The sequence below is a fragment of the Scyliorhinus torazame genome, chromosome 5 (genome assembly GCF_047496885.1).
Source record: "Scyliorhinus torazame isolate Kashiwa2021f chromosome 5, sScyTor2.1, whole genome shotgun sequence".
In the NCBI taxonomy this organism is placed as follows: domain Eukaryota; kingdom Metazoa; phylum Chordata; class Chondrichthyes; order Carcharhiniformes; family Scyliorhinidae; genus Scyliorhinus; species Scyliorhinus torazame.
Genome location: NC_092711.1, coordinates 280,491,340 through 280,635,518, shown reverse-complemented (window position 1 = coordinate 280,635,518; position 144,179 = coordinate 280,491,340). Strand labels below are relative to the sequence as shown.

Here is a 144,179-nt window from a genome sequence, read left to right as displayed (position 1 = left end):
TTAAAATTTGTCACCTCGCTCTGAAGTCTTCACTATTGCGTACAATTTTCTTGGACTTATTTACATCTTCTGAAGTCTTTGAACCTAATTAGGCAACCCAAAACACATCCAACTTCTTATAGCCTTTCTTCAAAGCTCACATCCTGGAATCATTGTCACAGCTCACTCCTGTACTTTCAAGGGGATAAAAGTCCTTAAAGAAGTTTATACACAACTCCTTTTCAACAATATATGCAGGTCATAAAGTGTATAATGTAAGGAGCAAGATAAGGACCATTCAAACCCATTAAATTGCTTATTTCTACAACCAATTAAGTATTACTTTGTCGTAACTGCTTTAATGCAGAGAAACACAGCACTAATGTGAAATGCAGCACCAATTTGTAACACGGCATCAATTTGAAACACAGCACCAATTTGAAACACAGCATCAATTTGAAACACAGCACCAATTTGAAACACAGCACCAATTTGAAACACAGCACCAATTTGAAACACAGCACCAACTGATGCACAAGATACCACAAACAGAAGTGTGATAAAATACACATAAATTTGTTTTTAGTGGTATTGGCTGAAGTACAAATTTAAACTGAGCGATGAGAACTCTTTACCTTTCTTTCAATAGCAACATGGAATCAGGTGAGGCCTCAGTTTAAGCTCTCATGCGAAAGATAGCGAGTGCGATTTACCGGCCACGTCCCGCTCAAATCGGAATGGGACTGCCAGGATGTCAGGGGCACTGCCAGAGTGCCAGAATGACAGTGCCAATAAGCCCAGGTGACATTTTGCCCACCCGGGGATCAGGCCCGGGGGTGCATGACTTTTTGAGGTGGGGGTGTGGGAGGGGGGGAGGGGTGGCTTGTGAACCCCTCAACAGGTGATTTGGGCATTGTGTCCGGGGGTCGCCTGGTGGGGTGGGGGTGGGGGGTGGGGGTTCGAAAGATGGTGCCCAGATCTCTTCCTGCATTGGTGCGCGGAGCTCCTCGGTGCAGGAAATGCCACAAAATGTGGCCTCGGCGGGGCGTTCCCCACTAAGACCCAAAAAAATAACAGAGTGCCGTTCGATAGTGGGGTCGTTCTTGCAGCTACAAGCACCAAGAGCGACCCCACTAATCCCACCCAGAACGGGACTCCGCTTTATTTTCATTAAATCACATCCAGCATCTCTGGTTGTCCAGCGCTCTCCCGTTCAGGACAAAGAGTCAGCCTCAATCATGTGCTGCCTGGAGTCAGACCTTCAATCCACACCATGCTGACTCAGAAACAAAAGCATTAGCACTTAGAGGCAAGAGCATCAAGGCTGACATTTGTAATTATTTCTGGAAAGATATGGTGAACTATGGGAGTAGATGGGAATTAGAGAAAACAAAAACTGGTGCACTTGCTTTAAAATGGGGAAACAACTGAACACTGACGCAATTTACAGTCCAGATTGAACTGTCAGTAATTTCAAATTTATCATACCATCAACCATGAGTCTTTAAATGGTGCACTGACCTGATAATCAGTGAATATTCTAAAAGCTGGAGATAGAAATATGTGCAGCAGCTGTTTGGCCTGGATGTTACTGGCGTGCCGGAGGTTGGGGGGAGAGGTTAGGTAAAACACTGGGAAGCTGTGTCAGGATGGCTCCCTATGCAGTACCACAGCCAGAGAGCTTTCCCAGCAGTGGGAATGGTAGCAGCTCAGCTGCTTGCCGATCCGAGGCGTGCAGCCAATTTGATGTGATTAGTAGCCCAGTTAAGGATGGTTTTCCTGGGCTCTGGCATTTTGCCAGTTGCAGTGCACTGCTTTCCCGACCACCGCAAGGGTAAGCTGCCAGCTGCATGGAGGCAGACTCTCAGTGGAGGAGTCACCACAGTCGGGGGAGAAGTTTACGCTGCTCGGAAGCGGGTGGATCGCTGACTCCCTGCCTTTGAAAGATGCCCGATAATTTATCTTTGATCCAGTTAATGGGTGCCCAGTGGTGTCATGATATCCACATCAGCATATCATGGTGCAATCACACACACACACTGATGGACAGGTAGATGGACCAACCAACACACATAGAACATCACAGCCAATCACCAGTGAGAGCACACGCACTATAAAACAGGGAACACCACAGTTCCTGCTCATTCTGTCAGGAGATAGCTCAGAGCACAGAGCTCACAGCGCGCCACTCAGACATACACCACGTGCTGAGTGCCTCACTAAGATAGTGCTAGGGCTGGGTCCACAGGTTAGCTGGTGAAGTACGAACCACAGCCAGAAGTTAATAGTTATTATTGTACAGAATAATAAAACAGAGTTGTACCATCTACAACCGTGTTGGTTCGTTTGTGTATCGGAACGCCCAACACGACAAGTGGGAAGGAAGCCACCTCCTTTGATGATTAGAGGGCAGTATGCCGAATCGGCAAAGGAAATGCGGGATGTCCGGGGATTAGGGTTAATACGCGGTGGGTTGACATCAGGTTCGCGATGCAACATCATCACAGTGGATTTCATACAAATGCGGGATGGTAGCAGGCCTGGTTTCCAGATGTAAAATTCAGACTGGAGGATCTATGGCGCAGCGACGCGGCCACCTGCAGCAAATCACACCGCTTCTGCCCCAACACTGCCACTGTCTCCAAGCCTGTCTGCTCGTCCACCGAATAATAAAACAGAGTTGTACCATCCACAACCGTGTTGGTTCGTTTGTGTATCGGAACACCCAACACGACATGATACCAGGCCTGTAAACTCGCCAGCAACTGTGAGACCTACCTGCACCTCTTCAGCGATCCGCCATCCTGCGCCATGGACACCATCAGCCCGCCGCAGCCTCTCCAAATCGCTGGAAATCTTGGCGTCAACTGGAAGCTGTTTAAACAGCGCTTCCAGCTCTTCCGAGAAGCCACAGACAGGGAGAATGCATCGGACACCAGGAAGATCGCCCTCCTCCTCTCCACGGCGGGGCAACACGCCATCCACATCTACAACTCCCTGGCATACGCGGAAGTCGAGGGCAAGACGAAGTACAAGACGGTCCTTCTAAAATTTGAGGAACACTTCTGCGTGGCAGTTAATGAGAGCTTCGAGAGGTACCTCTTCCAGCAGCACCTGCAGGGTAAGGATGAGCCTTTTCAATCTTATTTGATACACCTCCATATCCTCGCGCAGCCCTGCGGCTATGAGGCCACTTCCGACTCCATGATTCGGGATCAGATAGTTTTTGGGGTCACCTCGGACACCCTACGCCAGCAGCTCCACAAAATAAAGCACCTCACCCTAGCCACCGCCATCGAAACCTGCGTCCTCCACGAAAACGCGACCAGACGGTACTCCCAATTCCAGGCGGCCAAATCGGCATGGCAGGGGTCCTACGAGGCCGAGCGGGTCCAGTCGATCGAGATCCTCCCGGCCCGCGGCACGGACGAGGGCGGCCATTTCGCGCGCTTTCCGAGGCCTCCCGCGCTTGTACGCGCCAAAAGAGGGGACGTTGATGCAGAGGGATGTGATGCGCAGGCGCGCTCTACGCAGGACCGCACCGTGCATGCGCGGTGGCGCAACGAACGCCATGACGTCACAACGTGCGGCAACTGTGGATCCGCACACTTAAAGCGGCAATGTCCAGCCAAAACGCAACAATGCCTCCGCTGTGGCAGGATGGGCCACTACGCTGCCTGCTGTCGAGCAGCTCAACCTGCCAACTCTCCGCAATTCCGCTAGCCTCGCAGGGACGTGCGGGCCATTCAGCCCCCATACACCGAGTCATACCCAGACGACGTGCAGACCGGTGATACCGACGACCGGGAACCCTTCTGCGTTGCGGTATTTGACAGGAACCGGATGTCCCCAAGTAGGACCCACCAGCCGATGCCAGTGCACAGCATTAATCCGGGCGATGAATGGTGTGCCACCCTAACGGTCAACCCAAATTCGTCGCCCACCTAATAGACTGGACTTATGAGCCTGTTTGCACATTGGACTCACTGAATTGTTGTGCAATACTGTTAATGTGTTTCTTTTGTGTCGTTCCAGGAGTTCTCTTTCGATATTTGGTGATTGCACTTGTTTCGTTCGTGGTACAACCTCGTTGCTCTGTTGCACCTGACACCTTCCTATGTATATAGTTTAGCCTCATGTACATGTTGTAAATATTGCACACACATACTCAGATGCACTCAGTACATACCAATATTTATTACCATGTAGGCACATATACTTGTGAAAAGGGGGGATGTCATGATATCCACATTAACATATCATGGTGCAATCACACACACACACTGATGGACAGGTAGATGGACCAACCAACACACACACAACATCACAGCCAATCACCAGTGAGAGCACACGCACTATAAAACAGGGAACACCACAGTTCCTGCTCATTCTGTCAGGAGATAGCTCAGAGCACAGAGCTCACAGTGCGCCACTCAGACATACACCATGTGCTGAGTGCCTCATTAAGATAGTGCTAGGGCTGGGTCCACAGGTTAACTGGTGAAGTACGAACCACAGCCAGAAGTTAATAGTTATTATTGTACAGAATAATAAAACAGAGTTGTACCATCTACAACCGTGTTGGTTCGTTTGTGTATCGGAACACCCAACACGACAAGTGGGAAGGAGGCCATCTCCTTTGATGATTAGAGGGCAGTATGCCGAATCAGCAAAGGAAAAGCGGGATGTCCGGGGATTAGGGTTAAGACGCGGTGGGTTGACATCAGGTTCGCGATGCAACATCATCACAGTAGATTTCATGCAAATGCGGGATGGTAGCAGGCCTGGTTTCCAGATGTAAAATTCAGACTGGAGGATCTATGGCGCAGCGACGGGGCCACCTGCAGCAAATCACACCGCTTCTGCCCCAACACTGCCACTGTCTCCAAGCCTGTCTGCTCGTCCACCGTAGAAATGTATTTAATGCTCACCCTACCAGGCAGCCTCAAAATGGAGGCACCCTCATATTTACCTTACTGCCTTAGCGATGCTGCCAAGGTTTCAGGGCTACGAGTCCATTGGTTGGGTCGACAGTGCTGGGTCGCCCACTGTTCTTCATCGGAACCTTCCTTTAGCACAGCGCTAAAGAGCTGGCTTTTAAAGCAGACCAAGGCAGGCCAGCAGCATGGTTCAATTCCCGTACCAGCCTCCCAGAACAGGCGCCGGAATGTGGCGACTAGGGGCTTTTCACAGTAACTTCATTTGAAGCCTACTTGTGACAATAAGTGATTTTCATTTCATTTCATTTCATTTCACTTTTAAGTGCATCCTCCTGGCAATATGGTGGGGAAGTCCTGCCCCCCTGCCCGCCTGTCCCTGCCTGTCTGAGTATGCCGGCCATCACAAAGACGGGACCTCCTCTGTTTTGCCAAAAACCTGCCCTTTGTTAAATTGATCAACAGTAAATTGTTTAGCATTGCACATTGGTATAAAAATTTGTCCTCGTTCTGCCTATTTTTCATTTGCAGGAAAAAGAGACAAAATTGATTACCTTCTGCACCTTAGTGAGACCTGAATATGCTCTGCGTAATGCTGGCCTCTTGGGCATCTCTCTCAGCTGCCTCAAAACACTGGTAGAAGTATACATCACAAATGAATAGAACTTAGCCACCAATGGGTTTGATCATGTATAACCAGTTCAGCGTGTCACTTCCTTGGGGCCTTGTGCTTCCAGCTCTCCAATCCACTTTAACAGCTTGGATGATCATCTGAAATGTGACTAATTTAACAAAGTCTGTTAGGTAGTCTGTTAAATGTACTTCATCTGCACATGCAAATTTTCCTCATGTTTCTATCAAGCATCATTCCTCCCATGTTCACAGATGTGTATTTATTCACAATTATTCAAGGGTGTTTGGGCACTATGGAGTAATCACAAGGCGATGAGCTAATGAAGGGGTTTGAGTGAGGTTTAATTTCCTTTGACAGTACATTGATTAACAGGTCTGGGTAAATTCATTTTGCGTGCTGTCCTAACTCAGCTGTTAATTCATTCATTTGAAATGAAGCTCCCAAAATTGGAAGCTTAAGCAATATGGACAGGTCAATTGAATCCTGAGAATAATTGATGCTCTTGAAACCTCTTCCTTCCTCAGCTTTGTGGTCTTCATTATACTTTCACATTAATTTAAATTGTTTCAGTTGAATATTGTGTGGTAGTTGTTCCATTCTTGTGCTCTTTGTGTTTCGGTGTATGTGTGGCCCTTCAGTACTGTACAGCTTTATGTTCACATTCTAGCATGGCTGCTGTTTTGATTTATGGGCTGACCTGTATTAGTTAAATATCTCCCGTCCAAACAGCAGACAAATAAATTTAACGCAAAGGCCATTAAGTTCTCTAAGATGATATCGCAGGGAGTCATTTCCAGGGTCATGTGCTACTCATACAAAGTTACTGTACAAGTCACAAAGGGACAAGGGTTCCACTGACTATTTGGGGCAGCACGGTAGCATTGTGGATAGCACAATTGCTTCACAGTTCCAGGGTCCCAGGATCGATTCCGGCTTGGGTCACTGTCTGTGCGGAGTCTGCACGTTCTCCCCGTGTGTGCGTGGGTTTCCTCCGGGTGCTCCGGTTTCCTCCCACAGTCCAAAGATGTGCAGGTTAGGTGGATTGACCATGCTAAATTGCCCTTAGTGTTGGGTAGGGTTACTGGGTTATGGGGATAGGGTGGAAGTGTGAGCTTGGGGAGGGTGCTCTTTCCAGGAGCCGGTGCAGACTCGATGGGCTGAATGGCCTCCTTCTGCACTGTAAATTCTATGAAATCTATTTGATTATGGAAGCATTTTAATTCTCAGAATTAATTAAGCACTGCCAGGAATGGGGAATAATCGTTATGAGTTTTGAAAGGCTCCGACTTGTGCAACATTTGTGAAATAAGGAAAGTTGAGTCCAACAAGTTTCCTTATCTGTTTTTATCCTCTGACATGTACAGTGTGGGGATGCAGTTCTTTGGAGACCTTTGCTGGGTGTAATCAGTAACAAGTTCCAAGATGTTTGCAAGCTTGAAAGGAGAGATTATATGAAATTAAAAAGATCCTGCAGTAATTCATGCTGTTGCACACCATCATTACTTTACACATGGAAAGTTTTAATTGCTTTCCACTTCTTATACAGAATACAGTTCAAACATTCACAGTTGGCTGATGCCCTTTTCCTGATGTCTCATTAATAATCAGTACAAGTTTGCACTCCCTCCAATTTCTCTTTAGTTCTGAATACAAGGTGATTAAAGACTCCTGGTAAATCCTTTTTATTAATCTGTCTGTTCAGGATATATTTGGGAAACTGGAGCTTACGTGCAGAGCAAAGCCATTAAATCACATGAATTGGACAGTGCATTAGACGGAACTGATGCAAAAGCAATAGGGCTCAGCAAATCAAGTGGGAAATCAAAATTTATAATTGTTACTTCTTGCACTGCATAACACCACCAGATGAGGACCAACAACAAGGGCTTATCCTAGCTCATCTGCCCAGTCTTCCCATCATATCATCTAACTGGCTCTTGAATGATTGTAAACTTCCAACTCTCAAAAGGTTCACCTCCCATGTGCTTAAGTTACGAAAAACACTTTCATAGAATCTACAGTGCAGAAGGAGGCCATTCGGCCCATCGAGTCTGCACCGGCCTGTGGTGATGTGCATCACTGTAAATACATGTAAGCTAGACAGACACTAGAGGGAGCACCAGAAACATCACACACACACACTCAACCAATAGATACGTTAGATAGGAGGCGACCAATGGACATTCATGATACACAAGGAGGTGACACGACCACAGGGGGGCATTACATCAACTCATATATAAAGGACACCACACACATAATCAGCCCCTTTCGCCAGTGGAGACAGTCAGTGAGGAGAGGCACAGGGTTGATTCATTATCACACCCACCACATGGAAGACAGCAGATGGTTAGTCAGTTAGGTAGCTATAATAGGATTAGCAGTAGTGTCGAACTCAAGTTATAAAAGTGTACATAGTGTAAATAAATGAGTTGAAGTTATTTACACGTCTCGACCTTCCTTGACAAATGCAACACAAGGAAGCCGCTTATGTTACAAAGGAAACATAACAAAACACGGCCCTTGGAAAGAGCACCCTACTTAAGCCTACACCTCCACCCTATCCCTGTAACCCAGTGACCCCACCTAACCTTTTGCACACTAAGGGCAATTTAGCCAGGCCAATCCACCTAACCTGCACTTCTTTAGACAGTGGGAGGAAACAGGAGCCCTCAGAGGAAACCCATGCAGACACGGGGAGTGCAAACTTCACACAGACAGTAACCCAAGGCCGTAATTGAACCTGGAGCCCTGGAGTTGTGAGGCAGCAATGCTAACCACTGTTCCACCGTTCTGCCCCTTATCCTGAAAACAGAACTATAGGTGTACCATCAATTTCTGAAAGCTGGTTTCTTTATAATGTGGAGTGTAACTGGCAGAGGGGGTCCAGCTGTAAATAGTGCAAACATGCACAAGGTGTAGTGGGTCAGAGTGCCATGCATTTTCAGAAGGCCAGCCTCTGACTTATTTCCTGTGAATTTAAAAATATAGTTCAGCATTCTATCCACTTTAGTCAACTAAAGTTGAAAAGTGACTTAACTAATGCTAAATGATAATCTTAACAATATTGAGAATGATTTGAAACTTGCCTTCGGCTCAGTGTGAACAATAGTGTAGACGTGTTATTAATTATTTATTAAAATATGGAGTACCTTACATTTATATAATGCATTCCGCTTCACTTGCTGCTGTTCTACCCATTTACAGATTTTATTTTTGCTACCATGACAGGTCCCGACTACTTCTTCCAACTCAATCTAACTAGGTTTAGTATCAGCTGTAAATCTAATCACTTTGCAATAACATTCCGAATCTAAATCATTGATATAAATTACAAACACTAGGGAGGTGCCACCACAGACCCATGGGGGACTTCATTCAGAGGGGATCATTTTAACTTTGGAAGCATTTCTAACATGGTGACATCAGATTGGCCTACCATTCTGTGTTCTCCTTTCTATTGGAAGGAAATATGAACAAGGTTTATATTGGGTGGATAATCTAATGTCACTCATTTTATGCTTTCGCCCAAAGTTAAAATCACCCAAAGAGCTTTCTCTTCCCCAACCTAACATCAGCCCGTCAAACTGACAGCTGAGGGGCGGGATTCTCCCAACAGGCGGCTAAGTGCCGACGCCGGAGTAAAAACGGGAGTGCTTTACTCCGGCGTCGGCGCCCGTTCCGGGACCCCATTCTGCGGCCCACGGGGGGCTAGGACGGCGCTGGAGTGGCCTATGCCGCTCCTGCTGCCGATCCCGGCCTGAACCCGGCACCGCAGTGTCCACGCATGCGCAGTTGGGCCGGCGCCAACCAGCGTATGCGCAGTGGCCTTTTTCCCCGCGCCGGCCCCGACGCCAAATGGCGCAGGGCTACAGGAGCCGGCACGGAGGAAAGGAGGCCGGAGGGCAGAGAGGCCGGCTCGCCGATCGGTGGGCCGCGATCGAGGGCCAGGCCACTATGGAGGCACCCCCTGGGGTCGGACCCCCCCTACTCCTCCACATGCCGCCCCCGGACCCTTCAACGCCGAGGTCCCGCCAGCTCAGAGGATGTTAGAATGGCGCCGGCGGGACTCGGCTTTTTGTTGACTGCTGCTCGGCCCATCCGGGCCGGAGAATTGGCACGCCAGCCTGGGCCGGAGAGTCGCCGCATACCCCGACCGGCGGCGAACACGCCGGCGCCGATTCTCTGCACTGCAGGGAATTGCGTCCCGGTGTTGGGGCGGCATGGCGCAATTCACGCGGCGCTGCGCCGATTCTCCGACCCGGCAGGGGGTCTGAGAATTCTGCCCCCCTGTTGTTTCTTTTGGTTTGAATTTAAACCACATTAAGTGTCAGCTGGGTAGTGCTCACTCACCCAAGTTACTTGGCTGCAGGTTCCAACACATGAATAGTATATTCTAGGCAGACACTTCAGTGCAATACTGAAAGAGAATTGCAGAGCATCAGCCCAACGGCCTGAATCCCTGAAGACCTGCTAGGAGCAGGAGAGCTCGGAGCATATTTTAATGATAAAATATTAAAACATCCTGCTGTGCAGAGAGACCTGGGTGTGCTAGTGCATGAGTCGCAAAAAGTTGGTTTACAGGTGCAACAGGTGATTAAGAAGGCAAATGGAATTTTGACCTTCATTGCTAGAGGGATGGAATTTAAGACTAGGGAGGTTATGCTGCAATTGTATAAAGTGTTAATGAGGCCACATCTGGAGTATTGTGTTCAATTTTGGTCTCCTTACTTGAGAAAGGACGTACTGGCACTGTAGGGCGTGCAGAGGCGATTCACTAGGTTAATCCCAGAGCTGAAGGGGTTGGATTACGAGGAGAGGTTGAGTAGACTGGGACTGTACTCGTTGGAATTTAGAAGGATGAGGGGGGATCTTATAGAAACATATAAAATTATGAAGGGAATAGATAGGATAGATAGGGGCAGGTTGTTTCCACTGGCGGGTGAAAGCAGAACTAGGGGGCATAGCCTCAAAATAAGGGGAAGTAGATTTAGGACTTAGTTTAGGAGGAACTTCTTCACCTAAAGGGTTGTGAATCTATGGAATTCCTTGCCCAGTGAAGCAGTAGAGGCTCCTTCATTAAATGTTTTTAAGATAAAGATAGATAGTTTTTTGAAGATTAAAGGGATTAAGGGTTATGGTGTTCGGGCCGGAAAGTGGATCTGAGTCCACAAAAGATCAGCAATGATCTCATTGAATGGCGGAGCAGGCTCGAGGGGTCAGATGGCCTACTCCTGATCCTAGTTCTTATGTTCTTATGAGCTGGACCCACTTACCCGGAGACAATTTTCAGCATGCTGCTGTGTCCCACCAAATCATCCAATCAATGCAAGCCCCACCACCAGCTTCTTGGGTAGCACTCTTCTGGGGAACTACAGAAATTGAGATGGCACCTCAGGAATCCAGTATATCCCACAGCATGCACAGACCAAAAATATAAAGAAATGAACGCTGCCTTGGTAAAAAATAAATGGATTGTTGTTGATACCCTTTGTGCCTTTATTTTCAGTTTGCTTTTTTCACATCTCATCAAGCTGTTAGATCATACTGTGCTATATTTCCCTATGTGCCTTGGCATCCCTACCACGTTGAGTTATCTTTTCTGCAATTTATCACATGCTGCTTCAACAAAATTATTCAGCTGAGGTGGACCTGGGTCACAGACAGAATGTTTCATAACACCTCCTCCTTTAATAAGGATGTGGCTGAGCTATCCATCTGTTACATTCTGGGTTTATTTGTTGCAACAAAGGTCTTGTACCTTCTGATTTGACTGCTGCTTGTGTGATTATGTGCTATGAATTTGCTCGTGCTACTAAAAAAAATGTGTGAACAGATTAGATATAGATTGGGACTGTCTGATAAATAACAACAATTTACAATTTCATTAAAAAATTTTTTTTTCCAATTAAGGGGCAATTTAGCATGGCCAATCCACCTACCCTGCACATATTTGCGTTGTGGGGATGAGACCCACGCAGATCCGGGGATAATGTGCAAACTCTACACGGACTGTGACCCAGGGTTGCGATCGAACCCGTGTCCTCGGCGCTGTGAGGCAGCTGTGCTAACCACTGCTCCATTGTGTTCCCCCGTGTTTACAATTTATAGCACCTTTAATGTAGCAAAATATCCCAAAATGATATGCAGCAGTGTGCTCAGACAATGGGCCCGAATATTTTGTCAAAATAACAACAAGGTTAGTGGCGCTCATGATTATTTATGAATAAATAGCGCAATAATTTTAGCTGAGGAGCAAATATGTGAATGTTCGAATGTTGGTGCTGCTATTGCTCCCCTCCCCTCCACCGATCGCAACGCGTACTTCCTGAACGTTGTTGACGAATACTCCCGTTTCCCTTTCGCCATCCCCTGCCCCGACATGACAGCGTCCACGGTCATTAAAGCCCTCGGTACCATTTTTACACTGTTCGCTTTCCTCGACTATATCCATAGCGACAGGGGGTCCTCCTTTATGAGTGATGAACTGCGTCAATTCCTGCTCAGCAGGGGCATAGCATCGAGCAGGACGTCCAGTTACAACCCCCGGGGGAACGGGCAGGTAGAAAGGGAGAATGGAACGGTCTGGAAGGCCGTCCTGCTGGCCCTCCGGTCTAGGAGCCTCCCAATTTCCCGCTGGCAGGAAGTCCTCCCGGATGCCCTTCACTCCTTGCTGTGCACCACCACGAATCAATTGCCTCACGAGCGCCTCCTCCTCTTTCCTAGGAAGTCCTCCTCTGGAACGCCACTTCCGACCTGGCTAGCAGCTCCGGGACCCATTCTGCTCCGGAAACATGTGCGGGCGCACAAGTCAGATCCGTTGGTGGAACGGGTGCATCTCCTTCACGCCAACCCGCAATACGCCTATGTGGAGTACCCCGATGGCCGACAGGACACGGTCTCCCTGCGAGATCTGGCACCTGCCGGAGCTACCCACACCCCCCCAACGCCAAGCACCACCTCCTCACTCCCGCCGGTTCATCCCGCAGCCACCCCCTTCCTGGGGGGGGTTCGGTTCTCCTCCCTGACCCGCCCAGGAGTAAGGACACAGGGGACAGCGCTACACACCCAGAGTCGACGGGACGCGAGCCAGCGCCATCACCACCACGCCTGAGACGATCGGAAAGGACGACCAGGGCGCTCATCCGGCTCATCGAATCACTTTAACTCTCAACGTTTTCAGTTATTGTGTCTTGTTATAGTTATGGCATCATGCAGACCCTGTTTGGCCCGTTGGCCCAGTTTTCAGTTATTGTGTCTTGTTATAATTATGGCATCATGCCGGCCCTGTTTGGCCCGTTGGCCCAGTTGAAGCGATAATTTTGTGTTTTGTTCAAAGTTACAGCACAGTTCCGACTCTGTAAACCCCTACCACCATGCGAACCACAATCCCGCCGGGGTTCTTTTTCAACAAGGGGTGAATGTGGTGGTATGTATTAGGGGTAATACGGTACACCACGTGTCGACAGGCTATTGGTGGAGGGATGCCAGGTCCTGATAGGATCTGCCACCTACTGGACTCCACCCAGAAATGCCGGTATAAGAACCCAGTTTTCCCTCCATTTCCTTCAGCAGCTGCATTCTGTAACCACGCTGCTGGGGATGAAGTTCTGCTTAATAAAGCCTTCAATTGACATTACCTCAACCTGCCTCGCGTCATATTGATGGTGCTACGCACATCTCATCAAGCTGTTAGATCATACTGTGCTATATTTCCCTATGTGCCTTGGCATCCCTACCAAGTTGAGTTATCTTTTCTGCAATTTATCGCATGCTGCTTCAACAAAATTATTCAGCTGAGGTGGACCTGGGTCACAGACAGAATGTTTCATAACACCTCCTCCTTTAATAAGGATGTGGCTGAGCTATCCATCTGTTACATTCTGGGTTTATTTGTTGCAACAAAGGTCTTGTACCTTCTGATGTGAATGCTGCTTGTGTGATTATGTGCTATGAATTTGCTCGTGCTACTAAAAAAAATGTGTGAACAGATTAGATATAGATTGGGACTGTCTGATAAATAACAACAATTTACAATTTCATTAAAAAAAAATGTTTTCCAATTAAGGGGCAATTTAGCGTGGCCAATCCACATACCCTGCGCATATTTGCGATGTGGGGATGAGACCCACGCAGACCCGGGGAGAATGTGTAAACTCTACACGGACTGTGACCCAGGGTTGCGATCGAACCTGTGTCCTCGGCGCTGTGAGGCAGCTGTGCTAACCACTGCTCCATTGTGTTCCCCCGTGTTTACAATTTATAGCACCTTTAATGTAGCAAAATATCCCAAAATGATATGCAGCAGTGTGCTCAGACAATGGGCCCGAATATTTTGTCAAAATAACAACAAGGTTAGTGGCGCTCATGATTATTTATGAATAAATAGTGCAATAATTTTAGCTGAGGAGCAAATATGTGAATGTTCGAATGTTGGTGCTGCTATTGCTCCACCATTAGCTTTGCCGAGTTGCCAATCTATCTTTTCTTCAAATAATGCTTAATTTTCCCATTAATTTTATCACAGAAAGTTAAAATATAAAATTTTAAAACTCTGAAAATAATCAGCAGGACTGGTGACATCTGTGGAGATAGAAGCACTTTCAGGTAATTGACTTTTCATCAGAAAGTTAAGTTTCATCACTATAATGTTGTTAGAAAAAGTAGCAAGCATGAGGATTGGGAAAAGTTCAATATTCAGCAAAGGAGGACAAAGAGATTGATAAAGAGAGGAAAATAGAGTATGAGAGTGTCATGTGAGAGTACCTTTAAGAAATGGGTGTTTATAAATGGGTGTGTATATAAATATCTGTAGTGAGAGTACCTTTTAAGAAATGGGTGTTTATTACTACAGTGATGTCAGAGTGTGGGTGGAGCTGGGCTGTCTGTCAGCTTTTTACTTTCGTTTTAGGCTGCAGGGTGTATTTTAGTTTTGTTTTCTGAGCTGGATAGCTGCAGTCACAGCCAGAAGAGGTATTAGTCTCTCTCTCTGTAATCTAAAAACTGTAAATCGATCCTTTGGTGATTTAAAACTAATAACTGCTTTCAGTAGTGACTTTAATCTGATGTGCTTCTGTTAAAAGTTCTTTTTTAAGTCTTATGGATGTTAAAAGGATAGCTTAAGGATTACTTAGTGTTGTATTCTTTGGGGGTTGTATTTGAATTAATAGTTGCTAAGATGTTCACTGTATGTTTTAAAAAGGTTAACTTGAGTTCATAGACATTCTGTCGAGACCCTCAGCCATGACCGTCTCCGACTGCACGATATCTTGGACACCTTCACTCATGGTGCCAACATTGTGCACCAGGCTTTCAACGGCGCCACCCTAGCAGTTTTGGCCTTGATGTCACTCCTTTCCGGGACCATCTCCTGTGCTCGTACCCTCTGGTACTCCTTAAAGCTGCTATGGATCTGCTGGAGTGATGCTAACATCTCCCTCTGAATGACCTGGCCATTCCCTGTCATCTCCATCAGCTCCGGGTAACCCACTTGCAGAGACTCAGCATTAGGCTGGGACCCAGCTGGGACCTGGAATCCAGCAGCCCTCCGACTGCTGTTTCGCTTGGGGGTTCCTGCCTCCACCTGATGTTTATCATCTGTAGTGCGGTGCTCACCAGTTGTGCCCCAGAGGCCTGTCCAATAACATGGCCCACTAAGGTGTGTGCATCTGCTCTGCTGGAGGGTGGGTTGACAGCTGCGCCACGACTATAATGGTTGCATCCTTGGAGTTCTCCCTGAGGTGTTCTCCTTGGAGTCAGGAGAGGGGGCTACCAGGGATGGGCCGGCTCTGTCGACTGGAGGACCTGCGGGAGAATGGACATGTGGTCAGTGGGAGGGATGGGTCAGTCAGGTCGGCAATCACTCACGTTTGGCAGGTCCTACGTGTGGAGCCCGGTGGTTCCTCACCTCTGCGACGTCCGCGAGCCTCCCAGGTCAGCTTCCCCGAATCTTGGGGCTGGTCTCTGATGCACGATCAATGACTACTAAAGCGAGGTTGTAGTCCAACTGAAGGCTTTAATAAGCTAGATGTTTCCCCCAGCAGCTCAGGTACAGAAAGAAGGCTGCTGGGGTGCATGGGCCCTTATACCCCGCCTTGCAGGGCAGAGCTACCATACAGCTTGACCAATGGGAAACATACAATATCTACCAATGGTGTTCCAGCATTACTAGGGACCGTAATACCTCTACACAGACTACCACAATCTCCTATGCGCCATTGATGCAAGCTGGTTGGGGTTGGCTGACCAAGTGCAGTTTAAGTGCTACTCTAACTCGTTAGCGGGGCGGGGGGGGGGGGGGGGGTGGCTGGCGGGTGGTGTCCCGGCAAATCATCTGGTGAGCCTTCTTTTGTGGCGAAAAGTCCGTGAGGCCTTATTAAGTGGACCAATTAACGTTGAATTGCGTTGCCAGCCTCGCTGGGCCGAGCGCCGGGAAGCTCGCGGCAATTCCCACTCGCTATCACACTTAGAAATTTGTCCGGAGAATTTCACCCTTATCTACGAAAGAATATATATGCCACAGGGAGACTGCAGCAAAGGTTTACCAGACTGATTCCTGGGATGGCAAGATTGCCGTATGAGGAGAGATTAGGTTGATTAGGCCTGCATTCATTGAAATTTAGAAGAATGAGAGAGGATCTAATTGAAAGTACAACATTCCGACAGTGCTGGACAGACTGGATGCAGGGATGATGTTTCTCCTGGTGGGGGTCTAAAGCAAGGGGTCACAGTCTCAGGATACGGAGTAGGCCACTTAGGACTGAGATTAGGAGAAACCTCTTCACTCAGAGGATGAAATGAAATGAAAATCGCTTATTTTCACAAGTAGACTTCAAAGGAAGTTACTGTGAAAAGCCCCGAGTCGCCACATTCCGGTGCCTGTTCGGGGAGGCTGGTACAGGAATTGAACCGTGCTGCTGGCCTGCCTTGGTCTGCTTTCAAAGCCAGCGATTTAGCCCTGTGCTAAACCAGCCCCTTGGTGAACCTGTAGAATTCTCTCCTAAGAAAGCTAGAGGCCAAGTCACTGAATGTAGTTAAGAAGGAAGTAGATGGATTGCTGGACTCTATAGGTATACGGGGGTCTTGGGAGTATGCCAGAGATGGTTTCGAGATAGAGTATCAGCCACGATTATACTGAAGGGCTCGAAGGGTCAAATGGACTACTCCTTCTCCTATTTTCTATGTTTCTTTATAAATATAAGCACTCTTTTAATGACTGTTATACGTTAAGCATTACCAATTAACCTCTCTAGCATTCAAGATTAACTTTTACAAATGTGGAGACTCATTCTCTCAGGTCTCTCAATCAAATTTCTTCCTGTAGCAGCTAGCTCTTTAAGAGGGTGTGCATCAGAAGGGCCATCTGACCCGACCGTCCAATGGGGAATGAGTGTGGAGATCTTTTGCAGCCAGTTGTGATCCTAGTGCTGAGAATTAAAGCATTATCTATAGTGCTCTGTATACAGTTTGAATTTATAATAAACCCATCGTTAGTTCATTAATGCATTTACTACACTAGCGATGAGATAAACATCAGTAACTCAGATTGTAACAAAGAAAGAATTTTTAAGGAAAGTTTGGTTGCAAAAGATGCAGAACATGTCCAGTCGAGTCCAACCTGAAAAAGAACAATAAATAGTCGAGCCTCTCTTTAGGAAATTAGAAGCTTTTGACACTGCTACCACAGACTAGGTACGCAATGTGCAGCATTTGGAGGATAAGAAGAAAGTTGTATTGCTGACTGCATGGGACACCGACTTATAACTTGATCTGAAGTTTAATGCTCCCGCCATAAAGTCATTTGCAGAGCTCGTTGTGTTGCAAAGGGGCATTATCACCCTTATGCCTCAGTAATATCACAAAGGTACAAATTAAACCCCATGGGGAAAAGCCCAGGGGAGAGCGTTGCAGTCTTTGTAGTAAGGCTAAGAAAAATCGGGAGCATTGCGATTTTGGGTCAGTGTTGAATAACATGCTAAGGGACCAATAAATATGTGGTGTAAACAATGCAGCTATATTGAGAAAATTGTTAGCTGAATCAGAGTTAACATTTAAGAAGGCGCTGGAAATGGCTGGAGAGCACCGAGAAGGGCGCACAGGAGCTACAAAGTGCACACAGTGATGAGGCACACCAGTTAGGGTGGGAAGCTACGAGCAGCAGTGGTGCCAGGAATGAAGTCACTGGTTTAAGTAGAAAGAATGACGCAGATGTCAGAAGAGCCACAAAGTATGGAAGGTTTAAACTACAGCCGAGGAATAATAGAGTCATATCAGTGCGGGGAAAGTCACTTCCCAGAAATATGTAGATTTAAGGAAGTAGAGGTCTTCATGTGTATATGAAAAGGACATTTGAGGCGTAAGTATAAAACCAAGCAGGGCCTGCCCATTACCAGCAGAGTAAATAATCCAGCCTCACTACATAGTATGGAGGATTTCCCAGTGGTTGAATGGAATGTGTTGTTGCTGAATAATGTGGAAGCGGGCAAGGTAGCCCCCATCACAGTGATGTTGTTAGTGAAAGGCCAGCCACTTAAGATAGATGTAGACAGATGGGCATCAGTTATTGTTGCGAGCCAACAGACCTACCGGCATCTCCAAGAAGGAGTTCAATCCCTGAGGTTGAAGAGTACTGTAGCTAGACCGGCTACATATACCGGAGAGGCCAGAAAAATCGTAGCGGTGACCATGACTCCACTGAGTTATAGGCAGCAGTCTACCATTGATAGTGGTGCCAAGCCGAGGATCGAGTTTAATGGGGCTTGACTGGATCCAAGAGGTCAAGTTGAACTTGTTGGAAATTGTTTAATTGAAAGAGTGGGGCCTGCATGAAGTCAACATAAAATACCAAGTGTTGCAGGAAGAATTGGAAAAGATCAAAGGATTGCAAGCAAAAATCCATGTGGACCCAGAAGCCACCCCGAGATTTTTTAAGAGCAAGATTTGTGCCCTATGCATTAGTAGAGAAGATAGAGACAGTACTAAAATGACTGAAGACCTGGGTATCATTAGGCCAGTACAATTTGCAGAGTCCATTTTGCCGGTAGTCAAACCAGACAAGATCATCCATATCTGCGGAGATTACAAGACACCGATGAGTCAGGCCACGAAGTTAGATAGGTACCCCATCCTCAAACTAGAGGATCTACATGCCAAGTTGGCCGGGGGTTTGACAGATACGAAGTTGGATATGAGCCACGCTTATCAACAGTTAGAACTGGACGACGCATCAAGTGGATATGTCACCATACTCATAAGAGGTTATACCAATATATACAGTTACCATTTGGGGTTCCATCGGCTTGTGCCATCTTCCAGCAAACTATGGCGAGTCTGTGCAGGGTTTGCCCAGAGTTGTTGTTTATGTGGGTGACATTTTAATAACGGGATCCACTGAAACAGAACATTTGGCCAATTTGGATAAAGGTTTGAAGAGATTTCAGGAGGCGAGAGTGTGTTTGAAAAGAGAAACTTTCACCTTCCAAGCAGACAAGGTGGTTTATCTTGGTGTTCGGGTGGATACTCAGAGGCTAAACCCCATGGAGGACAAAACAAGGGCAATTAAAGAGGCACCGACCCTAGGAACACCGCAGAACTCAGATCTTTCCTGGGATGGTTCACTAGTATGGATGATTCCTCCCAAATCTTTGAACATTGCTGGCACTGTTGCATGCACCGGAGATGGGGTTGGAAACCACCACAGAAAGAGATGTTTAACCAAGTTTAGCAGGCACTTCAATCTCCATGCTTATTGATATATTTCAACCCCTCTAAGAAGATTGGCCTTACATGCAATACATCACCGTATGGGGTTGGGGTTGGGTTATCCCATACAATGGAGGACATGTCCAAGAGACTCATTGGGTTCATATCAAGAACCCTAACCGACATGGAAATATGGGGCAGGATTCTCCCTTCTGACGGAGTGTTGATGCTGTCGTAAAAAACGGAGAGTTTAACGACGACATCATTGGACCACTAAGTGTCGCGATCCTCTGCCGTACAGGGGGCCGGCATGGCACTAGAGCGGCGTGCCGATACCGGCGTCAAACGTGTGCCACAGGTCTGCGCATGCGCGCTGAGTCCGGTGCAAATGCACGCTGTGACCGGCGTGAACTCGCGTATGCGCGGTAGCTTCCTTCTCCGCGCCGACTCCGACGCAACATGGCGTAGGTCTACAGGGGCTGGCGCGGAGTAAAAGAGGCCCCCACCAGGAGAGGCCGGCCCGCCGATCGGTAGGCCCCAATCACGGGCCAGGCCATGGTGGAGGCCCCCCCCCCGGGGTAAGGTCCCCACTCCCCCCCACCAGGCCACCCCCCACAGGATGGACACTGAGGTCCCGCCAGGTAAGACCACATGTGAACGGCGCTGGCGGGACTCGGGCTTTCTTGGCGGCCACTCGGCCCATCCCAATGGCGCCGATTCTCCGGTCACCGTACAATCAGCGGACCGATGTCGGGACGGCGTAGCGCGAATCGCGCCCGGCCCGGCGATTCTCCAAACCGGCGCGGGCTGAGAGAATCCCGCCAAGATACTCCCAAAGATAAAAGGAACTACAGCACCAAGAAATTTCATTAATACATATGGGAGGCATTTTACTATCATCACAGACCACAAGCCACTTTTAGGACTCTTCAAGGCAGACAAAGTGATTCTGCCAATTGCTTCTGTTCGGATACAATGTTGGGCACTATTCTTAACAGCCTACAAATCTACCTTTGAACATTAACCAGGGGCTCACATAACCAATGCAGATGCCATAAATCACCTGCCATTACCAGAAAGCACACCACCCCTTCTAGTACTGCAAAAGATTGTAACGGCATTAAACTCTCTGGACCTATTACCTGTGAAAGCACAGCAAATTAAGTAAAAGGTAAGGTAAGTTTCAACAACAGTTCGTCATCTGACTGCGACTCTGGTACTTTTTTGCATCCTTTATGAATCATGTTGATCCTTTTTCCTCTATTCGGTTTCCGATTTGATACACTTGGTTCTTGTTTTTTGCTTCTTGTTTGGAGCAGTCTGGTGCTGTGTGCCCAGTTTTGTACATCGGTGACAATTTCAAACCTGTCACAATGTTGGGGTCTCAGCCGACATTTTCTGGATTTTATTGCTCAAACTTAATTGTTGGGCATCCTTAGCTGCTAATTCCACAGCGATCTTAACTTTCAAAACATTCTTTAGGTTTAAGTTGCTTTCTGTTAACAGCCTTTTTTGGATAGCTTCACTTCTCAACCCACACACTAGCCTATGGTTCAAGACCTCTCCAAATTCACAGTATTCACCTAATTTCTTCAAAGTAGTTACGAACTGATTGATTCATCTTCTTGTTGGTTATGCCTTGAGGAATCGAAACCTCTTGACGATGACCAAAGGTTTAAATGAGAAGTGGCCTTACAATATCTCCACATTCTCATCATAGGTTTTTGTTGCTGCACCAGATTTCGCAGGAGAATGAATATTTTCCTCCCCCGCTGTACTCAGGAAAGTTGGGACTAATATATCTGTCACCATTTTATTCGCTTGGACAAAATAATCCAGTCTTTCATTGTATGAGCTCCACTGCTCGATGTTCTCACCATATGGTCAAAGCACCAAATATTCCCGCCATTTTTACCATGGAAAGGGTTTGCATAAGCACGACGTGCCATGAATTGTTTAGCACTACCTCGCTTCCTTTTTTTTCAAACAACGTACCCCCGAGCTCAGCCTGTTTCCTTCTGGGATTTGGACTAAACTATTGTTGTTGCGTACTTGCTGCTCATAGTGTTCTCTGTACTGTTGCAGATCTTTCCAGGCAGAGCACAAGGTGAGCATCTTTCGTTGTTGATTTTATCCAAAATCTATATTTAAACTTTGGTTCCATCGATGGCTGCTACTGATATTTGGCACCCCTACGTCACAGCTGGAGAGCAGTTCCAGTTTCTAGGAAGGATGTGATCTGGAGGGGGTGCAGAGGAGATTCACCAGGATAGGTAGGACAGATTTTTTTCAAGTGTTGGCGCAGACTCGATGGGCCAAAGCACCTCTTCTATGTGATTCCATGATTCTGTGATACATCGTCATCTTTGGTGTAGCGAAGTTTTTAGCTTCTTAACCCTTTTCAGATGTCTGCACAGGGATCAACAATTTGTTTTTTTAGTTCTCCTGGAGTCTGCCAGCGTAGTTTCAACCTCCTCATCGTCAGTTTTCTTTGTGGTATTTTTTACATGATAGGTTTGCAGACCACAAAGGTACAAACAACCTAGAACTTTATTGGAAAGGTGCTTACTCAACAGGTTGTAAAGATAGACTTCCTGTTTGCCCGCGCAAATGGCCAATGAGGTCATCATTATGTCATGTGATCGGAGTCTTAAAGTGACCTTGTTCCAACTAGGAACAAACATGAATATACAACACTTTGCAATTGCTTTCTGCAGTCACAACTGGAATTAGCACACATTCCAAAATGCACTCTTTAGAGTTAAAGAGATCCTTGGTGTTTTCTGAAAGCTAGAAATTCCTTTTGTGTGAACCATAACTAGTCAGGCTTCAGTCAGTGTAAAGTCTTTGTCCATTAAAAATATTATGAAGTAGCCAGAGTAATATAGGCATATCTATGTACATATATTTTTCCTTCATGTCTTCTGGGAATGACACTACATACCCCTTTAAATCTCTACACATGCACACACACAAAGGACAAAACAATACAAGTACGGAGAGTACGCCACGCCACAAATCACCTACCTGCGGCCATTACTGGAGGCCCGCCCCGCCATTCTCCACCCCCAACCGGCCGAAGTCCTGGAGACTTGGGTCGAACATGGTTCTGTATGGTCGGGATACTAGCGTGGCGGCTACGGATTCAGCTGCGGCCGCCCTGGTCGGGGGTGGGCCGATCGGAGGACAGGAGGATCCTTATACGGGACTGGGCAATTTTTGGGCGGGCGGTCCGGATAAGGCGTGCGGCCAATCAGGGGCATTATGTTTAAGGTACAGCTCCGCAGTCTGAGTCTGTCATGGAACACGGCGCATGCTGGAGGCTGCCGCCATGCGCATGCGCGGCCTCTAACCCAGAAGTGCAGGGGCCCGTATCTGCAGCAAAAACTGCTTGCTTTATGAGGTTCACTGCTAGCCCCCTGCAGGGCTATGAATATGTGGCCCTTTCACGCCAGTTTTTCTAGCGTGAAAATCCACAGTTGTGACGCCGGCGTGGGGACATAGTCCCAAATTACAGAGAATCTAACCCAGGGTCTCTGCAAATGTTGGCATTTAAGGAAAAAAACATCTTTGGTCAATGGGAAACGTTATGGAAAAGGATAACATTCGAAAGACGAATCCCTGTATTTGTTTGGAAGTTCTTTATAAAGGAGCTTCGGTGTGGACTATAACAGAGCCAGATCAGTATCACTGGGATCTCTCTCTAATCTCAGCTTCTCGGGTTTATAAATACTAACGAGTTATACTGAAATTTGGTATGTTAACTGGATACTGATAACTGAACTTCAGACAAGGCAGGGAGAGGGTGAATTGGACAACCTTCTCCTTTTCAGTTTATTCCCAAAATGAGTCCAAAAAATAAGTTCAAGACAGAAACTCATCTCAGTCAAGTGGGTTTCAGAACATCGTCAGGCTCTCATAGCCTCCTTAAGCAGTAGTTTTCCAGCAACCAAAGTTCAAATAATTATATAGTTATTTTCTTCTCAGGTGCCTTGCTGGTCTTTTAACTGAAGTCATGCGATTTCTTGGGAAAGCAATATGCTCACAGTCCAAAGTGAATTTATAACTTTAAAAAACCAGGGTCAGTTCTGAAGAAAGTGTACAAATCGTTTAATGTCCTTCCAATTTTTAAAAAACATATATTTCATAACAAAGACACAAGTTTAGCACTTTATTCATGGCGTCAAGACCCTTGTAGAAAGGTGTGCAACGAAGGCAGCAATATCGAGCCACATGATTCAGTGATGCCTCCCTGCAGAGTCTCCTCCAGGCCATTGGAGAAAGACGGGACATCCTCTCTCCATCTGCTGGCAGCCTAGGATGAGGTCGCCACAGTGGTCAGTGCCCATGGGGTCAAAAGAAGGACCATCATGCACTTCAGGAAATGGGTTAATGATGTAATTCACTCAGCTAGAGTAAATTAACCTTCTGCTTACTCATTTTGTGATTCTGTCATGGGTCATGGGTATCACTGGCAACGGCAGCATTTATGTTGCTTCTCCCGAAATACCTTGAGAAAGTGGTGGAGTACTGCCTTATTGCATTGCTCCAGTCCATAAGGGACACTGTTAGGGAGGTGACTGTGTGACTTTTACCCTGCCACAGTGAAGGCACAGCCATGAGCTAGGGAATAGAGAGCATCTTGAGGGTGGTGCTGTTCTGATACGTCTGTTTCCCTTGCCTTCCAGCTTGTGGAGCACATGGGTTTTGTAGGTAATATTAAAGGAGTTTGGTGATTTGCTGCAGTGCACTTTGCATATGGTACACACTGCTGCCACTGTCTGTCGGAGGTGGAGGGAATGAATGTTGAAGGTGGTGAATGGGATGCCAATCAAGTGGTCTCCTTTGTCTTGGATGGTGTCGTGCTTCTTGAATGTTTGTGGAGCTGCACTCATCCAGGCAAGTGGAGAGTATTCCATCACACCCCTTTTTTTTAAATTATAAATTTAGAGTACCCAATTCTTTTTTTCCAATTAAGGGGCAATTTAGCGTGGCCAATCCACCTACCCTGCACATCTTTGGGTTGTGGGGTGAAACCCACGCAAACACGGGGAGAATGTGCAAACTCCACACAGACAGTGACCCAGGGCCGGGATCGAACCTGGAACCTCGGTGGCGTCAGGCAGCAGTGCTAACCACTGCACCACCGTGTTGCCCTCTTCTATCACACTTCTGACTGCATTGTACATGGTAGACCAGCTTAAGGGAGTCAGGAAGTCAGTTATTAGTCATAAAATTAGCAACCTATGACCTGCTCTTTCATCTCACAATTCATTTTCCTGCCTTTCTGCAGGAGGAGACAACCCACAACAGGAGGGAAAGAGAGAGAAGATGGGAGGTAGGATAACTGAGCTATAACACCTCACTCAATTTGAGAAGCAGGCTGCTGATTCGGTCAGCAAGGATAGAGACGGGGCTATGCCGATGGCCAGGTCAGCCTGTCCCAAACACCGAGAGGGGAAGAAAGCATTATTCCTAGAATTTCCAAAAATCAAGATAATTGATGCATGCAATGTTTGAGCTAGCCTAGGCAGTCATTCATTCTCTATTTTCTCCATTCTTGATGCCAGTTGGAAGAAGGAAAGGGCAGCATCCACAACAGAAGAAAGCTCCAGTCTTCAGATGGAGAAGACAATGACAATCTCACACCTGTATGGCTGTCAGAGCATCCACATGGACCTTCTACCAGCCCTGAGACACAAACCTCAGTGGGTCATAGATCTAGCTTAGGCTCGGGTCACACTCTGGTAGCACCTCATACGCACATGTACATAGCAGGAGGAGGCAGTGACACCCAAGGCCTCCAGCACCAGGAGGACTACTGGAGAAGAGACCGCTGCTAAGGCAGGGGTCAGATGACGGACCTCTGTAAGTAGCCATAGAACGTATGTTGGAGCTTCAGTGAGACGCATGGGAACATCAGTCAGAGGTGTTTAATGGCATCAATAGAGCGGCCTAAGAGATGATGTCTGCATTCTCTCTGGTGTCATGGCTTTGGCATTTGAAGTCCCCATGGGAAGGAAGGCAGACACCATGGAGATACTGCTCCAGCAGAACACACAGTTTCTTCCGGATATGTGCTCGGACCTGTATTCCATCGCCATAGCCATGGGTGCATTTCAGCAGTGGCCAGGCAAAAGGGGAATGGGGCACTTTGACCAGGTGTCTCTTCTCCTCAAGGAGTCCGAGAGGGGCCCTTGGGAATCCAAAAGAAGGAGGAGCATCAGATGGACACCCCAGGGGCATTCACCCAGACACGTCAAGGGTGCCTAGGAGTACCCAATTCCCTCTGCCTGTGACCCCATCAACTCCAGCTGCTCAGGTCACAGAGGGTACACCTGCCGCTGAACAGGAGACCCAAAAAATGCCAGGTCCCTTCAGGCCTCAGTCCTCTCGAGGTCACCTACCAAAGCCATCACGGGCAAGCTGGCATAGAGTCAGAAGATGAAGTGGTACAGTCAGAAAAACTAAGAAGATTTGAATTAACAATGGTGGCACAGGGGTACAATCGGTACACGTGACAAATCTAAATCTACATCTAGTTCTGGCATTTGTAAATTTACGTTACCTTGCACTGATTGGAAGTCTCCTGGATTCATTCTTGTTGCTAGTTGTTCTAATGGTTGTGTGCACTCTACCACTTGACTCCACTGTCCTCAACACTCTATCGGGAGACCTTTGCCTTATTACAATGGAAAGACTAACCGAATGAGCCCTTGTCATGCAGGTCCATTACCCAGGGGGATGGAGGTTTGCAGTCTCAGGTTGACTGCCATTCACCGACATGCCTCTTGTGAGGCATTCACCTCCCTCCCACCCTTCATCCCTAACTCTGAGTGAGGCCGCTGGCAAATGGCTCAGAGTGAATGGGATCTCATTGTAATAAGAGCCCTCTGGCCAGACCGGCTGCTGTGTGGGCTTTAGTGGACAGTGAGGGTTTAAAAAAAACAAAGCTCTCAGACCGTCTCCGCATGATGATTAGGGTTTCCCTTTAGTTGTCACACAGTAGGCGGGATTCTATGATCCTGAGGCTAAGTGTTGAGACCGTCGGAAACGCCGTCGCGTTTCTCGACGCCGTCAACACGGCCTCAGGATCAGCAATTCTGGCCCCTACAGGGGGCCAGCACAGCACTGGAGCGGTTCACGCCGCTCCAGCTGCTGTTCCTGGTGTCAACTGGGCGCCACGGGATCCGCGCATGCGCAGTGGCACCGGCGCCAACACGCACATGCGCAGTGGCTTTCTTCAACACGCCGGCCCTGACGCAACATGGCGCAGGACTACAGGGGCCGGCGCAGAAGAAAGGAGGCCGCCAGCCAGAGAGGCCGACCTGCTGATTGGTGGGCCCCGATCACGGGCCAGGCCACATTGGAGGCCTCAGCACGGCCTCAGGATCAGCAATTCTGGCCCCTACAGGGGGCCAGCACAGCACTGGAGCGGTTCACGCTGCTCCAGCTGCTGTTCCTGGTGTCAACTGGGCGCCACGGGATCCACGCATGCGCAGTGGCACCGGCGCCAACACGCACATGCGCAGTGGCTTCCTTCAACGTGCCGGCCCCGACGCAACATGGCGCAGGACTACAGGGGCCGGCGCAGAAGAAAGGAGGCCGACCTGCCGATTGGTGGGCCCCGATCACGGGCCAGGCCACATTGGAGGGCCCCCCCCCCCCGGGGTCGGGCCTCCACAGGCCGCCCCCCGACCCTTCCACGCCGAGTTCCCACCGGCTGAGAGCAGGTGTGGATGGCGCCGGCGGGACTCGGTGTTTTTACGACGGCCGCCCGGGCCGAGAATCGGCGGACCGGCCGAGTGGAGCGGCCCCTGACCGGTGCCGCGCTAACCACAGCAGTGCCGATGGCGCCGATTGTCTGCTCTGTGGAGAATTGTGTGCCGGCGTCGGGGCGGCATGGCGCGATTCATGCTGGTCGCGGGGATTCTCCGGCCCGGCGTCGGGCTGAGAGAATCCCGCCCAGTATGTGTGACCCCTGTCCCATTTTTGCCTTTCACTGACTATTTTCACTTCCTTATTTGGAACCTTGTTGCTTCTGCATTCACTCATATGTGGTTCATATTTTTAAAATAATTATATTCCAAAACAATTTAATTAGTTTTGAGTAAACTTTCAATTGACAGTAAATCTAAACCCATTTTAAGCTGTAGTTTTATACTCCCAAGTTGGAAGATTTCATTTTATGGACGGAAGCGAAGTGTATTGTTTCAGTAAATTCAAGGAAAAACAAAAAAACAAAAATATTTGAACCTCCTTGCCAGACCACAGCATCCTGGTTTTGTTTTTTTTCTATCTCTGCTGCAGAGAAAAATGAATCCAACCACAGTGGTTCTATATATGTGAAGTTATCAACATCACCTGACTTGTTGTATCACATTTAAGCTGAATCAACTGTTTAAACATTTGTGTAAAAAAAATATACATTCTGCAATTAGTGGTTAAATATATATATATATAATTTATTTTATACATTATAGATATACATGTATACATTGAAATCAAATCTATTTAAGTTTAAAATAATTACATTCTATGTAAACCTCCAAAATATCCTTAGTTAAACATAAAACAAAAAGAAGGTTGTTCTTTGATCTGATAATTGAGTTTGGTTGCTGATTTGAATTGCAGGATTATCCGCAAAATGTATATGTAAGTATTTGTGGAGGGACTGCTTATAGTAATGTCTATAACTAGCAAAATGTATCAAACTATACAGCTTGTTAGGGTTTTACCAGACGTTGAAATGAATTAGTCTAGTGATTATTGATTTGTTATGTTCTCGGTGTAACATAAGCGACTTCCTTGTGGTGCACTTGACAAAGGAAGGTTCAGACGTGGAGATAACTTCAACACGTTTATTAAACTATTTACACTTCTATTACTCAGTTTCAACACTACTGCTAATCCTACTATAGCTACCCAGACTGACTAACCAACTGCTGCAATCCACGTGGTGGGTGTAATATTGAATCTACCCTGTCTCTGTACTCACTGACTGTCTCCACTGGAAAGAGGCAGATCATGTGTGTGGTGTCCTTTATATATGGGTTGGTGTAATGCCTCCCTGTGGTCGTGTCACCTCCTTGTGTATCGTGAATGTCTATTGGTCATGTCCTATCTACTTGATCTATTGGTTGAGTGTGTGTGTGATGTTTCTGGTGCTCCCTCTAGTGTCTAGCTAGCCTACATGCATTTACATTGATGCACATCACCACATCCCCCTTTTTTTATATGTTACATATTTTCTGCACACTTTGAGAAAATTGAACAAAGAACAGGTAGATAAGTTAAGGTATATACAAGTCTTGGGAACAGTGATTAAACAATAAGTCCAAATCATTTGTGTGAGTCCCAAAAACCATCAATCATCATGGTCAAATGTCTCTCTTGGCTATGAACGCCATCAACGTCCCTGTGCCACAAGAACCAAGAAGTGGTCAAATCACTTCGCTGTCTGATTTGGAGTCTTTTTCTCTTTTCGATGTTTGTGATGGTGATGTTGGATGGCACCTTGTAGCTGATAAGTCGTTGACGTTGAAGAGGTACCATCAACAGTATCATTCGAAGTCATGGATGTGCCATATGTTGAAGTTGGATAAGACTGTACATACTGGTTCTGGCCACGTGCTGTGCTGGAAGGATGATCCTGCTGAGAACCGTTGAAGCTTGTCGAATTGGAAACAGAATTGTTGCTCGCATAAATACCTGGTGATGGTGTGAAACTAGAACCTTGCATCTGATAGGAATATGCCATCTGGCCAGGCTGGGGTGCAGCAAATCCTGGGCTGTAACTAAGGCATCCAGTCTGTAGTGCAGATTGCGCTTGCGGTAGTCATCCTTCGGTCTTGTCTCTATTAGTGGGCAATCCGTAGAGCTGGCCTGTTTGAGAATATGCTGCATAGACTGCTGGCTGCAGCGTGCCTGAATACTGGGTTTGCCCAGCATGCGCTGTCATTGGCTGCACTGCTGGTGTGGAAAAAATGTGTGGATATAGCTGTGGTGAATCTTGGACTGTAGCCGCTGCTTGTTATTATTGACCCAGTGTAATTGTTAAGTGATCCATCTCCTGTCATTGTGGCATCTGCTGTCACCCTGAGTGTGTCATCACTGAGGTTGCGGCACTCCCTGTCTGGAGTAAAATCTGGCTTACGTGAATCAGAGTCGGCATTTGGTTGCTCCCCATCTGGAGTCTGGTCTGTTTTAATTGAGTCAGTGTTGGTTTGTTGATGCTTCCCGTCCGGAGTTTTAGCAGGTTCACTGGAGTCAGCTGAGATTTCTTGAAGCTGCACGTCTGGAGTCGGAACATGCAGGAATGCATTGACTTGTGGAGAGGTTCGAGCGAATTAAGGTGGAAGTATCGTGGTGTCACCGGAGTCACCAGTGGTCTCACAGTGATCATCGAGTGCCTCTGTACACACTAGCTGAGGTCTGTCACTTTGCACATCTTGCATGGGAAGTGGGATGCTGTTGTCACTCGTCTCACATACCGTGGGTAGATCCTCAGTAGCTGCTTGTTGTTCACTTAGGTTGGGTAAATCATCAGAGTCTTCATCTGGTGGCGCACACAATGTGGGTGGACTGTCATTGTCTTGCTGTTGTCCTTCATTTGGGATTGGACTGTCATCGTCGCTTTGTTCTTCACTGTAGCATGATATACCGTCATGATCGTCCTGCTGTGCACTGGAGCGTGGTAGACTGTCATAGTCTTCTTGCTGTTTGCTTGAGCATGGCAGAATTGCATCGTCTGCCGCTAGTTGGTCAGAGGAGGCTGCTAGACCCTCATGGTCTTGTTCCTGCAAGGACTGCGTGTCGGAGTCTTGCGTTGCTTCTATCGTGGAGGCTGTCCACGAGCTCGCTGCGGAGGCTTGTGACACTGGAGTCACGTCTTGTGTGTGCAAGGACTGCGGTGTGGAGTCTTGCGTGTCTTCTTTCGTAGAGTCGGGAACCCTGAGCGGGGCGTCGACCACGCTCTGTGTGGCAGCAGGCCGCTCTCTGTGGGCTTGTACTGCTCTCTGTCTCTTGGTTTCAGGCTGCAGCATCATCCTGCACTCACGAGTTGGGATGTCATATCTGCTGGGCTGAAGATCCTCAAATCCGAAGAACGAATTTGCGTCTGCGTCGGATTCAATACGGGGGTCGCCAATGTGCAACACGTCTAGTTGCGGTTCGGATTTGGTACTGGGGTAGCCTCCCAAGGTGAAAGGTTCGTCCGAGTCGTAGTCTTCTAGGACCATATCATCACTGTTTGCGTCGGAGCTGGTATTGGGCTTGCGAGGTCCAGAGAAAATGTAAAGGTCGGTATCGAAGTATTCAAGGTCGGAATCATCGGTTTGGGTGTAGGTAACTGCTTGTTGCAGGGTTCTTCGGAGGTTATTTTCATTCCTGGTTTAATTTGAGGCATTGTGCCGTCATTCCAGGTGAAGGAAGGTTGTTTTACAGCTTTAAAATCTTTGATTTGGGATCTTTCCTCTTTAAGTGGGCGTGGTCCGGGGCCTCTGATATCATGACGCATGTGACGTAGTGCGTAGGAAGCGATTGCGCATGTGCAGATCGCTGTTCATTTACCGATGGCCGTTTTCGTGATTGCGCATGCGCGGCTTCTCGCGCAACTGCGCAAGTGCAGTGCCTTTAAAAAGATAGCCACCGATCAAAATCGTTCTCTGCTCCGGGATCTCGGCCTCGAGGTGAGTAAATGGCACTTCTCTTACCTTTTCTTGCTGGTTGGAGTGTGTTTTCCTCACAGTATTTGCCGAATTTGTCCAGGACTGCCTGGAAGTCGCTCCTGTTTTGCCCCTTGGAGAACTTGAATTTTTAAAAGATTTCTTCTGCTCTGGCACCGGCGATGGTGAGGAGAAGCTCTGTTTTTTCAGCATCGGCTACTTATTCTAGTCCAGCTGCCACAAGGAAGATTTCAAACTTTTGCCGGAATGCCCACCAGTTTTCGCGGAGATCGCCGTGGCACTGGAGCTGCTGCGGAACCCGGATCTCGAACACCTTGCCTGGGTATCGTTGCTGGTTGTCACTGTACGCTGAGGTATGGCTATCTGGATTGAAACAGTTCACTTCTGGTCCCATGATTTGTTCTGTTCTCTGTGTAACATAAGTGGCTTCCTTGTGGTGCACTTGACAAAGGAAGGTTCAGACGTGGAGATAGCTTCAACACGTTTATTAAACTATTTACACTTCTATTACTCGGGTTCGACACTACTGCTTATCCTATTATAGCTACCCATACTGACTAACTAGCTGCTGCAATCCACGTGGTGGGTGTAATATTGAATCAACCCTGTCTCTGTACTCACTGACTGTCTCCACTGGAAAGAGGCAGATCATGTGTGTGGTGCCCTTTATATATGGTTTGGTGTAATGCCCCCCTGTGGTCGTGTCACCTCCTTGTGTATCGTGAATGTCTATTGGTCATGTCCTATCTACTTGATCTATTGGTTGAGTGTGTGTGTGTGTGTGTGTGTGTGTGATGTTTCTGGTGCTCCCTCAAGTGTCTAGCTAGCCTACTTGCATTTACATTGATGCACATCACCACAATTATTACTTTCAAATTGCATTCCAAAAGCAACTACAGTATTCCATAACCTAGTCGACTGTCACTGTAAAAATGGAGATCACAGACAAATGGCATTACCTTTGCTGAATCTGCCATGATCAACATCCTGGGGGTTACCATTGACCAAAAATGGACCAGCCTGTCTACATGAGCAAGCCAGAGGCTGGAAACCCTGCTGCGAGTGACTCACCTCTTGACTCCGGACGTTCACCATCAACAAGACACAATCATGGATGTGTTGGAATCAGCTCCACTTGCCTGGATGGGTGCAGCTCCAACAACTCTCAAGAAGCTTGGGTTTATCTAGGACGAAGCAGCCTGCTCGATTGGCACCCCAACCACCACCTTAAACATTCACTGTCTCCATCCCCATAACACAATGGCAGCAGTCGTGCCATCTACAAAGTGCCCTGCAACAACTCACCAAGGCTCCTTTGACAGCACCATCCAAACCCACAACATCCATTACCTAGAAAGAAAAGGACAGCAAATGCATGGGAACACACCCATCTGCTAGTACCCCTCCAATCCACATACCATCCTGACTTGAAACTTTATCCCTGTTCCTTCATTGTCCATCGTTCAGGATCCAAGTCCTGGAAATCTCTCCCCAAGAGTATTTGGGGTGTATCTACACCACATGGACTGCAGCAGCTTGCTACCATCTCCTCTAGGGAAATTAATAATGAGCAACAAATGTTGACCAGCCTGTGATGCCCACATTTTGAGAAGAAATATAGAAAAAACACTTATCAACTAAAGGTTTCGCTGTTTGCCGGCACATTTTAAAATAACTGTACATTAATTATAAAGATGCATTGTGATAGACTTGGCCCTGATCTTAGAATGAAGGCTGCTTCAGGGGTGGCTGGGTAGGGGCCGATGCAATTGTGAGGTTGATCCCTGGAAGTCAACTGAGCATGTTAGAACTGTAATTTCAACTCCATTGCTTCAATTATTTTTTTTACTTTGAGGTTTTGAGCCTTTAAACAGTGAAGCAAGCGTGATACCCACCCATGATGCAATTTCAGCTGCATTTACAGGAAAATTGCGTAAATTGAAATTGAATGTGTTCAGAATGGAAAGTAGACCAAGGCATGAGATTCAATGATGAATCTCTGGACTTACTGCTGGATGCTGGCTGGAGCAGGAATGCGATACTTTCCCCCAGCAATTCGCCTGTAACCTCTGTTCAATCTTCTGGCAGACGGAGATTGTAGGTCTCATAAGTGTGTCGGGGCTCTGGGGAAATCCCGATGCATGGACATGCACGCTGAAAATGCACAAATTCAACTTTCCACTCCTGCGTTTTTCAATCCTTTGATTCAAGCGTTGTGCAGAAGTAGCTGAGTGTGAAATCACCCAGCAGCGTTAATGGAGCTGTATGGTAGCAAAGTGGTTAATACTGTTGCTTCATAGAGCCAAGGAACCAGTTCGATTCCCGGCTTGGGTCACTGTCTGTGCGGAGTCTGCATGTTCGCCCCATGTCTGCGTGGGTTTCCTCCGGGTGCTCTGGTTTCCTCCCTCACGTCCCAAAAGACGTGCTTGTTCGGTGATTTGGACATTCTGAATTCTCCCCCATGTACCCGAACAGGCGCTCTGGTTTGGCGACTAGGGGATTGTCACAGTAACTTCATTGCAGTGTTAATGTAAGCCGACTTGTGACACTAATAAAAATGATTATTACTATAACTTGACCTGCTTGCCCCGATGTGAGGTAGGTTTTTACACTTATTTATTTGCGCTTTCTCTCCCCCATCCAGAAGATGGGCAGATAGGGGACATTGGAGAGAATTTTGTCGATGGGTTAATGTTTTTATAATAGTTTTTATAAATATGTTTAAATGTACATGAAATGAAAGAGATTTTTTTCTTAAACTTTTATTTGTCACGAGGCTGTTCATTCCATTAAAAAGTACATTCATGCATAAAGTGAGTTTGCAGTCACAGAAAGTGAAATGAAGATTTCTTTCACATTTGGTTTGGCATGAGGATGTTAATTCCATTAAAGGAACTATAATGGCTAGAATGGGTTTGGAGTGTATGCCGTCGGGTGTGCTCGAAGAATCGTGTCCATTCAATCTTGAAGTTCCTCCAAGTAGGTCTCTTCATAGAATCATAGAATTTACCGTGCAGAAGGAGGCCATTCAGTCCATTGAATCTGTACCCTACTTAAGCCCACTCCACCCAGTCCCCGGAACCCTGTAACCTCACCTAAACTTTTGAACACCAAGGGGAAATTTATCATGACCGATCCACCTAACCTGCACAGCTTTGGATTGTCGGGGAAAACCGGAGCACCCGGAGGAAACCCACACAGACAGAGGGAGAAAACGCACACTCCACACTGACACCTGAGGCCGGAATTGAATCCGGGATCCTGGAGCTATGAGGCAGCAGTGCCACCGTACTGCCCACCTCTGAGCTAGGATCTCCCAAGCTTTGATGTCTAGGTTGCATTTCTTGAAGTAAGCTTTCAGGCTGTCTTTGAAGTGCTTCCTTTGTCTTCCTTTGTTTTAGAGCCTTCCTTGAGCTAGCAAGGAAGATTTGTTTTAGCAGTCGGGACTCTGACATCCTAAGGTGGAGGTGGTTTTGGATGTTCATGGCCTCGATGCTGGTGCTCTTGGCTCCTTCAAGGCATTTGATGTTAGCATGCCTGTGCTGTTTAAGAGTCTCCCTGATGTAATGTTGATCCTTACAAGCCTCAGTGATTATATAAAATGTTTTAGCAAAGTTTAATGCCTTAGTTGGCGTATGTAAGTCTCCTGTAAGCTAATGTGAACTATCTCTGTGAAAGGTATTGCAGAATCCCGCGCAGAATCAAAATCTGGAGTCGGGCTATATGTCTGGCTGGTGAGGGAGCAAATCGATTACCCACCCCTGAGAGTGTACAGGCAAAGGACTTCATATGAAGTGATGTCAGAGGAGAGGTGTGCCAGGAGACTGTGCTTCAGCATGGAAGCAATGGGATGACTTTGTGAAATGTTGAAGGAAGACCATAAGCCAAACTCTAACTGCGGCGCCGCTGTCTTAATAGCGAAGATAAAACTCATGACAGTTGTACTATGTGGTGCATTGCTCAACTTTTCCCTTCAGCGTGGACTGTGCAATCACCCAGAAGAGGATGGCAATATGGAACCTGATGCAGACATACTTCCTGGTGCAGTTAAGGAAGTCCAGGCTCCAGTTGATGCAAGGGCAGTTTTTGTTCGCCAGGCAGCTGTTGCTTTTGAACATTGAATCCTCTATCCAACCCTCCCCTGTCTCCCCTGCCTCCCCCACCTCCCTCACCTCCCTTCCTTCCTCTCCTTCACCTCCCTCCCCACCCCCGCCCCCTCCCTTGTCTCCTCCCCCTCTCCTCATTTACTCACCCCCCCCCTCTCCCCCTCCCCCACTCCTTGCCTTCTTCCCCTCCTCCACCCGATCCTCCCTATTTCACCTGTTAGGTGAATTGGACATTCTGAATTCTCCCTCTGTGTACCCGAACAGGTGCCGGAGTGTGGCGAATAGGGAATTTTCACAGTAAATTCATTGCAGTGTTAATGTAAGCCTACACCAGTAAAGATTATTATAGTTATTTATAGAAATACAACACGACCATTGTGTTCAACTAAGATATATATATTTTTGATCATTGTGTCAAAATTAAAAAATATATTTTGTTGCAAGAAATCTGGAAACACTGAGGTAGTTATTAAACAAAATGTCATACATCAGCTGCTAATGTTAAACATTAAGTTAAATGTTAACAGGGCATCAAAGTTTTGTATTTATAATATTATTTTTGGTCATAAATGTTTCCACTAAACGTTACAAACTTCTACAAATGACTTACTGAAACATCAAAACACAACATTTAATTATGAGATAATTATAAATGAATAAGGTCATTGAAATAAAGAAGGCAGAATTGGGGCGCGACATGACTGGTAGATCCTGGGAGAGTTCTCCCTGGGGATTCCCAATGGCCTTTATCTCAGGCAGTGCCATCTTGGCACCCTGGCAGTACCATCTGAGTGCCAGCCTTGCACTGCCAGGGTGCTCAGTTGGCACTGCCAGGCTGGCAGGGGCACTGCCAGGGTGCCAGGCTGGCAGTGCCATGATGCCAAGCTGACATTTTGTCCGTGCCAGAGATCGGGCCCAGGGGTGTCCTGCCAGTATGTGGTGGGGTCCGGGGGTGGGGGTGGGGGGGGGGGGGGGGGGGGGCTCGAGGACCTTCCAACAGGTGAGTTGCGGCTTTGGGGGGGTGGGTCTAGGGATTGTGTCAGAAGGTCGGGAGTATCGGGGTGCTATTTAAAATGGCACCCCGATCTCTCCTGAACTGGAGTTCCGCTCGTTAGAGCTTCTCAGTGCAGTAAATGACGCTCTTGGCCGGGGGGGGGGGGGGGGGGGCGTCCCTCTGGGGCCTGAAATAGCAATAGAGTGCTGTTAGATAGTGGGGTTGTTCCTGGCGCTACAAGCTCCGAGAATTACCCTGGTAATGCCGCCCAGGACGGACTCTGAAATATTTTGGTTAAATCGGGCCCAATAATGCTCAACACAAATAAAATAAAAATCAGATGTTACAAAGTCAGTGACAGCTCAAACCAAAAAGTCCTGGGGGGGGGGGGGGGGGGGGTGGGGGGGGGGGATCTTTTTCAATCTTATGACCAGGTCAGAATCAGCTTGAAACAGCAGTTTGTGTCCCCTTCTACAAGTTTGTAAGGAGACGGTGTTATTCACATTTTGTCCTGCTTCAAGTGCCTCCATTGTGCGTGGTCCGAAAAGTTCTGATTTCTCTCTTCCCAACTAAGTTTTCACTTGCCATATTCTGAATTAAAACATGCAAACCCTTTTAAGCATGCCACACGTAAAGTTATATAATAATATAGGGCAGATTCAAATAGTCGTTTCACAGATTTTAAACAAATAACAAAATCTATGTTCACTTATTAAATAATAATCATCTTCAATCATAAAAAATAAAGTTAAAAATTACTTTCAAAGAACCAATAGCAATAGCATTGCCTGTTTAAAACAAAAAACAAAAAAAACTTCAACATACCTTTAAAACAACTTTTAAAACCTTTAAAACCTGTTGCTGTTGTCTTCAATATGAACCTGCAGTTTAAATTTAGTTTTCCCGTCACAAAGGGTCATGGCTACATTCAAACTGCGTCACACAGGGGCCTGCTCAGAGTGTCCTGACGCAGGCCCAAGGCTGAGAGTTTGAAAGTTTATTTCAATTTTTGAGTGCTGGTAAGTGGGCATTTTTCTACCTCAGTATCGGGGGTCATGGCTTCCCGCAGATACACAGAAGTTATGGGCCCATCTCTCACTAAAAAGGCATATTTGGAGGTCACGGTGGAGGTAAACAGTACAAGGGTCATGCCCAGGTCATGGATGTAACGTAGGAAATGGTTTAATAACCAAAACTGTGTCAGAAATGTGAGCAGATTTGCTGGCACAACTACATCCTGTGGTTTAAGCCCCAGCACTTCACTCTGTCTTTCTAAGCACTCTCTATCACATCGTTCCTCAAAAACTCAACTTTCAGCAGCACCCAGCCTTCACTTTCAATTCTATGTTTTTAATAATAAATTTAGAGTACCCAATTCATTTTTTTCCAATTAAGGGGCAATTTAGTGTGGCCAATTCACCTAGGCTGCACATCTTTCGATTGTGGGGGCGAAACCCACGCAGACACTGGGAGAATGGGCAAACTCCACACGGACAGTGACCCAGAGCCAGGATCGAACCTGGGGCCTCGGCGCCGTGAGGCAGCAGGGCTAACCCACTGCGCCACCGTGCTGCCCGTCAATTCTCTGTTTACCCATTCACTGCCATTCACCCTAACCCTCGCACAGTGCCATGCCTCTTCCTCATAATCACCCTCATTGAATGCACGCCATGCATCGGGTGAATACCTGACATTCACTCACTCACTGTCCTGTATTTTTTTCACTCCTTGTTGGAGAACATAACGGAAGGGAGAGGGGCAGGACTGGAGGTGAATCACCACACATAATCCAGCTAACTGCAGAAGAGGATGCTGCAAAGATAAATGGCATATCTGCCTTTCTCACAGTTAGAGATGGAGTGACAGAGAGCACACAGATAGCGGCTGGCAGAATTCTGCACACGTTGGCTTTATTTCACCAATGAACGATGAGGAGACAGAGTTTGCTGATTTTCAAGATTGTGACTATGCCACAACTAAACCATATCCTTTTCATTTACTTCCAGGGCATTCACATATACATATAATATCACGGGCATCTGTGTGCACGATTCCTCAGGAGATATAATTCCTTCTGAGGATGCACTATTATAAGATGTACAGACATACACCAGTGCAAATGCTTGCATTTCGATGGTTCCACTTAGACAACTCGTGTTTCTCACAGTACGAGCAGACACTGGCAGCAAAGAAGAACTGGGAATAGCCTATGTTGTGGGACACCATTCTCTGAAAGCAATACACAGCCAGATACAGAGGCTCCACTCCAGGGGGCTATCGTTAAGAAGGAGGGGCCCTGCTCAATCAGTAGTGAATTGGTGATCCAGGGAAGGAATGTGTGGTGTGCAGAGAATGTTTGCCTTCATGGAGCTTCAAGCACGGCTCTCAAATAAATCCATGCCAATTGTGACCTTTGTGCTGCTGACTTAAACTTATAGAGCTGCTGACAATCATGCTGGTAGGAATGATGTGGCGTTGGGCCAGGAGAGGGATGATGACAAAAGGAGAGGGAGGGGAAACTTCACTCAAAGTGCCCCGATTTATCACCCGATGCTCATGCGCTCATCCCCTGTCAGCAGCTAACATGCTATGTCATCTCTCGGTAACTGAGTCTGTCTCTGCACAAGTGCAAGTAGAGTGGAGCTGAATTTGTGGCCAAAAACATCGCAGCAGTGGGCAGAGTTCTGAGCAATCTGTCTTGCCTCCCTGCAATCCCTGCTCCAATTCTCTGCCTTAATGCAGGCGGCGGGGCATTGCAGCTACAGCCCCCAAATTCTGGCAGCACTTTGTGTGGACAGGTCACAAACCGGGCAGATTGTAGGGATTTGCATAAGTATTCACGAGAGCTGAGCAGTCCACGTTTCCAGAACATGCATCAAATCACCTGGAATGGCGAATTGCTGTCAGGATCTGCGCCCTGTAAAAGCTGCCAGTGCACACATGGCATGCCCTCCTCACTGGCGTCCTTCCCAACACGAGGCGCAGCATGGGCCACACCACAGGTGGCCAGGCATGCTGCATGTCCCATTTTTGTACTTCAGTACTTCCGATCTTGTGGCCTTCACAGGAAGACAGGCTGAAGGTACCACACAAAAATAACTGCAAAGATTTTATTCAAAAAAGTAGTCACCATTTACCAAAAATAGGTTAATCCTACCATGGGCCATTGCTTAGCAAATTCAATAAATCTGGGAAAGAGCATTGGAAAATAAGGAACCTTACGACAGAAAATTGTAAAATCCACTTGCTGATCAGGCATGTTGGTTATGTGGTTTGACATAATGGTAAAACGTTCACCAGTCTTTCTCTATTTACTATTTTATGCCAAAATAAAATTATAGACCAACCTTCCTAACTAAAATTAGTTTGAACCCCTGGATTGCATTTCCCAGGCCATAATTAGACACAATTTTGTATTAATCTGACAATCAGACTAGTTACAAGCAGGGCTAGCATGAGAAATTGCAATGCTTAATTGGTGCAGACAGGAATACTTTTCTGAGGTTGATACTACAGCAAGTGTTTTTGGCAAAGGAAAAAGAGCATTAAAGTAGGTCATTCAGCACACTGTGTCTGTGCCAGCACCATTTGGATGTGATTGGTTTGCATTAGGACAAATGTAAAGCCTAAAGGCCTGCAATGTTTGACCCAAGCTCAACATACTGAAAACTGTGGCTGAAGTCCACCTCAAACAATCTATACTTTCTTTTATGAAATAGAGAAAGACTGGTGAATGTTTGACCATTAGGGTAAGACGCAGCAGGCCATACCCACAAGGTGCCTTTAGAAAACACCTGAGCTTTGCTGAGGAGCATGATCTCAGGTATGAGCACTTTGCAAAGAAGACGATTGCTGGATGTCATGTGCTCTAGCCACAACTGGAGTCTCCAACCAGGGCATTGCCTCCAGGTGCTAAGGTCAGCATGGGCTTCATCATTTAGGTATCGGTGTCCTCCAGGGTTGCAGCAATGAAATCAGTAATATTTTCCATTTTGCAGTCCACTGCTGAATAAGGGAGAACGACAAGGTTCTCTACAACAGAACGAGCAGCTACATCAGCTTTCCACATGGACAATTATGATGCATTCAGCCTGCTCCAATACTTAGTGTCATCCTTATATCCAACCAGACTGTCAGGTTAAGTAAAATGCTGAACAGGCATTGCTGTTGCTTGTCAAATTCTGCATAACGTTCCCATCTTGGGGGACCCGGAATACCATTTAGGCTGCAAGAAGTACATAAATAGGAGCAGTGTGAGGAAGGGGAAGAGCAGGGGAGACATGAATCACCAGTCTTCCGAGCTGCCTGAATTCTTAATGATCAGTTTATCCAAGAACATTTCACACGAACCATCCCTCTCCTGTCCAATACGTCAACCAGTCCCATGATCCTTATTACCCGCATCCTTATTACCACCAACATGTGCTTCTCCTGTGGAAACAAGACCGCCATACTGAGACTGCAGGCAGGATTCTCCGTTAGCCGATGCCGAAATCTCTAAATGCGAATGGGTGGAAAATCGGTTCCAACACCAAAATCGGGGTGGGTGCCGATTTGACTTCAAATCGCCATTCTCCGTCACCTCGACAGTGGCATCAATGCGTACCAGAATGCACGTACAGTAAACACGTTTGCATGTCATTAGCGGGCCTGACCCGATATTCTTCGGGCCCTCCGCGATTCTCTCCCACCCGCTGGCAGCCCACCCAGAGCAACACCCACAGAAGCCCCTATGGGGGTTGCGGTGCCTACCCCTGGCAGGGGCACTGCCAGCAAATGGTACCCCTGGCATCAGGGATGGGTGCCAGGACCAGAGGCCCCCAAGGTGTTGGCCACCAACGGGGTCAGAGGTGCTAGGGTGGAGCCCCCAATGTCAACCGGGGCCACCATGTAGCCCGGTGGACCTGGTTGGGCACGGAGGTACGCACCATGCTAACCTTTTGGCCTTTCACCCCCTGCAGACAATTGGAATCCAACCAGCAATGGTGGCCTTCCTGCTAGTCGCCACAGCCCTGGAGGATGCCCTACGCTGTACGAGCGGGCACTGCTCGAGGTGGAGGAGGAAGCTGCAGCAGTGGAGCGGACAGCAGCCGGGCGGGCAGAAGTGGAGCATACAGCAGAGAGACAGGTGGCAGCCGCCCAGGTTGGAGAGCCGACTGCCTGACAGGCTGAGGAAGAGGAGGTGCCAAGGAGGCGCCGCATGAGGCACTGCCTATCATTCGAGGACCTGCCGGACCGGGCATGCTGCTGAAGACTCCGGCTGAGCAGAGAGAAGAGAGACAGTGTGACATACCTGCCAGATGATGGCACACCTTGCACCACGGGGGTATGGGGGAGAACACTCGCTCCCCGTGGCTGTCAAGATGACGGTCGCCCTGAACTTTTACGTGATGCATGTCCCCCTATGAGCACCGGCAGGTGACAGGCCGCTCTGCACAAACCAAAAGGGGTTCCCCTTGATGAACGTGCAACTGGTACGTGACCATCAGCTGCGCATCATACACGTCTGTGCCCGGTACCCGGGAAGTGTGCATGGCGCCTTCATCCTGGCACGCTTGATGATTTCTGACATGTTCGAGATGCCCCCCACTCCCGGCCTCGAGGTTGGCTCCTGGATGACAGGGGTTATCCACTGTGGTCGTGGTTGATGATGCCTATCTGGAGGCCAGAGACCGATGCGGAGACCCGCTATGATGAAGACCATACAGCGACCAGGGATATGATCGATAGTTGCTTTGGCCTCCTGAAGATGCGATTCAGATGCCTGGATGGCTCTAGAGGGTCCTCCAGTATGATGCTGAGAGGGTCAGCCGCATTGTGGCGGTCTGCTGCATTCACCGCAACATCGCACAGTAGAGGGGTGATGTGTTGGAGGAGGAGGAAATCCAAGCCTCGTCCAATGAGGGGAATGGTGAGGGTAGGCAGGACATGGAGCCCAGGCAGGCATGGGAGGCCGCATGATGTGTGCGCCCGGGCCAAACTGCACAGGATGCTTGGATCTCCTCCAGGTTCACCGACTGGGGGGGTGCAGGTGGACTGACAAGGTGCACAGACACCGCATCCCAACCCCACACACCACCCCCCCCCCCCCCCCCCGCCCCCCTGTCCGACTGCTCCCCGCCTGCAAATATATACAGATTTGTGCCTTAGCCCCTATAACTAAACTGTGACCTGCACCCGTGCCGACTTAACTAGTGTCTAACTTCCTACATCTAGGTGGATCCCCAGGCAGTACAGCAGGTGTAGAGGCAGCCTGCTGTGATTCCCACCCTGAGACCTGGGTCCCTGTTGGCGGGAGTCTTCAGGGGCGACCGTGCCTGGATGGGCCCAACTGCTGCTCGGGTGTCCTGGGTGGCATAGTGCCACCCTGTTCTGCCCACTGCCCACAGATGCACCAGGGACAAGAGGGGATGGGATTCTGAGGTGCTGCAGTGTACTGGCACCTCCCCTGCGGGAGTAACCAGCATGGCCCCATCACCTCCTCCTCCCTCTGGTGCCCGATGGCCCCCGAGCTACTCCATGGGATGGGGGTGTGAGCAGAGCCATCTCCTGAGGCTTCCCCGACACCTGGCTCTGTCAGTCCTGGAGGCACACTCTGGTCTCGACCAGGGTCTGCACGCGGAGTGGACCATCTATGTCTGGGATGGCATCACATCACGCTGCGACTGTGCCACCACCTTCTGGGTTTGTGTCAAATCAGCCAGCATCTGCGCCATCTCCCTCTGGGACTGGGCCACCTTCCTCTGTGCCTACGCCACATTGGCCAGTGCCTGGGCAATGCCGGCAACGTTCCCAGCCATGGCCTGCTCTGACTGGGCCATGTGTGAGGGTGGTGTGGGGGTGAGGGTGGTATCGGGGTGAGTGTGATGGTGGGGTTGGTGTGGTTGGCACACATGTCAGGGGAAACCACAACTAAGCGGGGTCTCACTTCCTCGGCTGAGCTCCACCCGGGCGACCTCCCTTCCCTCTAGGCCGCCGATCATGTCCTGGAGCCTCTGCTTGGCCACGGTGAGGGACGGCAGGTCCGGTGGTCCCCTTCCTGTCTTTTCATGCTCCGAGCAGCCTTCTCCTGGGAGGAGGGGGGGTGTGTGAGGGGGGGGGGGGGGGGCGTTGGTCAGACAGTCCGAAGCATGTAGCTCAAGGGGTGAGTAGCTGACTGATGGCCTCAGTGGCCAGGGCACCAGGTCATGGTGGCTGGTACACGTACCGGCATGTGGGGCAGGGTGGGGGTTTGCCAGCTTGTCAGCCTCATGAGTGGGAATTGCAAAACCGGCGAATCTGACACGGTTTCTGATTAGAATAGATTGAGTTCCACGTGGCTCCAGTGCTAGCCACTTAGCAGTAACGGGATTGGCACCAACTTTTCTGTCGAGGAAGTCCACGAATTCTGCGTTGGCGTCAACATTTAGTCTCAGAAATGGAGAAACCCTCCCATCGTCTCAGCACTGCCTAATTCTGTGCAGATTACATGAGTGATTCAACGTCCTGGAAGCCTTAATGAACGCTGGTCTCCAGAATCAAGACGGCAGCCATATGAGCTTCCATCGCAACAGTGGGAGCTCACATGTCAGAGGTGTGCAAAGAGGCTCCATCGTGGTGGGCATCATGCTGCAACTGACATGTTATGGAGTTGACTTCTTATTTCAGGTTTGACACCATGGTCCCATTACTCTGCACAAAGCCATTGCACACATTGGAGTTGGACTCCAAGAAGCTCTGAGCCACGGCCTGCAGGTAGCAATTCCCTTTTTTACATCGTAGTATCTTGAAAGATTGGCGACCATCAAGTAGATTAACAAATGCTTTATTAAGGCAAATGACTATATACGGAGAGTGAGATTAAGGCCACTTTGAATGTGATTTGGTGAGTAACTGGAACATGGTGTCTAATAACGGTCCCACATAGTCAACATGCAGTCTGATCCAAGGATGGCCATTCCCATGAGTGAAGAGGAGCTGAAGGAGGCTGATTCTGGTGCTGTCGGCAAAGGGAACATGTTTAACCATGGTCTCAATGTCACTGTCTAACCCTGGCCACCAGGCATTATGGTGGTTACCATGCTGCCATTGACATGTTATGGAGTTGACTTCTTATTGCATGTTTGGCACAATGGTCCAATTACTCTGCACCAAGCCATTGCACACATTGGAGTTCGCCTCCGAGAGGCTCTAAGCTTCATCCTTGACGTGTCTGAGTGTGCTGGGAAGCTGTGAATTGGGAAGAAACCACAACGCTGGAAGCTCACAGCGAGATGCTGTCCTGGCAATGCAGTTTTGTGCTCCTGGAATAATGGGGCACACGGAGCAGAGAAAACGGTACCTGGCCAACCTTGCAAAACAAAATGTTTAACTTTTGACAGCACTGTCAAAGACCAATTCTTGATCAGTTTGGTGCAGACAGTTGATGAACCCAAGAAATTTAACAACACGAACTGTTGAGGAATTTAGGCTCCTCGTCCAGCCAGTTCTAGTCGTGAATGGCGGTGGACAATTAAACAACTAACAGGAGGAACAGGCTCTTCAAATATCCTCATCCTCAATTATGGGAGAACCCAGCATATCAGTGGCAAACACAAGGCTGAAGCATTTGCAACTATTGTCAGCCAAAATTGCCTCAGTGAATGATCCCTGTCAGTCTCTTCTAAAGTCACCTGCATCACAGATACCAGTCTTCAGCCAATTTGATTCTGTCCAGGTGATATGGTTGAAGGCATTAGGCATTGCAAAGGGTAAATGGTGATGCCTGCAGGGTGATGCTGGCGTGGTGGTAATGTCACTGGGTTAGTAATCCAAATGCCCAGGCTCATGCTATGGGGTTCAAATCCCACCATGGCAGCTGATGGAATATAACTTCAATAAAATCTGGAATATAAAGCTAGTCTGGTGAAATTATTATCATGCTGAGGTGAGAGTGATTGTCTTTGACATAAAGGCAGCATTTGGCCAAGTGTAGCATTAAGGGGCCCTAGCAAAACTGAAGTCAATGGGAATCAGGAAGAAAACTCTCCACTGGTTGGAGTCATAACTAGCACAATGGAAGATGATTGTGATTGTTAGAGGTTAATTACCTCAGTCCCAATTCATCAGGTAGTCCTAGGCCCAACAATCTTCAGCTGCTTCATCAATGACCTTCCCTCAATCAAAAGATCACAAATGGGGATATTTGCTGCTGCTGATGATTGCACAATGTTCAGCACCATTTGCGACTCCTCGGATACTAAACAGTCCATGCCAGTATGCAGCAAGACGTGGACAATACCCAGGCTTGGACTGATAAGTGACAAGTAACATCTGTGCCAGGCAGTGCCAACCTCCAACAGAAGAAAATCCATATCTCTCCTTGACATTCAAAGGCATTACCATCGCTGAATCCCCACAATGTTCAGTACAATTGGTGACTCCTCAGACACTGAAGCAATCCGTGTTGGGAGGTGCGGTGTCAGTCCTCACCCTTTCTTCCCCACTCGATTGATCATACGAGAGAGTTTTGAAATTTATAAAGGGATAGTGCCCAGGCATTACCCTCTCTCCTTTTGGGGCTATACTTATCTATGCGCCCCCAATGGGGACCGTTCGCTGCGTCCCCGTTGGCCCATGCCGATTATAAATCCCACCAACATGACATCATGTTGGCAAGGGAGAATTCCTAATGTGAGGGAGAAAATACAGTGGGGAAACCTGGTAATGATATTCAAATGTAGGGTAATGGGATTCCTGACCTTACATGGCAGGAACCTCATTATGTCATTGGTGGGCGGGCAGAAAAACAGAAAATCCTGCCGGCGAAATGGTATTTGGGGACTCCTGTTGGATTCTATGCCCCCCCCCTCCCTCTACCATCTCTGGCTTTCCCGCTCATCAAAATTGAGGGTGGAAAATCCCCCCCATTGTCTCATCTGATAATGTGATACACTCTGACCTGTTGTTAGAACATCGTGGATCAATAGTGGCCTGCAACCAGTTAGACAATTCATTCCTTGTATCCTGTTAACCCTTGTGATAGCCATAGATGAATAAATATTAATGTCTCCGCTATTACTTCCTTGAATGAATCATTTCCCACTTGATAATGTAGAACGGAGGCTTTTCCACTTCCAAGGATACGTCACTGCCGATCTTAGGGTCCTGCAAACTTCTTCACCCTATGACGGGGAACGTGGCTTTCACAAATGCAAATTATCAGCCATTTGTAGTCAGTGCCTTTGCTTGTTTTAAAAGTCCTTTTAAAGAAGTTCAATATATATCTGGCCAGCTACTGAAATTAAAGATTAATATTCCATATGCACACGTCACATCATCATGACAGTGTCCATAGACTTGGACAACCTTGGTGCATGGGCTGATAATGGCAAGTAACATTCACGACACACAAGTGTCAGACAATGACCATCTCCGACAAAAGAGAATCTAACCTTCTCCCCTTGACATTCAATGGTGTTACCATCGTTGAATCCCCCACTATCAACACCTTGGGGATTATCATTAACCATAGACTGAAATGGACCAGCCATATAACAACTGTGGTTACAAGAGCAGGCCAGAGACTGGGGATTTTGCAGTGAGTAACTCACTTCCTGACTCCGTGGTGTCCAGCATCTACATAGCACAAGCCAGGTGTCTGATGGAATACTCTCCTTTTGCCTGGATGAGCACAGCTCCAGCAACATTCATGAAGCTTGACACAATCCAGAAAAAAGCAGCCTGCTTTATTGGGACCTCATCCACCACCTTCAATATTCACTCCCTCCACCACTGATGCACAGTGGCAACAATATTTACCATTTACAGGATGCACTACAGTAACTTACCAAGGCTCTTTTGACAGCATCTTCTAAATACATGACCCCTACCATCTAGAAGGACTAGGGTAGCAGATGCCTGGAAACATCATCACTTGTAAGTTCCCTTCCAAGTCACACACCATCCTGACATTGCTGTTCTTTCGCTGTTGTTGGGTCAAAATCCTGGAACTCACTCCATAGCAGCACTCTGGGTAAACTTACACTGCATGGTCTGCAGCGGTTTAAGACAGTTCACCAGAACCTTCTCATGTGGAATTAAGAATGGGCTGGCCTGACAAGCAATGGCCACATCCTGTGAAATAATTTTTAAAAACGCATTTAATTTAAAGTGAGCCAACTTTAAGGATCAAACTCTGTACAGTAAAAGTATTTTGTCAGCGGGCAAGTTTCATGAACAGACCAAGTTTCATATCCCGGGACCAAAGAGGATCTTCACAGAATTTAAAGAAAAAACAAGCTGGGAACTAAAATTAAATTATTCAGAGACATAGACATGATGAAATTACTTCATGATTCTGTTAACCACAAGATTCAGACCATAGATGACTTGTCTTTACCCAGAAGTGACTGTCTTGACTCTTAAAATCCTGTGGCCAAGCTAGAAGCGGCATTTGCAAGTTGACGTCTGTGATTCCATTACATTTGGGTATGCACCCAAATCCGTTGGAAATGCTAAATCCAAAAGTTATTCACCAATCTGCTGATGCTGACAAACCCAGAATATTCCCCATTGAAACATCTTTATATGTTAACAGGATATTCATTAACCGAGGATGTGGATTTGATACAAGATTAAAGTTGTTACAATCAAAAGGGGGGTTAGTGTCAAATCTTGTCAAAAAGTGTGCTTTTTTTTGTGTTTAGGGGCAAGCAAACGACTTGTAACTGCGGATGGGATCGGTCATTTGCATGTTGATCAACAGGTTTGGGTGAGTAGAGGAGTAAAAGGGAACACTGTGGGTTTCGATTGAAATTGAAGAATGCCGGGTACAGACCTTTGTATGTTATCAATGGTACAATAATACAATTAAAGGAATACCGAGTTATACTTTTGTGAGGTTTGACTGTTTTACACCATCCAGACAGGTTCAGGCAGCACTGGAACTGGACTGTAAGAGCATTGGATGACCCTGAGTTTATGGAGGATAGAATGTGGAAGACCTGCCGTGACTGCCTTGAAATAGTCAAGACTGGAAGTAGCAAAGGCATGAATGAAGGTTTCAGCAGCAAATGAGCTGAGGCGGGGCAAAATTAGGTGATATTATGGAGGTAGAAATGAAATGAAATGAAAATCGCTTATTGTCACAAGTAGGCTTCAAATGAAGTTACTGTGAAAAGCCCCTAGACGCCACATTCCGGCGCCTGTTCGGGGAGGCTGTTACGGGAATTGAACCGTGCTGCTGGCCTGCTTTCAAAGCCAGCGATTTAGCCCTGTGCTAAACAGCCCCAAATTAGGCAGTCATAGCGATGACGTGTTCCTGATGTCAAATGTGACACGAAGGTTGTGAACAGATTGGGGCAAGACCAATTTTGATGGTATCAGACAGGAACTTTCAGAGGTAGATTGGGGGAGACTGTTGGCAGGCAAAGGGATGGCTGGTAAATGGGAGGCTTTTAAAAATGTGTTAACCAGGGTTCAGGGTAAGCACATTCCCTTTAGAGTGAAGGGCAAGGCTGGTAGAAGTAGGGAACCCTGGATGACTCGAGATATTGAGACTGTGGTCAAAAAGAAGAAGGAGGCATATGACGTACACAAACAACTGGGATCAAGTGGATCCCTTGAAGAGTATAGAGATTGTTGAAATAGAGTTAAGAGGGAAATCAGGAGGGCAAAAAGGGGACATGGCAAATAATGCAAAGGAGAATCCAAAGAGCTTCTACAGATACATAAAGGGAAAAAGAGTAACTAGGGACAGAGTAGGGCCTCTTAAGGATCAACAAGGACATCTATGTGCAGAGCCACAAGAGTTGGGTGAGATCCTGAATGAATATTTCTCATCGGTATTCACGGTGGAGAAAGGCATGGATGTTAGGAAACTAAGGGAAATAAATAGTGATGTCTTGAGAAGTGTGCATATTACAGAGGGGGAGGTGCTAGAAGTCTTAAAGCGCATCAAGGTAGATAAATCCCCGGGACCTGATGAAATGTATCCCAGGATGTTGTGAGAGGCTAGGGAGGAAATTGCGGGTCCCCTAACAGAGATATTTGAATCATTGGCAGCCACAGGTGAGGTGCCTGAAGATTGGAGAGTAGCGAATGTTGTGCCCTTGTTTAAGAAGGGCAGCAGGGAAAAGCCTAGGAACTACAGACCGGTGAGCCTAACGTCTGTAGTAGGTAAGTTGCTAGAAGGTATTCTGAGAGACAGGATCTACAAGCATTTAGAGAGGCAAGGACTGATTCGGGGCAGTCAGCATGGCTTTGTGCGTGGAAAATCATGTCTCACAAATTTGATTGAGTTTTTTGAGGGGGTGACCAAGAAGGTAGATGAGGGCAGTGCAGTAGACGTTGTCTACATGGACTTTAGCAAAGCCTTTGACAAGGTACCGCATGGTAGGTTGTTGCAGAAGGTTAAAGCTCACGGGATCCAGGGTGAGGTTGCCAATTGGATTCAAAATTGGCTGGACGACAGAAGACAGAGGGTGGTTGTAGAGGGTTGTTTTTCAAACTGGAGGCCTGTGACCAGTGGTGTGCCTCAGGGATTGGTGCTGGGTCCACTGTTATTTGTGATTTATATTAATGATTTGGATGAGAATTTAGGAGGCATGGTTAGTAAGTTTGCAGATGACACCAAGATTGGTGGCACAGTGGATAGTGAAGAAGGTTATCTAGGATTGCAACGGGATCTTGATCAATTAGGCCAGTGGGCCGACGAATGGCAGATGGAGTTTAATTTAGATAAATGTGAGGTGATGCATTTTGGCAGATCGAATCAGGCCAGGACCTACTCAGTTAATGGTATGGCGTTGGGGAGAGTTATAGAACAAAGAGATCTAGGAGTACAGGTTCATAGCTCCTTGAAGGTGGAGTCGCAGGTGGACAGGGTGGTGAAGAAGGCATTCGGCATGCTTGGTTTCATTGGTCAGAACATTGAATACAGGAGTTGGGACGTCTTGTTGAAGTTGTACAAGACATTGGTATGGCCACACTTGGAATACTGTGTGCAGTTCTGGTCACCCTATTATAGAAAGGATATTATTAAACTAGAAAGAGTGCAGAAAAGATTTACTAGGATGTTACCGGGACTTGAGTTATAAGGAGAGGCTGGATAGACTGGGACTTTTTTCCCTGGCGCGTAGGAGGCTTAGGGGTGATCTTATAGAGGTCTATAAAATAATGAGGGGCATAGATAAGGTAGATAGTCAACATCTTTTCCCAAAGGTAGGGGTGTCTAAAACTAGAGGGCATAGGTTTAAGGTGAGAGGGGAGAGATTCAGAAGGGCCCAGAGGGGCAATTTCTTCACTCAGAGGGTAGTGAGTGTCTGGAATGTGCTGCCAGAGGTAGTAGTAGAGGTGGGTACAATTGTGTCTTTTAAAAAGCATTTAGATAGTTACATGGGTAAGATGGGTATAGAGGGTTATGGGCCAAGTGCGGGCAACTGGGACTAGCTTAATGGTAAAATCTGGGCGGCATGGACTGGTTGGGCCAAAGGACCTGTTTCCATGCTGTAAACTTCTATGATTCTATGATTCTAAGTGGAGGTGGTGTTGGTGCTACTGAGCCCAGATACCCCAGTTACCTGGGGAAATGGTCTGTTGACGGATGGCGGGAAACCTGGGAGGGTGGAGGGTAGGGGTGGAGGGAGAGTGGGGGGGGGAGGGGGGGCGGAGATAGTCATCAAATCAATTTAAAAATTGCAAAACTACAAAACTATGCCCTCGCAACGTTAGATATATCACATGTTTTACTAGCAGCTTGCCTCCTCAATCTTATTGGCAGTCTGCACACTGCTCCCTCGATGCTCTGCACTATATGCTGCTCCCTTTTTCAGGCTATAATTTAAATTTGGGAAAAAGTAAGTGTTTTGACGTGTCTTCTCCAGAAGCCGGTGTCGGGGTGGGGGGTTGCCATTTCGGGTGGCAACAACCACTTTAGGTATTTGGGAGTGCAGATGACTCAGGATTGGGCCCTACTTTGTAAGTTGAGCTTTATGAATCTGGTGGACAGGATCAAGGTGGATCTATCGAGGTGGGACAGCATTCCCCTTTCGTTGGTAGGTCGGGTGCAAATGAATATTTTGCCGCGGTTTTTATTTTTATTTCAGTGCTTACCGGTCTTTTTGCCAAAATCGTTTTTTATGGGGGTGGATAGGTTGGTTTTGCCATTTGTGTGGGCAGTTAAGGTGGCCAGGATTAGGAGGATGGTGCTTCAGAGAGTACAGTAGTCGGGGGGCTTGGCCCTTCTTAACCTGCTGTACTATTATTGGGCAGCGAACACGGAAAAGGTGCGGGGTTGGAGCAAGGTGATGGAGGCTTTGTGGGTGAGAATGGAGGCAGGCTCTTGCAAGGAGTCAGGGTTGCAAGCATTGCAATGACACCACTCTCATTTGCCCCAGGGAAGCTCTCGGGCAGACCTGTGATGGTGGCTATGCTGAAAATATGGGGGCAATTTCGGCAGCACTTTAGGTTGGAGGTGTGGTCTAATTTGATGCCGATGCGAGGGAACCATGGGTTTGAGCCAGGGAAGATGGATGCGAGGTTTCGGGATTGGGAGGAGCGAGGGGTGATGGAAATGAAGGACATGTTTTTGGAAGGGCGGTTTGCAGCTTTGGAGGAGTTGGGGGATTTCGATTGGATTGGATTGGTTTATTGTCACGTGCACTGAGGTACTACGAAAAGTATTGTTCTGTGTGCAGCTCAAACAGATCATTCCGCACATGAAAATACATAATAGGGCAAACACAAAAAATACACAATGTAAATACATAGTCACAGGCATTGGGTGAAGATGAGTGAAGAGATCAGATCAGTCCATAAGTCCATAAGAGGGTCATTTAGGAGTCTGGTAACAGCAGGGAAGAAGCTGTTTTTGAATCTGTTAGTGAGTGTTCTCAGGCTTTTGTATCTCCTGTCCGATGGAAGAAGTTGGAAGAGTGAGTAAGCTGGGTGGGAGGGGTCTTTGATTATGCTGCTTGCTTTCCCAAGGCAGCAGGAGATGTAGACAGAGTCAATGGATGGGAGCGGGTTTGTGTGATGGACTGGACAGTGTTCACGGCTCTCTGTTGTTTCTTACGGTCTTGGGCCAAGCAATTGCCATGCCAGGCTGTGATGCAGCCAGATAGGATGATTTCTATGGTGCACCTGTAAAAGTTGGTAAGAGCCAGTGTGGACATGCCAAATTTCCTTTGTTTCCTGAGGAAGTATGGGCGCTGTTTTGCTTCCTTGGTTGTAGCGTCGACATGGGTGGACCAGGACAGCTTCTTCGTGATGTGCACACCTAGGAAATGGAAGCTGTCGACCATCTCCACCTCGGCTCTGTTAATGCTGACAGGGATGTGTACGATACTTTGCTTCCTGAAGTCAATGACCAGCTCTTTAGTTTTGCAGACGTTGAGGGAGAGATTGTTGTTGTTACACCATTCCACTAGGTTCTCTATCTTCCTCCTGTATTCTGACTCTTCTTTGTTCAAGATCTGACCCACTACGGTCATGTCGTCAGCAAACTTGTAGATGGAGTTGGAGCCAAATTTTGACAGTTTGGCAAAGTTTGGCGTCCCACATGGGGAGGGTTTCAGGTACATGCCGGTGCGGGGTTTGACAAAAAAGGTTTTTCAGACCTTTATGGTGGCACCGCTCTCCTCGTTGCTGGAGGGGAAGTTGTCGGTGATGTGGTTGGAGAGGGGAATTGTCATGGTGGTCTATGAGAGGATTTTGGAGGAGGCTAAAGTGACTCAGCTGGGGATGGCGCTGGAGGAGGGGTTGTGGTTTGAGGTGCTGCAGAGGGTGAATGTCTCAACCTCGTGTGCGAGGCTGGGGTTGATACAGCTAAAGGTAGTACACAGAGCTCACCTGACAAAATCGAGGATGAGTCGGCTGTTTGGGAGGGGGGGGGAAAGGATATTTGTGAGCGGTGTGGGAGGGGCCCAGCCAAGCAAGTACACGTGTTCTAGTCCTGCCTGAAATTGGAGATAGTTTGTGATGTATTATGTATTCTGGGATAACACAGGTTGCAGCTTTAACCAAAAAATACTCCAGACCTTGAAGTTAGTTCAATCTGATTTATTGAACCAGTAGCACAGTTAGCACAGTTCTCAAGGAGTTTGACTCTCTGCTAACCTAAGTGCGGTTACTCTGTCTGACTGAACAAGACTAGCTCTTAGCCACGTGCTGGAGGTGTGATACTATAAATAAACCTTGATTCACTCTGTAGATGTTCATCAGTGGAAAGAGACGGAGTGTGAGTGCCTCATGCCTTTTATAGTAAGATACCACCCCTGAGTGTCCTGCCTGCTCATTGGTCATGTCCTGTTCTCTGTGTTCATTAACTGCCTGTCTATGCCTGTCTGTATATCATTATCTGCATGTCTGCATATCATGACATCTCCCCTTTTTTATATGTTTTGTTGGCATATGGGAACGTACTTACATGTGGTGGCATATATTAACATATTTACAAGCGGTGGCATATGTGAACGTATTTGCATGTGAAGACAGCTGTCTAATGTGAGAAACCAGAACATAGCAAACAAAACAAATGTTCATAAGTCGTCTCTGGGGCTTGTGCCTGATCCTTGTCGACCGCCGGAGAGGTGGTGGTGGGGACGGCGGCGCCTTGACAGGCGGGATAGAAGCCTGACTGGTGGCCTCATAGTTCGATGTATCAGGAGGTGGCAAACCAACGGATGGAAACGGAAAAGAAAGCGGTTGCGGGCAGGCAACTTTGCGCAGTGCCCGTCTGTTTTGTCGCACAACAGAACCATCAGCCATACGTACAACATACGAGCGGGGTGCAGCCTGTCGAACAACGACAGCTGGAGCAGACCAGCCACCATCCGGTATCTTGATCGTGACAGTTTCTGCCGGGGATAACACAGGTAAATCGGTGGCATGAGCATCATAGCCCTGCTTTTGTTGGTTTTGGAGCTGCTGCACCTTCTGCAGCACCGGGAGGTGATCCAGGTTGGGCAAGTGTCGTCCGCAGTCCCTGTTCATCAGGAGTTGAGCCGGTGACATGCCACTGGACAGTGGGGTCGCCCTGTACGCAAGCAGCGTGCGGTAGATGTCAGAAGCAGAATCCGCGGCCTTGCAGATGAGCTGTTTCACAATGTGCACCCCTTTTTCAACCTTTCCATTTGACTGCAGATAGTGTGGGCTGGAAGTGACATAAGAACGTAAGAACTAGGAGCAGGAGTAGGCCACCTGGCCCCTCGATGGCTCCGCCATTCAATGAGATCATGGCTGATCTTTTGTGGACTCAGCTCCACTTTCCGGCCCGAACACCAGAACCCTTAATCCCTTTATTCTTCAAAAAACTATCTATCTTTATCTTAAAAACATTTAATGAAGGAGCCTCTACTGCTTCACTGGGCAAGGAATTCCATAGATTCACAACCCTTTTGGTGAAGACGTTCCTCCTAAACTCAGTCCTAAATCTACGTCCCCTTATTTTGAGGCTATGCCCCCTAGTTCTGCTTTCATCCGCCAGTGGAAACAACCTGCCCGCATCTATCCTATCTATTCCCTTCATAATTTTATATGTTTCTATAAGATCCCTCCTCATTCTTCCAAATTCCAACGAGTAGTCCCAGTCTACTCAACCTCTCCTCATAATCCAACCCCTTCAGCTCTGGGATTAACCTAGTGAATCTCCTCTGCCAGTACGTCCTTTCTCAAGTAAGGAGACCAAAACTGAACACAATACTCCAGGTGTGGCCTCGCTAACACCTTATACAATTGCAGCATAACCTCCCTAGTCTTAAACTCCATCCCTCTTGCAACGAAGGACAAAATTCCATTTGCCTTCTTAATCACCTGTTGTACCTGTAAACCAACTTTTTGTGACTCATGCACTAGCACACCCAGGTCTCTCTGCATAGCAGCATGTTTTAATATTTTATCATTTAAATAATAATCCCTTTTGCTGTTATTCCTGCCAAAATGGATAACCTCACATTTGTCAACATTGTATTGTAACAGACCCTAGCCCATTCACTTAGCCTATCCAGATCCCTCTGCAAACTTCCAGTATCCTCTGCACTTTTTGCTTTACCACGCATCTTAGTGTCGTCTGCAAACTTGGACACATTGCCCTTGGTCCCCAACTCCAAATCATCTAGCTAAATTGTGAACAATTGTGGGCCCAACACTGATCCCTGAGGGACACCACTAGCTACTGATTGCCAACCAGGGAAACACCCATTAATCCCCACTCTTTGCTTTCTATTAATTAACCAATCCTCTATCCATGCTACTACTTTACTCTTAATGCCATGCATCTTTATCTTATGCAGCAACCTTTTGTGTGGCACCTTGTCAAAGGCTTTCTGGAAATCCAGATATACCACATCCATTGGCTCCCCGTTATCTACCGCACTGGTAATGTCCTCAAAAAATTCCACTAAATTAGTTAGGCACGACCTGCCCTTTATGAACCCATGCTGCGTCTGCCCAATGGGACAATTTCGATCCAGATGCCTCGCTATTTCTTCCTTGATGATGGATTCCAGCATCTTTCCTACTACCGAAGTTAAGCTCACTGGCCTATAATCACCCGTTTTCTGCCTACCTCCTTTTTTAAACAGTGGTGTCACGTTTGCTAATTTCCAATCCGCCGGGACCACCCCAGAGTCTAGTGAATTTTGGTAATTTATCACTAGTGCATTTGCAATTTCCCTAGTCATCTCTTTTAGCACTCTGGGATACATTCCGTCAGGGCCAGGAGTCTTGTCTACCTTTTGCCCCATTAGCTTGCTCATCGCTACCTCCTTAGTGATAACAATCCTCTCAAGGTCCTCACCTGTCATAGCCTCATTTCTATCAGTCACTGGCATGTTATTTATGTCTTCCACTGTGAAGACCGACCCAAAAAACCTGTTCAGTTCCTCAGCCATTTCCTCATCTCCCATTATTAAATCTCCCTTCTCATCCTCTAAAGGACCAATATTTACCTTAGCCACTCTTTTTTGTTTTATATATTTGTAGAAACTTTTACTATCTGTTTTTATATTCTGAGCAAGTTTCCTCTCATAATCTATCTTACTCTTCTTTATAGCTTTTTTAGTAGCTTTCTGTTGCCCCCTATAGATTTCCCAGTCCTCTAGTCTCCCACTAATTTTGCCACTTTGTATGCTTAAGATGTTTGAAATCGTATGAATTGGTAAACATCGACCACTCGTGGCTGTTGAAGCACAGGCCATTGTCACTCATGACAGTGAGTGGGATACCATGCCTGGAGAACGTCTCCTTACAGGCCATGATGACGGTCCGAGATGTGAGGTCTGAGAGCTTCACGATTTCAGGGTAATTGGAGAAATAGTCAATAATCAACACGTAGTCACGACCATTCGCACGAAAGAGGTCGATGCCAACTTTGGACCACGAGGAGGTCTCGATTTCATGCTGCTGGAGCGTCACCTTGCTGACAGGTCGCAAGCTGAGGACCATGTTGGAGATGTCCTGGCTAATACCGGGCCAGTGGACAGCCTACCTGGCTCTGCGTCTACACTTCTCGACGCCCAGGTGTCCCTCATGGATTTGTCGGAGCACCAAGCTCTGGAGACTGAGTGGAATGACAATCCGGTCCAGCTTGAGGAGGATCCCATCACTCACCGTCAGGTCATCCTTTACATTGTAAAATTGTGGGCACTGCCCTTTCTGCCAGCCATTGGCGAGGCGGTGCATGACACACTGCAAGAGGGGGTCTTTGGCTGTCTCCTCGCGGATACAAACCACTTTCTCATCAGTTGCCGGGAGGGTGCTAGCACACAGCTGCACCTGTGATTCAATCTGCCGGATGATTTCCAGCGGTTCACTAGGCAATGTGCTGGAGCGGGACAATGCATCAGCGATGATGAGCTCCTTGCCAGACATGTACACTAAGTCAAAGTCGTACCTTCTGAGTTTGAGGAGGATGCCCTGCAACCGAGGCGTCATGTCGTTCAGGTCCTTGTGGATAATGTGGACCAGAGGCCTATGATCTGTCTCGACAGTGAATGTCTGCAGGCTGTAGACATAGTCGTGAAACTTGAGAATGCTAGTGAGAAGACCCAGGCATTCCTTCTCTATTTGCGCATACCTTGTTTTAATGGGCGTCATGGCCCTCGATGCGTAGACTACGGGTGCCTAGGATAAAGTGCCATTGCGTTGAAGCAGCACCACTGATGCCATCCTGGCTCGCATCTGTTGAGATCTTTGTCTCCCTGTCTGGGTCGAAAAATGCCAAGGCGGGTGCAGTGGTGAGCTTGGCTTTCAGCTCCATCCACTCTGCCTGATGCGCTGCCTTCCACTCACAATGCAGTGGACTTCTTCACCAGGTTTCGCAGGGCCGTGGTGTGTGAGGCCAGGTTGCGATGAATTTGCCCAGAAAATTGACCGTGGCCAGGAAGCGCAACACCACCTTCTTGTCTTCAGGGACCTTCATGGCTTCGATGGCCTTGACCTTGTCTGTTTCCGGGCGCACACCCAGTATCTGCCAAACGGTGTGTTGAAGGTGCATACCATCGAGCTGACCTAGTCAATCGGTTCGGTTACCTTGGAAATAATGCTCTGTAGCTGAGGATCCTTGAGCTGTGCCTTCAGGTGCTCCCTCAGCGGAGCCGGGACCCGGCGTGGTGCGTGGACCACTGGCTTGGCATCAGGTCATAGTAGAATCTTGTATCGATATGGCAGCGTGCCCAGCCCGTCAAACACATCCGGATACTGAGCGAGGATGTTGTCAATGCCGGCCTGAAGAGGCACATTGGAGGATGTCGTTGTGTAAACCCGCTGCACGAGGATCAGCTGCTTGCAGGCATGCGCGCCAAGTAGGGATGCCCTGTCTGGCTTGACAATTTCAAAACGTAACCGTGCCTGGGTGCTTAGACAGAGACATAGAATTTACAGTGCAGAAGGAGGCCATTCGGCCCATTGAGTCTGCACCGGCTCTTGGAAAGAGCACCCTACCCAAGGTCAACACCTCCACCCTATCCCCAGTAACCCCACCCAACACTAAGGGCAATTTTGGACACTAAGGGCAATTTATCATGGCCAATCCACCTAACCTGCACATCTTTGGACTGTGGGAGGAAACCGGAGCGCCCGGAGGAAACCCACGCACACACGGGGAGGATGTGCAGACTCCGCACAGACAGTGACCCAAGCCGGAATCGAACCTGGGACCCTGGAGCTGTGAAGCAATTGTGCTATCCACAATGCTACCGTGCTGCCCCTGTCTGAGTGATGCTGTTGCCGTCAGCACCATCACCTATGTCAGGTTCAGTGGGTGACGGTCACTGCTGGTTCTCTGGTTGAAGACGAGTAAATGGCAGGATCCCAGTGCTGTGATGGCATTTCCGTTGTGGTCCAGGAGCCTGCAGGCTGCTGGAAGGACCTTGGGGGGCTTCTTGATGCGTTGCCGTAGTTCGAGCACATCATGACGTCGGCGTCCTGATGCTCCGCGCGTCGTCGCACATGCGCAGTGCGGGTGTCGGCCGCTTTGTTATCCCGTTCGCATCGTGCATACATGGGGCCCTGGGAAAAGCACGCCAAATGGCCGCTTTCATTAATGCTGAGGCGCTGCATCCGGGAGATGGCCTGCACACTCCCTGCCTCGTGGGAGGCAAGTTTCTCATTTTCAGCCGAATTGTACTGGGCATAGTACTGTGCATGTCTCAATCGCGACTGGCAGGGTCATATGCTTGATTTTAAGTAGCTGCTCTCTCAGAGGATCAGAGTGAACTCCAAAAACGATTTGGTCTCTGATCATGGAGTCAGCAATATCACCAAAGTTGCAGAACAGTGCTAGCAGGCAGAGGTTAGTTAATAAGGAGTTGAAAGATTCATCTTTACCTTGTAGATGCTGTTGAATATGTAGCGCTCGAAGATTTCATCGGTGTCCACTTCACAGTGACTGTCAAACTCGTCCAGGATGGTCTGAAACTTTTGTCCTGGCCTTCGGTGAAGTGAAAAGAGTTGAAAAGTTCGATGGCTTGATCACCCACAGTTGAGAGGAGAAGTGTGATCTTCCTTGCATCAAACGCACCCACGAGGTCTGAAGCTTCGATGTTCAGCAGAAACTTTTGCTTGAATGTCCGCCAGTTGGCACTGAGATTGCCGGAGGTCCTGAGCTGGTGAGGAGCCTGAATCTTCTCCATGGTGTCGGGATACATTTGCTGGTCGTCACGTAACGGACTGAGGTAAACCACCTAGATTAAGCAGTCTCCTGGTAGCATGATGTGTTATGTACTCTGGGATACCACAGGCTGCAACTAGATGTAGCTTTAACCAAAAGATACTCCAGACCTTGAAGTTAGTTCAATCTAATTTATCGAACCAGTCGCACGATAGCACAGTGAGTTCGACTCTCTGCTAACCTAAGTGCGGTTACTCTGACTGAACCAGACTAGCTCTTAGCCACGTGCTGGATGTGTGATACTGTAAATACACCCTGACTCACTCTGTAGATGTTCATCAGTGGAAAGAGGTGGAGTGTGAATGCCTCATGCCTTTTATAGTGAGATACCACCCCTGAGTGTCCTGCCTGCTCATTGGTCATGTCCTGTTCTCTGTGTTCATTAGCTGCCTGTCTGTGCCTGTCTGTATATTATCTGCATGTCTGCATATCATGACAGTTTGGAGCAGTATGTCGGCGATCTTGCATGTGGATTTAGAGCCCAGTCCCCTGGGGGCTATGTTTCAGGTGTCAGACTTGCTGGAGTTGCAGACTGGAGCGGGAGCAGATGTTTTAGCCTTCGCCTCGTTGATCACTCGCAGGAGGGTTCTGTTGGGGTGGAGGTCAGGGGCGTCATTCTCCGCCGGCGGGAGTCTCCGTTCTGCCGGCGCCCGGGGGTTTCCCGACGGCGTGGGGCTGCCCCACAATGGGAAACCCCATTGACCGGCCGGTGTTACGGAGACTCCCGCCGGCCGGTCGGTGCAGAAATGTGGCGGGGCGGGTAGGAGAATTTCGCCCCAGCTTCTCCACCTCTTGCCTCGGCGTGGCTGGGGTATTTAATGGAGTTCTTGCACTTAGCAACAGTGGAATTCGCTTTAAGAGAGGTGTGAGAGGTTCCATAAAAGATGTTTTTTTACACTACATTTCAGGTAGCTGATTACCATGAACTGCTGGGGGTGCTGGGAGGTGGGGAGGTTGGTTGGGGTGTGGTGGGTGGGGGGTGGGTGGTGGGGGGGGGGGGGGGGGGGGGGGATGGTTCCGGGTTCAGTGGTTGGTGTTGGATTAATTTTGTTTTGTAATGTTATGTGTATTAAATGTAAAAATGTTAACATTTGAATACAAATACTTTTTGGAAAAGTGTGTAACAGATTCTTCGCAAAGCAAAATGCACTTCATTGCCCCAGCGACAGTGAATGAATGCCGATATATTTCCAAGTCAGGATGGTGAGTGATTTGGAGGAGAACCTCAAGGTGGTGGGCCTCCCAAGTATCAGCTACTTTTGTCCTTCTAGATGGTAGTGGTCGTGGGTTTGGAAGGTGCTATCTAAGGAATGTTGGTGAATTACTGCAGCACATCTTGTAGATGGTACACATGGCTGTCACTGTTCGTCAATGGTGGAGGGTTTGAGTGTTTGTGGAAGGGGGAACAATCAAGTGGGCTGCTTTAACCTGGATGGTGTCGAGCTTCTTGAGTGTTGGAACTGTACTCATCCAGGCAAGTGGAGAGTATCCCATTACACTCCTGACTTGTGCCTTGTCGATGGTGGACAGGTTTTGTGGGGTCAGGAGGTGAGTTACTCACTGTAGGATTCCTAGCCTCTGACCTACTCTGGCAGCCACAGTATTAATAACCTAGTCCAGTTCAGTTTCTGATCAATGGTAACCCCCAGGATGTTGCTTGTGGGGGATTCAGCTACAGTAATGCTATTGAATGACAAGGGGCGGTGGTTAGATCCTCTCTCATAGGAGATGGTCATTGCCTGGCACTTGTGTGGCATGAATGTAACTTGCCACTCGTCAGCCCAAGCCCGGATATTATTCAGATCTTGCTGCATTTAGACATGGACTGCTTCATTATCCGAGGAGTCGCGAATGGCGCTGAACATTGTGCAGTCACCCGCAAACATATCCAAGTCTGACCTTATGATGGAAGGGAGGTGATTGATGAAGCAGCTGAAGATGGTTGGACCCAGGACACTACCCTGAGGAACTCCTGCAATGATATCCTGGAACTGAGATGATTGACCTCCAACCATCACAACCATCGTCCTTTGTGCCAGGTATGACTCCAACCAGCGGAGAGTTTCCCCCCTGATTCCCATTGACTCCAGTTTAGGTGAGGCTCCTAGATGCCAGGCTCGGTCAAATGCTGCCTTACTCTACCATATCTCTTTCCTCCTGAGATATACTTCTGGTCATCCAGGTGCCTTTATCTCAGCTTTCCTTCTACTGTTTCAATGTATCACTGCCTCTATATTTAACTTTTCAGTGTATTTTTAGGTGAAAGTTGACCAGCCCTACTGGACCCCCTCCAGAGGTTCATGCCTCCTGGCACCCCTCCCACTCCAGGCAGCCAGAACACCTCCTGCGGACTGCTGGATCCCTGCCCTGGCACTTCTGGACGTCTTATCTGAGCATGTTGTATCCCCTCTCTGGGACTTCTGGAATAGCCCTTCAACCCCCTTCTTCGCTGCAACACCCTCCTCTATTGGGTCTGTCTGAACCACCATCCCAGGGCCTTTGGCCCCACATCCTAGGAGTGCTGCATCCATGCCCGAGACTAGTCTGCTACACCCCTGCCTGAGACTCCTGCCTGTCAGTCCCTCCTTTCTCAGGATTCTTCCAAACATCTCACCGCCCCCATCTCCAACATACCCCACCATGTCTGCCCTCCCCTCCACCGCCCAACCCTAGACCTGTTGGCAACATCAGAACTTCCCTCCAACTTTCAGGCCTTATCGATCCCCCTCGTAATCTGGATACCCCACCTCCCCACCCCCTGGCCTGGCTGACCCCTGCTGCCCAGCTGGACCATTTCCCAAGGGCCCTATCCTGTCACTAACATGCAGATGAGAATCAGGAGGAATGGGGGGGGGCGGTGATGGGGCAAGGATTATTTGTTACCAGAAATAATGGTGCGAGAGCAAGGAGGAGAGCCAGAGCTGGCAATTCTCTGGTACAATAATATATTCACCTGATGAAGGAGCTGCGCTCCAGAAGCCAGTGATTCGAAACAAACCGGTTGGACTTTAACCTGGAGTTGTAAGACTTCTTACAATCTTAAAGGGGCAGCACGGTAGCACAGTGGTTAGCCCGGTTGCTTCACAGCTCCAGGGTCCCAGGTTCGATTCCCGGCTTGGGCCACTGTCTGTGCGGAGTCTGCACGTTGTCCCCATGTCGGCGTGGGTTTCCTCTGGGTGCTCCCGTTTCCTCCCATAGTCCAAAGGTTAGGTGGATTGGCCACGCTAAATTGCCCTTTTGTGTCCAAAAAGATTAAGTGGGGTTACTGGGTTCCGGAGATGGGGTGGAGGAGTGAGCTTAAGTAGGGTGCTCTTTCCAAGGGCCGGTGCAGACTCGATGGGCCGATTGGCCTCCTTCTGCACTGTAAATTCTATGTTTCTTACTGTGCAATAATATTAGGTAAGAGTGGAACGGATGAGGGAAGTCCCTCCCACCACCCCAGCCGGACAATGGAGAGGCTGTGCAGGTTAGACGGAGGAACAGTGTGTGAGAGGTGGGGACAAGGAGCAGGGATGTCTCCCCCACCCCCCTCATCTCTCTCGGTGTTTTAGGAGATTCTGGACGTGATTCGTCTCACTTTCGCGCGCGATCAACGTCACTGGTTGTTGTGAGGTGTGAACTAAAACAAAAAGCTGGAAAATAAAACCCTTGAACTTTCGCTTCGGTCTCTGAGGTGGGGGGGGGGGGGAGCCTCGCAAAACACGAGCCGAACCCAGTCACCGCGGCGCTTCGAGAAAGGGGGACGGGGATGGATCATCCGATTTACCACGGGAAGATCAACCGGGAACTGGGGGAGACGCTGCTGTGCAGAAACGGCAAAGACGGCAGCTACCTGATCAGGGACAGCGAGTCTCTGCCCGGGGTTTACTGTCTGTGTGTCCTGTAAGTACCCGCGCTGTCAGTCATCTCACACACACACTCTCTCCCTGGAAACTCTGGAGTAAATTCCCACTGCGGGCGGGAATACCTGTCAACTCACTCCCAGTGCTTTCCCCTCCAGCGACAGTACCGCAGAAGGGATCACACGCGCGGCAACTTTTATTGCAACAAGATTCTCTGGAGAATTGGTGTTGATTTTTAAATGATGGTTGGGCGGCGTGTTTCTCATCGTCCCGAACTCAACTTGCTCCGTGGTCCCATTGGGGAAGTTACCTCTGGCTGTCGGCACCGCAGTTTTTTTGATTTGTTGTTGTTGCGTCTTTTCAAAGTTATCCCTTAGAAGAGCTGCCATTCAAATGTGTTTGAAAACATAGCCCACGGTTTTTAGTTTGTTCTTGCCGTGGGATATTTGGCCATTTCTGTGCACAGGAGACCCTCGTGTGCAACCTGCAGTTTGGGTCTGAGCAGAGATCGCATCGCAAGGGATGCAGTGTTGGAAAGTTCAAACTAAACAGAAAATGCTGAAAACGCTCGGCATTGGTATCCGAGACAGGGAACGCAGGTCACTGCAGAAGCAAAATACAGCGGGTCCTGGAAATATCTGACATAAAAACAGAAAATGCCTGCTGAGTATTACTCCCAGAACTTTCTCTTTTCAGCCTGGGTGGGGTACTCCTCGCACAGGTCTCCATCAACATGTTGATTCACGCGCCTTGTTTGAGTTTCAAACACTGACAAAATTGTTAATCTGAAGGCCTCCGCCTGGAGGAGAGGGAAAATGAAATGAAAAATTAAAATCGCTTATTGTCACGAGTAGGCTTCAATGAAGTTAGCCCCAAGTCACCACATTCCAGCGCCTGTTCGGGGAGGCTGGTACAGGAATTGAACCCTGCTGCTGACCTGCCTTGGTCTGCTGTCAAAGCCAGCAATTTAGCCCAGTGTGCTAAGTTAGGTGCCCAGGGACCTGCCTCTGTCTGCACTGTGGGAACATGGTAGCACAGTGTTAGCACTGTTGCTTCACAGCGCCAGGGTTCGATTCCAGCTTGGGTCACTGTCTGTACGGAGTCTTCACGTTCTAGTGTCTTCTATGGGTTACCTCCGGGTGCTCCGGTTTCCCCCCACAAGTCCCGAAAGATGTGCTTTGTAGGTGAATTGGACATTCTGTATTCTCCCTCGGTGTTCCCAAACAGGTGCTGGAATGTGGCGACTAGAGGATTGTCACAGTAACTTCCTTGCAGTGTTAATGTAAGCCTACTTCAGGCAATAATAAAGATTATTATTATTAGTGAGCTTTGTGATCTGAAAGGGTCAGATTGCAAACCCATTTAAACAGGAGTGCAAATGTGATCAATTTGTCTTCTTACGTGGAACTTTATCCTCTCCGAGCACACAGAATCACTGAATTATACAGCACATTCGCTGGGAGATCAGTTGGCCCCTTGAGCGTGTGCCAGTGCATTTGAATTTGTAGTTTGAGTATGCAGTGAAAAGTATTTAAATGGGAATTGGATTAATATCTGAAAGGATGTGCAAGTTCACAGTAATAAGGCAGGGGAGTGGGACTAGGTGGAATGCTCTTTCTGCAAGTGCAGACTCGGTGGGCCAAATGGCCTCCTTTTGCACGGTTAAGATTCTGTGGTTGATGTTGTAAACCCGGCAGGACTTACCTCACAGGGTTTTACTGTTTACGCTGACCATCTGACCATTTAAACTGCCATTAAAACGAAACCCTTCAGGACTGACCTGAACTCTGCTCAATCTCCCAATAGGTGAAGGGCAATTTGGTAAAATGCACCCACAAAGCTGCTTTTAGATCTATGCCGTTTGAAATGTGTCAAAATAGATCACATTGTAAATCACAGTGAAGAAGCAATGCCACAAAACCCTAAAAATGACCATTGTTGCCTGGGGTAGGAAATGCTTTCTCAGAGGCAGGGAGAGTGAGAGGAAACAAAATTTTGCTGGTTAAGTTACTGACTATAGGTAGGATTTAGTAACTGGGTGAATCATTGCACACCAAAACACTTTCTGGACTACAATAGTAACTTTTTTTCTCAGATTTTGGACAGTATGTTCAACTGCTGTGATTTACTCCGATTTTGTTCTCCCAGCCTATTTTGAAGGGTTTGTTTATCCCAGCGACAGGGATTCTTGGCTGCTGGCTGGCCCCTGGTATCTTATCCAATGATATGAATACATTACACAATCGTGAATATGAATTTTGAAAGTAGGCTAGAGATTCACTTCTCATTGTTTAAAGGAAAGTGTTGGGAGTTCACTTCACATCAAGTAAAAACATTCCAGCACCATCAAAATAATTTTAGTATCAAAAACTGCAGACGTTGGTGAGCTCGATTTGTTCAAATCCCACAAATGCTTTTAACAGTGGGATGAAACATTCCTGCGGATTGTACTGTGCTGTTTCGCTCTGAAGGAACGCAATGTCTGATGTGTTTTTATAAACTGTCATGTTAAGCAAGGTTAAAGCTTAAAATGAGGAATTGTGGCAATTGATGAGAAAACATTTTAGTTTAATTTCCGCCAGAATTTGGAATGTATGTTATTTTTAGTATATTTTTAATTTTGTGTTCCAAATGCACCTTTCCACCCCACCCCACCCCACCCCTTTATTTGGAATTAATTATTGTTTGCTATTTAATTGATTATAAACATTTACTCAATTACCCAGTAGGAAGTCTTTTCAGCCCTCTAAGAAATGAGGAAATAAACTATTACGATTGACCTGTGGGACAGGATGACCCCCCCCCCCCCCCCCTAGGCATGGTGGTGCAATTGTTAGCACTGCTGCCTCACAGCAGCAAGGACCGAGGGTCACAGTCTGTGTGGAGTTTGCATATTCTCCCCCTGTCTGCGTGGGTCTCACCCCCACAACCCAAAGATGTGCAGTGTAGGTGGATTGGCCGCACTAAATTGCCCCTTAATTGGGTCAAAAAAGAATTGGGTACTTTAAATTAAAAAAAAAGGGACAGGATGACCCAATCACAAACTGGTAAAACAGAAAAACTGAATTTAATTCTCCCCTAGAATACACAAGTGTCCTGTAGTTTCATTAATTAAAGCTACCTTTTTTCTATTCATTTGAAAGCACGCTGATGGTTCAAATTAATTTGAATTGTTGCTTTCCTTCGCTCATACCTTGGCTCATACTTCCTTCCCCTCATTGCCCACATAGCTACCATAGTAAACTATTTCAAGTATAACCCTGTAGTCACTATGGACAGAACCGTTGGAAAGGAAAGATTATCGTGAAAAATGGTGTACAGAACAAAACAACGCCCAGTGATCATCAGCACTCATTATGCTACAACAATTGGTAGACTGTTGGCATTTTGTAGGGTCTTGTTCCTGTTGAATATCAAAAGAACGTTTGCCACTTTCTTTTGCAAGCTTCATTCTAGCTGCTTTGCCTGAAGCTGTACCTTTATGTGTCACATTCTGCATTCCACCCCCCCCCCCCCCCCAAAATAAAACCGGAACATTTTCAAATGTTTTTCTTAAAATTAATCTGGATTTAAATATCAGACAGGAAATCATTTTCAAAGTACTTTGCTAATACATCCTTTTGTATTTTCTATCACCTGCATTGCTTCTGTTATAAGTGTACACTTTTATTCAGACTTGTTGAAACATGCAACTTGCACTGAAATTGACAGAAATCTTTGTGTTTAATACCATTAAGCCCACCTGAAACCAGTGGTTTTGGCACTATGCAGTAGTTACGGCAGATTTAGTTTTGTATATGTATTCCTTCTAATTGATTGATGGATGGATGGTACTTGGAGAATTAATCTATAATATTTATTTGCTGTGGCAGTTGAGTTGAAAGCGTTTATCATCAGAGTAGTCCACCTCAGGAAAAAGTTAGGATTGAAATATATTTATGATCAAAAATAGTAAGAGTAATTGCAAACCAATTTAAATGCATGTTTAGAGTCATAGAGTCGTAGAGGTCTACAGCACAGAAAAGACCCTTTGGCCCATCGTGTCTGCGTCGGTCAAAAACAACCACCAAACTATTCTAGTCCTTTTTTCCAGCACTTGGCCCATAACCTTGTTTGCCTTCACATCGTAAGTGCACATGTAACCACTTCTTACATGTTATGCGAGTCTCTCTCTCCACCACACATTCAGGCAGTGAGTTTCAGACTCCCACCACTCTCTGGGTGAAAATGTTCTATGCCTCCTGGTATTTGATCCCTGCAGCAAGGGGGAAAGTTTCTTCCTGTCCACTCGATCAGTGCCGCTCATAATGTTTTAATATTTCAATCATGTCCTCCCCTCAGTCTTCTCTGCTCTAGGGAAAACAACCCCAGTCTACCAATCTCTCTTCATAACTAAAACTCAGCAGCCCAGGCAACATCCTGGTAAATCTCCTGTGCACTTTTCCAATGTTATCACATCCCTTCTATATTGTGAATTCCAGAACTGCGCACAGTACTCTCGCTATAGCGTAGCCAATATTTTATACAGTTCCAGCTTAACCTCCCTGCTCATAAACTCTGTGCCTCGGCTAATAAAGGCAAATATACCATATACAAAGAACAAAGAAATGTACAGCACAGGAACAGGCCCTTCGGCCCTCTAAGCCCGTGCCGACCATGCTGCCCGACTAAACTACAATCTTCTACACTTCCTGGGTCCGTATCCCTCTATTCCCATCCTATTCATGTATTTGTCAAGATGCCCCTTAAGTGTCACTATCGTCCTTGCTTCCACCACCTCCTCCGGTAGCGAGTTCCAGGCACCCACTACCCTCTGCGTAAAAAACTTGCCTCGTACATCTACTCAACCTTGCCCCTCTCACCTTAAACCTATGCCCCCTAGTAATTGACCCCTCTACCCTGGGGAAAAGCTTCTGACTATCCACTCTGTCTATGTCCCTCATAATTTTGGAGACCTCTATCAGGTCGCCCCTCAACCTCCGTCGTTTCAGTGAGAACAAACCGAGTTTATTCAACCGCTCCTCATAGCTAATGCTCTCCATACCAGGCAACATTCTGGTAAATCTCTTCTGCACCCTCTCTAAAGCCTCCACATCCTTCTGGTAGTGTGGCGACCAGAATTGAACACTTTACTCCAAGTGTGGCCTAACTAAGGTTCTATACAGCTGCAACATGATTTGCCAATTCTTATACTCAATGCCCCGGCCAATGAAGGCAAGCATGCCGTATGCCTTCTTGACTACCTTCTCCACCTGTGTTGCCCCTTTCAGTGACCAGTGGACCTGTACTCCACAGCCTTCTTAACCATTTTATCCACCTGCCCTGCTACCTTAAGGGACCAGTGTACATGCACACCAAGGTCACTCTGATCCTCGATGCTTCCAATGGCCCTGCCGTTCATCATGTATTCCCTTGCCTTGTTTGTCCTGCCCAAATGCCTTTATCCGGCATACTTATCACACTTATCCGGTTTATAGTAGAACTTACATGTGTTTTAAAGTAATTTAAGTTTTAAGGCAAAAATGAGAAAACCATCAACTATTTGATGGCATGGTGGCACAGTGGTTAACACTGCTGCTTAACAGCGCCAGGGACCTGTGTTTGACACTGGTCTTGAGTGGCTGTGGGGAGTTTGCACATTCTCTCTGTGTCTGCGTGGGTTTCCTCCAGGTTTTCTAGTTTCCTCCCACAGTCCAAAGATGTGCAGGTTATGTGGATTGACCGTGCTAAATTGCCCTTTAGTGTCCAAAGATGTGCAGGTTAGGTTATGGGGATAGGGCGGGGGGAGTGGACCTAGGCAGAGTGCTCTCTCAGAGGGTTGGTGCAGACTCGGTGGACCGATTGGCCTTCTGCACTGTAGGGATTCTATAATTCTATTTGTTGAGGATCAGAGTTTCATTGCGAAACTAACTCAAAGCCTGCATTTACAAATCCAAATGGAAATCAAATACACTGTGATTCATTCAATTTTAGTGTGCATATCTTTTAAGATTGTAGAAAGAGTAAATTGTATAAAATTGTAAATATTTTAACTTTGTGTTCTCTTACCAGCTCTCAAATTACAATGGTAGCATTTGAATTTTAAACTAGTCATTTTCGAAGTTTAGGCAGTGTTAGGTAGTTTTTGATTTGATTGATATTTATTGTCACATGTACCGAAGTACAGTGAAAAGTATTTTTCTGCGGCCAAGGGAACATACACATTACGTACATAGTAGACAAAAGAATAATCGACAGAGTTCATTGACAGTGGTGCATCAACAATAAATTGTTGTAAAATGGGTTTGAGCTACATTTGTTTACAGTAATTTCATCAACAACTTGAATTTATAGAGCACCTTTAGAATAGGAAGATAACCCAAGACGCTTAACAGGAGCGTAATCAAACAATATTTGACACTGAACCACATAAGGAGGAATTAAACATGTGACTTGATCAAAGAGGTCATTTTTAAGGATTGTTTTAAAGCGAGAGAGGCGGAAATGTTTTGGGAGGGAGTTCAAGGGCTTTGGGGCTAGACAACTGAAGGCATGGTCACCAATGGTAGACCAATTAAATGTGAGTAGGTAGAATAGGTCAGAATTGCTAAAACTGCACTAAAGAAATGCGAAACCGATGCATGATCTGTTTAAGCAGAAGGCACCAATCTCCCAAGGAAGATCAGGAGAAAATCAACAAATTGCACAAATCAGTCAAGCTATTTAACAGTGATCACCATTGAGTGATTCTTGTGCAAAGTGCATGTGTTAATTAATGTCCAGTCAAAACAAGATTGGGCTCAGCTGTGGCATCTCCCATGGGGAGTAGCCCTAACCTCACAAAGGAAGATTGGTCAATTGGACCAATCACTGGTGAGTTGCTGTTGTCCATCTTGCACTGGGAATTAGTGTTTTAAGGAGAGAGAAAATTGGTCAAATAGTCAGCAGAGCAACTCTTTTAAAAGAGCACTGGTGTCAATGTGGTGGTATGTATTAGGGGTAGTACGGTACCTGTGAAGCCGAGAGGCTATTGGCTGACAGGTCCCGGGTCCTGGTTGGATCTGCCGCCTGCTGGCTCCGCCCAGAAGGCGAAGTATAAGAGCTCGAGTTCTCCCAGCAGCCGCATTCTGTAACTGAGCTGCTGGGGAACAAGTCTTGCTTAATAAAGCCTCGATTGACTTCATCACTTCTCGAAGAGTGAGTAATTGTTGCGCTACAATTTATTAAGCAAGCTTAAAAGACTATGGAGCTCCGGATCGCCCCGGAGTGTCTGCGAATCAGCCCCCATGCAGCAAACTCGGCGGCCGTGTTTAAACACTGGCTAGTATGCTTCGAAGGTTACCTTCGAACGGCCCCCGGCCGGACCACGGAAGATCAGAAAATGCAGGTCCTGCATTCCAGGGTGAGCCCGGAGATCTACATGCTCATCGAAGACGCGGAGGATTTCCCGACGGCGCTCGCCATGCTGAAAGGAGTCTACATTCGGCCCATAAACCAGGTCTACGCATGCCACCAACTCGCGACGAGACGGCAAATCCCCGGAGTTCTACAGTGCGCTGTTGATTTTGGGAAGGAACTGCAACTGCCCGTCAGTGAGCGCAAACGAGCACACGGAGCTCCTAATCAGGGATGCTTTTGTGGCAGGTATGACTTCTTCTCAAATTCGCCAAAGACTGTTAGAGAGAGACTCGTTAGGACTCACAGAGGCACGGGTCCTTGCGGCCGCCCCCGATGTGGCCTCAGAAAATGCCCACGCCTACAGCCCCGACCGCGCGGCAGCCCCTTGGGCTCCGTGGATCCCTGTTGCGACCGACTTCCTGGCACCCCCCAACCCCCCGCAAGCCTGCGCGGCTAGAGCACCAGACCATCCCGGTGGGCCCCGCTGCTATTTTTGCGGGCAGGCGAAACACCCCCGGCAGCGCTGCCTGGCCCGCTCAGCTATTTGTAAAAGCTGCGGCAAAAAGGGGCATTACGCAGCGGTGTGCCAGTCCCGGGGGGTCGCCGCAATCTCCGGGGGAGAACGGGGACAGCAGACTCAACCCCCCCAGCGATCCATGTGCGGCCTGCGGGCGCCGCCATTTTGGGTCCCGGACACCACGCGGGGAGGATGGGCGCCGCCATCTTGTGACCCCCGGCCACGTACGATCCATGCAGGCGGCCATTTTGTCCACCCCCGACCGCGTGCGATCCATGGTCGCTGCCCTCTTGGCTGATAGCCAAGGACCCCAGCATAGACGGCTCCACGGGGTCGGAAGAAAGCGCCACGGTACAGCAACCAAGACTGGCTTCGGTGACCCTGGACCAATCGCGGCCCCGGACACTCCAAACGACAACGACAACGGTGCTGGTCAACGGGTAGGAGACGCCATGCCTAATCGACTCTGGGAGCACGGAAAGTTTTATCCACCCGGATACGGTAAGACGCTGTATTCTTTCTATTCGCCCGAGCACCCAAAAGATTTTCCTGGCCGCGGGATCCCATTCCATAGAGATCAAAGGGTTCTCCATCGCGAACCTAACGGTGCAACTAAGAATTATAGGCTTTATGTCCTTCCCCAACTCTGCGCTCCCCCTCTCTTGGGGTTAGATTTCCAGTGTAACCTCCGAAGCCTAACATTCCAATTCGGCGGCCCAATACCCCCCACTCATTATCTGCAGCCTCGCGACCCTCAAGGTTGAACCGCCTTCCTTGTTTGCGAACCTCACCTCGGATTGCAAACCCGTCGCCACTAGGAACAGACGATACAGCGCCCAGGATCGGATGTTTATCCGGTCTGAGGTCCAGCGGCTGCTGAAGGAAGGCATAATCCAGGCCAGCAATAGTCCCTGGAGAGCCCAGGTGGTAGTTGTGAAGACCGGGGAGAAGCAGAGGATGGTCGTAGACTATAGTCAGGCCATTAATAGGTACACGCAGCTCGATGCGTACCCTCTCCCCCGCATATCCGACATGGTCAATCGGATTTCACAGTACAATGTCTTTTCCACCGTGGACCTCAAGTCCGCATACCACCAGCTCCCCATCTGCCCGAGTGACCGCAAGTACACGGCCTTCGAGGCAGACGGGCGGCTCTACCACTTTTTAAGGGTCCCATTCGGCGTCACAAACGGAGTCTCGGTCTTCCAACGGGAGATGGACCGAATGGTTGACCAGCACGGGTTGCGGGCCACGTTCCCATACCTCGACAATGTAACCATCTGCGGCCATGACCAGCAGGACCACGACGCCAACCTCCGCAAATTCCTCCAGACCGCTAACGCCCTGAACCTCACCTATAACGAGGAAAAATACGTTTTTAGCACCAACCGTCTGGCCATCCTGGGATACATAGTGCGCAATGGAGTAATAGGCCCCGACCCCGAACGCATGCGCCCCCTTATGGAATTTCCCCTCCCCCACTGCTCCAAAGCCCTGAAACGCTGCCTGGGCTTCTTTTCGTATTACGCCCAGTGAGTTCCCCAGTACGCAGACAAGGTCCGCCTGTTAATCCAGTCCACTACCTTCCCCCTGTCGACAGAGGCCCGCCAGGCCTTCAGCCGCAACAAAGCGGATATTGCAAAGGCCACGATGCACGCAATCGACGAGCCCCTCCCCTTCCAGGTCAAGAGCGACGCATCCGATGTAGCTCTGGCGGCCACTCTCAACCAAGCGGGCAGACCCGTAGCCTTTTTCTCCCGGATCCTCCACGCCTCAGAAATCTGCCACTCCTCAGTGGAAAAGGAAGCCCAAGCCATAGTGGAAGCTGTGCAACATTGGAGGCATTACCTGGCCGGCAGGAGATTCACTCTCCTCCCTGACCAACGGTCGGTAGCCTTTATGTTCGATAATGCACAGCGGGGCAAAATCCAGAATGACAAGATCTTGAGGTGTAGGATTGAGCTCTCCACCTACAATTATGAGATCTTGTACCGTCCCGTAAAGCTGAACGAGCAGTCTGATGCCCTATCCCGTGGCACATGTGCCAATGCACAAGTAGACCGCCTCCAAGCCCTCCACGAGGACCTCTGCCACCCGGGGGTCACTCGATTCTACCATTTTGTGAAGTCCCGCAATCTCCCCAACTCTGTTGAGGAGTTCCGTACAGCCACCAGGAACTGCCAAATCTGTGCAGAGTGCAAACCGCACTTTTTCAGGCCAGATAGAGCGCACCTGATAAAGGCTTCCTGTCCCTTTGAACGCCTCTGTTTGGATTTCAAAGGCACACTCCCCTCCACCGACCGCAACGCATACTTCCTGAATGTGGTGGACGAGTACTCCGTTTCCCCTTCGCCATCCCCTGCCCCGACATGACAGCGGCCACAGTCATTAAAGCCCTCGGCACCATCTTTACACTGTTCGGTTTCTCCGCGTACATCCATAGCGACAGGGGGTCCTCCCCATGAGCGACGAACTGCGTCAGTTCCTGCTCAGCAAGGGCATTGCCTTGAGCAGGACGACCAGCTACAATCCCCGGGGGAACGGTCAGGTAGAGAGGGAAAACGGTACGGTCTGGAAGACCGTCCTACTGGCCCTACGGTCCAGAAATCTCCCAGTTTCCCGGTGGCAGGAAGTCCTCCCGGATGCCCTCCACTCCATTCGGTCGCTGCTGTGTACCACCACTAACCTCACGAGCACCTCCTTGTCTTCCTTCGGAAGTCCTCCTCCGGAACGTCGCTGCCGACCTGGCTGGCAGCCCCAGGACCCATCTTGCTCCGGAAATATGTGCGGGCGCACAAATCGGACCCGTTGGTCGAGAGGGTTCACCTTCTCCACGCAAACCCTCAGTACGCCTACGTGGCGTACCCCGACGGCTGACAGGACACGGTCTCCCTACGGGACCTGGTGCCCGCCGGAAACACACACACACTCCCAACACTGATCACCCCCTCCCTGCCACCGGCGCACCCCACGACCGCTCTCTTCCCGGGTGGATTGGTCCTCCTCCCGTGCCCGCCCAGGAGTAAAGAAACAGGGACGAACAGCGCAACGCCCCCAGAGACGACAGTGCCCGAGCCAGCACCTGCACCACCACCGGGGCTGAGGCGATCGACAAGGACGACCAGGGCACCCGCTCGACTCGTGGAATTCGCGTGACACAAGAAAAAAAAACTTGTAAATAATTCTGACAACCTGTACATAGTTAACTGTTGGGCTAAATGCATAGCCACTGTACAAAATTAGTTCCAGGACCAGCCTTGTAAACCCCTACCACCATGTGAACCACCACCCCGCCGGGTTCTTTTTTAACAAGGGGTGAATGTGGTGGTATGTATTAGGGGTAGTACGGTACCTGTGAAGCCGAGAGGCTATTGGCTGACAGGTCCCGGGTCCTGGTTGGATCTGCTGCCTGCTGGCTCCGCCCAGAAGGCGGAGTATAAGAGCTTGAGTTCTCCCAGCAGCCGCATTCTGTAACTGAGCTGCTGGGGAACAAGTCTTGCTTAATAAAGCCTCGATTGACTTCATCACTTCTCGACTTGAGTGAGTAATTGTTGCGCTACACAATGAAATCTCTGTTTTAGAGGAATACAGGCATGTCAGGCCCACTTTCAGTTAAGGTATTGGCATTTATTTAGTTGTGCCCATTGATCAAAGTTTAGTCTTTCTTGTCCCTTTTCCTACTTTATTTTTTCCCCAAATTTTCTGCTGGCTATTTTAGGTTGGATTGCAATTTCGTCACTACTAGTGGTTGTCTCGTAACTCATCCAATTGGTCATTTTTATCTGGGTACGTAGACAATTGGCTGGCGATTGGACTGTGAATGTATCACAGCCGGGCCTGTTCCTGTCCTTCTTTGATAAAACAGATGGAGAACTCTAAGGATCGCTGAATAGTGATCACAATTGTTACAGTGCAAAAGGATGTCATTTGGTCCATTCTGGCTGCACTGCCTTTCCAAATGAGCATTAAGGCTTAGTACCTGTTCCCTGAACCCTTGCATATAGTTTCTATTCAAGTAATCACCTAATCCCTCCTTGAATGCCTCAGTTGAACTTGCCTCCACCACACTCTCAGGCAGTGCTTTGCAGACCCAAACCACTTGTTGTGTGAAAGTTATTTTTCTCATATCACATTTTCTTTTGCGAATCACCTTAGGTCCGTGCCCTCTCATTCTTGATCCTTTTATGAGGGGGAACAGTTGCTCCTCATCTACTCTATGCAGTCCCCACATGATTTTGAACATCTCAATCTCTTCTCAGCCTTCTCGCCAAGGACAACAGTCTTAACCTCTCCAATCTATCCTCTTAACTGAAGGTCCTGGGACCATTCTTGTAAAGCTCTACTGCACTCTCTCCAATGCGTTCACATCCTTTCTGCAGTGTGGCACCAGAACTGTACACAATACTCCAGTTGAGGATTAACTAGTGTTTAAGTGAAGCATAACCTCCTTGTGCTTATACTCTATGCCCCTATTAATGAAGGCCAGAATACTATATACTTTATTAACAGTTCTCTCCACTGCCCGACCACTTTCAATGATCTATGCAAGTATACACCCAGGTCTCTCTGCTCCTGCACCCCTTTTTAGAATTTTACCCCTTTTTTACATTATTTGTCCATGTTCTTCCTGCCAAAATGCATCATTTCACACTTCTCTGCATTGAAATGCATCTGCTGCCTATCTGCCCACTCCACCAACCTTTCTATGTCCTTTTGAAGTTCTGCACTGTCCTTTTCACAGTTTACAATACTTCCAAGTTTTGTATCAACGACAAACTTTGAAACTGTCCCCTGCACACCAAGGTCCAGATCATTAATAGATATCAGGAAAAGCAAGGGTGCCAATACTGACCTCTGGGGAACACCACTGCAAACTTGTCTCCAGCCCCAAAAATATCCATTGGCTGTTACTTTCTGTTTCCTATTATTTAGCCAATTTTATATCCACAGAACAAAAGGTTAATTTTCCTCATGCCTATATTATAATATATTGAGGTTAATTGAATTTATTATATATTGAGGTTTATTGAATTATAGGGGCTGGTTTAGCACAGTGGGCTAAACAGCTGGTTTGCAATGCAGAACAAGGCCAACAGCTCGGGTTCAATTCCCGTACCGGCCTCCCCGAACAGACGCCGGAATCTGGTGACTAGGGGCTTTTCATAGTAACTTTATTGAAGCCTACTTGTGACAATACGTGATTATTATTATTAATTTCTGTCATATGTTAACCTGGCTCGGCTCAGCTGCTAAGAGTAGAGCAGGAAATAATTTTGGGGCTTTCACTGCCTGTTTCTTACACTTTTCAATCTACTCTTCTAATTTCTACATTGCTTTGGTTTCTCTCTTTCCTTTTCGTCGCATGAACACATTCTGCGACTATATTGGGAGAATAATGGATCTGCAACCATTTCAGTATTACACCTTTCCTGTGAGGCTGTGTTTTCAGAATGTCAAGAGATGGGGAATTTCTACCTTTATGTAGTTCTATCTCCCAACCATTAGTCAAATTAAATTTAGTTCAGACCTGCAATTTACAGGCTGATGGAGATGTATGGAAGTACCATTTGCTTAATGCCTAGGATTGCCAATGCTTTTTTCTTAAAATAGAGAGCTGAGGTAAAACGTTTACACAGCGAATGGCTCAACTGTTGATAAGGCAAAGTGGGTATCAGGCTTTAAGTTGAGTACTGTCGAAGGAAGATACACACCTCCGCAAATTATTTCTAATTTAATTTTTTGAAAAATAAAAGTGTCAAGCATTTTGAGGACTGTGTTAAAAATTCAACTGGAAAATTTCAAAAGTAACTATGGTATGTAGTAAAAAAAGTCCTGATTACTTTTCTCGTAAGAATTTCACACACTTGGGCAGCACGGTGGCACAGTGCTTAGCACTGCTGCCTCGTGGCACCGAGGTCCCAGGTTCAATCCCGGCTCTGGGTCACTGTCGGTGTGGAGTTTGCACATTGTGGGTTTCGCCCCCACAACCCAAAGATGTGCAGGGTAGGTGGATTGGCCACGCTAAATTGCCCCTTAATTGGAAAAAAATGAATTGGGTACTCTAAATTAAAAAAAAAGAATTTCACACACTTTAGGGGTATTTTTAATCTAACTAGTTAGGTGAATTCTGTGCTGGTTTTATGGCGAGAAAACCCTGGCTGGGTGGGGTATGATGTTTTGCCAGTGTTGAACCTAATTTCATCAGTTTCTTGGTGAATGAATGAAGCTAAAATTGGCCCCTTTATGTTTATTAACTTAGACAATGTCAGAAGGATTCTGTATTCACGTAAACATATTGGATCATGATAAATAAATAATCGATTGATAAAATGCAACAAACCTGTCTAGATAAGTCTCTTCCAAGATATTTTCATATCATAATTGATGACTGTGGAGTTTTTAAATGATATACGTCAGATCTGACCATTTCATCATTACATCTTTATGAATCCCCTGTAATTTAGTAATATTGTACTTTAATTATCTTTAACACACAACCAAATTCTATCAAGGTACAAGAAATATGAAGATATTCTCCAGCAATTGGAAAATCTGTTAATGCAAACCTATTTAGTGTTGTATTATGTTTGGGTTGTAAGTCACCATTGTAAACAATAAAAGAGGAGTACTGAAGACTACAGCAGAACCTCAATAAAAGTTTAAGTGACATTTCATGGCAAGTAGAATTTGGAATGTACAATGTGGAAATATCAATTTTTGAAACAAAATAAGACTAGCGAATATGCTTCAACATGACTGTGTATGGAAAGTATGCACCTAATTCCACAATCTTGTATGTTTTACCTTGAGGATGACAGCAATGCTCGTTTAGGAGTTTACGGCATTTAGTGACATAGCACAGGAATAACATATATCAGTCCTGGAGCACTGTTAATGGCTGCATCCAATGGGACAAAGTCTTGCTGTACAGAATTGGCATGGGACGCTTTAATTCACTCCTCTGAAATGTATTTGCCCGCTATTTTGCAGGAGGTATTCTTCTTCAGGTGCTATGCTTTGCAACATCGGTGTTCATGGCTTTCAGTCTTTGAGAATGCCAACATCTTTGTGTTCTCAAATCTTTTAAAGGAGGTACCAGCTCATTTATTTTCCACAGGCTAGAACCTCAGTTCAAGTACAATTCGATGAATATTTCAAGCATTTCTACTATTCAAAGATATTAATTTCAAGACAACTGAACTTTTGAATTTGTGTCCAGATAAAGATTTTTCTGCCATCGAAATGGCAATGGACGAGCAGGTCAATGTGTGACTGATGTTAGGAAGAATTTTGGAAGACACAGTAAAAGTCTAAAAGCCAACACAGAAGCATATTGCCATGCGAAGTGTGATTTTTCCACTGGTGTATTGGTATGTGCAAAATAAATTGAGCCACAGCACCATCAAGTCTGCATCATTTTTATTACTCAGTGGTTTTGCTGAACCTGAGGAAGAAGTAATTAGTCATATGTTTTTTCACTGCTTTTTTTTCTCAATATTATTGACTCAATAACTAGGGGTGTTATTTAACCACTGCGTTGTAACCGGCGTGGATCTGGGTGCGCCGAATAAATAGCGTGAAAGGCCAAAAACGAGATTTGCGCTGGGTGTGAACCAGTTTGCTATCTAACCGGCCCACTCCTAATCTCGCACAAATATGGCGAGGACATTGACCCAAATTTGCACAAATCACCATCTCATTAGTGAGATTGAAGTCAAATGTAACGGCTTCCTGGGAATTAAGCCGGCTGCCCAGCGAGAAATCACGTGGGCGTCGTTTAATGCTCCTTTCAAAAACATGACGTTTGCACAATGGCTGCTGAGTGGAACTCAGGAGGGGAGCAGCCACATCCATTTTCTGGGATGCAGCTCAAGAGCACTGGGGGGATTGGGGGAACCCTTAAGAGGTTTGGGCTTGGTCGGGGGGCTGAGGCTTTCAAGGTTGGGGGTAGCCCTGGGCCAATGGGGCGGGGCGTGTTGTGGGGCTTTTTGTCTGCGACGCATTCAAGCCAGCTTTATAGGCGGCAAGGTAGCACCGTGGTTAGCACTGTTGCTTCACAGCACTAAGGACCCGGGTTTGATTCCTGTCTTGGGTCACTGTCTGTGCAGAGTCTGCACGTTCTCCCCGTGTCTGTGTGGGTTTCCTCCGGGTGCTCCAGTTTCCTCCCACAAGTCCCGAAAGACGTACTTGTTAGGAGAATTGGACCCATTCTGAATTCTCCCTCAGTGAACCCAAACAGGCACCGGAGTGTGTCAATTTTCACAGAAACCTCATTGCAGTATTAATGTAAGCCTACTTAATAAATATTATTATAAAATTATTGTGAATATCCATAACAGGGGCAAGTACAGCAGTTACTTGGTTGTCCTATCAAACACTTCCAGACAGAGCCCTGCTCTTGGTTCTATGCTGTAGGTCACCTTGGATTGGATAGGATTGGATTTGTTTATTGTCACGTGTACCGAGGTACAGTGAAAAGTATTTTTCTGCGAGCAGCTCAACAGATCATTAAGTCCATGAGAAGAAAAGGGAATAAAAGAAAATACATAATAGGGCAACACAACATATGCAATGTAACTACATAAGCACTGGCATCGGATGAAGCATACAGGGTGTAATGTTAATGAAGTCAGTCCATAAGAGGGTCATTTAGGAGTCTGGTGACAGTGGGGAAGAATCTGTTTTTGAGTCTGTTCGTGCGTGTTCTCAGACTTCTGTATCTCCTGCCCGATGGAAGAAGTTGGAAGAGTGAGTAAGCTGGGTGGGAGGGATCTTTGATTATACTGCCCGCTTTCCCCAGGCAGCAGGAGGTGTAGATGGAGTCAATGGATGGGAGGCAGGTTCGTGTGATGGACTGGGTGGTGTTCACGACTCTCTGAAGTTTCTTGTAGTCCTGGGCCGAGCAGTTGCCATACCAGGCTGTGATGCAGCCCGAGAGGATGCTTTCGATGGTGCATCTGTAAAAGTTGGTAAGAATCAATGTGGACATGCCGAATTTCCTTACTCCTGAGGAAGTATAGGCACTGTTGTGCTTTCTTGGTGGTAGCGTCGACGTGGGTGGACCAAGACAGATTTTTGGAGATGTGCACCCCTAGGAATTTGAAACTGCTAACCATCTCCACCTCAGCCCCGTTGATGCTGACGGGTGTGTACAGTACTTTGCTTCCTGAAGTCAATTACCAGCTCTTTAGTTTTGCTGGCATTGAGGGAGAGATTGTTGTCGCTACACCACTCCACTAGGTTCTCTATCTCCCTCCTGTATTCGGACTCATCGTTATTCGAGATCTGGCCCACTATGGTCGTATTGTCAGCAAACTTGTAGATGGAGTTGGAACCAAGTTTTGTCACGCAGTCGTGTGTGTACAGGGAGTAGAGTAGGGGGCTAAGTACGCAGCCTTGCGGGGCACTGGTGTTGAGGACTATTGTGGAGGAAGTGTTGTTGTTCATTCTTACTGATTGTGGTCTGTTGGTCAGAAAATCGAGGATCCAGTTGCAGAGTGGGGAGCCAAGTCCTAGGTTTTGGAGCTTTGATATGAGCTTGGCTGGGATTATGGTGTTGAAGGCGAAGCTGTAGTCAATGAATAGGAGTCTAATGTAGGAGTCCTTGTTTTCGAGATGCTCTAGGGATGAGTGTAGGGCCAGGGAAATGGTGTCTGATGTGGACCGGTTGCAGCGGTATGCAAATTGCAGTGGATCAAGGCGTTCTGGGAGTTCTGGTGATGCGCTTCATGATCAACCTCTCGAAGCACTTCATTACGACTGAAGTCAGGGCCACTGGTCGGTAGTCATTGAGGCACGTTGCCTGGTTCTTCATTGGTACCGGTATGATGGTGGTCTTCTTGAAGCAGGTGGGGACCTCGGAGTGGAGTAGGGACAGGTTAAAGATGTCCGTGAATACCTCTGCCAGCTGGTCCGCGCAGGCTCTGAGTGCACGATCAGGGATCCCGTCCGGGCCCGTCGCCTTCCGAGGGTTCACTTTCAGGAAGGCCAATCTGACTTCGGAAGCTGTGATGGTGGGTATGGGCTGCTGGGGCACTCGCCAGCGTATTGTTGGTTACCTGCTCGAACCGAGCATAGAATGCATTGAGTTCATCGGGGAGGGGTGCGCTGTTGCCAGAGATACTGTTCGGCTTCGCTTTGTAGCCCGTTATGTTGTTTAGTCCTTGCCACAACCGCCGAGAGTCTGTCTGTGACTCTAGCTTGGTTTGATATTCTCTCTTGGCATTCCGGATGGCTTTGTGGAGGTCGTACCTGGATTTCTTGTATAGGTCGGGGTCGTCTGCCTTGAATGCCTCAGATCTGTCCTTCAGTAGGGAGTCAATCTCACGATTGAGCCATGGTTTCCGGTTGGGGAACGCACGTGCTGCTTTCTTTGGCACGCAGTCGTCCACACTTAACTCCCTTTGACTGTGAGCAGCCTCTAGCTTCACAGATGAAGTCTATTGCTAATAAGGAATTGGCCTTGTGAGCTGTGGGAGGCTTCACAGCTGCAGGTTGTGCTTGCTGCTGTTCTTGCTGGTGGCTGCAGATGCCTGGAGGTTGCTGTTGCTGTTTCCCTCTTTTTCTATAGCTGGAAAGAAGGACAATTTTTTCTAAGATACCTGGGTCCTGGAACACCGGGCTCGGGTGGACGTGTGAGCCCAGAAGGCAATCCGGTTTGAAGCACGAAGATGTTGCGGGACCTGGTGCACGACATGTTCCAAATGGGCCACCTGCTAACGCCACTGAAGAAATGTTTTAGCAGATTGCTGATGCTCCTGTTGCTGGTATGGTGAGTGTTGCATGTAACTGGCACGTCACCGCAGGATAAACATGCTGGAAGTCAAGGATGTTCAACTGCATCTTGAGTGCCAGTGGAATATGTGGATGCCACGATTTGGTTCCAGTGAGATTGGGCCGTGTCGGAGGGCCTGGACGGAGAATGGTACTGATATATGGAACAAGTAACACATTGATGGACAGATCACTTCTACAACAAAGTTCTGGACAGGATAACACATACTCAGGCTTATCCTGAGTTTCTGTTCAGGAACCTCTGAGGGGTGATACTGTTTTTGTGTTTTCTGTGAAAATAAGCAATATAGCTCTGTATTGGTACCAATATGGAACAGTGACGTTTCCTTGTTCTTTAATGGTTGGTATGATTTGTGGAATGTTATGTAGTTGATTTTCAAATCTTTGTTACTGTTGACTGTTTAAATAAACACAATATTTTCACTTGGCTTCTCATGGGTACATGTGCCATGTCTCACACGATAATTATTCCGCCACATTTCAATCAAACTTTGAAGCCTGAACAGTTTGCCTGACCTCTAGAAGCATCAGGATCCAAGGCAGCAGCCAACAATCAGACACTCACGAGCTGGGCTTCAGCACTGGGGATATCCTCGCGACTACAGGGTGATTGTGGATCAGGGGAGGGCACCTGAACGTAGTTTCCCTCATGTTCCCGGCAGGGGTCTTTGGTCTAGGGGCTCCTGCTGTAGCCACGCGTGAGTGTGCAGAGCAAGGTTTTCCAGCATGAATGGCTCGCTGGATGGCACTGTGAGAGAAGGCGGGACACGTAAGGGTGGGAGAGGTTTGGAGGCTTTGAGGGTCTGGGGTGGAAGCCCGTACTGATTGTCAGTCTGTCTCTGTCTCCAATTCCTTGGGTGGTGGTGTCGATCCCGCAGAGGTTTCCCTCGCTGTGCTAGTGGCAGCCGAAGCAGCCATATGCTGGCGAAGGCACCAGCATGGATGCCGGCTGGAGGCGGCCCCCCGTGTAGGTGCACACACTGAAGACCTGGCTGCCCATCAGGCCGAGGAGAAACCCAGAGGGGGATGCCAGCAAGATGTACAGGCATCATTGGTATTTCGAGGAGATGACTCGGCAGCATGTGCCACAGGAGACTCTGTCTCAGCAAAGAGATAGTGCGACACCTGTTCCAGATCCTTGTGGACTTGGCAGTCCGTGGAGGAGGAGGATACTATTGTTTAGGATCACTATTGGTGGCAGTTAAAGTTACTGCAGCTCTGAACCTCTATGCAACCGGTTCTTTCCAGGGCTCGATCGGGGACTTGTGCAGCATTTCACAAGCTACAGCCCACGTACATTTGTGAGGTCTTGTACCCTCCTCAGGCAGCTGATATCAACTTTAATCTGGACCAAGCCCACCAAGATGTCTGGGCTGCAGGATGCTTCACCATCAACGGAATGCCCCAGGTCCAGGGGGTAATTGATGGCACGCATGTCACCTTGCATGCACTGGGGCATCAGTGCCCTTCATTAAGAGGAAGGGGTTCCACTCCCTGAATGTCAGATGGCATGTGTGAGCACCGCAACTAGACATGTAGTTGTGCTGGTGGGTGCTAAGGGGTGCTGAGGAATAAGTATGAAGATTGGATGTGGGGAGGGTGCAAGGTGTCAGGCACTGATTTGTGGAGGGGTGGGTTGGAAATTTAAGGGGTGGCAGGTGGAATTGATGCCAGGAGAGAGGTGAAACCTACCTTTGCAGCTCAGTGGAGGTCATTGGTCGTCTTCCGACATTTTACGGCGGTCCTCCTGGTCAGGCTGCCCACATTGCTGACACTGCCACTGCTTCCCAGGGGATTTGGTGGCCTTGCTGTTGGCTGATCAAATCCTTTGGTGGGAACAGGATGTCCCGTCTTGTCTCCACAGTGTCCAGATGTCTTACAAGATCGGCATCCCCAAAGTGAGGAGCAGATCTGCGTGGGACCATGCTTGTGTGTTGACTGGAGTGAGTGGTGAGGGTGTGTTTAAAAGCAACTCCCCATTGTTAGTGGTGAGCTGCAGAGGTGGGATCAGACGGCGGGACAGCCAACAATGGCGAGAAGCCTTAAGCGCTGTTAAATATGGGCCGCGATCTCGTCTACGTGGCCATCAAGAAATATCCCGACAATTGCGCACTCATGAAACTTAGGAATTTTTACGTTAAATCATGTCCTAGAACTTCTGGAAGGGGTGTGTGACGGAATTCTTCAGAGCTACAGAAAGAAGGGATTTTTATTATAACTCCCGGATGCTTTAAAACACTTTATAGCTAATGAGGCACGTTTGCAGTGTAGTTCTTGTTGCAACATATGGAAGTATTGCTGTTAGTTTGAGCACAGTAATGTCCCAGAAACCACGTTCAGGAAAATGCCAAGATAACCTCTCTATCAGAACATGCAAGTATTGATGGTGAACATCCACATGCCAAAAATACAAGGATCTAATTTTTGCTCAGGGTGGGATCCTGGGTGTCGAGGTTCTGGGTGACAGTCAAATGCACGTGCTGAGACCCAGAGAGATTTTGATGCTCCAACCCCATCTTCATATTCAAACTTGGACTTGAGGCACAAGCCATAGGAATCACTGCCTGGCCATCAGTCAGGAGCTGGAATTCCGGTGCCAGGAAGTCCCCAGAAACGATCCTTGGCAGTCAAAGGTATCTGGGGATGGGAGGAGAGGAGGAGGTTTCCAGTGGGTATCAGGGGCATGCCTGCTGCTCCTGCCCATAAGAAAACTTAGATATTTAAAATAAATTCACCTTACTACCCTTTTCTGGTCCTCAATCCAGCTCCCGGCACATTTCCCCCCTCAGGTTTGAGGTTAAAATGGCAGATCAGGCCTCATGAGGCCATGGGTGAAGTAGGCCATTTAGTTTCCAGAACCGATTCTGCTACTCAGTGCGATCGTGGGTGATCTGTGATCTGACTTCATTTACCTGCCTTTGCCCATATCCCTTATTGTCCTTCAGTTAACAGAAATCCATCAATCTCAGATCACAAATGAACAATTGTCTTAACAACTGCCGCTTGGGGAGGAGAACCAGACACCTCTACCAGAATTTCAAAATGAAAACCTAAATTCAACCCTGTATGGTCCTCTTCCCACACACCCTTTCTGTCACCCTTAATATCTTGAAAAATCCAATCAAACTTGCACTGGGCCCTCGGTGCCGTGAGGCAGCAGTGCTAACCACTGCGCCACCGTGCCGCCCCTGGGATCATGTTGGAATCCCAATCCGACAATACTTTCTTGGACTTTCCCTCCAGGATTGTCATAAACGTGCCTCAGGTTATAGTTGAGTCAGTGAGTAGCAATAAGGTGGCAAATATATCATATCATATAACTTAACTGGGAGTATAATGTGAGGAATAGTGAAACATAATAGGCTGGATTTTCTGGTCCTGCAGCTGCATGTTTCTCGGTGGCATGCTGTTTGCTGGTGACGGGATTCTCTGTTCCTGCCGCTGTCAATGGGATTTCCCATTGATGCCACCCCACGGTGCGGGGAAACCTGCAGGTGGGGGCGTGCTGCTGGAGGGAACAGAGAATCCCAATGGCCGGAAAATTCCAGCCAATATTTCTGAAAAGTGAGGAATTATTAAATGTTGATGTTCAAAGAGAATGGGTTATCCTTGTGCACAAAATATAGAAACATAACATGCAGGGACAGCAAGCAAGTAGCAAGGCAGATGGTATGTTGGTCTTTCTTCCAATGTTGTTGGAGATCAAGAATACGGACATTTGCTGCAATTGTATAGGACTTTGTCGAATTTTGGTCTCTTTAGATAACTCATTGAAAGATGTAGGGGCTGGATTCTCAGGTCCCCCAGCCGCCTGTTTCTCGGTGGCGCACCGTTGGCTGGCGGTGGGGTTCTCTCTTCCTGCTGCTTGTCAATGGGGTTTCTCATTGAAGCCATCCCACGCTGCTGGGAATGGGGGGGGGGCGGTTGCTGCCGCTGAGATCAGAGAATCCAAAGTTTGAGAACATGCATCAATAGATACAAAAGCAGCTTCTTCCCTGCTGTTACCAGACTCCCGTATGTCCTTCTTCGGGTTTGAACTGATCTAATGGACTGAACTGATATCTCTACACATCTTCTCTACACTATATACCGTATACGTCACCCGCTGTCCATGTTTATGTATTTTCATTGTGTATCCTCATGTATTTATCGTATGTTCTATGTTTTCATGTATGAAGCGATCTGCCTGGACTGTACACAAAACAATACTTTTCACTCTACCTCAGTACACGTTACAATAAATCTAAATCCCAATAACCAGAGAATTCATGCCATAAGATTCTGATTTTTAATTGAGTAGGTACTGAGAATTTGTTTCCCTTGGCTGGATATTTTAGAGCCGAAGGCAAAAGTCTCAGACTGAGAGGTTGGCCATTTAGGACTGAAATGAGGCCAACGTTCTTCATTCAGGGTGTTGTGAATCTTTGGAATTCTCTACCCCAGAAAACTCTGAATGCTCAGTTGTTGAGTTTATTCAAGATTGAGAACAATAGATTTTTGGACCCCTCAGGAAAGCAAGGGAAAATGGCGTTGTGGTAGAAGATCAACCATGATTGCACGAGATGGCAGATCAAGTGGTCATCGGGCCTACTGACCCGGTCTGAAAGAATAAATAGATTCTGTTAAAGCTATATTCACATGTATTTGTCCTGAGAAAATGTAGACAAAACCTTTATTCCAAGACTGTAGACAAAACCTTTATTCCAAGACAACACCAAAGTTAAAAGGGTGTTTCTGCGAAGATAGACTGAATACAGCATTTGCGGTTATCTAATTTTCTATCCATTCCATTATAAAATGATATGCTACTTTATTGAGAGAATACGAGAGAATCTAAATTGCTATTATCTATTCTATATAATAAATTATACTGTCTAATTCAATCACAGCTGTAAAAATAGGTTTTTAATCCCTAGGTCCTATAATAAGCATAACTCGTACAAAATCATAGATTCATAGACAAATGGGATTCTCTAGCTCCGTCATGTTTTTGTTGGCCAGGCGCTGAGCATATTGTACCTCTTGAACATAATGTTTTGAGGATTCTGAATTACATAGAATATTTAGTTTGTACAGTAAAGAAGGAGATTATTTGACCCAACTGATCCGTGCCAGTTTTGTTCTCCACGTGAATCTCCTCTTACCCTATTTCTCTGAATCCTATCAACATATCATCTATTCCTCTCTCTTTCTCTAGCTTCCCCAAATCACACCTTTGATTTTTGTCTCAACTACTCCTTGTGTTGGCAAGTTCCACATTCTAACAACTTCTTGGGTGAAGAAATATTTTCTGAATTTTCTATGGTATTTATTAGTCTTATATTTTTGACCCTAGATTTGGTCTTCCGCCCATGAGGAAACTCCTTCTCTAAGTTTCCCCGATCAAATCATTTTCCAATTTTCAAGACCCATGTTGGGTTATGCCTTGTCCTGCAGGCTGATTGTTGGCTTGCCGGGAGCCTGCATTGCTTTTAGCTGCTTAACAAAGGTGTACCTTCAAAGGTAAATAATACAAGAAGCAAGCTAGGTGTGTTTTCCTACTTGATTTATTCCCTCGGCATTTACTATGTTGAGGCCTGCAAAATGCACAGGGCATATCACCAGAAAGTCGTAATTGTTCACTTTGTTCTTGAGGTAATGTAGAATAGCCCTCTGCAGAACTAAACAGTCTGCCCAAAGAAAATTGAAACAGAAGGTGTTAATGGGATGGCATATCGGACATATACTTAGACACAAGTGAAAGCCAACAGTAGACTACAAAAGCACAAGCTGTATATAAATTGTATTTGGTATTTGAGAGATTTTTTTTTCCATCTTAGCCATTTGCTTCAGAAATGTATAGCATCCATCTGCATTATCTGTCAATCTATACTGAGGCAAGTGAAAAGATACTTCATGAGTATCGCTCTATTGCAATGGTGGATGCATGAGCCCTGCTTATTTGTGAACAATGAGTGAAGGGACACGTGGTGAGTGGGTGACAAATGGAACAAAAAGCCCATCCTGTGACTGTGTAAAAAATGTTAAATGTCAGAACTTTCCAGGATTGGTTCCTGCTCTGTGCTTGCTGATTTCACAATTTAGGGCAGTTGTTGGGCTGCTGCAATCTAATACAGGGTGGTAAATCCACCAGGGGACTGGCACCAGATTGCTGTTATCTACTGGAAAAAGCGCAAGTGAAGATTAACATTAAACCATCGGCATCAGTGATTCACAAATTCCATTTATACATTAAGGGGGCCAGTTGGGTGAGACATCAGAGAGCTGCCAATACCTGTGGGAAGGTGGTAATGCTCTGTGGTCCTGGGTTTGAATCTCACCATGGCAGGTGGCGTAATTTGAATTCAGTAAAACTCTGGAATTAAAAGTCTAACGATGACCATGAAACCGATTGTGGTAAAAACCCATCTGTTTCACTGGTGTCTTTTAGGGAAGGAATTCTGCCGTCCTTACCCTGTCTGGCCGACATGTGACTCCAGACTCACAGCGATGCTGTTGACTCTTGACTTCTCTCCACTGATTTGGCATAGTAAGCCATTCAGTTCAAGGGCAATTAGGGATGGACAACAAATGCTGGTTTAGCCAGCGACACCCACATCCCAGGAACAAATAAAACAAAACTCACCTTATTCAGCAATCATTGCCCTCAGGAACAGAGGTGAAAATTGGTGGAAGGGAGGGAGTGGGGTATGTAGTGTGGCGAGGAACAAATGAATAAATATAATTTTATATATAAAATGTGCACATTTGTGACAAATACAGTATTATTGCTGATTCCCACAGTCACGGGATGGGATTCTTGTTCCCCTTGTCACACATTCACCATGTGTCCTTTCACTCATTTTTCACATATAGGGATGAACACTATGAATTGCATTTTCCGTCGCTTTATATTTATTTGAGTTTATCTGAATTTTCAATTTGGAGCATTGATATGGCTTTGCAGCACCTGATGCCAACAGAGTGCCTCATATTTGTTGACCTTGGATTGACAAATTGTGGACTAATGGGTATTTCATGTATGTGCTCTAATGACATCGGTCATTCACATGGAGGCATCAGCTTAATAAAAAAACACTCATATCTCTTGTTGATGCATGCTCAGTTGTACTTCACTTACAAATATAGTTGGAGCACACTTTTGAATGTGCCCAATGTCTTGAATTCAGATTGATTGAGGTGGCATCACTCAATGCCGAATTGGAGGACATGCTATACCAAAAGCAGAAACTGCCAATTTTACTCTGATGTGGATAAGAAACTGAAAATTATCTTGGAACGCTGATAAAGAGTAAGACAGCTTTTTTAAAACTTAGGCTAAGTGTAGTATCAAACGTAAAACTTTTTAAATAACGTCTTACAGAACTGCTTAGATAACATAAGAAATAACATAAGAAATTGAAGGAGAATAACTTCAATATTGCTGAAAAAAAGAAACATGTCGGAGCTGTTGTTATTGTTGTCCAATCAAAAACGTTGAGCAACAGTTGAAGCTAGAAACTTCACGCTGCTACTATGCTGCAGCAATAGAAGTGGTGTTCACCATTAACACGATTCTATCATCAAGCCAAAAACTTGTGCTGTCTATCACACACATGAGTAAAGTGGTACGTAAGTTTCAGGGCTGGTGTGATGTGAGGAATGTAGGCCGTATTTCCCAAAGACTGGCAAATCATTTGTCCCTTCAGCTGTTTGCAACAGGCAAGGTACTGACCATACCCAACCAGCCTGCGCTTGTAAAACTCAAAATTTAGGGCGTGATTTAATGACAGTATTGCGGCTGCCGTGGATCCGCGCACAACAGGTGAATCGCGCGAGAGCCCCAAATTCGGTTCCACACACTGAGCCTGCTAGTACCTGGACGCCTGATTCACGCAAGACCTCGCAAGGATGCCATTTAGTACTGGTCCACACAAACATGGACCGGGCGTAACAGCACCTCGGGGGAGGGGGGGGCACGGAGGCCACTGCTGGCCCACAGATGGTCGGGGGCAGGACTAGTACCTTGGCACTCCAACTGGCACCCGGTCGCCTTGGCACTGCCAGTCTAGCATGCTGGGTGCACCCAGGGTGGCACTGTCAGAGTACCTGGGTGACAGTGCCAGGGTGCCAGAATGCCAAGAGCACTGCCAGGGTTCTGGGCTGGCAATACTATGGTACCTGGGTGTATAGTTGGCACTGTGAGAAGTCGTGACCAGGGGAGCCTTGCCCAGGGCTCCCAGGAGCATAAAGATGTTTGGGGTACAGGAGGCGCAATAAAGTAGCGAGAGCCTTGTTTTTGAAAACTCACCACTATTCTTAGAAGTCCCCCTATACCAAAAAGGGTCGACATTCTAAATGATGATCAGGGATTCTCACTCCCCGACTCCGGTGCAAGCTTCAGTGGGTGCTATTCAGGTCAAACTATGTTTTCAAGTTATCCCCTGGTATAACCCATACCTTCACCGAAGATTTAATCTACTTACCACTTAGTAGCATCGATCCTGGGTCCTGCATTGCTAAGTAAGTAAAGTAGACTTTGGAATAACCACTATTTCAGGTTAAAATAAGTTATTTTATTATTATATTTTTTCTTTTAAAAGCTGCAATTACTTTCTTTACAGAAAGGAAAAAGATCTTGCTTCTGGGTCGTTCTGGTTGGTTGAAGGGACCTTCAGGCCCAATTTGACAATCAATCTTCTTTAAAGTCTGGTCTTCTTTAGATGTATTAGCTGTTTTAGCTCGGCTGCTTTGCCTTGTCTCTTTCCCATGGCCGAGCTGACTGTAATTTGATTCTGCTTCTCCGTCTCTCCCTGAGTTCTGGTTCTGGTTCTGGGTCTGGTTGCTGTTCCCTTTCTTCGGGTTTATATATTTTTCTAACAGTTATCTAGGGCGAGATTCTCCGACCCCCCGCCGGAGGGGGTATAGTTGGCACTGCGAGAAGTTGTGACCGGGGGAGAGCCTTGCCCAGGGGTCCCAGGAGCATTAAGAAGTTTGGGGTACAGGAGGCGCAATAAAATAGCGAGAGCCTTGTGTCCTGAGCTCATAATTTTGACTTTGATTTTGGCTTTGAATTGTGTTTCTCGTAGACTCGTAGATAGTAGATAGTCTCCAGTTTTCTTTAATTTACCTGGTATTAGCAAATTTTCACACCTAGAATTCTCACCAAATTCAACTGAACCTCATCCATTCTTTTCCAGATGCTTACTAAGATAGTTACTTTCAATGAAGGTGTGAGCCATGTTTTTGGCTTCATTCAAAATCCTGTTTGTCTTGTTTGCTAAGCCTGCTTGACCAAGGATATCTGCATTTTACAATCCTGCTCTTTGCAGCTGCTGTTAACCCTTTGTGGGATCTTGCCCTGTATTCTCTCATGTTTCTCTCAGACCAGATATTGCCAGACTTTCATGTTTAAAATGGCACATCTTTCCATATTTTCAATAACAACCTGAAAGGGGAGGGAGGAAAGATCGGGGCTGCCATTCAAAATGGTGCACGGTCTGCGAGCAGCCATTCCTGCTGGCAAGATCGGTTTGACAGCAGGAAATCTCTCGGAGTGTGGCTTTGGCGGGGAGAAACTCCCGAGGCCAAAAAAGGCAAGGTTGAATAGTGGGGTGATTCATGGGGCTGCAGTCACTGAGAAACATCCCAGAAAACGTGTCCAAAAGCGGACTTAAACTTTTGTCATTAAATCGAGCCAACAGACTCCACTATTCGACGCGATTCTATGATAGGACAGCATTTGCTAAACAATCGTGAGCATTCTAATAATTATGCTGTCAACCAATTTAAGATTATAAATTGGGCGCGTAGTGTGTCACACTTGTGCGTGTCAGAGGCTACATATATTAATACACAGCACTCTTCTTTGCAGGCAGAACTAATACGTTCACATATTACGGCTGTTTCAACTGAACAAACAAGGCAACAACAATGTTCTGGTGCATACCCTAGGGCAATGCCTGGACCAATCAAAGTCTAAGCTGCCTGGCAGTTAACTTTCAGTCATCAGTTAACTGGTGCATTCTCAATGATAGCACTTCTACCAATCAGGACTCCACTTGTCAACCAATCAGCACTCTCTTCTCATGAAGTATAAATTGTTGTTCCCTTTACATTTGATATTCTTGCAAATATCCTGATGAGTCCAAGATGAAAAGCTTCGACAGGTTTCTATCTCCAGCGATACTCAAGCTCTGTACTAGCAAGAGAATAATTTCCTCATGTAACTTCCTAAAATGAATAGAGATTTTATGAAATTGTGCTCCTGAACATAGTTGTTTTTTTGCCTGGATTTTCTGAAGCATACTCCCAATGGACAAGTTTCACACTAGGGAGTAATTTTCACTTTTATTGCTGGTTATGGTTTACACTTCCCTGATTTTCATTTCTCAGACGTATAGGAAGAAGTGCGAAACAGGCTGTCAGGTCACTACCACCTGTTTTTCACCTTACATTAATAGTGAAAATTACCCCCAGGAGTGTAAATTTATAATATCCAACTTGAACTTTACTGTTCCCATTTCTCACCTACAAAGCACATGTTAATAACATGTTATTAACAATATTAATTGTTTAAGATTTTAAAAGTTTACTGCCTAAGTTTAAAAAAAAATATATAGTTTGTACATTTCTTCCGAGGTCATTGTTTGTGAAATTATTTTAAAACTATACATATTTGTTGCGCATTTAGTCTATCCTAGGCAGTCAGTCTTTCCTCCATTCTTTATTTGAGTCAAGTGGAATGCCAAGGATGATGGGCAAGGTTACACTTATAGCCTGCCATAGGCTAACTGAGAAACTGGATCAGACTGAAAGGGACCTGGAATATAGTTATCTCAGCAAATGGATGTTCCAAACTATGGCTCTGATAGAGTAACAGGAGTATGTATTGTCTTTTAATTTGAATACATATTGATTTTTCAATTGCATAATTTACAGAGGAGAATGTAGGATGGGGTACTATTTACAATGTTCATCCTGTCTGGGTGCACTGCTCCTTTACACGTTATTGTAAAAAGAAAATGCAATCTTTTTCCATCATTGTACTATTTTGCTGATTGCATCACAAGCCCTGCCTGATTAACTTATCACCAGTGGAGTGGTTTGTTTAACAAGAAGTACGAACATAATCTGAAGAAAAAAATGAGGGTGTAAGGATAGAAGTATCAATCTGAATGGTGTTTGATTGAAATCACACTGCAGGATGTTAGTAACAAAGATGTTAATGTGCATGAAATTCATCTGTGTACCAAACCCATTAAAAAAACGATTTTAAAAAGTTGGTGTAGATTTTAATCCGTTGCTCAGGTGTAAAAGTGGTGTCACGGATTGTGTGCCCATTATGAAACCAGGCCATAAGTTCGAAGAAAATGTTTAAATATTGGATAATTATAGCTTTAATTAAAGGCTTGTTAAAGTGTGATTTATAGGCGAAAATTGGGAAAGTCAGCAAAATATCCCTTTTTCGAATCATGTTTCATTTGACTATATTAGCAGTAGTTATTTCTGATATTTAACAGCAGAATTTCTTATTCGGGTGGAGTACGAGACTTGGTTTACATAATGTAAAATGTAGGTTCTTATGAAACAGTTCGTTATGATTTAATAAGCTGCACCATCTTAGTATACTGACTGCACTTTAGAAGTAATTCATAGTGTGAGGAACGTTAAATTCCATAATATGAAAGGTGCCAAATAAAAGAAAGTATCATTATTTATTATGGTATTTTAATGTCATGTTTTTAAAAAATGATGTGAAAGTCAATACATATTGTCTTGCTGGAGGTTGTAACACACATTTTGATAGTTATCATTACTGAGGAAGAAAACACTATGAATGGACCTTTATTGCTTTTTGATGCCATTCCATAACAAAAAAACTAACATCTTCCTCAATGGCTGATGATTAGGTATATAATGTAATAATGGACTGAGTTATTCATCTGCAAGAGCATAGGTTTAGTGGCAACCTATGCTGCTTTAACTTTCTCAGTCAGAGTGGCAGTAGGAATTCACCTCAGTATGCTAAGGATAGGGAGGAGAATAAACAAGAGAAATGAGGCATTTCTAAAAAAAAATAATTGTACATGGTGGTTTCTGTTGGTTAAATTAAGCTGCATTTGCACATTCTTCCCGTGTTTGCTTGGGTTTCGCCCCCACAACCCAAAGATGTGCAGGGTAGGCGGATTGGCCGCGCTAAATTGCCCCTTAATTGGAAAAAATGAATTGGGCACTCTAAATTTATTTTTAAAATATTAAGCTTCATTTTCGACAGAAGTCAGAAAATAATGTAACTGAATTACACTGATCAATTGCTAGTTGGGTATAATTTGTGATAACTGTCTAAGTTAGTGGTTTAAATATACAAAAGATGGCCTTGACTTTGGGATCAGTGACAAAAAAACAACATTTATTATGTTTGCAGCTGCTGACAAACATTTGCCCGGCTTTGAGGGGCAACCAGTGATCCTTTTTAGTGTGGTGCCTTCCAGAAGGGTTATGTAATATGTGAGTAGAGTAAACTACAGCATGCCTCTTCAACTGGATTAAAAATACTCAGTACATATTAAAACGTTTCATTTGTAAAATCATATACTCCAAGCAAAATAAGGTAAGGAAAAACATAGTCAGGAGGAAAAAGTATTCTCTTAATTCTCCAACATCAATTAATTTCTGATGGAACAAGCCTCCAGACTTATAAAATTCAATTTTCAGGGCGTTTTCTATAAAGGTTTATAAAATTGTTATGTTTGGGGACTTACTGGCCTGTTCTGAAATCCACCGAACAACAGTGTTGGTGGCTGAAGGGAGTTTTGGGTTGTTTTCTGCAAAGAAGGTGTAAGGGGTTCACACTTGGAAACCATGGCGGCAGCATCTGTGTTTGCAGAGGTTAGACAGTAAGTCTGCAAAGTCTCAAGATGGTGTTGCGAATGTCAGGTTGTAAACATTTATGCTTCAAACTGCACATTTAATTCCAAGATAGAACAGATTTGGAGTGTAAAGATTAATACACTTGGAATGTAAAGAATAGATAATCAGATTTTCTACCTGGATACAAATCCATATGATTCACACTGACATAGAGATGGGCTTTGAGAAGGGTGAGTCCTTAGAAACCATTGTGAGATTGGGTTATAGGCTTTCTTAAAGGTATTCTTGAAACTCACAGATAAGGAAGTTTGTCAGGATCTGGGAGAGAGGGAGCAGCCGGAGGCCAAAAGCCCCTGTGGTTCACTCTGCAGGAATACGGTGGAGGCTGGTGCTTGCATTGAAAGGACCAAATTTGTGAGGATTTGAAATGAGGCTGGAAGATTTGCCTATTTTGTTTTAGAGGAAGAGTCACCAAGAGAAACCCTCATTGTGAAAGGCAGTCTGGGATTAAAAGTTACCAGGCTGTAAAGGGAAGTAACAGAAGTAAACCCTAAGGAATTAAGAGTCACTTTTGGCTTGTTTTGGGAATCAAATGACTATTCCAGGAACAGTGTAAAGTTTTTAATTGAAATGGGTTTTTCAGTCGTGTTAAAAGTAAAAGGGGAAAGTTCTGTATAAGTTGCCTAGAAAAATGGTGTTTAGTCAATAATGCTTTTAATCTGTTTAGTAAAAGTCTGAAAATATGAATTATTGTCATGTCATCCTTTCAGGTGAAAGGATTTTATCAAAATGTTAACAGTTACTGTGGAGGTCTTGACAAGGACCAGTTTGACTTACCGCACTTTTAAAACTTCACTTACGTCCTTCTGGCGTACTTTGTGGTCCAGAACAGCAATTTCACACCCTTAATGTACTTTTCACGATGGAATCAATTGATGAGGTGCCATTGTAGCGAATCTTGTGGAGAATCAGAGTAAATTGTACAGTAACTATGAAATATTCCCATTTAAATGCACATGTGCAGTTATTGGAAGTTGCAGTCCGGTTTACTGTATGAGAATGTTCAGGGCTGTTAGCCTTCTCATTGTGGTCTTAATGTTCCTCAGGATAACTTCAATGCTGCACACACTGAATTATTTTGAAGTGCAGTAATTTGAAGCTCGATCAGCAAATAACAAGGGGATATATTACCGGCTCTCTGTTTCAGTGCATTGAGAAAAAAATGGTGGTGGGAAAACTTGCTACCCTTTTTCAAATCATGCAATCATGTCTTTAACCTAACCACTGGCGCAGGTAGACAAGACCTCCGTTTAGATTGCAAAAAATGTCCTCCTAGATTATCTTCTATAGCGCATGTGTGAACCTATATCCCTTCTGACGCTGGTATGGCTTTATTATCCCACGTTTAAAAAAATTCATTTATGACAAATAAGGATACCTGACAAGGCCAGCATTTATTGCCCTTGAGAAAATGATGGTGAGCCACCAACCATAACACACCGAGTGGCTTGCTAGGTTGTTTCACAGCGTGGATAAGATTCAATCATCTTACTGCATGTCTGTAGCCATAGAGCTGGACTTTCAATCTGGGATCAGCAACTGGAAAGGCGGGCTAGCCCCCATGAGTTGTCAGTCTTACTAAATCCTTAGTTAAACCAGCTACCTTGTAACTGCAAACAAAATTGTGAAATGCCGGTGTGATTGGCATTATTTGTGAATTCCAAAACAAGGCAGTGGGCAAGAAAATGGCAGCGAGAATTATCATGGGTTGTGTTCTGATGATGCTTTGGTGCCGTTGAAAAGGATAACATATCACCAATTGCTCTTGATTTTCTTCATTAATATATTGAGACATCTTCATTCGAATCAAGAACCTTATTAAAGTACACCCTATTGTGTTATTTTTGCATTACAGATATTATTACATCTATTACAAAAATTCAATGTTATGAGTAAGCCTATTATTTTGTGTAATGTTGATTTATGTATATGCACTGATCTACTTTTGCGATGGCAGAGAAATCAATTGTAGCCTGTAACAGTAAAGCTATGATCTGGGGCGAGATTCTCTGACCCCCCGCAAGGTCGGAGAATCGCCGGGGGTTGGCGTGAATCCCGCCCCCGCCGGTTGCCGAATTCTCCGGCACCGGAGATTCGGCGGGGGCGGGAATCGCGCCGCGCCAGTTGGCGGTCCCCCCCCGCAATTCTCCGGCCGGGATGGGCCGACGTCCCGCCGCTAAAATGCCTGTCCCACCGGCGTAGATTAAACCACCTACCTTACTGGCGGGACAAGGTGGCGTGGGCGGGCTCCGGGGTCCTGGGGGGGGGCGCGGGGCGATCTGGCCCCGGGGGGTGCCCCCACGGTGGCCTGGCCCGCGATCGGGGCCCACCGATCCGCGGGCGGGCCTGTGCCGTGGGGGCACTCTTTCCCTTCCGCCTCCGCCATGGTCTCCACCATGGCAGAGGCGGAAGAGACTGCCTCCACAGCGCATGCGCGGGAATGCCGTCAGCGGCCGCTAACGCTCCCGCACATGCGCCGCCCGGAGATGTCATTTCCGCGCCAGCTGGCAGGGCACCAAAGGCCTTTTCCGCCAGCTGGCGGGGCGGAAATTTGTCCGGTGCCGACCTAGCCCCTTAAGGTTGGGGCTCGGCGCCCAAAGATGCGGAGCATTCCGCACCTTTGGGGCGGCGCGATGCCCGACTGATTTGCGCCGTTTTGGGCGCCAGTCGGCGGACATCGCGCCGTTTCCGGAGAATTTCACCCCATATTTATAGGGCACTATTCTCCCCAAAAAGTTTGAAGTTCATTTGTGGTGGATTTTTCAGGGACTTTCCTGTGGCTCTGCTGGCGAGTTCACCATTGCTATTCAATGACACTTAGTCACTTTTTTGGGCCCTGGGGAGTTTCTCCCTGGTTTTGCCCACACTTAGCACTGGAGAGTTGAACTCCGAGATCAGGCCGCCATTTTGAAAGGGTGCCCGATCTCCGTGAGCTTGTGGGTGCCCCACCCACCCGCCCGTACCAGCCTCCCCGAACAGGCGCCGAAATGTGGCGACTAGGGGCTTTTCACAGCAACTTCATTTGAAGCCTACTTGTGACAATAAGCGATTTTAATTTCATTCATTTCATTCCCCCCACCCATGGACAATGTCACCCACCCCCACACAATGGGCACTACCCTATACCCCCCCCCAAGTGAGGACACTGCGCTTTGGGGTCCCTGGCATCCCCAATTCAGGCCCCCCAAGCTCCCTTACGGCACCCCTCCCTTCCAAGACCTCGCCCGTCACCTTCCCAACCTACCAGAGGCCTCTACTTACTTGCCCTGCACACCGCCATCTTTCAAACCCCCCTTTTCATGGACATGGCCCCCCTCAGGCCCTGGCCCTTGGCAGTTCCACCCTGAAACTCGGACACCTTTGCACTGGCACCCAGGCAGTGCTCCAGGCAGCTTGGCAGTGCGAAAGTGGCAGTGCCAAGATGCCAGCTTGAGTGGTGGTCATGGTGGCGGAATAATTAGAATCTCATGAAACCACTGCTGCTTCCAAGCGGAAGATCTTTTGGGAAGCTGACTTGTGATGCTCCAGGATGAGCACCAGGGGGCCACCCTGCACTGACCCTGACCACCGAGGGGTCTCCGATGGTCTGGGAGACCCCCTGGGTGCCGGCCCGCCTGGTCCACGTATGCGACCAGCACTGATCGCCACCCGGCTGCAGCCTCCCTGGGGAGGCCAGAGATTTGTGGGAAGCCGGTGACTCCGGGTAAGTAGGTTTACGACCTACTTCCAGGAGCGCTGTTTGGTCACGCCCCTTTTGGGCGGAGTTCCAATTCTGATGCCTCGCGGGACTTGGGTGCATCCCACAAGGAGCGGAGGCTGCTGGTAGTCCCACTGGAGAGTTCTCCCAGGGTTCTCTGGCCACATTGTGGACTCACTTGAGCACAAGGCGGCCAGAGAATCGCGCCCAAAGTATCCGCAATCTTTCCTGAAAAAAATAATGTTGACTTCAAAGAAAAATTCAAATAGAGTCCAAAATTCTGAAAAGTCTATCAAAGTCTAGCGGCATGGTAGCACAATGGTTAGCACTATTGCTTCACAGCACCAGGGACCCGGGTTCGATTCCTGGCTTGGGCCACTGTCTGTGCGGAGTCCGCACGTTGTCACATTTCTGCGTGGGTTTCCTCCGGGTGCTCCGGTTTCCTGCCACAAGTCCCAAAAGACGTGCTTGTTAGGTGAATTGGACATTCTGAATTCTCCCTCAGTGCACCCGAACAGGCGCCGGAGTGTGTCGACTGGGGGACTTTCACAGTAACTTGATTGCAGTGTTAATGTAAGCCTACTTGTGACACTAATAAAGACTATTCGTATTAATAATTGGAGTATGGCGATGATCTGGCCAAAGTCAGATCCTCTGCCCATTTCTCCATGCCACACAAACATCCTACGCTTTCCTCTTCATGTGTTCATTATTGTCTCCCATTTTCCACATCAATGAGAAATGAGCACTCTTGGTAGGGAAAGAATACAAGTGAACTGGTTACTGCATGTGAACATGCGTTCTTCATGTGTGCTTAAAGGCATCACAAGTCAGCTTCCCAAAAGATCTTCCACTTGGAAGTAGCAGTGGTTTCATGAGATTCTAATTCTTCCGCCACCACCAACAAATATTTGCTGGTTCTGCCGTTGGCCATGGTTCATAGCTCTGAGCATCGAACTCTTACCTGGGCTTGGGGTGACTTGCAAAACGACAGGGACTACCTCCCCCCGAGCTCTTAAATGGTCCTTCTACTCTACGGTGTAATAAGTGCAGAGCGGAAAAGTCCCTGAGAGGCGTTCCTCAAAGTTCTCTGCGAGGAAATGCACCTTGTGCCCTCACTGAATTTTCAGAAAATTCTCGGAAATTTCTAAATCTGAAACAGTAAAAATGCACTGTTGTATATTTTAAGTTTTTTCCCCTGCAATATGGGAAATAAACTGGTAGGTGTAACAATAAATTACCACAAGCTCATCACACTAATTCTTTTCATGTGTCAAAGGCAGGTCTTCGGATTTTTGTAATCAGAGAAAATTTAACAAAATTGTACCTTGTGTTCCCCAAAATATGCATAAGAAATCTTTGTATCCAATGCAATAGAAACACAATTCAACTTATCTTGATAGTAGAGCTAGCCTAGAAATTCATTGTTTTAATGTTACACACTTTCTCGTATGTCACCCACCGTATTGGATTGGGCTGCTCACAGCTGATTAAAATATTTAATAAAGGGTCTAACACTGCTTGTAGATACTTTTTGCGATATTGATAAGACCATAAGACATAGAAGCAGAATTAGGCCACTCGGCCCATTGAGTCTGCTCCGCCATTCAATCATGGCTGATATTTTCTCATCCCCATTCTCCTGCCTTCTCCCCATAACCCCTGATCCCCAAAAGTATGTGTCAGAAGTGGGATTCGAACCCACGCTTCCAGTTGGAGACCAGAGCACCCAGCTTACAGTGGCAGGACTTCACTCCTTGAGTCTGGTGCCTTAGACTATTCGGCCATCCTGACACCACATAACTTGATCTGCCTCACCTCATAACGTGCTACAAGATAAACTCGCTCAAGAGCTTGTGGCACTATCAGGCAGGAAGGATCTATCAGAAACCTTGTTTAAAGTGGCTGGTTTAGCTCAGTGGGCTAGACAACGAGTTTGTGATGCAGAACAAGGCCAGCAGCGCAGGTTCAATTCCTATACCAGCTTACCCGAACAGGCGCTGGACTGTGGCGACTAGGGGCTATTCACAGTAACTTCATACTTCGACAATAAAAGATTATTATTATTATAAAGGGTTCAGTCATCACAGAACGTTAAATTTGTCCTTTTAGGATTCAGAACATTCTGGGGGCCTGTTTTCGGCGGGATTCTCCGCAATCGGCGCGATGTCCGCCGACCGGCGCCAAAAATGGCGCGAATCAGTCCGGCATCGCGCCGCCCCAAAGGTGCGGAATTCTCCGCATCTTGAGGGGCTGAGCCCTCACCTTGAGGGGCTAGGCACGCACCGGAGTGATTTCCGCCCCGCCGGCTGGCTGGAAAGGCCTTTGGCACCCCACCAGCTGGCGCGAAAATGACTTTGCCGTGCGACGCATGCACGGGAGCGTCAGCGGCCGCTCACGGCATCCCCGCGCATGCGCAGTGGAGGTGGTCTCTTCCGCCTCCGCCATAGTGAAGGCCATGGCGAAGGCGTCAGGAAAAGAGTGCCCTCACGGCACAGACCCGCCCACGGATCGGTGGGCCCCGATCGTGGGCCAGGCCACCGTGGGGGCACCCCCGGGGCCAGATCACCTTGTCCCACCGTTCGAAAGGTGGTTCAATCCACGCCGGCTGGCGTGGGTTGACAGCGGCAGGACTTCGGCCCATCGTGGACCGGAGAATCGCCGGGAGTGGGCCCGCCCACTGGCGCGATTTCCGCCGACCGGCGCGGCGCGATTCCCGCCCCCGCCGAATCTCTGGTGGCCGAGAATTCGGGACACGGCGGGGGCGGGATTCACGCCAGCCCGCGGCGATTCTCCGACCCGGTGGGGTGTCGGAGAATCGCCCCCAAAGAGGATTTTGCTGGTGCTGCACTGTTTTGTTTGACTGCTCCCAAAACTGCAGTCATTAATGGTCTGGTAGAGCATGCTTCGGGGCTCAGACGGTGGGGAGCACCAAGAATCCGGGAGCTGGCTGGAGCAGCTGGGAGAAGGGGTATGAGAAGGAGGGTGCTGCATAGAGCAGACTTAGACTGGGTTTCAGAAAGCAGATCCTTTTTTAAAAATATTAATTTAGAGTACCCAATTCATTTTTTCCAAATAAGGGGCAATTTAGCGTGGCCAATTCACCTACCCTGCACTTCTTTTGGGTTGTGGGGATGAGACCCACGCAAACACAGGACGAATGTGCCAACTACACACGGACAGTGACCCAGAGGTGAAATCGAATCTGGGATGTCGGCGCCGTGAGGCAGCAGCACTAACCACTGCGCCACTGTGCTGCCCTTCAGAAAGCAGATCCGACTTCAGCAGCAATGTCTGTGGTGCTTTTGCTTCACATGGTAGGCTGTCATCAAACAATGTTGCCTGTGACAGCCACAACTCAAACCTCAAACCATGGAATGGCTAGAAATAGCTGTGGTTGTCAAGGTTGTCTTGGCCTTAACTTATTTTTTCCATTGGGGTGAGTGTGGGCAGGTGGGCTCCTCTTCCCTTCGAAGCCTGCCGTCTCAACTTGTGTGTGATCTCCTACAAGAAAGGAAGTCCTATCAGGGCACTAAAGATGTTGAGCAAATGTGCCCATCATGGTTAATTAGTAAATATACAAAGCGCAAGATACGTGGTGTTGGGAAATGTGTTGCTATTAGCATCAATTGTGTGACAATGAGGAGATGACGTAGTAAGTGAGGTGCAGTCATTGTAAGTTAGTGGAGAGGGCGGGGGGATGGGAGCACTGTGAGCAACCATGCCCCGGTAGCTAAACATCCGGCACTGACCTTCTCTACAGACTCTTTCCATTGGCAGCAGACAAGTTTCCTGTTGGTTTTCTACTTCCTGGCAGAGTGGAGACAGCATTTTCCTTATTGACTGGACCTCGGCTTCTAGTGTAATATAAATAACCTGTCTTGACCTCTGCCAGCCACCTTCCTAAATTTGTACAATTTCCCTGCTGTCTGAATGATTATGCCTCCACTTGAAGACATCCCACCAAAAGCTGACTTACCATCTGAATCATTTTGAATGAGGTCCCAGCATGAATCCAAGGTGCTGCTTTGAACCTTGCAAACTAATGCTTCCCCACATTCAGGGGCAATCAGATTTGTGGACCGTCACTTTTAATATGTCAGTTGCTTCTTCATGGTGTCCTTGGTTATAGCACTGGGATGAAAATTCTCAAAATTTGTGTGGAAAAAAAACGAAATCCTATCTTAACGAGTTGAAAGTAGTGGCCACAAAATCCATTTGTGTGGCACCCGTAATGTCAGTGGGGGTGGGGGTGGGGGGGGGAACTGATGAACTGCGCGCAAAGAGAGAGGAATACATTGCCTCCTCTCTTTCCAGAAGCAGTGGCTTTGGCAGCACAGACTTCCCAAGGTACAAGGTGCCATTGACTGCACACTGAGTGGTTTCTGGACACACATAAATTCAGAGATGCAAAGAGCTTCACTCCCTCAACACGCAGCTAGTGTGCACCCATAGTCCAAAGAAGTGCAGGTTAGGTGGATTGGCCATGATAAATTGCCCTTAGTGACCAAAAAGGTGAGGAGAGTTTATTGGGTTATGGGGATAGGGTGGAAGTGAGGGCTTAAATGGGTCGGTGCAGGCTCGATGGGCCAAATGGCCTCCTTCTGCACTGTATGTTCTATCTTCATATTCAGCGCATCATCCTTCTGAATGCTCGCTATCCTCACAGTGGTCATGATGCCTTCATTCTACAACAGTCTGCTGTACCAGCAGGGAGACCTCACGTGACTAGGGCAACTCACTGACCCAGCTGTCTCATGAATCTGGTGCACAATCAATGCACACCCGGGCAACGTTCATATACTGAGAGTCATGCTGCAACACAATGTCATTGAGTGGACCATTGCGGCACTTAAGCGATGCTTCCACTACTGTACCTCTCTAGAGGAAGCCTGCAGCACTTGCATGGGCACAAGCCATGATTTGTTTTGCTGCATCTTGTGCCAGCTCCCCACCATGAAGGCACTGCCCTTTCTCCAGGTTTGTGGGAAGTTGCTGAGGAGAAGGAAGGAGGCAGTCAATAACCCTGATTCATGTTTGACGGTCTGTGGTTGGTTCATCTGATTGCAGTACCAATGAGTGCGACCCCAACTTCGCTCTGTTACTGACCTTCACTGTATTAATGATCCACTTAAAGCCAATTATCCCTAAGCTCACTGGGTCAAGTACTGATCTTTGCTGAGTTAGCTGATGTTATGTGGCGCAGCAGTTGGGGGAATTACAATCAGAATGTTGGCAGCAATGGGCACCTTGGAGTGAACGCTATGATAAGGCACAACTTCTTTCCCAGGAATAGAACACGATTAGTTAGGGTTCCTGCTCCTTTTTCCTGAGTAGTTACAGGCCTTGCTCGGTTGGGATACCAGACCTAACTGAATAGCCATCAGGTTCATAGATGAGGAATGGATTCTTAACCGGCATACCAGAGTTAACCCGCTCAGGGTGGAAAGAGAAGGGAAGAAAATTGGGAAAAACTATTTTGCATAATATCACTGAAGATTCACCCTGTCTGTGGTGTTACTAATGCACACGTCTTTATCTTCAAAAATAGTTCTGTAGATGGTTATATTCATTTTTGAGCAAACTCTCAGCCAACTTCCGTTCAGGTTAATTAATTAATTATCTATGCAATCCGTTTTATTCTGAGCAAGGGAAACTATTACACAGCAATATCAAAAAATAATTAGGTAGTGCAATTGCAGTATTCAGCTTGTGATACTGCCCTGAGCCAAAGATATTACCTAGAATTGAATAAAGGCCTAGACATTTTGAAATAACTTGTAAAATGGAACACACTTTTCTCCAGATGGCACACAATTCTGCGATCACACAGCAGCTGTGTTGCAGTCTTGGTAATTGGCTTGGTAGAGCAGCAGTCAAGTTTTGCAGATGGGCTGATCTCAATGTTGCTACTCAAATCCTGTTCAGCAGTCTCCTGCAAATAAAAAGGTGGTTTCTTCCTAGCTGGACAGTAGAGCGAGAAGAGAAGACTCTTGTTCAACCAAGGCTCTCATAACTGTCACTAATAGTAGATCTCTAAATCGGGGCTAGTTTAGCACAGTGGGCTAAACAGGTGGCTTGTAGTGCAAAACAATGCCAGCAGTGCAGGTTCAATTGCCGTACCGGCCTCCCCGACAGGTGCCGGAATGTGGCGACTAGGGGCTTTCTGCAGTAACTTTGTTGAAGCCTACTTGTGACAATAAGTTATTATTATTATTAGTGTCTGCACACCATTGTACACTCTGCAATTTTCCCTTTATTTGTGAACCTTTGCTAGTGGGCTAATTAACACTTAAATGGAAGATTTCCTCAGCGCGCGAGAGACACGTTAATGAATGACATTTTGTTATGAATAATGCATAACAAAATCTTTGTCTTTTCTCTGACAGTTTCCTACTCGTATATGAACAGAGTTTAGTTTTTAAACATTATTCCTTGTAGTAACGTTTCCTTCCCCCTCAAACCACAGAAACAGCAAGAAGGTTGAGGTGAAGAAGATTGAGTGGGTGCAGACAGCACTAAAGTTCAGACTAAAAAGAGTGAGTGGGTGCACAGACTGCAGTCACATTACCTTGAAGAAATGGGAGAAGAGATTACGAGGAAAGCAGTTAATGAGAGGGAAAAAAGTGAACAGAGTTGGGTGGGGGGAGGTTGCAACGAGAGTGCAAGTGCTAGTACTGAGATGACATACACAGAGTAATACAGCTGCACTGAGAATAATAGAAATGGGGTAGAGGCAAAAATCAAGATTAGGATGTGGAAATGCATGAAGTACTGGCCGGAGTACATCAGGAGTTAAATGTAGACATTTGTACATGGAATTCCATTTTAAATGGGACAAGTGAATAAAGGGAACCAGACTTCACTGTGACTTGTGACAAGTTAACTGATATATATCTCGGATGATCCCTTTGGAGAGTTACAGCATACGCTTGGTGGGTTCATTAGCTCAACAAGTTTGTCACCTTTTTTTCATTGCTTATGACTCGTTACCCTGATAGGCAGCATCTTTTTTCGATTGTTCAAAGGTCTATCTAACCGCGCCACTTCTGAGGGCATTAAAGGGGGAAATTTCCTCTTGAGCAGAACGCAGCTATTCGATTTTGGCAGATTTGTGCCAGAGGGCAGTGTTCCAATGGTCTGCATGTCACCCCCTCCGAGCAATTTTCTCAGAGGTGGCTGCTCGGGCTGATAGTTAACTGGCCATTATTTCACCAATTAGTCAGCATTTTCCTCGGTACTGGCAGGGTACTGGAAATGTGTGCAACCTTTGCTTTGTCTGCAGATTATCTGCTCTGGGGATGAGATTACTTAGAACGCCATGAAATGATTATGCATGACGATCTTTAAACGAGTGTGTAACTTTCATTCATGGGCAAATGCTTTCAACTGGAAGTGTCTCCTCTGTAGACTGATTAAGCGACAGATTTGTCTGCTGGTTTCTGAATTAGTAGCACACCTCCATCTTGTGGTAGCCTCTCCATCTCGGTTCAAATTTCCTCTCGAGCAGAGCACAGCTTCCAGCCATCCGTCCTTTTGGCCACTGATTGGCCCTTTCACATCCCTGTCTGCCTTCAATCTCTAATACTTAATTAGCCATCTCTGGGGAGATTGCGCCCAATGTCCTGTCACTTACTCTCCCCGGTTCCCAACCCCATCCTGACTACAGGAATGACAGCCTAACGGGCAAAATGCAGCCCAAAGAGTCATCCAGCTACTAGTGTCAGATGTAGATCAGTCTCGGAAGGGATGGCAGGTTCTCTCTCTCTCACTGATAGAGTTGGAATTTTATGTTCACTGTTTTTGGTGTCAGTCCGCAAAAGACCAAATTTATTGAAGGTCGCCCAAAACTAGCTCTGATTGGATATGAAATCTCAACCTCTGCCTTACTAGTCCCCTACCATTATGGCTACACCACATACCTGAGCAATTGTGTATATTTAAAGCACTGATTGATTATGTTGTGTATTCACATGGCTGTGTCTCAACATTAGCACCAAGAATAGAAGGAATGGTTTGTTCGAGGTGCATTTGTATAGATAACCATGTTTAGATGCCCCCAAAGTCTAGGCCGCAAAATGTGGCTTTGTGGTACCTGAAGTTTCAGCATTACAGGTGCCGGTTTAGTTAAAAAATAGCATCTGGATCATTGCCCGTTACTGGCACAACCCACATGGAATGCCACCTTGGTGAGGATGGTAGCATTTTATACAAATGCAGGAATTAGATGGAGCAGCCAGATTGTGATATCATTCAGCACCTAATGATAATTTTACCCAGACCTGCGATGTTGGGCCTCACCACCCCTGTTAACACCCTCTCTTAAACACACACAACTTAACATGCATTTAGCAGCAAGGGTAGGCCAATTATCAACCCACCGTCAGCACTCTTTGACAGGTATTGTAGCGCACAAAGACTCCGTGAGACGAATAGAGTGAAGTCGATGAGGCTTTATTAAGCGTGTCTGTTCCCCAGCAGCTCAATAGTAAACTGGCCTGCGGGGGAAGACTCCGGCTTCTTATACTCCGCCTTCAGGGCGGAGCTTGAGGTCAACGGCCAACCAGGACCCGGGATCTGTCAGCCAATGACATTAGGGCTTCCAGTCCCACATGACCCCCAATACATACTACCACATTCACCCCTTGTCAAAAATGAACCCGGCGGGGTGATGCTTCGTATGGTGGTAAGGGTTTACAGGGCTGGTCCTGGGAGGACAAAACATTCACATGGCAATACAGTATTGGACAATTTTGTCCTGTTGCAACTATTTACAGAGGGTATAGGAAGAAAAGCAAAATGTTCTTGTGAACAGTCCATATTTGTTTTACATCGACGCCACGAGTCGGTCGGGCGGTCTGGTCGTCCGTGTCGATCGCCTCGGCCCCGGCGGTGGTGGTGGTGCTTGTACCAGTGTTGTCGCCTCCAGGAGCCGTACGGTTTCAGCTCGGGCTTGATTCTTGGTCGGTGCTGAGGGGAGGGGAACCGATCCTCCTGGGAAGGGGGCGGTCGCGGGGTGCGGCGGTGGCAGGAAGGGGGGGGGGTTGGGTTGATGGTGTCGGGGGGGTGTGTGTGTTGCCGGCGGGCGCCAGATCCCGCAGGGAGACCGTGTCCTGTCGGCCGTCGGGGTACTCCACGTAGGCGTACCGGGGGTTCGCGTGGAGGAGGTGAACCCTTTCGACCAACGGGTCCGCCTTATGTGCCCGCACATGCTTTCGGAGCAGGATGGGTCCTGGGGCCGCCAGCCAGGTCGGCAGCGACGTTCCAGAGGAGGACCTCCTAGGGAAGACAAGGAGACGCTCATGAGGCGTTTGATTAGTGCTCGTACATAGTAACGACCGGATGGAATGGAGAGCGTCCGGGAGGACCTCCTGCCACCGTGAAACTGGGAGGTCCCTGGACCGTAGGGCCAGTAGGACGGCCTTCCAGACCGTGCCGTTCTCCCTTTCTACTTGCCCGTTCCCCCGGGGGTTGTAGCTGGTCGTCCTGCTTGAGGCTATGCCCTTGCTGAGCAGGAACTGGCGCAGCTCGTCACTCATGAAAGAGGACCCCCTGTCGCTGTGGACGTATGCGGGGTAACCGAACAGTGTGAAGATGCTGTTCAGGGCTTTAATGTCTGTGGCCGCGGTCATGTCAGAACAGGGAATGGCAAAAGGGAAGCGGGAGTATTCGTCCACTACATTAAGAAAATATGCGTTGTGGTCGGTGGAGGGGAGGGGCCCTTTGAAATCGAGACTGAGGCGTTCAAAGGGGCGGGAAGCCTTAATCAGGCGCGCTCCATCTGGCCTGAAAAAATGCGGTTTGCATTCCGCGCAGATGTGGCAGTCCCTTGTGACTCTACGGACCTCCTCTAAAGAGTATGGGAGATTGCGGGACTTGATGAAGTGGTAAAACCGAGTGACCCCCGGGTGGCAGAGGTCCTCGTGGAGGGTTTGGAGGCAGTTAATTTGTGCGTTGGCACATGTGCCGCAGGATAGGGCATCGGACGGCTCGTTCAGCTTTCCGGGACGATACAAAATCTCATAGTTGAAGGTGGAGAGCTCGATCCTCCACCTTAAGATTTTGTCGTTTTTGATTTTGCCCCGCTGTGCACTACCGAACATGAAGGCTACCGACCGTTGGTCCGTGAGGAGAGTGAATCTCCTGCCGGCCAGGTAATGCCTCCAATGTCGCACAGCTTCCACTATGGCTTGGGCTTCCTTTTCTACTGAAGAGTGGCGGATTTCTGAGGCGTGGCGGGTCCGGGAGAAAAAGGCCACGGGTCTTCCCGCTTGGTTAAGGGTGGCCGCTAGAGCTACGTCGGAGGCGTCGCTCTCGACCTGGAAGGGGAGGGACTCGTCGATGGCGCGCATCGTGGCCTTTGCGATATCCGCTTTGATGCGGCTGAAGGCCTGGCAAGCGTCTGTCGACAGAGGGAAGGTCGTGGTCTGTATTAGGGTGCGGGCCTTGTCTGCGTACTGGGGGACCCACTGGGCGTAGTACGAAAAGAACCCCAAGCAGCGTTTCAGGGCTTTTGGGTAGTGCAGGAGGGGAAATTCCATGAGTGCGCGCATATGTTCGGGGTCGGGGCCTATTATCCCATTGCGCACTACGTAGCCCAGAATGGCTAGCCGGTCGGTGCTAAAAACGCACTTGTCCTCGTTGTACGTGAGGTTCAAGGCTTCTACCACAGGTATTATCAACGACCTGCAGGTTTGAGTTTGTGGATTTATTGGGTGTTTGGTTAACTCTGCAGGGAGGTGCTGCAAATGGGGAAGTCATTGCTTGTTATTGCAATCATTCTCAGCACACCACCTACTCCCAGTCATGGGAGGTTTGGTAGCAGTTCCCCATTGGGTGCAGCATCGGAAGTAAGTGGAAGAGAGGCGACAAAGAGAACCAGTTCAGATCCATGCAAGGATGGCACTATCAATGGTCGCAAAGTTTAGCGTGGCTCTGAATTTTTAGGTAGCGGATCATCCTGTAGTTTATCAGCCATTGCTGTATCTCGGAGGTGACAGAGGCACTTTATGCAGGAGGCGAGAACTTTCCAGTCACCTCTCTGAGCAGGGAGAGTGCACGAATTGCAAACTTCCCTGTGGTGCAGGATGCCATCAACTGCAGGCACATGACTTTACGGGAACGACGGGCGTGATCTATCATCTACTCTGCGCCAAAAAAAGCAGTGCACCACGCACAATGTGGCCAGTAACTGCCAGGAGATCCCCCTCCGAGGATCTACCCGTTTTGGTATGCCTCACAAGATCTAACGCGATCGCGCGTGATGTGAAGCCCACCAACTGTGGGCAGGATCACTTTTTGGCAAATCTGAATATTAGAGCAAGGCAGCTAGTCTCTCTCTTATATGCAGTTTCCTGAGGTAACCAAGGCGTTGGGATCTATCCCCTTTGCCTTGGAGACCCAGGGCGAATGCCATTCAGTATTTGTCCCCACAAACAGGGACCAGACGGAAGAACACTTGGGAGACCCCCAGGTGCAAGCCCGCTGGGCAGGATGTTACCCTGGTACTGCATCTTGGTGCCAGCAGGCAGGAGCACTGCCAATGTGCCAGGGAAGTAACAGAAGCAAATCTCAAACTACATAGAAGTCCGAGACAAAGGAAAAGTCAAATAGAAGTTCTGTCTAGTGAAAGCACTAAGTAAGTGCCCCAAGGGACTGCAATCTGGACCCCTAGCTTCGCACTTTGCCATTCCTCTGTACATAATTCTGAGAAAGAAAAAGCCACCATAAAGCAACTATTCCATACCAACTTTATCCAACATCATCCGACACTCAATGCATTAATAAATGAGTTACCCTTGCACATTACCTTGGTACCTGTCGTGGTGCCTTTGCCTAGTCCGGTGCTCCTTATCTGAACTGAAAGCCCTTTTTAACACTAGCACCCACAGCCATCCTTACTGCAACAAGCTGAGATTTCATGACCTTGATCTAAGCTTCCACTGTAGCATTCAGACATTAGCTTGCTTCTGCTTGTCCTGCAGTGCAACCTGAGAATTGTCTCCAGATACAGCGTGTTGGTTGGCCTGCAAGTGTTCTTGTGGTGTTTGTGGTGATATACATCACAGTAAGTACACAAAGGGTTAATGTACATACACTACACCTAGCTAGACACTAGAGGGAACACCAGAGACATGACACACAGACAGTCAACCAATAGATCAGTAAGATAGGACACGACCAATGGGCAGTCACGATACACACAGAGATGACACTAATACAGGAGGGCATTACACCAACCCATACATAAGGACACTACACACATGATCGTCCTCTTTCCAGTGGAAACTCTCAGTGAGTAGAGACACAGGGTTGATTGAGCATCACTCCCACCACGTGGATTGTAGCAGACTGGTTAGTCAGTCTGAGTAGCTCTAGAAGGATTAACAGTAGCGTTGAATCCAAGTAGGAGAATTGTTAATAGTTCAATAAACGTGTTGAAGCTATCTCCAAGTCTGAACCTACCTTTGTCAGAGTGCACATCAAGGAAGCAGCTTATGCTACGTCAAGAGCATAACAAAACATGGTTCCAGAAGTGAACTGTTAAATCCATATAGTTTCAACTCAGCGAACAGTGATAACCAGCAACAACAGCCAGGCAAGATGATGTTCGGGATTCCAGTTCCACAGCGGCTCAGGTGCCACGGAAATCTCAGTGAAAACTGCCAGACCGCGCCCACTTAAAGGGGAAATGTCCCAAAATACAAAAAAAACCCTAAAGCCTCAAAACCAGATTCTTTCACCAAGAACGACAGCACAATGCCTGAAATTCGACAAGTAGCTGAAAGTAACCTCCGCAGAACTTTGCAGTAAGCACCGCCCAAAGAGATGATACAGTCCTTGAAGACTATGACTCAGACCTTGAATTCTTCTTTGGACATCGCGAGCCCAGTGCCAGCTCTGCCACAAAACGTGATGATGTGGCCTTGGAAGACAACGACTCAGACAAAGCTTTCACCTTGGGAGGCTACCCCAGTACCAAATCCGAACCGCAACTAGACGTGCTGAACATTGACAACCCCGACAACGGGTTTTTCGGATTTGAGGATCTTCACCCAGCAGATATGACATCCCGACTCGTGAGTGCAGGATTATGCTGCGGCCTGACACCAAGAGACAAAGAGCGGGGTCAAGCCCACAGAGAGCGGCCTGCTGCCACACAGAGAGTGGTCCACGCACCGCGAAAGGTCCCACGGTAGAACCAATGCAAGACTCCAAAGTGCAGTCCTTGCATGAACAAGACCATGAGGGTCTCGCAACCTCCTCTGAGCAACTAGCAGCAGACAATGCAAGTCTGCCACGCTCAAGTGAACAACAGAAAGACTATGACAGTCTGCCACGCTCAAGTGTACAGCAAGCAGACTATGACAGTCTACCACGCTCCAGTGAACAAGAAGAAGACTCTGACAGTCTACCACGCTCAAGTGTACAGCAAGCAGACTATGACAGTCTACCATGCTCCAGTGAACAAGAAGAAGACTCTGACAGTCTACCACGCTTAAGTGTACAGCAAGCAGACTATGACAGTCCACCCAGATTATTTGGGCCACCAGAAGAAGACTCTGACGGCCTACCCAACTCAAGTAATGACAAGAAGACACTGAGGCTCTACCCACTGTGTGTGAGACAAGTGACGACGGCATCCCACTTCCCATACCAGATGTGCAACGTGACAGACCTCAGCTAGAATGTACAGAGGCACTCGACAATCACAGTGAGACTCCGGTGACGCCACATTACGTCAAATCTCATTCGCTTGAGCCTCTCCACAAGCAAATGCATTGCTGACTGTTTTGACTCCGGACGGGGAGCATCACGAAACTTCAGAAGATTCAAGTGAACCTGAAATGACTCCGGATGTGAAGCGTCAAGAAATCTCAACTGACTCAAGTGAACCTGCAGTGACTCCGGACCGGGAGTATCGACAAACCAAAACTGACACAGTTGAAACAGACCAGACTCCAGACGGGGAGCATCGACAAGCCAAAGCTGATTCAAGTAAGCCGGACATGACTCCAGACGGGGAGCGCCGCAAACTCAGTGACGGCACGCTCAAGGAGACAGCAGATGCCACAAAGCATGCCAACACGATAACTGTGTGAAGGACTCGTATTATCCCAGAGTGTGGTCCTTGAGCGCAGCAAACACGGCAACAAAACCAACCACAACAACAACATCAAAGAAGTGAGAAGCGTGCCAAAGGCAACAACGTTGACAACAAGCACGACAAACACAACGCCACTGGAACAACGACTGGTACGACATGGTACAACTCTGCAAATGACGGACACTGTTACTGCTCAGCTCAGTACAATGACATGCCATGGCAGGACAATGCATCTTACCAATTCACGTTTGCTGCACTACCAACAGGCACCCTGGCTTTCAGGACAGATGCCATTCAGAATTACCACCACAAGCATCGAAAGAAAAAAAAAGAGTCCAAATCCGACAACGAAGTGATTTGACCACTTCTTGGTTCCTTCAGCACAGGGACACTGATGGTGTTTACAATGCAATGCCACCATCAACAGCACCAACTCACCAACCAAACAAGAAAGCCACTCGACCATAACAATTAATGAACTTTGGACTCATGCATATGATTTGGACTTATTGTTTAATGATCACTGTTATCATAACTTGTACAGAGTATCACTCATCTACCTTGTTTGTTCAATTTTCTTTAACACTGTACAGAAAATATGTAACACGAAAAAAGGGGGGATGTGGTGATATACATCACTGTAAGTACACAAAGGGTTAATGTACATACACTACACCTAGCTAGACACTAGAGGGAACACCAGAGACATGGCACACAGACAGTCAACCGATAGGTCAGTAAGATAGGACACGACCAATGGGCAGTCACGATACACACCGAGGTGACACTACCACAGGAGGGCATTACACCAACCCATATATAAGGACACTGCACACATGATCTTCCTCTTTCCAGTGGAGACCCTCAGTAAGTACAGACACAGGGTTGATTGAGCATCACTCCCATCACGTGGATTGTAGCAGACTGGTTAGTCAGTCTGAGTAGCTATAGAAGGATTAACAGTAGTGTCGAATCCAAGTAGGAGAATTGTTAATAGTTCACTAAACATTTTGAAGCTATCTCCAAGACTGAACCTTCCTTTGTCAGAGTGCACATCAAGGAAGCAGCTTATGCTACGTCAAGAGCATAACAAAACAGTGTTGATTATAACTGGGAAGACTGGGCTCTGAGTTCTGCACAAATCCCTGTGTCAAGTTGGAGTGAACTCCTCTATGCTACTTGAATATGACAAGAGGTACTCTGACAGACCTGTCAATGCATCAAGCTCGTTTGCATCCTTGCTTATCACCCTGTTTCTAGAAATGATTCCATTAAAGTCCTCGTCTGAGTCCTCTGCAGTATACCCCAGCCTCCAGGGAGCTGGCGCCCATGTGATCCTTTCCCCTGTCTTGGCTGCAGCCACTTGTGCCTGGTGACTCCTCCATGTGCAGGTTGTGGCTCTATCCTACCCTCTAACCTTTAGCATGGTGGCAAAGTGGTTAGCACTGTGGTTTTACAGCACCAGGGCCCCAGGTTCAATTCCCAGCTGGGTCACTGTCTGCGCGGAGTCTGCACATTCTCCTTGTGTCTGCGCGGGTTTCCTCCGGGTGCTCCGGTTTTCTCCCAATAGTCCCGAAAGATGTGCTTGTTAGGTGAATTGGACATTCTGAATTCTCCCTCTGTGTACCCGAACAGGCGCCAGAATGTGGTGTCTAGGGGCTTTTCACAGTAACTTCATTGCAGTGTTAATGTAAGCGTACTTGTGACAATAAAGATTATTTAAGAACAATAACTTTTCACAGTGTTGATATCTGGGCTGGTGGCTGCAACAATCAGATTGAATGATAGCGTTTCTTCCTCCTCAGTCTTCTTCATCAAGGCCTTCAGCCTCTCATTTCACAGGAGGGCAAAGCAAGAGTTCGTAGATCTTTGATGGCATAGCAAGCACAGTGGCAGCATTAATGTGAGGGAAAGGGGAAGAAAGCAAGAGGTTTATTGTTCAAGTAAAATGTGCATCCCCCCCCACCCACCATACCAAATTAATATATAATGGATGTTTTGTTACAGCTAGTTATATTCACTAAAACTACGTTTTCTTTTGCAGGTATTCTGGATTAGTTTACACATACCGTGTTTTCAAGACTCCTACTGATTCATGGACTGTTGAAGTAAGTGAGAAATTATAATCTTTAAATAAACTGAAACATGTTCATTTCAATTTTTTTCCATTGTGTTTCACATGCTGGTAAAGCCATGTATGTTCAACGTCTGGGACCCCCTTCAGGCACTGATTCTGCAGGGAAGGCAAATAGCAGCCAGGGCAAAATGGGCTGGTATCACTGTCTTCCGTTACTTCAGAAGTGTTTCTCCTTTTATGGGAACATTGGGACACTCCTGACAGTGATCTTGTCAAGTAAGCGCCCAAGAAGGGGCCTGATTTCCTGGTATTCCTGGAGTTGACATTGGAAGCTTTCATGTTTTTTCATGCTTTTTCCAAAAGCTTCTTTTTGGAGTTGATGTACTTGGAACAGGCTGTCAGTTTCCATTCTCTCCTTTATAGTATCAGATAGTGGACATTCTATGGTATCTGGAACCGTGATACAATTGACATAGTGCAGGCATTTTGCTGTGGTGCTACTTTAAGGCTGACCCTTGCCAAGGCAACACAAAATTTCTAGCCCTTTTTCTGAACTAAATAATTTGTTATTATTCCATCTAAGACCTGAAATATAATGTTGCACACACCATTGCATGTTCCTTTAAGATCAGAGACATTCAAAGTTGACAGAAACGCTGGGCACGATCAAATGGCTTTGTCACACCCGAAGGCGCAACAAGGCCGTTGAATCTCGCGAGAGGCCTCTTGCATGATTTGCGACACTCGGAGCGCCTCTTGAGATCTAACAAGATCTCGCGAGACATCACATTCAGGATCTTGCCCTCGCTGGGCGAGATCAGAATTAACAGTGGAGACAGTGATCCTCACTCCTTCCTCCCTCTCGGAGGTCAGGGCACCTGGTTCCAGTTTTTAAAAAGCAATAGTGATGCACGCCGGTGTGACATTACGGCCAGTGGGTGGGAAGATTTGATGATGGTTGACGATGCAGTGTTAAGCCTGCTAAGTAGATACTAATGCATTCAAATTCAAGCTGATCAGGTTCGCACCCTTCCTGGGTATGAACCTGATTTGGTCAAATGGGAAGGACATCTGCCATGCTTACCCGGCCTGGCCTACACGTGATTCGCAGCACTGTGGTTGACTGTTAATTGCTCTCTGAATTGGTCTAGCAAGACACCCAGTTTCAAGGGCAATTAGGGATGGGCAACAAATGTGAGTATTGCCATCGACACCCAGAGTCCATGAAAGAAGGGAAAAAACCTGCAAGTTCCCCACCAAACCACACACCATCCTGAATCATTTGTTCACTATCACTGGGCCACAAACCTGGAACTCTCTCCCTAACAGCACAGAGGATGTGCCAATACCAGATGGACTGCACAGGTTCAAGAATGCGGTTCACCACTTTCTCAATTAAGGGTGGGCAACATAAACTAGGCTTGTCAGCGATGTTTACATCCCATAAACGAACAAAAAACAACCAATGCAGTACTTCTGAAGTGTAGCCACTGTTATAATGAAGGAAATGCAACATCCAATTAACATACAGCAAACTTTCACAACCAACAATGCCATTATGATATTGTGATGTTCATTGAGGATTAAATATTTGCTGGGACTCCTGGGATAACTCTCTTGCTCTCCTTAGAAAGAGAAGGCCACGAAGGTGGGTGGGTGGAGGTAGTAAAGGATAGGAGAGTCAACCTTGTCCCGCTTGAGTATTTCTGTTCAATTTTTCATAAATCTTTTAAATGTTTAAGTCTCAAAACTCTACATCAATCCCTGAAAGTGTGAGTAGAGGTAGATAAAGCTATAAGAAAAATACTAATTTTATTTTAAGTTTTGTAATTTTGAAAGTTCAGAGGTAATGGGAGGTCTTGTGATACAGTGGGTAGCATGGGCTGAGTTAGTAGTCGGAAAGGCAACCTGGGGAGAAGTGAGGAGCTTGCTGGATGCAGGAGTGGGCTGGGCAGAAAACCCACCTTGGGGCTCTGGCACTGTGCCCAAAATGTTAGAAAAAGAATAAGACATGAAACATCCCTCCACTCTTCACCACCCCTACCCAAGCTCCATCTATGCCAACCTATGCCTGCCACCCACCTCCATGGCATGTTATAGCCCCTATGCCAACCCATGCCCCACCATCCTTTGCCCTTAGACCTACCATGCCATCTGGCATAGCATCCACCATAGGCAGACCTCAGGACTCATGCAAAGATGAGATAAAATACATTTCCATAAAATAAAGTTCTCAGTGTCTATTGTAGACTTCACTATATTGAAAAAACACTCTCTCATTTATAAAAACCCAATTACTACACCCTTCAATTAGATAAAGCCTTACAACAGCAAACATTTATTCAAGTGCGCAAGCTATTATAACCACAAGCATTTAATTCATAGTCAAACATCAAAGTATAACTGCTTGTAGCTGTCAACCAAACTGAAATGGCAGACGCCCGACTTTGATAATGGATGGCTGGCAAATCAGTCATACAGTAGTAATGGAAACCATCAGGCTTATGTGAACAGACAGAATGAAGTAGCGAGCAATAATTTTTTTTGACACTCCAGACATTTATCTTTTAAAGATTCTTAGGGCAGGACTTTTAAATTCCTTGAAGTTTGACATCTCCCTTTGACAGGGTCTTCTGACAGTTTTGACAGTTGATTTTCACGGATCTCTTAACAGTTCCAAAGAGCATGACAGGAATGAGTTAATGCAATTTTTGCATACATTTTATACCAACATTTATCAATTCCAAAGGGCAACTGACCTCCCCAAAATGTGTCCCAGGACTAGATCCAAAGAGGTACCTAACTTCTCCAAAATGATCCCCTGACTATCAAACGAAACCACAAAGTGCAGACCTTGCCTACCAAGCTCCCACTTCAATGGAGATAGACATACTGTGACCTGCCCTCCAATCCTGCCCCTGAAAACATGGGAATTGCCATGCTCGGTGGTGGGACTTACAGCTCTTCGCTATTTTCGCCACAATGGAGTGCCTCTCTGTCGTGGCAAAAATCTGGGCCAGCTGTCTGTTCTTCCCCGTAGATGCTAGTTAACCTGTGCTGTTTCCAGCATTTTCAGTTTTTTATTCCAAAGTTTCACCATCTGTAGTATTTGCTTTTAACATACATGAAAGATGCCCTTGATCAGTGGTTGAAGTCAAATAACAACAATGGTGAGGCTGTGTATAAAGGCAGAGGACATCAACCTCTGTCTTTTTTACCCAATAGAAATTGCTGGAGAAATAATTCTGAAGTGGGTTTCTCAACCGCAAGCTTTTTGCAGGCCCTGTTGCCATGGAGATTTATTCACTCACTGGGAATGGCAGCATGAGTTTCTGCTGCCAGGAGATGGAATTCATTTTTATTCAAACGAGTAACTGTTGATGATGAATCCTTTCTCTTTTGTCTTCACAATACCATTTAATTACATTGTTAGAAAAGCAGTTGGGATAAGTGGTTAAATAATCTCAGTAATAATCAGACATGCGATTTGAACACTTTTCTAACTTCACTTACAGAAATATTTTAATTTCTGTTTAAGCCATTAAATGCATCACCTGGAAAGTAATGTAAATAAGGATTACGATTTTATTACTTCCAGCTCAGTGCGGCTGGCTTCGCATGGTTTCATTCTGAAGTAGCAATGTATGTCCAACAATGCCTTTTCTTGCCACTTTGAATTTTCAAGTCCCCCCCAGGATCTATCCGAGGCCTCTTTCTCTTCCCTATTAACACGTGATCCTTTAGCAACACAATCTGAAGGCACAGTATCAGCTTTCACATGTGCATTGACAATACTTAACCTGCCTCTTTATCATTTTTCTTGACCCCTTAACTTTCTTTAAGCTTCTTAAACTATGACCAAATTTTGGATAAATTATAATATTCTCTAGCTCAATATGATGAAGTCCAAAGTCATAACCTTTGAGCTCTCTTATCCTTAGCTATTGATTTCAGCTCCCCTCCAGCCAATATTTCAGGTGGAAAAGTCCATAATCTTTGGGCTTGACTTTCTGTGTTCCTCCAGATCCTGCTTTTTTGAAGCATAGAAGGCTGGACACATTGGACTGGGTTTAATGGAGTCCATTGTGAGGAAACATAGCAGCTGGGGCCACTTTTTTGATTTGTTCATGGGATGTGGGCGTCACTGAATGGGCCAGCATTTATAACCCATCCCTGAGGGCACTTAAGAGTCAACTACATTGCTGTGGATCTGGAGTCACATATAGGCCAGACCAGGTAAGGTTGACAGATTTCCTTCCCAAAAGAAAATTAGTGAACCAGGTGAGTTTTTATGACAATTGTTTTATGGTCACTTTTAGACTTTTAAAACCAGATTTTTATTGAATTCAAATTTCACCATCTGCCATGGCGGGATTCGAACCCAGGTTCCCAGAGCATGAGTCGAGGTCTTTGGATTACGGGCCTAGCAACAATACCAATACACCACTGCCTCCCCTTAATCCTGGGAGAGTCCCTGCATCAGTCTTTACAAACTCTCCCCCGATTAAGTAGGAGGGCAAAAGGGGCTGGTATCAAATTCCCGGCCACTGACGGTGGTGTGCCAATTAAGCGTGTCAATCCAGTAGTGGCCAAGGGATTAAATGGGGGGATGGGGACGGGGCACATGGCTTTCCCATTTTCTTGGAAGGCTGCCCAGTAAACTTTGTTGGGTTTATCAGTGCCCCCATCCCTCCCAGAGGTGGGAATGGGTGGATGGGTAGGCGGTGGTATCCCTTACAGTCAGGCACTGTGAAGGACTGTCATTGGGAAGGAGGGTGAGGGTCAACAGAAGTCAATGTCAAAACCTTGCCTCAGAATGCCTCTATACCATGACTCCCATCCTACCTTCACTCACCTTTGCCCTCAGTTCGCTTGGCAGTCCTAGAGCTCTGGTGGGTGTTTTGTTGTCAGCTGGCACCATTCCAGCTGGCACTGGCAGCATGAGGAGGCTGATTGACTGGCAGATCATGGTGGGCTAGACTTCTGCCGCCGTGGACTTCAGTCGCAGAGAAGGCAAAAGGGTGGTCACCTAAGTGCCTGAAAGCATTTGAATCCTTAGGGCCTTTCCCACAGAACTGACTGAGGTAGCCTGCTGATCCTCTGACTGATGAGCGAGACCCCCATCAGCCCAATGGAATTCTGACCATTACCAATGACACCGGCAGGATGAGAAAGGAAGTTCCGTATAGTAAGTTTGAGGAGCTGGGATCAAAGACGAAGCAGAATATTAAAGGTAATAATCTCTGGATTCTTACCTGAGCCACGTGCAAATTTACATAGGGCAAATATGATTCGGGAAATGAATGCGTGGCTCAAAGCCTAGTATGGGAGAGATGTTCTGGTTTGTGGGCACTGCCACCAGTACTAAGGAAAGTGGGTCTATACCATTGGGATAGTCTGCACCTAAACCATGCTGGGGCTGGTGTTTAAGTGAGCCGCATAACTAGGGAAGTAGAAAGGGTTTTAAACTAAATTGTGGTGAGAGTGGATCAAATTTAGGACGATATGGTCAATCAAAGAGTAGAGTGAAGGCATGAGAGAAGTGTATTCATTTGGGAAGTGAGTAAGAGTATGTGACAGGAAGAAATAGAGAGTACAAATCTAAGAGTAAATCAGGAGATAATGATAGAGGTTACAAAAATAATTGAAGGACAAAATTAAAAGTGCCATATCTGAATGCATATAGCATTCAAAATGAAGCAGATGAACTGATAGCACAAGTAGAAATAAATAAGTACGACCTGTTAGCCATTGCAGAGACATGGCTGAAGGATGACATAGATTGGGACCTGAATATTGAAGGGTACATGACATTCAGGAAGGACTGGAAGGGAGGAAAAGGTGAAGACGTAGCTCTGTTGATTAATGATGGTTTTAGCACGATAAAGAGGGATGACTGAAGATCAAGAAACCGGATATAGGAGAAGTTTGGGTCGAGATGAGAAATGATAAAGCAAGGAGTCACTTGTGGGAGTGGTGTACAGGTCCTCTAATCGTAACTACATGGTAGGACACAGTATAAAGAGATAATGGGAGTTTGTTGAAAGGTGTGGCAATAACCGTGGGGGATTTTAATCTACATCGAGACTGGAAAAATCAGATGGGCAAAGGCAACCTAGATGAAGAATTCAGAAGAGTGCTTTTGGGGCAGTTGCTTAAAATAGCACGTTCTGGAGTCAAACTGAGAACATGTTATATCAGACCTGACATTGTGCAATGAGATAGAATTAATTGATGACCTCCTATGGAAGGCATCCCATGACCTCCTATGGAAGGCATCCCCAGTAGAAGCTATTATAATATGATTGAATTTTACAGTCAGTTTGAGGGAGAGAAGAGTGGATCCAATACTAGTATATTAAACGTAAATAAGCACAATTATGAGGGCTTGAAAACAAAGCTAGCGGAAGTGACTGGCAAATTAAGGGACAGGCCAGTAGAGATGCAGTAAGCTGATATTTAAGGAGATATTTCAGAATCCACAGTATACATTCCAATGAGAAAGAAAAATTCCAAGGAGTGGACCCATCATCCATGGTTAACTAAAAAAAGTTAAAGATAGTATCAAACTTTTTTAAAAAGCGTATAATTTTGCACAGATGGGTGGTAGGTCAGAAGATTGGGTAGAGTATAAAGAACAACAGAGAATAACTGAAAGATTGATAAGGAGGGAAAAATCACAGTATGCGAGAAAGCTAGCTAGAAATACAAAAGTAGACAGTAAGAGTTTCTAAAGATATTTAAAAAAGAAAAGAATTAACAAAGTGGGTGTTGTCCTCTCGGAAGTGAGTCTGGGGAATTAACGAGGGAAAATAAGGACATGGCAGATGAATTGAACAGATATTTTGCATTAGTCTCCACTATAGAGGATATATGTAAAATCCCAGAAATAGCTGTAAATCAGGAAATGGAAGGGAGAGATGAACTGGGAACAGGTACTGAACAAATTGTTCGAGCTGTGAGTTGACAAGTCTCTGGGTCCTAATGGACTTCATGCTAGGATTTTAAAATAAATGGCTAATGAGATAATCAATGCGCTGATTTTAATTTTCCACAATTACCTAGAAGATCCCATTAGATTGGAAGATAGCAATTACAACTCCATTATTCAAAAAGGGACGGAACAGAAAGCAGCAAATTATAGGCCAAAGATGCCTTAACGTCTGTCTTAGGTAAGCTATTAGAAGTTATAATTAAGGACGTTTATCCGGGAACTTGGAGAAATTCAAGATAATCAGGCAGATTCAACATGATTTTGTGAAATGGAAGTCATGTTTAGCCAATTTAGCCATCTATGATTCTATGATTCCATGTTTAGCCAATTTTTCAAGAACTTTTTGAAAAAGTAACAAATTCTGTTGAGAAGGGGGAACTGGTGGAGGTACTGTACTTAGATTTCCAGAAAGCATGTGATCAGGTGTCACATCAAAGGTTATTGTGAAAAATAAAAGCTCATGGTTATGGGGTAACATGTGGCATGGATAGATGATTGGCTAGCTACAGGAAACAGAGCAGACAAAAAATAGGTCTTTTTCAGGTTGGCAGGATATAATGAGTGGTGTGCCACCAGGAGCAGTGCTCGGGCCTCAACATTTTGCAATTTATATGAATGACTTGGATGAAGAGAGTAAAGGTATGGTTCCTACATTTTGTGATGACACAAAGAGAGGGAAGAAAGTAAGTTGTGATGAGGATATATCACGATGAGGATATAGCCTATATAAAGATAGGTTAAGTGAATGGGCAACAATCTGGAAAAAGGAATATAATGTGGGAAATGTAAAACTGTTCCTTTTGGCAGGAAGAATAAAAAATAGCAAATTATCTAAATGCTGAAAGATTGCAGAGCTCTGAGATGCAGAGGGATTTGGGTGAACTAGTACATGAATCACAAAAGATTAATATGTGCATCAAGTAATTAGGAAAGCTAATATAATATTGTTTATTGGGATGGGAATGTGATACAAAAGTAGCGAGGTTATACTTCAGTTACACAGGGCATTTGTGAGACCACATCTGGAGTACTGTGTACAGTATTGGTCTCTTTTATTTGAGGAAGGATGTAAATGCATTGGAAACAGTTCAGAGAGGGGTTACTAGACTTATACCTGGGGTGGCACTCGTCTAGAAATTCATGCCCTAGATTAACGGATCTTTAAATGGTCCGCCAAATTGTCCATCCCATCCACGCCAATTCCCATAGCAGGCGGGACACAAAAATTTGCTCTGTGGAATGAGGAAACGTTGGCCAGTCTAGACTTGTATCCACTGGAGCTTAGAAGAGTAAGAGATTGAAACATATAAAATCTTGAGGGGCAATGTCAGGGTCAATGTAGAAAGGATGCTTCTCTCATGGGAGAATCTAGAACTCGGGATCACTGTTTAAAAAAAGGGGTTGTTCACTAAAGACAGAGATGTGGAGAAACCTTTTCTCTCAGAAGGTTGCGAATCTGTGGAGCTCTCTTCCTCAAAAGGCTGTGGAAGCAGAGACTGTGGATATTTTTAAGGCAGAGATAGATAGATTCTTGATAAGCAAGTGGGTGAAAAGTTACAATCAGATCAGCCATTATCTTATTGAAGCAGGTTCAAAGGGCCAAGTGACCTATTCCTGCTCATAATTCACATGTTTGCACGTCCGTATAGTCCTTGAAAGGGCCACCCAGTTAGCCCCATATCCGTGTTTTTTTCCCCCAGAGCCCTATGTGTTTCCTTTAATGATAAGGATTTATTCCTTTTGAAAGCCACTTTTGAATGTGTTTCCTCCATCCTTTCTGTCAGGGTATTCCAGATCACAATCTGCATAAACAGATGTTTCGTATGTTGCCTTTGTTTTTTTTTCACCAATAAACATAAATCTGTGCCTACTGGTGACTAACCTATCTGCCACTGGAAATTATTTCTCCATATTTACTCCATCAAAACCCTTCAATGATTTTGAACTCCTCCATCAAATATCGTCTTAACCTTCTCTACTCCCTAGCTTCTCCAACCGTTCCACATAACCAAAGTTCTCATCCCTGCTACCATTTTAGTAAACCTTTTCACACCTGACCCAAGCACTTCACATCATTTCCAAAATGTGGGGCGAAATTCTCCCCCAACGGCGCGATGTCCGCCGACTGGCGCCAAAAACGGCGCCAATCAGACGGGCATCGCGCCGGCCCAAAGGTGCGGAATGCTCCGCATCTTTGGGGGCGGAGCCCCAACATTGAGGGGCTAGGCCGGCGCCGGAGGGATTTCCGCCCCGCCAGCTGGCGGAAATGGCGTTTGTTGCCCCGCCAGCCGGCGCGGAAATGCGGCGCATGCGCGGGAGCGTCAGCGGCCGCCGACAGTTTCCCGTGCATGCGCAGTGGGGAGAGTCTCTTCCGCCTCCGCCATGGTGGAGGCCGTGGCGGAGGCGGAAGGGAAAGAGTGCCCCCACGGCACAGGCCCGCCCACGGATCGGTGGGCCCCGATCGCGGGCCAGGCCACCGTGGGGGCACCCCCTGGGGTCAGATCGCCCCGCGCCCCCCCCCCCAGGACCCCGGAGCCCGCCCTCGCCTCCTGGTCCCGCCGGTAAATACCAGCTTTGATTTACGCCGGTGGGACAGGCAATTTCTGGGCAGGACTTCGGCCCATCCGGCCGGAGAATTGAGCGGGGGGTCCCGCCAACTGGCGCGGCCCAATTCCCGCCCCCGCCCAATCTCCGGTACCGGAGACTTCGGCGGGGGCGGGATTCACGGCGGCCAACGGCCATTCTCCGACCCGGCAGGGGGTCGGAGAATGACGCCCGTGATGTCTAGAACTGAAGACATGAAATAGTCCAGCCAAGATTTGATCAGCGTTCTTATAAATGTTTAGGATAACTGCCTTGTTTTTGTCTGCTATCCCATGAAGCCAAGGAAGGATACAGCCGCTTTTCGCAGCTTTCAAAGTGTTTGTGCCACTTTCAAAGATTTGTGTCCATACAATCTCAAGTTTCTCCATTGCATTAGCTCTTTTCCAGGGGAAAAAATACCCCAGCCTGTCCTTGTTTTTTCAGATAGTTATAACCTCTGAGTTTTGGTATCATCCTTGTCAAGCTTTTCCCTTGCATTTAAATCCTGTTTGTCAGAAGACTGGAACTGTGCATAGTACTTTAATTGTGGTCTCGCCAAGGTCTATACAAGTTTTACTGCATGCACAATGAAATTGATCTTGACCTATTTGTGCTCATTTAATATTGTAAAAACCTTGATACACACATACAGACTGTAATTAGAATTTTACATGTGTCCTTGCATGATTTTACTTCCCATTATTGTCGTTAACCATTGCCCTCTCTATTCTTTGTATTGCTATGTTGTTCCTCTGAGTTCTCAGTTTTCCTTCCTTCTGAGGTTTAAATACAAATGTTTCACTTGTCATTTTCTCTATGTTCACACAGACTTCATCCCTTATTTAAATGCATTAGTTTGTAACTGGAATTGGCTTCTCGCCTTCCTTCTACAGCTTCACCGTTACCTTCACCTAAGCATTAGTTTTTGACTCGTCGTTCTTTTGTTACCTTACTGTAGTGTGTTTGGTAGTACTACTGTATGTAACATGCATTACTCAATCCAGTTGCGGCAGAGGCTTTCTGCACCTTGCTGAAGAAGGCTCAAGGTATTGAAAGGCTTATTGAGTAACAGAATTTAACAACTGCGTGAGTTCTTACTTTAAGATCAATACCAGTAGAAACAACGTTTATATACAGTAGCTATGTCTGACCAAACTAGTAGCCCTGAGCTAGATCTAAGCTCCTGCTCTCGTCACAGTCTAATCACCAAGAGAGACAGAGAGCCACTTGCGTCTGGCTTTTATACCTACCAGTGCTGCCCCCTAGTGATCTTTCAATTTCCTATTAACCCCTTATGTACATACCCATGTAAAGATCACTACATCCGCCCTTTTTTAAATTTTTTTTTTTAACATAGTTTCAGTGTTGTTACTAGAATGGATCAAACATAGTTGGTATCGTGTGCAAATGCATTACAGAAATCAATGATTGCATCAGTCCAATGTTCACAGGTTCAGACGGTTGGGTGTGCAGCTGATTCGAGTTGATCTCCTAAGTGGGCATGGAGACACTGAGGTTTTAATGTCCGTCTGTTCACCGGCTGATGGTGTCAAGTGTTGTCGAGTGAGTGAGTCCTGTAGACAGGTCAGAAACACAGGTTCAGGAAGTGGAACCTTTAGCAGGTCTCGTCGATTGTGTCTGAACAGCACACCTTCGTCGGACTTTATAATGTATGATCGTGGCGCTGCTTGTCGTAACACTGTTGCCGCGTTGGACCATCCTCCACCTGGGTGTCGCAGTCGAACCATGTCATTGACCGCTAATGGTTGCAGCGATTTTGCATGCCGGTCATAGTGCTGCTTTTGTTTGTGACGTTGGTGTCGTATCTTGTCCAGCACTTGTGAGTGATCCGGATTGCTGAAGTGTAATGCTGGTAGTGTTGTTCTCACATCTCGATTGAATAGCATTTGAGCTGGTGATAGCCCTGAGCTCAACGGTGATGATCTGTATGATAATAGAGCCAAGTGTATGTCGGAATTCGAGTCAGTGGCCTTGCTTATGAGTTGTTTGATAATGTGTACACCTTTCTCTACTTTGCCGTTGGATTGGGGAAAGTGTGGACTCGATGTCACGTGTTTAAAGTTGTATTTCTTGGAGAATTCCGTCCAATCTCAGCTCGCAATGCAAAGACCATGGACGAAATTCTCCCCCAACGGCAGGATGTCCGCCGACTGGCGCCAAAGACGGCGCCAATCAGACGGGCATCGCGCCGGCCCAAAGGTGCGGAATGCTCCGCATCTTTGGCGGCCTAGCCCCAACATTGAGGGGCTAGGCCGACGCCGGAGGGATTTCCGCCCGCCAGCTGGCGGAAATGGCGTATGTTGCCCCGCCAGCTGGCGCGGAAATGCGGCGCATGCGCGGGAGCATCAGCGGCCGCTGTCAGTTTCCCGCGCATGCGCAGTGGGGTGAGTCTCTTCCGGCTCCGCCATGGTGGAGGCCGTAGCGGAGGCGGAAGGGAAAGAGTGCCCCCACGGCACAGGCCCGCCCGCGGATCGGTGGGTCCCGATCGCGGGCCAGGCCACCGTGGGTGCACCCCCCGGGGTCAGATCGCCCCGTGCCCCCCCCCCCCAGGACCCCAGAGCCCGCCCACGCCGCCTGGTCCCGCCGGTAAATACCAGGTTTGATTTACGTCGGCGGGACAGGCAATTCCTGGGCGGGCTTCGGCCCATCCGGGCCGGAGAATCCAGCGGGGGGGACCCGCCAACCGGCGCGGCCCGATTCACGCCCCGCCCAATCTCCGGTACCAGAGACCGGGGGCAGGGGCGGGATTCACGGTGGCCAACGGCCATTCTCCGACCCGGCGGGGGGTCGGAGAATGACGCCCCATTATCGGACATGACTGTGGAATACCACACCTCGAGAATGTTTCCTTGCAGGCTTTGATAACTGATGCGGACGTGAGGTCCAAGAGTTTTATTACTTATGGAAAATTGGAGTAATAGTCACTGATAAGACCATAGTTTCGACCATGGAGCGCAACTTTGTTCGACGGTGACGTAGCCATCTCATGCTGCTGGAGTGGCTCCTTGCATTGTGCTGGTTGATGTTTTTGACACGTGTCACATGTGAGTATCATGTTTGTAACATCCTCATTTATGCCAGGCCAGTACACGGATTGCCTTGCTCTTCTTTTGATTTTTCGATTCTAAGATGTCCCTCATGAATCCTGCGGAGCATGTCTGACCTGAGCGTTAATGGAATGGCGATTCTGTCTTTTCTCAATATTAATCCGTCCACTACAGACAATTCAGTTTTGATGTTTTGGAACTGCGGGCACTGTCCTTTTGGCCAGCCATGCTGAAGGTTGTGCATGATTTGGAGCAAGGTCGCATCTTCTTGTGTCGCCAGACGAATTTGCTGCAGCGTCTCGTCAGATGCCGGGAGAGTCTCTCTGCACAACGGTGCTTGAGCTTCTACATCGTCAATGGACACAGGGGGGTGATCTGTCAGTGTCCATGGCTCAGGACAGTGTGTCAGCTATGATAAGGTCCTTCCCAGGAGTGTAGACCAGTGTGAAGTCATATCTCCTCAGCTTCATCATCATGCGTTGTAGGCGCAGCGTCATATCATTGATATTTTTTTCAATTATGTTGACCAGCGGTCTATAATCCGTCCCAACTAGGAACGTGGGAAGGCCGTACACAGAGTGGTGAAATTTTGCTATACCAGTGATCAGCCCCAGGCACTCCTTCTCTAACTGTGCATACCTGCACTCTGTGGCGGTCAGCGCTCTAGACGCGTATGCAACTGGGACCCAGTCCGATTGGTCATCCTGTTGGAGGAGTACTGCACCAATTCCATGTTGACTGGCGTCGGTGGAGATCTTTGTGGGTTTGTGGTAGTATGTATTGGGGGTCATGTGGGACTGGAAGCCCTAATGTCATTGGCTGACAGATCCCGGGTCCTGGTTGGCCGTTGACCTCAAGCTCCGCCCTGAAGGCGAAGTATAAGAAGCCGGTGCCTTCCCCCGCAGGCCAGTTTACTATCGGGCTGCTGGGGAACAGACACGCTTAATAAAGCCTCATCGACTTCACTCTATTCGTCTCACGGAGTCTTTGTGCGCTACAATTTATTAAGCGTGCCTAAAAAGGACTATGGAGCTCAGGATCATTCCAGAATGCCTGCTCGCGACAAGACGGCAAGCTCCCGGAGAATCGATGGACGAGTTCTACGCCGCGCTGCTGATTTTGGGACGAGCCTGCAGCTGCCCGTCGGTGAATGCAAACGAACACACGGACATGTTAATACGCGACGCTTTTGTGGCAGGTATGCAATCCTTCAAAATCCGCCAAAGACTTCTAGAAAAAGAGTCGCTAGGACTTTCAGAGGCACGGGCCCTAGCAGCCTCCCTAGACGTGGCCGCGCGTAATACCCGCGCCTACGGCCCCGACCGCGCGGCAGGCCATTGGGCCCCGTACGTATCCGTCGCGGCAAACCCCCTACCCCCCCCCCCCCCCCGGACACCCCACAGGCTTGCGCAGTCCAAACGCTGAGTCGCACCGGGGGCGCCCGCTGTTATTTCTGCGGCCAGGCGAAGCACCCCCGACAACGCTGTCCGGCCCGCGCAGCCATCTGCAAAAGCTGCGGGAAAAAGGGCCACTATGCGGTGGTGTGCCGATCCCGCGAGGTCGCCGCCGTCCCGGGGCCACAGGGAGCCCTACAAGCAGTCTATGCCTCCCAACCCCCCGAGCACGCCATGTGCGACCCGCAGGCGCAGCCGCTCTGGGTCCCGACCACCGCGGCCACGGGAGAACTGGGAGCCCTGCACGCCGCCTACGCTCCCCAACCCCCCTCCCCGCAACCCATGTACGACCCGCCGCCGGCGCTACCGCTTTGGGTCCCGGCCAACACTCTCCACGGAGAGGAAGGGGTTTTTCGCGTCCCGAACGCCACCCTCACCCCCGTCCCGCGTCCCGCGCCCCACGCCCGACCACCTCTGTCCCCGGTGAGGGAGCTCCTCGCGCTCCTTGCGCTCGCGGCCCCACGCCTGACCCGCCGGCGCCGCCGACTTGGGCCCCGACCACCGCTGTCCCCGGCGAGGGAGCTCCGCGCGGTCCTAGCGCCCGCGGCCCTGGCGCTCGCAGTGAAGGAACTCCGCACGGTCCTAGTGCCCGCGGCCCTGGGGCTCGCAGTGAAGGAACTCCGCTCGGTCCTAACGCTCCCCAGACCCCCCAGCACACCATGTGCGACCCGCAGACGCCGCCATTTTGGGTCCCGACCACCACGAGGGGAGGGGCGCCGTTGTGCGACCCGCAGACGCCGCCATTTTGGGTCCCGACCACTACGAGGGGAGGAGGGGCGCCGCTATCTTTGACCGCCCCCGACCTGTACGACGCATGGGGGCGGCCATTTTGTCCATCCCCGACGCCATCTTGGACGGCAACAACGGACCCCACCCCACTACTACAACCACGGCTTGCTTCGGTTACGCTCGATCAGGCTCGGCCCCGGACTCTCCAGACGACGACGACAACGGTCCTAATTAACGGCCACGAGACGCCATGCCTAGTCGACTCCGGGAGCACGGAAAGTTTTATACACCCCGACACGGTAAGACGCTGTTCCTTAACTACCTACCCCAGCGCACAAAAGATTTGCCTAGCTGCAGGATCCCACTCCGTACAGATCCAGGGATTCTGCATAGTTACCCTAACGGTACAGGGGAGGGAATTCAAAAACTACAAACTTAACGTCCTTCCCCAACTCTGTGCCCCCACCTTGCTGGGCTTAGATTTCCAATGTAACCTACAGAGCCTTACGTTTAAATTCGGCGGCCCCATACCCCCACTCACTATCTGTGGCCTCGCCACCCTCAAGGTGCAACCCCCGTCCTTGTTTGCGAACCTCACCCCGGATTGCAAACCCGTCGCCACTAGGAGCAGACGGTACAGCGCCCAGGACCGGACCTTCATTCGCTCCGAAGTCCAGCGGCTACTAAAGGAGGGCATAATCCAGGCCAGCAATAGTCCCTGGAGAGCGCAGGTGGTAGTAGTGAAGACAGGGGAGAAACAAAGGATGGTCATTGACTATAGCCAGACCATCAACAGGTACACACAACTAGACGCGTACCCTCTCCCCGCATATCCGACATGGTCAATCGGATTGCCCAGTATAAAGTCTTCTCCACCGTGGACCTCAAGTCCGCCTACCATCAGCTCCCCATCCGCCCAAGTGACCGCAAGTACACAGCTTTCGAGGCAGACGGGCGATTATACCATTTCCTACGGGTCCCTTTTGGCGTCACAAACGGGGTCTCGGTCTTCCAACGGGAGATGGACCGAATAGTTGATCAACATGGGTTACGGGCCACGTTCCCGTACCTCGACAATGTAACCATCTGCGGCCACGATCAGCAGGACCACGCGCCAACCTCCAAAAATTCCTCCAGACCGCCAAAGCCTTGAACCTCACGTACAACGAGGACAAGTGCGTTTTTAGCACCGATCGGCTAGCCATTCTGGGCTACATAGTGTGCAATGGGATAATAGGCCCCGACCCCGAACGTATGTGCGCACTCATGGAATTTCCCCTCCCGCACTGCCCAAAAGCCCTGAAATGCTGCCTGGGGTTCTTTTCGTACTACGCCCAGTGGGTCCCCCAGTACGCAGACAAGGCCCGCCCCCTAATACAGACCACGACCTTCCCTCTGTCGACAGAGGCCTGCCAGGCCTTCAGCCGCATCAAAGCGGACATCGCAAAGGCCACGATGCGCGCCATCGACGAGTCCCTCCCCTTCCAGGTCGAGAGCGACGCCTCCGACGTAGCTCTAGCGGCTACCTTTAACCAAGCGGGCAGACCCGTGGCCTTCTTCTCCCGAACCCTCCACACCTCAGAAATCCGCCACTCCTCAGTGGAAAAGGAAGCCCAAGCCATAGTGGAAGCTGTGCGACATTGGAGGCATTACCTGGCCGGCAGGAGATTCACTCTCCTCACTGACCAACGGTCGGTAGCCTTCATGTTCGATAATGCACAGCGGGGCAAGATTAAAAATGACAAGATCTTAAGGTGGAGGATCGAGCTCTCCACCTTCAACTATGAGATCTTGTACCGGCCCGGAAAGCTGAACGAGCCGTCCGATGCCCTATCCCGCGGCACATGTGCCAACGCACAAATTGACCGCCTCCAAACCCTCCACGAGGACCTCTGCCACCCGGGGGTCACTCGGTTTTACCACTTCATCAAGTCCCGCAATCTCCCATACTCTTTAGAGGAGGTCCGTACAGTTACAAGGGACTGCCACATCTGCGCGGAATGCAAACCGCATTTTTTCAGGCCAGATGGAGCGCATCTGATTAAGGCTTCCCGCCCCTTTGAACGCCTCAGTCTCGATTTCAAAGGGCCCCTCCCCTCCACCGACCGCAACGCGTATTTCCTTAATGTAGTGGACGAATACTCCCGCTTCCCTTTTGCCATTCCCTGCTCCGACATGACCGCGGCCACAGTCATTAAAGCCCTGAACAGCATCTTCACGCTGTTCGGTTACCCGCATACGTCCACAGCGACAGGGCGTCCTCTTTCATGAGTGACGAGCTGCGCCAGTTCCTGCTCAGCAAGGGCATAGCCTCAAGCAGGACGACCAGCTACAACCCCCGGGGGAACGGGCAAGTAGAAAGGGAGAACGGCACGGTCTGGAAGGCCGTCCTACTGGCCCTACGGTCCAGGGATCTCCCAGTTTCACGGTGGCAGGAGGTCCTCCCGGACGCTCTCCATTCCATCCGGTCGTTATTATGTACAAGCACTAATCAAACGCCTCATGAGCGTCTCCTTGTCTTCCCTAGGAGGCCCTCCTCTGGAACGTCGCTGCCGACCTGGCTGGCGGCCCCAGGACCCATCCTGCTCCGAAAGCACGTGCGGGCACATAAGGCGGACCCGTTGGTCGAAAGGGTTCACCTCCTCCACGCAAACCCCCAGTACGCCTACGTGGAGTACCCCGACGGCCGACAGGACACGGTCTCCCTGCGGGATCTGGCGCCCGCCGGCACCACGCACACCCCCCCGACACCATCAACCCAACCGCCCCCCTTCCTGCCACCGCCGCACCCCGCGACCGCCCCCTTCCCAGGAGGATCAGTCCCCCTCCCCTTTGCACCGACAGCTGAAACTGTGCGGCTCCCGGAGGCGACAACACTGGTACAAGCACCACCACCACCGCCGGGGCCGAGGCGATCGACACGGACGACCAGACCGCCCGACCGACTCGTGGCGTCGATGTAAAACAAAGATGGACTGTCCAATGAACATTTTGTTTTTCCTATACCCTCTGTAAATAGTTGTAACAGGACGATACTGTCCAATACTGTACTACCATGTAACTGTTCTATCCTCCCAGGACCAGCCCTGTAAACCCTTACCACCATACGAAGCATCACCCCGCCGGGTTCATTTTTGACAAGGGGTGAATGTGGTAGTATGTATTGGGGGTCATGTGGGACTGGAAGCCCTAATGTCATTGGCTGACAGATCCCGGGTCCTGGTTGGCCGTTGACCTCAAGCTCCGCCCTGAAGGCGAAGTATAAGAAGCCGGTGCCTTCCCCCGCAGGCCAGTTTACTATCGGGCTGCTGGGGAACAGACACGCTTAATAAAGCCTCATCGACTTCACTCTATTCGTCTCACGGAGTCTTTGTGCGCTACAGGGTTTTGTTGGGTCAAAGAATGTCAGAGTTGGAACTGCCATCAATTGGTGCTTCAGATCCACCCACTCTTCTTGGTGGCGTGGAGTCCAGTCAAACTCTGTGTCCTTCCTTATCACGTTTTGTAATGCTGACCTCCTTGTTGATAAGTTTGGGATAAACTTGCCTCGGAAGTTGATGAGTCTAAGAAACCGGAGCACAGATTTCTTGTCTCTTGGCTGCTGCACGTTCTGGATTGCTGCGATCTTTTCATTATCCGGCCTCAACCCTTGCGCTGATATAGTGTCACCCAGGAAGGTCAGAGTTGAGCTTGCGAAGGTGCACTTGGATTGGTTGCGTTTCAACCCAAATTGGTGAATTCTTTTGAAGACTTGCCTTAATCGAGCAATGTGGTCTTCTTCTGTCTTTGACCATATGATGATGTAATCGACATATACTCTGTCACCTTCAATGCCCTCTGTCATCTGCTCCATGACTCTGTGAAAGATTTTGGATGCGGAGATAATCCCGAAAGGCATGCGGTTATAGCAGTATCGTCCAAACAGCATGTTGAACGTACACAACAGTCGGCTGGAATCGTCGGGCTGCATCTGCCAGAAGCCTTGGGAAGCATCAGGTTTGGTGAATATGCGAGCCTTCGCCATTTCACATGTTATCTCCTCTCGCTTGGGGATGGGGTAGTGTTCCCTGCGAATGTTTTTGTTCAGATCTTTGGGATCTAAACAGTTTCTGTGGTCACCTGATGGCCACTTGACACACAGCAGCGAGGTGACCCAGTCAGTCGGCTGTGTGACCTTTGATATTTTACCTTGAGATTGTAGGTGTAGGAGCTCTGATTTTAGCCTGTCCCGCAAGGGAGCTGGTACCCTCCTAGGTCGATGAATGACAGGTTTTGCATCTTCCTTAAGCAGGATTTTGTATTTGTAAGGTAACGTACCCATGCCACGAAAAGCGTCAGGATACTCGCTGAGCAGCAGCTGGATGTCATCGTCTAGTCGTGATGAGTCATTCATGTACATTAATATTCTCCAGACCAGCCGCAAGTCCTTGCAGGCTTGAGCACCTAACAGCGATGTCTTTTAGTATTCCACGATCTCGAAGCGTAGTCCCTTCGACCCCTCTTATTGACTACTTGTAGGTGGCATGACCTTCTTCAGATGATCTGGTTGCCATTGTAACCTTTAACTTGCATGCAGCAGGTATCATCTCGTGTGTCCCTGGGATGGATGCGAGATCATTGCTTGTCATCAAGTTTGCGGACGCTCCCGTGTCAAATTGAACGTAATTGGGAAGTTGTTCACTTGCACCGTGGCGTTCCATTCACTTTTGGAGTCAATGGCATTAACGTATTGCGGATTCGTGGTCGGCGCTTGAAGTTCCTCTGCCGAATCTATTATTCCGACGAAGTATATGTTCTCCCAGGAGTGGAAATTTTCGTGGTCGGAAAAAGTTTCTTCGGGTGTTTGGTTTTCCATTGTAACCACTGTGAAGACCTTGAAGTTTGCATGATTCTGTGTTGGAGAGTGATATTTTGCTGTTGACTTACACTGGGAGGCGAAATGATTCAGTTTGGAGCACTTTAAACATCTTTTCCCTTGTGCAGGACATTTCCCTTTTAAGTGGGCGTTGCCACAGCGGTAGCACATCATGACGTTCATGCGTAGGAAGCGATTTTGCATGCACGAATCGCACCTTAGGCTGAGTTCAGTATTTTCCGTAGTGCGCATGCACGTACATATTTGAATTGGAGCTGGCGGCCGGAAGAAGATGCCAGTGAGGAGAGGACACCATTTTAACTCCTTCCATCTCCTGGAGGAATTTCTCCCCGTTTTTTTTCTGAAGACACTCAAGGTAATGTTGTTTCTTTTGCTCTTGCACTGTGCACTTTGCTATGGTGGTTTTTAGAGTTAGATCATTTTGTTGCATTAGTGATTCCCTTAAGTGTTCATCGGAGGGTCCATAGATTAATTGATCTCTGATGATGGAATCAGTTAAATCAGCATAGTTACAGCCTTGTGCTATTAATCTGAGATCTGTGACAAAATTAGAGATTGTCTCGCTGTTTTTTTGGAACCTGTTGCGTAGGTTAAATCTTTCCAGGATTTCAATAGACTGTGTTTTACAGTGTTATTCAAATTTTGCGAGTATCACTTGAAATTTAGTTTTGGCTTCATTTTCAACGTAAGTGAAAGAGTTATAAATGTCGATAGCTTGCTGGCCTGCCCTTGCTAGTAGCAGCACAATCTTTCTCTCGTTGGAGGCTGTGTTTAAGTCAGTAACTGCCATGTATATTTGGAACTGTTGTTTAAACATTTTCCAGTTACTATTTAAGTTACCGGTATTTTCAGTTGCCGTGGAGCTTGCACATGTTCCGTCACGTCGGTTGGATGTCTAGGATCCAAATGCTGCGAAGTCTTCCACAGTTGAGCGATCGGTACTTTAATTTCTGTTCTTTTCTTCCTTTTCTCAAACCTAATCTAGCTAGTATTGTTTGTTTAAAGCCAGTCTGGTACCATCTTTTGTTACCTTACTGTAGTGTGTTTGGTAGCATTACTGTATGTAACATGTGTTACTCAATCCAGTTGCGGCAGAAGCTTTCTGCAGCTTGATGAAGAAGGCTCGAAGCCGTCCAGAGGTATTGAAAAGTTTATTGAGTAACAGAATTTAACAACTTCATGAGTTCTTACTTTAAGATCAATACCAGTCGAAAAGTTACAACGTTTATATACAGTAGCTATGTCTGACCACACTAGTAGCCCTGAGCTAGATCTATGCTCCTGCTCTCGTCACAGTCTAATCACCAAGAGAGGCAGAGAGCCGCTTGCGTCTGGCTTTTATACCCGCCAGTGCTGCCCCCTAGTGATCTGTCAATTTCCCATTAACCCCTTATGTGCATACCCATGTAAAGATCACTACAGTTGTGTCATTGTCTGCTGCTCCTTTCACCTCAGCCGGATCCTCCATTCTCCACAGTGGACGGGAGCTTGTTCATGTGATTAAAAATAAAGTTTTTTTTTGTCCACAATGGATTCTTTATTGGATTATTTTGTTTTGGCAAAGTTACCACTAGCTGTTTTTCCAAATTGCAAGGAATATACATTACAGTCTGTCTAATAACTCGTGACTGAAGATGAGGCAGGGACATGTGCAGTTAAAGAAACAGAAAACAGAACATGCTGGAATCATTCAGTAAATCAGGCACACCATCTGTTGGGAGACATGGCAAGTTGGTGTTACAGGCACCACTCTCCAGTCCAACCGATGCTGTTTTTTTCACTCCTTTGCACCATTCCAAGAAAACCTGCTCACAGACTACTAGAGCCATTTAGTTGCTCCTTTGCAGTAGCAGTCAAAGTATTTGTACTCTGGGATGTATCTTTATGTGTTTTTACTTCTGCTATACTTACACTCATAGCCTTTGTTCATTGATTTGGGTTTTACTGTAAAGCTCTCTAACTTTTCCCAATTTTGGTGATTTTTCTTCCTTTCCTCTTTCTCTCAGAGCATCTTATAAATGTTTGTTCGGATCTTGTCCAGATCTTTCAACTATTAACCAGCCCTTTCTTTTTATAGACACCTACAAACTTGCTGTGCCTTCAGCCTTTTCTGCCCGCAAGCAGTTTTTCTTCTTTTTATTTCTATAATTTAATACCAGAAACACCAGGTTTTCTTTTGAAATAAATTCCTTGACCTTATTATTTGACAATGGCAGGGATTACAAGTTGCAATGTGAGAATAATGAAACAAAAGTGATACTGGTCATCAGTTGCGTTTTATTGTATGAACAGGATTCAAATATTAACAACGTAAGTTTTGAAACCAGAAGGCAAAGAGTAAGAGGAAAGTCACACGACACTTACTTCATTCAAAAGATGATGGAGTGTGGAGTATGTTAAGAGGCAAGGGTGATGAAGGAGGAAGTATGTGGCCAATTGTTCAAGTTTGAGATTACAGATAGAATAATGTCGGTGGCATGCCAGGGATTTTCTGAAATGCATGACTGCCAGATTACAATATCCTTATAATTGCCACATTTTGGGAAGGAGAAGAATTAAATCGGTAGGCCTTTGTCCGATTCACAGGGAACAAGCTAATTTTGCTTTATCCTGTACCCAAATATTGTTTTGCTTTTATGTGTTTACAGACTGCACCTGGAGTCCACAAGAGGCTGTTTCGTAAAGTGAAGAACTTAATTGCTGCATATCAGAAGGAGGATCAAGGCCTAGCAATACCTCTACTATACCCTGTGTACAAACCCAAAGGTATTTGTGGTAATTGTTCCTTTTCGGACAACATGGCATATTAAGTGTCACCTGGCCTGGGGGACCAATGGGGCCTCAGAATGGGGAACCACGCCGGGGGTGGGGTCCTCTTAGGCAGGGAGGCATGTCGGGAGCTAGCTGCAGCCATGTGGCAGCTGAACAATTCTTGTTGAATCCTTAAAAAAAAATTTTTACATTAATTTTATAGTATTCCTTATTTTCAGTGTTGTAAATGTTGTGCATGAGTGTGTGTTTGTGTGCAGAACAGGCTGTGAGAGATTATAGGGGGCGATTCTCCGTTATGGAGGCCAAGTGTTCGCGCCGTCATGAACGCCGTCGCGTTTCATGACGGCGCGAACAGGGCCCGGGCACGACCTATTCTGGTCCCCACAGGGGGCCAGCCCTTACGCGGCACCAAATGGGTGGCGCGCCAACCCGCGCATGCGCAGTCGGGGCAGCCAAATCTTGCGCATGCGCAGTTGGGCTGCGCCATCCTGCGCATGTGCGGGGAACGTCTTATGCACTCTGGCCCCTCACCAACATGGCGGAAGTGTTCTGGGGCCGCGCACGGAAGGAGGTAAGCCCGGGGGGGGGGGGGGGGGGGAGGCCGGCCCGCCGATCGGTGGGCCAGACCCCATCGGAGGCCACCCCGGTGAAGGAGCCCCCTCCCTCCCCCACAGGCCGCCCCCCTCAGCATTCCCGCAGAGTTCCCGCCAGCAGCGACCAGGGGTGGACGGTGCCGTCGGGGACCTGGGGCGTCATTCTCCGCCGGCGGGAGTCTCCGTTTTACCGGCGCCCGGGGGTCTCCCGACGGCGTGGGGCTGCCCCACAATGGGAAACCCCATTGACCGGCCGGTGTAACGGAGCATCCCGCCGGCGGGTCGGGGCAGAAATGTGGCGGGGCGGGATGGAGAATTTCGCTCCTGTTGTGTCGTAGCGGCCGCTCAGCCCATCCGAGCCGGAGAATCGCCGCTCGTCGGTTCTCCGAGCAGCCCGGTGTGAATCGCACGCCGCTGGTTTCCGGGGGGGGGGGTGGGAGAATCACGTGCAGGGGTCGGGGTGGCGTGGCGCGATTCGGGCGGCGCCCCGGCGATTCTCCCACCCGGTGTGAGGGGGGAGAATAGCACCCATAATCTGTGGATCCTGGATCTTCATATTATTCTATGAAGCCCAATGTGCAGTGGAAACTGGCATCCATTGCTGAATGTAGATAAGGGGCAAAGCAGATCACGGAGGTCACTGTTCCCTATTAGGAGCAGGAAAGATCCCTCAACTGAGAAGCCTACTTCTACTCACATGGATGCATCTCAGTTGATATAAGGACCATCGGCACTTCAATAATTCTTGAGTGAATATCAAAAGCTGGATCTCCCAGCATTGAGAGTCCTCTTACCTCATTTCCCTTGGCAGTGACATTTGGTTTTAAGGAGAGGGTAGTGGTTCTGTTCCTTGCCAGACAAGGCAGAAAACCTAGGAAACAGCAGGAAACTTGCACCATGGCCCAGTTATCTGGTGACTTCAAGGTTTTGTCAATTCTGCCCACTAGTGCATGTAGACATCGCGACATGGCACCTATGGCTTCCATCCATTCAACAACCTGAGCAGCAAAACAACTGAATTTCCACCCTAAACCTCTCTGCCATTACATATCTTTTTTTTGTCCCTTAAGTTCTTTCTTAAACCTTATTTCTTTGATCAAGCTTTTAATTTTTCCTCTTAATCTTTCTCTCTTGGCTCATTGTAAAATTATGTCTACCTACCCATCTGTGGAGTGCGTTGGGGTACTTTCGCACTTTGAAGTCATAATATAAATGTGTTATGGTTGTAATCAACCCTATGAGGGAGCGCACCTGAGCTGCATGCGGTCTACACACGACACACACTTTGTCATAATGCCACTGGATCGTGATCAGGATTGGAAGCTCCTACTTAGTTTCTCCTCACCTTCCAAAGTCAAGGACAGGCACTGAAACCAGATGCGCAACAAGAACAGCGCAGACAGAACTTGAAATGGGAAACCTTCTGCCTCGCACAGCTCAGAGCGAGACTGAGGCATTACTTTTAGCCCACTAAGCAATCGTACAGCTCATGCATAAATTTGTTCAGTGATAACACATTTAATTCTCATACAGTTTTATTGACTAAAATCCTCAGTATAATGGTGAAAGTTTACGTGTTTTACAGGCGTTGAAACAGACGAAGATTATCTCAACATGCAACCTGCTGAATGATTACATATTCTTTTTTAAAATTTCCAAATGATGTCGGACTGAACTTACTATAAATGCTTTTTATTGAAATGGGCTGCAGCCGTCAACCTGAATATATCTTCATTGATCTTTTGATGGTCTGGAACACTTCAACATTCTAAATACTACTTTCTTTTTTTCTCGAGTACCAGATGCTTTACTAGCAATGACTACTCTTGATATATGTTTGAATGATAAGTTTTGGCATACTTCAGTAGTCAGGTTCTCGATGAAGCAGAGGGCTTTTAGTAATAAATTTATTTATTTATCTTTTTCCCAACCTTGTTAGAGAAGGGGATCTCTGTGCATTTCATGCTGTTCTGAAACAGCGACTGGTGTTCAACTAAAGAAAGGAACCAAAAAAGTTTATTTTTATAACTACTTGACTGATTTACTCTTAAAAGATTTTTTTTGTTGAAGAGGCAAATGTATTGTTATTTGTTAATAATTTCATGCCAACAGTACAAAAACGAGAACAGATTTCCATTGTAAGTATAGACACCCCCGGGTTTCTGCAGGGGTTGGCCTAATCTCTCATCATGGTGAGAGGTTCGTGCTCCATGGTTTTGATAATCTCCCTCGAAGGAGATGGAGCAACTCCTGTAGAAACTTAGCGTTATTGTTTTGCTTGCACTTAGCGAAGAACCAGTCTCTCTCAACTTGAGCTGGCTCTTCATTGGCACTGGCGGGATCATTATGAAATGGCCAAATAATGATTACATTTGGCTGACACAGCAACACTTCATTGTGCACCGTAACAATCCACCGTCTCAATCTTGCTGTTGTCTAAAATTATTTCCCCCTGAATTTTGTTGAGTCATACTTCTGGCCAGATGAAATTATTTCATGGAGCTTAGAGCCTTTTGGGAAAGGTACATATAAAATTAAAAGAGAGGTGTTGTCGCAAGGGGATTGAATGAGGTATGAGTATGTCAGTACGTAGTTAGGAGACAAATGTTCTTGGTATCTGCTGGAACGGACTGCTAGTTAATGCTTTCGAAAAACTGTTTCTGTGAAACACACTGGATTTATTACCTGATTTGTTCTTAATTGATAGCCATTTTGAGTCCATTTCTTTGAAAGAAATGTAGTGATCTAGTAATAATCATGTTCCCTTCAACTTTTTCTTTCTCATTTGAAGTACACATCGTTTTCTATCCAAGCTGTGAAATGTGACGATGTAGAACTCTTGTTCCTGTCAATTCATCATATTACATGACTAGATGTTTGGAGATTTGCAAACTTGTATTGTTTTTGTTTTTGTACTTTCCATCTTGGAGCTAGTTAGTTTTTACTTTAAAAGCTTCCAAAATAGCGACATTTAAAAAAACATGAAAAGTGGAAAAATTAAAAGCTGAAGTTGCAGGAAGGCATGGTAATTTTTATATATCTTTACTTTGGATTTTCTCCAGTTATATCCTTACGTGGGGTACATAAAGTACCTTAATTTTTATTTGTGGGTAGCCTTGAGTGTCTGCAGGCCATTTGACTGTTTAGAGGAACACAACTCAGCACAGATCAATTTTGTCCTCACTTAAAGTCCAAAGATCCACCTCCCAGCAGTTGCTTCCGGATAATGATGAAGGGCCCAGCTGATGTTATTCCTCCCACTCTCCAGCATGGGATGTTAAGACCCATGGTGGGCTAACTGCTATTATGGTTGAAAACCAGTAACTTAAAAATAACCAACAGTCCAACTTGGGACCTTCATTGTTCATTCCCACCCTGAGGCATAGCAGCCATCTACTGACTTGTTTTGTATTTAAATAATGGTTTGCAGCTCACTCATGACTTTTGTAATTAAAATCAAATAATGTGGGAATCCTTGTATGTAAAACATAAATAAATATATCTTTATTACTTTATGTTGATGCATTATTTCTCAACACCACTCCACCATACATTTATCTAGTGTTTCTAATGTCAGTAATTTAGTATATAGGGGCTTAATTATCTCTGGTAGTGCACTGTTTAATATATTCACATAGAATCTGTTTGTGTTCTACTTTAATTAAGCAATTTCCCATTTTTTGGTAGTTTATTCATTGCATTAGGGTGATATTAAAAAGTATATTTTATATGAACGCATAGATAAAGGGTGAGATTTTCCCAGATATCGGCAATGGCTGAAAGCATGGGGAAAGCAGTGGTGAAGCTGCCGACATCAACGGCAACTTTCTCAGGCATATACTATCTCAGTATATAAGAACAAAAAACATCAAGAGGCAGGTCCCATGATGGATCGTAGGCGGGGCGGACTCTGATTCACCCGTCCCACCAGCAACTTAGTCTGTCGAAGATCAGGCCACCATTTTTGCTGATTGGTTCAGCACAAAGGAGTTCACTTTCGACCCACCCCCGCCCCCCACAGCCAGCACTGCCCCAGCATCGCTCCCTGGGGGCAGTGCCTGGCCAGTGTCAGGGTAGTGACCGAAAAGAGCTTCTGCCCACCTGAGCGCTGCACTTACCTGAGCTCACCTGGGCGGTCTGGTGACCAAGTGCAGGCTTTGGGAGACCAGTCAGGTTTCACACTCTGCTGTCATGCTGACGTGGATGGATTTTCTGACAGGGATGGGGGGGGGGGGGGGGGGGGGTGGGGGGGAAGAGGAAGGGATGATTTGGGATTGGGAGCCTGATAATGATATGCCCATGAATTCAAGTGATGTTCCCCATGTTGAATACGGGAAACGTGCCCTGTCACTGGCAGGTATTGGGAACAGAAAATCCCGTCCGTAGTGAATTACCAGAGAGAAAGGGTTGGATTTTCAATGGCCGCAGGGGGCGGGTTCAGGGGTGGGCTGCACAAACTCGGCATGCTGAAATTCCATTTGGGGTGCCAGGAGTTGGAAGAGGGATCCTGCCCAACATGTTAAATTGGGTGAACCATCTGCATGTCAACGCACTGTTCTTATACCTACCCTGAATGATGCAGCATAAGGCCCTTCATAAGAACATAGGAGCAGTAGTAAGCTCCTTGAGCCTGCTTTCCGTCATTTAACTAGGTCATGGCTGATCTTCTACCTCAATACCACCTTCCTGCACTATCCTCCTATCCCTTAACGTAATTGGTATTTAGAAATCTATCGACATCTGCTTCAAACAAACTCAGTGACTGAGTCTCCACAGCCCGCTGGTGGAGAATTACAAACATTTACCACACTCGGACTGAAGGAATTCCTCCTCGCCTCGGTCCTAAATGACCTACCTTTTATTCTGAGACTGTTTCCCCTAGTTCTAGGTCCCAGAACGAGGGGAAACATCCATTCAGCATCTACCCTGTTGAGCCCTGTAAGAATTTTGTACGCTTCAATGAGATTATCACTCATTCTTCTAAACTCTACAGAATACCCGTTCAATATTTCCTCAAAAGACAATGCCGCTATCCCAGCGATTAGTCTGGTGAACCTTCATTGCACTCCCTTTATGGCCAGTACTCAGGTAAGGAGTCCAAGGCTCTATACAACTGCAACAAAACTTCCTTATTCCTGTACTCAAATACCTTTGTGATAAAGGATAACATATATTTTGCCATCCTAATTGCTTGTTGCACCTGCAGGTTAGCTTTCAGTGATTTACGAAAAAGAACACCCAGGTTTCCCAATTTCTACAATGTTTATAAAGGAGATAGGTGCTTTCACTTCCTCTTTTTCTCAGCAGAAAACTTAACTTCTTTTGATAAGGTCAGGAGCTGTCAATCATAGTTAGATGCTTATAAACATTGTGGTTAGCTTCAAAGCAGAGTACTTGAAATTCTATCAAGCGTGAAGGGAAATTAAAATAAACAATCAAGGCCTCTCACTGTCTGGAAAGATTTACTCTGTCAATTGCAACCTACTAAAAGCTAGTTCTCTTTGAAAGTGAATAGGAGCCTTTCAGATGAAAGGATATGAGGGAGTTTAAATCCTTGTGATGTGTTTGGGATTTCTATGAATTCAAGGACACCTGTAACAGCTGCTGCTTTCAATACCTCTGTCTAAGGCATAAGGTGGAAGGGACTGGTAAGTGAAAAAGCATTGATAGTTCACGTTTTCTGTCTGGACTGCTCTTTAGCTTCCAGGTAGGGGTGACTGATGGGCGGGTCTCTGATATGAGAGTCTCTGATGGGGGTCTCTGATATGGAGGTCTCTGTTGGAGTCTGACATGGAGGTCTCTGTTGGGGATCTCTGTTGGGATGTTGATGGGAGGGTTTCTGTTGGGGGCCTATTGGGTGTTCTGATGGGAATCTCTGATGGGGGGGCAGGGGTATGGGGTGTGCAGGATTTGCATTGTGGGAGGCCCTCCAATGATCTTTTGGGGCACCATACTTATCCCCTTGATTTAATATGGGGTCCACCCCATCAGGGCTATGGCTGAAGCTACTTGCCCCAACCCATGCCTGAATGAATCCTGGCCTAGAGGGCCGGAACATCACGGAGGCATGGATAATCGGGCTTCTTGCCGATTGATTGGATTGAAATGGGTTCAAATGACTCAGTTGCATCCTCCTGCTGGCAGCAGAAGTGAGCTATGCTTCACGCCGAAGGGGGTACGGAGCCTGGCCCTGATCCCGTTTATAGCCCCACACTCGATTCTCTGCCGGATCGGGAACCCTGCTACTGGCGGTGAGTGGTGAAAAATCCACCTCCTGATATAAGTAACCCACAGTGCTGTTAGAAATGAGGCGGGATTCTCCGTTCCGCCAGATCCGTTACTGGAGCGGCGTGCCTCCACCGGCAGCGGATACTCTGTCCCAGCAGCTGACCGATGGGGTTTCCCATTGTTAGCCACCCCCACGCTGTCGGGAAATCCGTGGGCGTGAGTGTGCTGCCAGCGAAGCGGAGGATTCCACTGATGGAGAATCCTGCCCCTGGAGTTCCAGAATTTCACCTCAACACGATTTTCTGATTCCCATTGACTTCAATTTTATAAGGGTGTATTCGTACCACAGGCAGTCAAATGCTGCCTTGATGTCAAGGACAGTCATCTTCATTT

General features: G+C 47.4%; 1 protein-coding gene and 1 non-coding gene across 2 annotated transcripts; one reads left to right on the top strand and one right to left on the bottom strand.

Moving 5' to 3' along the window:
* Nucleotides 1-62,672: 62,672 nt before the first annotated feature.
* On the top strand, nt 62,673-141,060 carry LOC140421161 (SH2 domain-containing protein 1A-like). The gene is made up of 4 exons (XM_072505615.1): nt 62,673-63,048; nt 114,457-114,520; nt 136,842-136,959; nt 139,144-141,060. Exons 1-4 carry the CDS (start codon nt 62,915-62,917, stop codon nt 139,188-139,190), a joined length of 363 nt encoding a protein of 120 aa, XP_072361716.1. The 5' UTR covers nt 62,673-62,914; the 3' UTR covers nt 139,191-141,060.
* trnal-caa (transfer RNA leucine (anticodon CAA)) lies at nt 99,986-100,099 on the bottom strand. The gene is made up of 2 exons: nt 100,062-100,099; nt 99,986-100,031 (listed from the first exon to the last, which is right to left on the bottom strand). It is a non-coding gene; the product is annotated as a tRNA-Leu (tRNA).
* Nucleotides 141,061-144,179: the final 3,119 nt, after the last annotated feature.

Bases quoted from the DNA above. Each gene is read 5' to 3' on its own strand.
- LOC140421161 (XM_072505615.1), top strand. From the start codon at position 62,915: ATGGATCATCCGATTTACCACGGGAAGATCAACCGGGAACTGGGGGAG. The intron at 63,049-114,456 runs GTAAGTACCCGC...TTTCTTTTGCAG, and splicing joins GTTTACTGTCTGTGTGTCCT to GTATTCTGGATTAGTTTACA. The intron at 136,960-139,143 runs GTATTTGTGGTA...CGTGTTTTACAG, and splicing joins CCCTGTGTACAAACCCAAAG to GCGTTGAAACAGACGAAGAT.